Source organism: Geotrypetes seraphini, chromosome 5 (assembly GCF_902459505.1).
Source record: "Geotrypetes seraphini chromosome 5, aGeoSer1.1, whole genome shotgun sequence".
Lineage (NCBI taxonomy): Eukaryota > Metazoa > Chordata > Amphibia > Gymnophiona > Dermophiidae > Geotrypetes > Geotrypetes seraphini.
Genome location: NC_047088.1, coordinates 101,815,609 through 101,959,787, shown reverse-complemented (window position 1 = coordinate 101,959,787; position 144,179 = coordinate 101,815,609). Strand labels below are relative to the sequence as shown.

Here is a 144,179-nt window from a genome sequence, read left to right as displayed (position 1 = left end):
GCTGTACCGGGCCATGGTGTGCCCTCACCTTGAGTAATGTGTCCAGCACTGGTCACCGTACATGAAGAAGGAAACGGTACTACTTGAAAGGGTCCAGAGAAGAGCGACTAAGATGGTTAAGGGGCTGGAGGAGTTGCAATACAGCGAAAGATTAGAGAAACTGGGCCTCTTCTCCCTCAAACAGAGGAGATTGAGAGGGATATGATCGCAACATTTAAGGTACTGAAGGGAATAGACTTAGTAGGTAAGGACAGGTTGTTCACCCTATCCAAGGTAGGGAGAACGAGAGGGCACTCTCTAAAGTTGAAAGGGAATAGATTCCATGCAAACATAAGGACGTTCTTCTTCACTCAGAGAGTGGTAGAAAATTGGAACGCTCTTCCGGAGTCTGTCATAGGGGAAAATACCCTCCAGGGATTCAAGACAAAGTTAGACAAGTTCCTGCTGAACCAGAACGTACACAGGTAGGGCTTGTCTCAGTTAGGGTGCTGGTCTTTGAGCTGGTCCGCGTGAGCAGACTGCTGGGCATGAATGACCACTGGTCTGACCCAGCAGCAGCAATTCTTATGTTCTTACTGGTCTGATCCAGCAGCGGCAATTTTTATGTTCTTATGTCATTATTATTGGTGATTTAAAAAACTGTATTCCCCAGATCTCCTAAATCTGATGGAAAGGTATTCTGACAGATGGTTGAGCCAGGGTCTGGTTCTTCCCAGCTGAAAATATCCTTTACATACAGATGGTTTTGACAAGCCTTAAACATGGTAGTGTGCCATTGGTCAAGAAGCATGTCTTATACACATTTACACTTGGTCTACTCAGACTGTTAAGGTAGACATCATCTACTATCACCCATCCCAAGTTGAGTCAGTAGGCATATTGAGCATCAGGTGGTCTTGTGCATGACTTACACAAATTCTGATCAATGTTTGTACATTTTTTCCCCAATAAGAGTAGAATCTTGGCCTTCGGATCCAAGGGCTGAAGATACTCTTCTATAGGTTGCAAGTGAGGGTGGTATTGTGCAACGTCTAATGTGGGAATTTCTTCCCTGCTGTCAGGTATCTAATTACATTTGATTAGACTCAGTAGATGTGTTTTGTTGCTGCCATCCATTGATTCTATTACATAATCACTTGTCTTTCTTCATTGTCATTCCTTTACAAGTCTTGAGGTGGTAGGGATAGTGGTTTCTCTGGCTGTCAAATATGTCAAAGAATTCTTCCTTGCCAGGAACTGGTTATTCTACTTGTCTATGATGACATACATCTTTACTGTCCATTCTGGTTGTTCTTTTGGGTACACTTTAGCTACACATATGTTGTATGTACTAAACCTGTAGACATCTTCCAAGTTTTTCACAGTATTGATTCCATTAAGTTTTATCACTGCTCTGATCTTATCTTGGGAATAACCTAAGTCTAAACCCCAGAATGGACTCTCAATTCTTAAGCAAATCTTATTTAACTCAAAACAAAGAGAGAAATCATTTATACTGTAGTTCAGTTGCTTGGATAGAATTGTAGCTCCATTCCAGGATACTGAGGGAGCTCAGAGAAGTTCCAATGAGTCCTCTTAATGATTTGTTCAATAAATCCTTGAAGATGGGAGTGGTTCCATGGGATTGGAGAACAGATGTGGTCATTTCTTCACAAAAGTGGTCTAAGCAGGAAACTATAGGCTGGTATGCCTCACTTCAGATATTGGAAAAATAATGGAAGCGGCGGTGAAGGATAGTGAATTTCCTAGAATCTAATGGGTTACAAGGCTTTACTAAAAGTAAATTGTGCCAAACAAATCTGATTGAATTCTTTGGGTGACCAGAGAATTGGATCAAGGACGTGTGTTAGATGTAATTTACTTAGATTTAAGCAAAGACTTTGACAATTCCTCATAGGAGGCTCTTGAATAAACTTGAAAGGCTGAAGTTAGAACCCAAGGTGGTGAACTAGATTAGAAACTGTTTGTTTCCAGAGAAGGGAGAGTAGTAAAACTAGAAAGCATAAATTGAGGTTGCAGGGTGATAGATTTAGGAGTATGATTAGGAATTTATTTTTCATGAAAAGGGTGGTTTGTTGCCTGGAATGAGAGGAAAATGGTGACAAAATTCAAAAAAGCGTGAGATGAACATAGAGATATAAATTGAAGAACTACTACTACTAATAATAATAATTTTATTCTTATATACCGCCAAAGCTGTAGTAGTTCGAGGCGGTTGAGGATTTCGAGGCTAAGATGGTGGACTCGAATGAATCTCTTGCTATGATGGCTAGTCCTCCCCCTCTTCCCCTGGTTCTGGGGTGAGATATAATTTTAAACCCAGGTGGTAGACACTCACGAATTATAATATTGTTGTCGGAGATCAACCATGTTTCAGTTAAGAAAACAAAGTCAGGGTTGGTCTCCTCTAGCCAGTCTTTAACCAGCTGTGCTTAGTTCCTGACAGATCGGATGTTTAAGTAGAAACCTTGAACCTTTTGGTAGGGAGCGTCAGCAGGTATTGAGTGGGAAACTTTTCTCAATCGGTGTTTTTTTTCTGTAAGGTTTCTTTGGTTTGCGTGAGGGGGGAACAACCGGGATTTGAAATGGGCCTCATTCAGAACAGTCAAGAATGAAGCGTTGGGCTGGCCTACGGGGTTCTGGGTAGGTAGGACGAGGCCTTATGAGGATTGGAATCGGGGTGGAGAGTAGTGCCTCAGTTAACCAGCTTTTGTAACAAGACCAATAAAACATAAGAAATAATGTTAGGTAGTTGTGTATAGAAGCCATCATGCATTAAGAGATACTACAGGGTTTAAGATAGCTTTGTCTGGAATAGATAGTAGATTAACCTGCAAAGTACTTATCAGTTTGTCCGATGGGTTTTGTCCGATGGATTTGGAGTAGTCCCTAGGTAGTGAGGAGTTGGGTGGAGTAGGCACCAACGTCCAATGATGGGACACTCAGAGCGGTGCTTGGTAGCTGGGAGGAGGTGTAGTAGTGCAGTGAAGCTTCTGTCGCTCCGCTTGCCACTTTGCAAAGATGTGCGCTAAGGCACGCGCCTTTGCTGTGCGCCGTTCTCTCAGTAAGATATAAATGCTCCCGGCAGGTTGGGAGGGGGCGGAGCAGGCTCGCATGCCTGGTGGGGGGAGGGCAGGAATGAGGCTCTCTGCAGGAGCCGGCCGATGGCTGCAGATAGCCGCTGAGTCCGGCGAAGGAGGGGTTCCCCCAACAGGAAACCTCGACTCAATTTCAAATGTTCCCGGCAGGTTGGGAGGGGGCGGAGCAGGCATGCACGCCCGGCGGGGGAAGAGCAGGAACGAGGCTCCCTGCAAGAGCCAGCCGATGGCTGCAGACTAAGGCTGGTACTGGTCAGAATTGCATGGTCTGGCCCCTGTATATGGTAGTTTGATTTAGGATAGGCTGGGGAGGGCTTCGACAGGTAATCCATTAATTTAGAACATAAGAACTATGCTGAGCAAACTTTTTATGGTTTGGATAGGCTGGAGTGAACATCAGTGACAACTCCAGTAGTTGGAACCTAAACATACTACAAAGTCTAGGGCCCAGAAATATCAGAGAGAAAATTTAATCATGAATTTATAATGTAACTTTTGGGCAGACTGGATGAAACATTCAGGTCTTATCTGCTATAATTTACTATGTTACTTTTACATTTTTAAATTAGATATAATCTTCTTTGATTTCTACTCACTTTTTGCATTTCTTTTATAACTAACTTCTTTGATTTCTAAATTCCAAAGTAGCTTTGAATTTTACAACACCTGAACATATGGTTCAATTTTTCTGTTCTAAGATTTGATGGTTTGCAGAAGAAATTAATAAGAATATTGTAAAAGAATGTCCAAATGGCAAGCACTACACCAGAGACTAAAGAGGTTCAAAATAAGGTGGAACCTACCCCCCTCAAAACACCATAACAGCATCATACATAAAGTATCACAAAGATGTAATACATCATATCATAGGCCCACAAAACTCTACCACATAACCTTGCATATAATCTCTAAAGTGTAGACAGCCTGCCACATACACAGTACAGGTCTCCCTCCATATTGAGTTCAGCATTCGCAAGTTTTCCATCAATCGTCTGCAATCACTAGGGATAGATGGCCAAGTCTTACAGTGGTTAACATCCTTTCTATCAAACCGAATTTCGAGAGTTAAATTTAATGAGTCCTATTCTGAAAACTTCTCTTTATCTTCTGGAGTTCCACAAGGATCAATATTATCCCCTCTGCTATTTAACATTTTCTTATCCCCACTTATCACCATGTCACAGTCACTAGGATTTACAACCTTTTCATACGCGGATGACATTCAACTACTGCACCCTCTCAATCCAGAAAACATAGAAGAAATAAAAACTATCACTGACAAATTAGAAAAAATGAAAACCTGGTTAAACAATAACAAATTGGCTTTAAATACCCAAAAAACAAAAACCATGCTTTTCACTTGGAAAGGAGACATATTTCAAAAAACACCATTCATACTTGATAACATTCCATTAGAATCAGTGTCTAAGTTGAAAATCGATGTTGATCTATCCTTTCATGACCATATCAGCGCAATAGTTAAATCCTGTTTTTACAGATTACGGCTCTTACGTTCAATTTCTACTTTTTTGGAAGCTAAATCACTCAATATTTTAATTCACTCTCTTATTATTTCCAAACTGGACTATTGTAATGCTCTCCTAATTAACATAACTCAAAAAGAAAATAGACGTCTCCAAATCATCCAAAATACAGCAGTTAAATTAATATTCAATGCAAAGAAATTTGATCATGTTACCCCCTTACTAATTAAATCACACTGGCTCCCAATAACCCACCGAATTACCTTTAAAATATTATTTTTGGTTTACAAAACATTAAGCTTCAATGAACCCCAATTTATTGCAAAAATGATTGTCCCACACAAATCTGCTCGTTCTTTAAGATCCTCTTCATTAAATTTGCTTTCAGTCCCTTCGCTAAGGATCATAGGCACAAGACGCAACGATATATTCTCTGTAAAAGCACCCACACTGTGGAACTCACTTCCAAATTTTATCAAAAACGAAACAGACCTTGTTGCGTTTAAGAAAATTTAAAAAACATATTTATTCCAGGACGCATTTGACTTGTAAAACATAGTCATTTTAGGTTTCTGTACTCTTCTTTTTTTCATCTTAACCCTTTACTACCCAATGTGTTTTTACCCTTTATGTCAAACTCTAACAGATAACAAAATTGTAACTTCTCCCCTTTCTTCCCACCCCTTCTTGTTCGTCAATCTTTGTCGGTCTCTTAAGTGATTTTTAGTCAACTAAATGTATGTCTGTCTTTTAATTGATTTTTGTAAACTAAATGTATTACCACACTCTGATGGTTTTTAATTGTACATCGCTTAGGTATTGTGATAAGCGATTCATCAAATAAAGGTAAACTTGAAACTTGAATAATTAAATGTGAATATTTTGCAGCAATGAAGTACAGTACTGTAAGATAAATTTTGTAAAATGGGGAAGTTGCTTCACCTCTTGTGCTGGGACGTCGGAGGAGACTCTGTTTCGCTGCCCGTATATCCCGCAGCAGGCTCGGTGGTGGAATCGGGCAGGCACTGCAAGAGACGGACCCCTGATGTCATTGGATCCGTCTCTGCTGATTGATTCCCTTCAAATTGGATACCGCTGCCGCGGTTGCGGCCGCAGGGCATGGCCAAAGGGGCAGGTCCCGCCCCTTATGAGCCCCTTGGAGCAACGAGGAGCCGGGGAGCAGGAATTCAGGTCATATAACATTAATCTGTCATATCATGGGGAAAAGGAAATTAAGCCTAAGAGCTCAACACCTGCTGTATCTGGTCCCATGGACAGGCATTTGACTTCTTCTACAGACAATCCACCACAACCTTTACTTGATATGAACTCTCCCATATTGGGTGCATCAATGAGCCCCCTTGAGAGGACCCCCCTTTCACCCAGTATCAAGTGATAGCGGGAAAATTATCCCCGCTATTTCTACTGAATATGTGGTACCCTCTACTCAGATAAGTAAATTAGCCTTTACTGAAATACCTAAACCACTTGAATTTTCAGGTGTAGTAGAGGATCAACCACTAGCAGTGGAAAAACAAGGTATTACCCTTAAAGATTTGTGGTTAGGTATTTCTAGAGTTGAAGGGTTTCTCAGAGAATCAGTGAAACAAACATTGGACTATTCACAGTCTGTGTCTCAAAAGTTTGAGAATGTGGATTCCAATTTAAGTTTTTTGGATAAAAGATTAAATGTGGTTGAAACTCAAAGTAATACATTGCAAGCTGTCTCAGTATCTGCTGTTAAGGATTCTACGGTGTTAAATTCTAAATTGGAAATGATGGAAAATATGCACAGAGCGAGGAATCTTCACTTGGTTAATTTCCCAGTGACTCATTTATTATCTCCTGAATTTTGTTAAGGAAATTTTTTAAAGAAATACTGGGATTTCCCAATGTGGAAAATTTCCCAATACATAATTATTATTATATTCCGCAAAGGAAAATACAATCCGACCAGGAAGTGGACCACCTGGTCACAAATGAAATAAATTTGACAGAGTTTTTGGAAGATAGTCAGGATGTGATCCAGAGTAGGTCCACTATGGTAATAACATGCTTGAGTGAGATAGATAAAATGCTGATAATGAAACTTTATTTTAAAAATAGGTTGACAAAATTTTGTGGAGATTTGGTCAGAATTTTTCCTGATGTTTCAAGAGCTACACAATTAAGAAGGAAAGAATTTTTGAAATTAAGAACAAGAGTTTTAGCACTTGAGGCATCATTCTATCTAAAATTTCCATGTAAATGTCTTGTTAAATTACAGCCTTTAGAATATTCTTTCTATGTTACTCCTTTAAATCCTTAACTGATGTTGCTACTTCTGTTTTAGCCATAGACCTCAGAAACACCCCTCCTCTGTCCCATAAAGGTTATGATCTCATAACGGGGAGATTCATGTGTAACCTCCTCATCGGTCAAGACTTAAAATTTTAATGGCTGATGCTCAATAATTTTATATTTATTTTGAACACTTTTTATACTTTAAAACGACTAATGAAGTTTATGTACTTATCTTCAAAAGTGTTGCTGTACTTAGGCTGGTGGACCCGACATGTTTCGCTGCCGCTTCATCAGGGATCCACTCTTGCCGATAACCACAATCCCGCATAGACTCTTAGGATACATGATGTCTATGCGGGATGGTGGTTAACAGCAAGAGTGGATTCCTGACGAAGCGGCAGCAAAACATGTCGGGTCCACCAGCCTAAGTATAGCAACACTTTTGAAGATAAGTACATAAACTTCATTAGTCGTTTTAAAGTATAAAAAGTGTTCAAAATAAATATAAAATTATTGAGCATCAGCCATTAAAAATTTAAGCCTTGACCGATGAGGAGGTTACACATGAATCTCCCCGTTATGAGATCATCAAGTTTCAAGTTTTATTAGGTATAAACCGCCTATCAAGGTTATCTAAGCGGTTTTACAATCAGGTACTCAAGCATTTTCCCTATCTGTCCCGGTGGGCTCACAATCTATCTAACGTACCTGGGGCTATGGAGGATTATAACCTTTATGGGACGGAGGAGGGGTGTTTCTGAGGTCTATGGCTAAAACAGAAGTAGCAACATCAGTTAAGGATTTAAAGGAGTAACATAGAAAGAATATTCTAAAGGTTGGAAGCTTGGAATTTGATATTGGATTTATGCTATATGGTGACAATTCCAGGAATAAGACTTTAAACAGTGCCTTATAAGGTTGTTAAATTACAGGACATTGAATATGTATTTTGGGATTCCATTCAATTGCAACAATTTCTAATAGCTCGAGAACAGAAATGAGTTTTTCTTTTTCTAAATGGTTCACTACTGAGAAAATTGGAGGATGTAAGAGTCCCAAATAGTAGGGAATGGTCAAAGATTCATATGAATCAAGAACCAATTCTTAGTTTTCTTCTTATTTTTGTTAGTTGAAAAATGTAGCATGTCTTCCCATTGTTGTGGGCTTGAAAAGGAATTTTGTGTTGTATGTATAAGTATCAAAAATATTTTGTGTAAGAACCCTTTTTTTTTTTTGTATCATCTGATATTGAAATTATTAAATCTGTATATAAATAAAAAAAATTTGTAAAATGAATTCAATACCTTTTAGAATCCCACTCTGTCTCCAAAGCAGCCTCACTCGTGTGGTTTCTTCTCGCCCAGGACAGACCTGACCTCTGCTCCCCGAGTGACATCATCCTGGGGTGCCGAGAGAAAAGGCCAGCACCAGAGAAGAAACAGTTTGCTGCAGCTACACCAGAGGGAAAAAGCTTTGTCTTAATCACATTGTGTCCTTGCTCACTGATCACCATCCGATTCTAAACCCTGAAAAAGTGATGGCTTAGATAAATAATCTATATCTCAATAGGCTTTAAATGGCTTTAAATCTTTGACTCTATTACTCCAGTTGAATCATTTCAATTCCTTGGAGTGATTCTTGATTCTATTCTGTCCTTTTCTAAGCAAATATCCTGTTTTGAAATTAGGATTTTATTCTCTTTGTATATTAAGATCTATTAGGAACTATTTGGATTCCTATTCAGTGCATACACTCTATCTAAAGTGAATGAAAATCTATCACCAGCCTGACTATTCCGGAAGACACTGTCCTCTCCACTATAGCTGAGATATTAGGGAAATTTAAAAAGTTTTATGAAGTCTTGGACACGACTGAATTGCATAATGATAACGATCCACACGCATTCCTTGAAGAGATCACTGCCTTTTTTGCCTGATTCGGAACACAATGGATTGATGTGTCTCCTATGTCGAACATAGAAATAATTGACACTATCAACAGCATGGCAACAAATAAAGTACCAGGACTAGATGGCATTACTGTCAGATTTTACCAAGCCTTCAAGTGAACACTGGCTCTTTATCTACAATTTTTCACCCATATGGCATCACAAGAGAAAGCAGATGGGACATTCATGGAAGCGACAATAATTGTGATACCTAAACAGGGCAAATTTCCTAAACATGATGGCAATTATAGACCACTCTCGCTGATTAACGTGGACGCTAAGATCTACGCTAAATTACTGGTCGCTAGATTGCAGGAAGTACTACCTTCATTGATCTCTGAGGATCAAACTGGATTCATGTATGGACGACATTCCTCCATCTAATATTATTTCCGCGTGTCAGTCACAGTCTTATAAACTTACTTTAGCATTGGATGCTGAACAGGCTTTTGATAGAGTGGAATGGCCCTTTCTGTTTGCAACGCTCACAAAATTTGGCTTCCTCATGCAATTTATTCAAATGATAAAAGTTTTATATTATGCCCCTACTAAAATTTGAATTAATGGACATCTTTATGATCCTTTTAGACCGATGAGATGAACTCGACAGGGATGTCTACTTTCGCCACTATTGTTCAACTTGGCACTGGAGCCGTTGCTAACTGCTATTAGTGCTAACGACTCCATTAAGGGATTTGGCCAAGAAGCCCTGGAGGTTAAATTATCTAAGTATGCCGATGACATCATACTTTATGTAACTCCAGAATCAATTCCATCTGTTTTGAATGTGATAGACAACTATGCATCGGTTTCTGGTTAAACACAACTAAGTCTGAGTTAATACCACTGAAAAGGGGCATGAAATGGAGTCTTACGGCTTTATTTGGAATCCGATTAAGATTAAATACCTTGGCGTATATGTGGGTCCCATGCTGGAGGATATGAAGTATAACGCCGATTATATTCTAAGCATCATTAAAGATTCTACTCAGAAATGGTCCCCCCTTAAGTTGACTTGGTGAGGGCTAGTTGGACACCATCAAGATGATATTACCTAAAATAAATATTTTGCTCAAACGATGCACATATCATGACATTGAAAATAGCCTTAGTACATTCTTATGGCAGAATAAACAACCCTGTATCACATAAATTAAAACAAGCTAAATCTATTATGTGTGTGGAGGTGTAAATTTCCCTGACTTTTTGCATCATCAAGCTTTCAACATGAGATATGGATCGCTGTGGCTAGATGCTGATTCCAGTAATTCACCTACCTGGTTGCAATTGGAAAAAAGTCTTTACTGGAATACTTGCCTCGCCTTCACACTTTCCACCCCTCTACACTCAAAAGATAAAAACAACCAATTTTCTATTCCACTCATGTGGTACTCAAGGCTTATAACTTGATGGAAATTAAATGGCACGAATCATATCAAGATACAGGACAGATCAATTAATTGGATATTGTGGCAGAATTGTAGTATCTGGACTCTTCAAGATTTAATAAAGAATTCTCAATGGTTGTCCTTTGCTGAATTACAAACATGTTACAACTTGTCTCACCATCAACAGTGTCGCTGGATGCAATTGAGGAACTGCCTGAATGCTCTATTTCCGGACGTAGGGCAATTTAAGAATACCCCAAAACTATGTTCTCAGATATTACTCAATAATAATAAAAAAGGGGTTGCCTCAAGATGGTATGTCATTATGAGAAAGTCTTCAACTTCCTCATTAACAAGCATAATGAACGCTTGGCATGGAGATTTGGGTTTTTCGCTAGAAGAAATCTGGCAGGAAGTTTGGAACATATGTTTAGATCTTCTCACTCTGCTGGTGTACTTCAATCTATGTTCTTCCTTCTGCATAGAACACACTGGACTCCAATTAAGGTAACAAAGTTTTCAAACGGACTCTCTCCCATGTGCTGGTCTTGTAACTCACAGGAAGGAACATTAACACATATGACCTATGAATGCACACATCTATCAGTCTATTGGAGTAAAGTTTGGGAAACTATTTCTTCAATCTTGAACATACAAGAGCCCATAAGTCTGCACATTATTATATTGGGTCATCATGGCCTTCTGCACACTTTGCCTGACCATAATGCGAGGCTGCTTAACATCTTACTATTTCCGACCCTCAAAAATATATTACATTGTTGGAAAGATCTATCTAAGGTGAATTACGTCACCTGGTGGAACACATTATGCCTTACAGCAAAGTATGAAAGCATCATAGCGGAAAAACACATCTGAGTTCCTATATCAGTTATTGTGCTAAGAAACAGATATCTACAACAGAACGTATATCTCACATCATGGCTCATCTCTCGCATTCCTATAGGAGTATAGTTTCGGTGTCTGTGCTTTGGATATTGTATAAGGTTATGGCTGCAGGTTGAACTCTCCTCTCAGATAGGCATAGGTCAGCTTGTTGTATTATTTATATAGGTAATATTTTGATTCCTTGCCTTTGTCCAGCTTGTCTGTATCTTGCCTTGTTAACATTTTTTGTACTTTTTGTATGTTAAAATCAATAAAAATCTTTGAACTGAAAAAAAAAATTAGACTATTGTAATGTTATCTATGCAGGCAATACTTGTCATAATTAAAACTACAATCGCTTCAGAATATGGCAGTCCATATTTCTCTGCTTTTCCGATAACTTTATTGACTCTCAATATGATTTAGAATGCATTTCAAAGTACTTGTTCTTACTTTTCAAACACTGAGCTTAGGAACTCCAGCTTATTTATCCTCTTTGGTCATTCCATATCCTTCTTCCTGTATTCATCACTCTTAATGATCATGGCTCATACTTCCTAGCCCAGTCCAAGAGAAATGGAAAACTACCAGGAATTCTGCGTTTTATTTTTTATCACCTAGCTCAGGAGTAGGCAATTCCGGTCCTCGAGAGCCACAGGCAGGTCAGGTTTTCAGGATATCCACAATAAATATGCATATTTGCATTTCAAGGAGGCAGTGCATGCAAATTATCTCATATACTCATTGTGGATATCCTGAAATCTGACCTGCCTGTGGCTCTTGAGGACCGGACTTGCCTACCCCGACCTAGGTTATCTAACAATCTCCCTCTATCTTAGTAAGAACATTTGTTTATTATTGTATTCAATCCCTGGATATTAGGCTGTGAAATAGTAATTAATTTTATTATTTCATACTATTTCCTATTTTTGTGACATCGTACCATGTGTATCAATTTTATTTTGTTCTTATGAATGAGAGTGCTTCATACTTCATCTGTCCTTTTAACAAATGGCATTCTTTTTCCAATTTATATTAAATGACCTTATTGCTTTGCACACCACAAAGTTGTTTTGCAATCAGAAGAGTTATACAGCAATCAAATTTGTAGATAAATCATAAACTACCCAGATAAAGTTAGGACAGCAATAAAGCTGCCCTTACTTTTTCTGGGTACTGGTCTGAATATCATTGGTACTAAAATAAATGCCAGCAGCTGCCCAATCCCTAAATATTCAGCGCTATCTGCGGACAGCTTAACACTCAATGTGTAAAGTACCTGCGGCAGTGAGAGTTTTAAAGAATGCCAACTACTTCCCAGAACAGATTTAATAACTGAACGTTTCTTTCTTCTCCATTCCCAGTAAACTCCACACTTAACAGCTCAGTTTCATGCACCCACCTGTCCATTCAAGGGTCCTGTCATGCCATGGGGGATCCCTCCTCCAGGATTAAAAATAAGGGTTACGCTCAGAAACCAAACCCTTCAGAGTGAAAAATGATTGAAATGCAAATATGATTTTGCAATAGATAAAAAGGCAGGAAGAGCGCCACTCTACTCCTACCATCAAGGTACTAGGGGGAAATGAGATAGTGAAAAGGGACTGGAGATCAGAGTAAGGCAGGGGGATAGAGAAAGGAGTGGGAGATACAGCGAGGAGGTGGCGCAAATACAGTTGCTTGTCTGAGGTACTAAAGCATCAGTGGCATTCTGAACTCCCTTCATTTTGGTTTTTGTCACAGCCACTGTGAAGACTACCCATGCACACTGTTCTCTGTTTCCTAGAGAAGGAAGAACTGCAAGCATTTTCAAAACTTATAGTTGATGCTTCTTCCTGTTGATCTCACAGCAGTGGAATCCAGCAGTCAAAGTGCTGACCCACAATTTTTGAAAATACTTGTCATAACTGTTCAGTGTCCCATAGGCCAAATGGAAACTTTTAGAAGGTTATAGTGCAGTCTGCAAATGATACTCTACAGGCTCTGAACTAACAAAAGGTGGTGGTTTCAATAAGTCACTTTTTCTGCATCCTGGTACACCAAAGAAACCACCAAGAAAAATACTGCAAGAGCCCAAACAGTTGCAGGTTTACAATCCAAGCTGCTGGTTTAATATCCAGTCATGAAATAAATATGCCTTTTTCACTGAATCTACAGCTTACATTTTTAACTATTCTTTTTATAACCCATTTCTCAGAACCCTCATTCTCCCCTTTTACACTGCACCCTCCTTTCTCTGTTTCCTAGATCTCTCAACACGTTCTTTTAACACTTACACATTTCTCAGCAGCTAGGACGATCGAGTCATGATAGTCTCTGGCATTTAATTTCCCAGCACCTCATCTCACTAATGACCTCAGTGGATACCACCAAACACCACAAAACAGCAACACATAATTGACAGCAAATAGCAGATATCATTGCTGTAAGGAGAGAGAAGGGGGGAGCAGAGCCAAAAGCTGGTAAAATGCACATTTACCGTAACAGCAGTGCTATCAAAATGTTTTAAAGTACTTTTGCTTATCATTTAATTGTCTACTGGTGATCTTTCAATCATTTTTGCTATTCCTGCTGCACAAGATTAGATTCAAAGTGTTATTTTTCTGCAGTTTTAAGGAATTTCAAGATTGAGATTTCTTTTTGTTGTCAAATTTGTTAAGGTTTTATATAGCTACATTTCTGCCTCAGTTCTAATCTCCAAAACTCCTGCTGATTCTGCAGTCCAACCCCTTGGACAAATGGAATAATATATCAGTCATGTGAAAAAATTAGGACACCCCATGAAATTTTCAGTTCTTTCTTAAGAAATGTTCACATATCAATGTCAAATCATTTTATTATTTATCTCTGGAAAAGAAAGTGATGTAATTGCAGGTAAACAACAAAACTTTTCCTTGATTTACTCATGAAACAAAAGATATCCACAAAAATGTATATTCTAACTGAGATATAAATTAGGACACCCTATACCTTAATAGCTAGTGTTACCCCCTTTGGCTGAAATAACTGCAGTGAGATGCTTCTTGTAGACATCAACCAGTCTCTGACATCAGTCTGAGGAAAGTTTGGCCCATTCCTCAATGCAGAACTCTTTCAGCTGTGAAATGTTTGAGGGGTTTCTTGCATGTATAGCCCGTTTCAAATCACTCCACAGCATCTCAATGGGATTGAGATTAAGATTAGGGCTTTGACTCAGCCACTCCAGGACTTTCTCAGTTTTCAGCCAATCCTTGGTGGATTTACTGGCATGTGTTGGGTCATTGTCATGTTGCAGGGTCCAGTTCTGCTTCAGCTTCAAATTTTCTTACAGATGGTCTCACATGTTCCTCAAGCACCCTCTGATACACTGTAGAATTCATGGTGGATTCTATGATGGTGAGCTGGTCAGACTGCGGCAGCAAAACATCCCTAAACCATGACACTTCCACCTCCGTGTTTCACAGTTGGTATGAGGTTCTTTTCCTGGAATGCTGTATTTGGTGTACATCAAACATGTCCTTTTTTCTGGTGTCATCTTTCCATAGAACACTATTCCAGAAGTCCTGGCGTTTGTCTACATTCTGTCTGGCAAACTTCAGTCTGGCCTTGATGTTTCTTAGAGAGCAAAGGTTTCCTCCTTGCACACATCCAGTGCAAGTTAAATTTGTGTCGTCTCTTTCTGAATGTAGAGGCATGCACTTTCACATCAACAGTAGCAAGAGCCTGCTGTAGGTCCCGTGACATTTTAGGGTTTTGGAGACTTCTTTTGGTAAGAGCGGATGGAGTGGCTGGTTTTGATGAGTTCCTGGAGATAAGGTCCATGGTCTGTTGAGAGGGACATGGGGGAGGCCACTGCTTGCCCTAGATCGGTGGCATGGAATGCTGCTGCTCCTTGGGATAGGTGTGGTGTCCTAATTTATTCCTTAGTTAAAACACACATTTTTGGGGATATCTTTTGTTTCATGAGAAATCCAAGGGAAATGTTTGTTGTTTACTTGCAGTTACATCACTTTCTTTTCCAGAGATAAATAAAGAAAAGATTTGACATCGATATGTGAACATTTCTTAAGAAAGAACTGAATATTTCATGAGGTGTCTACTTTTTTCACATGATTGTATCTGTGAAACAAATAGGGAAAGAATGTAAAGGCATAGCTTCAGGAATGCTTTCCAATATAGATGTACGTATATATATGGCACAGATCTGAGTGGGAGAGGTTAAGTTTGGGGTATGTGTGGAGAGTATAGATGTATATGGGGAATATAGGTGTATGGTGACAGGCTGGGATAGGTGGGATTGTGTTATCAGAAGGGTGTGTGGTAAGGTTGTGTATTATCTAGGGTGCAGATGTATGTAATCTATTTTTTGAATGGTAAATGTATTTGGTAGGAGTTGCGAGTGTATGAAGGATATTTTGTGTGCTGTTTCGCAATATGGCTGTATGTGTACAGTAGGTGTCTGGGTAGATTGAATGTAATCTGTGTGTTATGTGAGAATGTGGGAGTATAGAGGAATGTTTTGGGCAGATGTATACCTCAGGCTGTGTACCTGAACTGCCAATGTGTGAGGGTGTGGGTGGGGGAGAGAAGGGAACTAAAGTAAGAAACTGTGTAAGATATTTTTCTTATTTCTGTAGGAGCACATGTATGGGCTTGCGTGTGTACAAGGTCAGATATATGATGTGTGTGAGGATATGTGCAAGAGCGCAGGTATATATAGGGCGGGGCTGCTCAATTCCAGTCCTCGAGATCTACATGCAGGCCAGGTTTTCAGGATACCAACATGAACATGCATGAGAGAGATTTGCATACCAAGAAAGCAGTGCAGGTAAATCTCTCATGCATGCTCATTGTGGATATCCTGAAAACCTGGCTTGCCTGTAGATCTTGAGGACCGGAATTGAGCAGCCCTGATATAGGGTGTAGGTGGGCAAGTGTGTGGGGTGTTTGAAGGGTGGAGTGTGGTGGGGTGGAGAGAGGGGAACAGCTGTGCTACATGTGACTATTTGTTGCATATGTGCTTTTTAATGCCATCCTTTGCCAGCTACATCAATTATATTTTCCTGTCTTTATACACCTATTCTGCTGGATGTGCTTCTGGAATGGACCCCTTCTCAACATTCTAGTGTCCCCAACAGATTCTCACAAACACTTTGTAACACAATTTTTGTTCCTGATAAGTAAGTGTAATTTCCTAATTGTTCATGCCTAAAAAGTATAGAAAATGTCTGTTGCTTTCATAAAACTTTGCTTTTGTGACCAGGATGGTCAAATTTTGCAATTTACCTATTTAAAATGTGAAAATGCTGAATTTTCATCTTTTCATTCTTATAAAGTCATAAAAAGCAACATATGAATCACAATTAACAAGTATTTATATTGAAGTTATAAAAAGATGACTACAGATTTAAAAGTGAGTAGTTTTTTGAGATTTGAAATTATATTGTCACTTTCATAAATCAGCCCTAAATGTAGTCTCCCATCATGTTCTTATTATATTGTCCTTATTAGTGGTGTTTGAAGTCCAATATATCATTGCTCTTCTGGGTATGCTCCCATAATCTCCTTGAATGTCTCAAGATGAGAGACATCTTACTGTAATTCGTCACAAGAATTTTAACCAACTCCAAGTAGTTTTCGACCTTGTGATTGCCCAGGAAACCACAAACCACTTTCTCCTTCCTAGTTAGCTTCTTGGGAAATTCCTTGCACTCCAGGATCTTCTTTATCTGTGGTCTGACAAAGATACCAGTTTGACCTTTGCCTCAGACAGATTAGAGAAAGACACTGGGACTTGTATACCACCTTTTGTAGTTATACAACCACACTCAAAGCATTTTACATACAGGTACAGCAAGCATTTTCCGTATTTGTCCCAGTGGGCTCACAATCTATCTAAAGTACCTGGGGGGGGGGGGGGGTAGTGGAGGATTAAATGACTTGCCCAAGGTCACAGGGCCGGTTTGGGGTCTGAACCCACAACATCAGGGTGCTGAGGCTATAGCTCTAACCACTACGCCACACGTGTCTAGAAGTTACTTGAAGACTGCCAACTCCTTCTCTAGAGCAGACAAGTGGTTTCATTAGGCCCAATTTGATGTGCAGTGGTAGCATCAGCAACTTCGGGGGGGGGGGGGGCAGTGGTTCCCATTTGATGTTGTTTCTCCCACAGGGAACTTGGCCCTCTGTGGTCAGTCCCACCTTTGGTGTCTGTGTACCTATTGTCCCAAAGGCAGAGATAGCAGAGAAACTTAGTAAAACCACATTGGAGGCCCCATTAGGAATGCCACAATTTTGAAGTCTCTAATGACCTCCCAGCTGTACTCATCATACTTCAAGGTGCCTAATAAGGTCTTCAAGCTGTCGTATCCTCAGAGGTGTACTGAGTGAGCCAGTGGAAGAGATGGGTACTTGTTCCCATTATGGAGAAGTATGGCTTTGATGCTCCTGGATGAGCTGTCAATGAAGAGACGCCGCTCTTTTGGTTACAGACGATTCCAATTGCCTCAAACAGACTGGTTACATTGTGGCATGGTAGAAGCAGAGCCCATTTTGATGGGTGAAGAAGTTAGAAAAAGCTTGGCGACACTTCCTCTGATCTGTCACTTGCACAGTTTCATCTAATAAGTTCCACTGCTTGAGCCTAGATGACAAAAGGGCCCCTAAGTTTACTCAGCTTGGGATCAATCTATAATGTTAAGCAAAAAGGTAAAATTTCAAAATATCAATGCCTGGCCACAAAAGCAAAACTGGGAAATGATAGCCATTTTCTATATTTTGTGGTATAGCCAATTAAGAAAGAACATTTATTATCCAAGAAAAAAAAAAGTTTTATTACATAGTGCAATGGACATATTTTTTAGGCTGGTACTCTGAAACTAGTGATCCAAAGCTTCTGATTTTCAAATTTGTCTGAGATAATTATTTTCCTTCCGCATAGGTGTTTGTGAATTCCAGTCCCTCCCCCTTTTTTGCTGAAGAACATCTGTGTGTCAACAAATGAGCAGACAAACATCAATTCTCATTATGTAATTCTTTCCAGCATACCATTTGTTCAAAAGCATAAAAATAAGATGATAAATTAGTCAGTATCACAAAGAGGTACATTTTTTCTTACATACCAAATTTTTAAATACTTTTTAAGTTCCTTGTTGTTTAAGGCAGCAAAGGTAATACCATAATTAAGCTTTGTACAAAATCAAACAAATAAAAAAAAAAAAATATTCAAGTCATAAATAAGTCTGCATGAAAATTAAAAAGATATCAAATGGGATAGATTAGAGTAAGCAATACAGTGTCACTATTGTTCCAAGAGTAATATCCAATGCAGTAACACAAACTGAGGACAATTCAGTTGTGAAATAAAAGTACCAGAGAAATATAAAAATGAGAAGAGTACCGTATTTTCACGCATATAACGCACGCGTTATACGTGTTTTTACCTACCGCGCATACCCCTCGCGCATATGCGTGAGCGCGGTATACAAAAATTTTTAAACATAGTTCCCACCCCGCCCGACGCCCGATTCACCCCCCCAGCAGGACCGCTCGCACCCCCACCCCGAACGACCGCTCGCACGCGCTCCCACCCGCATCCACGATCGGAGCAAGAGGGAGCCCAAGCCCTCTTGCCCGGCCGACTCCCCGACGTCCGATACATCCCCCCCCCGGCAGGACCACTCGCACCCCCACCCCGAAGGACCGCCGACTTCCCGACAATATCGGGCCAGAAGGGAGCCCAAACCCTCCTGGCCACGGCGACCCCCTAACCCCACCCCGCACTACATTACGGGCAGGAGAGATCCCAGGCCCTCCTGCCCTCGACGCAAACACCCCTCCCCCCAACGACCGCCCCCCCAAGAACCTCCGACCGCCCCCCCAGCCGACCCGCGACCCCCCTGGCGACCCCCACGACCCCCCACCCCCCTTCCCCGTACCTTTGGTAGTTGGCCGGACAGACGGGAGCCAAACCCGCCTGTCCGGCAGGCAGCCAACGAAGGAATGAGGCCGGATTGGCCCATCCGTCCTAAAGCTCCGCCTACTGGTGGGGCCTAAGGCTCGTGGGCCAATCAGAATAGGCCCTGGAGCCTTAGGTTCCACCTGGGGGCGCGGCCTGAGGCACATGGGCCCCAACCCGACCATGTGCCTCAGGCCGCGCCCCCAGGTGGGACCTAAGGCTCCAGGGCCTATTCTGATTGGCCCACGCGCCTTAGGCCCCACCAGTAGGCGAAGCTTTAGGACGGATGGGCCAATACGGCCTCATTCCTTCGTTGGCTGCCTGCCGGACAGGCGGGTTTGGCTCCCGTCTGTCCGGCCAACTACCAAAGGTACGGGGAAGGGGGGTGGGGGGTCGTGGGGGTCGGCCAGGGGGGTCGCGGGTCGGCTGGGGGGGTGGTCGGAGGTTCTTGGGGGGGGCGGTCGTTGGGGGGGGAGGGGGGTTTGCGTCGAGGGCAGGAGGGCCTGGGATCCCTCCTGCCCGTAATGTAGTGCGGGGTGGGGTTAGGGGGTCGCCGTGGCCAGGAGGGTTTGGGCTCCCTTCTGGCCCAACTACACAAAGGTACGGGGAAGGCGGGTGGGGGTGTCGTGGGGGTCGGCCAGGGGGGTCGCGGGTCGGCTGGGGGACGGGCGGAGGTTCTTGGGGGGGGCGGTCGTTGGGGGGAGGGGGTTTGCGTCGAGGGCAGGAGGGCCTGGGATCCCTTCTGCCCGTAATGTAGTGCGGGGTGGGGTTAGGGGGTCGCCGTGGCCAGGAGGGTTTGGGCTCCCTCCTGGCCCGATATTGTTGGGGAGTCGGCGGTCCTTCGGGGTGGGGGTGCGAGTGGTCCTGCCGGGGGGGGGATGTATCGGACATCGGGGGGGGCATCAGGCTTTCAGGATGGGGACAGACCTTCAAGGGGGGACAGGACTTCAAGGGGGGACAGCGCACGGAAAGTCAGGGCAGTGCACGGAAGTCAGGGGGGGTGAACGGAGAGTCGGGACAGCGCACGGAAAGTCAGGGCAGGCGAAAGGAGCGTCGGGCATCATGCGCGGTATACCCGTGAGCGCGGTATACAAAAGTTTTTGTACATATCAACGTGATTTCTGCGCGCTATACCCGTGTGCGCGTTTTACACGGGTGCGCGTTATTTGCGTGAAAATACGGTAGTCATGCCCTAAAAAAACCCAAAAAACACACACATATACAGGTATATATATCAAACAAGGGAACTACATTAATCAAAAGGCACTGAAGCAGATAACCACTGTTTTACTTGAGGACATGAGCTGTTAAATTACTGAATATGCAGCAAAAAAATGGGAAAAGATACTCCATGAAGAAATTGCAGAGAATAAAGAAGTGAGGATGGAACTGTACACATCAACCAAGTAGATGAATATTTATTAAAAGTCAATAAAACAGTCTTTAAATCAAATATTGATTGCAGACCCGACATGGCCTGCATTTCGGCTTTGAATGCCTGCTCAGGGGTACAAAGACATCTAAAAAAACATCAATCCATAAAAAAACAACTAAAAAAACAACACATATTGATAATTTCAAATACTGAGAAGTGTATGGTATAACATGATGAGGTTTTGTAGTCAAAGATGACATTAGTGAAATGCATGGACATATACAGAAAAAAAAAATAATATCTGTATAGAAAAACAGTAGTAATTATTGTAAAACATAAGATAAAATAAAAAAAACTGAGAGATAACCCAAGCAAATAATGGAAGATTAGGTTTATACCTTTGATGATCTTCTGTTAGTCCCTGGAGGATTCCATACACTAGGTGTTCAATCCCAACCTGCAGTCTGGGAGTTGCAGAAATCCACAACTTTTTTGAGCACCTTCTCCACTCCCTTTGCCTGAGAGCTAGTAAACATATCCAGTTAAGTCCCAAAGCCAAGCAACATACCTGAACAAATCCATGACAAGGGGATACAGGGAGGATTCCCCAGCAACATAAGTAATTCTTTAACTGGTTTGCTCCGCAAAATATTAAATGATAAACGGGCACAAAGGCAACTCAGAAAAATATTGAGGAATAAAGTAGAACTAACCTGCTATGTACAATGAGCACCCAAAAAAAGACTTTCGGTAATGTGCATGCTCGCAGAAACTCTCCACAGTATCTGGTCACTGGCAGGAAAATCTTCAAAAAATGAAGCAAGACCCTCTGGACATCCAATTCACCTAAGATCCGATCTTTGCGCTCCGAACCTGTTGGATGAAAAGTGGGCAACAACCTTCTGATTGACACAAAAGGCCGAGACCACTGTCGGCAAGAAGGAAGATACAGTATAGAGGAAAACACCCATGTCCGTAAAGCAGAGAAAGGGTTCCCTGCACGAAAGAGCCTGAAGCTCCAAAAAGCACAGTTACTTACCGTAACAGTTGTTATCCAGGGACAGCAGGCAGCTATTCTCAACATATGGGCGACATCATCCACGGAGCCCAGATGCGGACAGCTTTGCAAGCAGACTTGCTTGTAGAAATGTAGAAGTTTCGAGTTAGCCGCACCGCGCATGCGCGAGTGCCTTCCCGCCCAGCACAGGGCAAGTCTTCTCAGTTCAGATAGCTAGCAGAGAAGCCAACCAGGGGAGGTGGGTGGGTTGTGAGAATAGCTGCCTGCTGTCCCTGGATAACAACTGTTATGGTAAGTAGCTGTGCTTTATCCCAGGACAAGCAGGCAGCCTATTCTCAACAAATGGGTGACCTCCAAGCTAACCAGAATGGGATGGTGGGAGCGTTGGCAACTTAGGAGAATAAATTTTGTAATACTCTCTGGCCGAAATGGCCATCCCGTCTGGAGAAAACATTCAGACATTAGTGAGATGTGAAAGTATGAACCGAGGACCATGTAACAGCTTTGCAAATTTCCTCAATAGATGTAGATCTGAGGAAAGCTACTGAAGCTGCCATGGCTCTGACTTTGTGGGCTGTGACTCGACTCTGTAGTTGTAGTCCAGCCTGGGCATAGCAGAAAGAGATACAAGCAGCAATCCAGTTGGAGATGGTACGCTTAGAGATTGGATGTCCCAACTTGATTGGATCGAAGGAGACAAAAGGTTGAGGAGTAGTTCTGTGTGGTTTGGTACGTTCCAAGTAGAAGGCCAAAGCACGCTTACAGTCCAGAGTATGAAGAGCTGATTCTCCAGGATGAGAATGAGGTCTTGGAAAAAAACACTAGAAGTACAATAGATTGGTTGAGATGAAATTCTGAAACCACTTTAGGTAAAAATTTAGGATGAGTATGGAGGACCACCTTGTCATGATGGAAAACTGTGAAAGGTGGATCAGCAACTAATGCTTGCAGCTCACTGACTCTTCGAGCAGATGTGAGGGCAATGAGAAAAATCACTTTCCAAGTAAGATACTTAAGATGAGCCATAGACATTGGTTCAAATGGAGGCTTCATCAATTGAGGAAGAATAACATTGAGATCCCAAACCACTGGAGGCAGTTGGAGAGAAGGTTTGACACTGAAAAGTACTTTCATAAATCTGGAAACCACCGGATGAGCAGAGAGCGGTTTCCTTTCAATAGGCTGATGGAAGGCAGCAATTGCACTGAGATGGACTCGGATCGATGTAGACTTGAGGCCAGAGGTGGATAAGTGCAAAAGATAATCTAGAACAGAAGATAAGGAGGAATCTTGAGGCTCCTTATCATGAGAGATGCACCACATAGGAAATCTAGACCATTTTTGGGGATAGCATTGTCTAGTGGCAGGCTTTCTAGAAGCCTCTAAATGTCTCTTACAGGTTGAGAAAACTGAAGAGGAGTTATGTTGAGAGGTACCAAGCTGTCAGGTGTAGAGGTTGGGATGAAGTAGAGATCCTTGACTCTGTGTAAGCAGAGACGGAAAAACTGGTAGAAAGTATGGCTCCCTGCTGCTGAGTTGAAGTAGAAGGGAGTACCAAGGTTGTCTATGTCACAGAGGAGCCATCAGAATCATGGTGGCATGATCATTCTTCAACTTGACAAGAGTCTTGAGAAAGAGAGGGAATGCATACAGAAAAAGATTTGTCCATTCCAGTAGAAAAGCATCTGTCTCGAGGCGATGAGGAGAATATATCCTGAAGCAGAATTGAGGCAGTTTGTGGTTGTGGGGAGATGCAAAGAGATCTATCTGAAGTGTTCCCCACTGCGAAAAAATGTGATCAAGAGGTGAGGAATTGAGTTTCCATTCGTGATGTTGCAGAAGCTGACTCAATTTGTCCGCCAAACAGTTTTTTTGCCTCTTGGATGTAGACAGCTTTGAGGAAGGTGTTGTGGAGGATTGCCCAGTTCCAAACCTTCAGAGCTTCTTGACAAAGGGAGGGAGATCCCGTCTCCTCCCTGTTTGTTGATATAGTACATGGTGACTTGGTTGTCCGTCCGAATGAGGACTATCTGGTCGTGAAGATGTTGAAAAGCTTTGAGAGCATTGAAGATTGCTCTGAGTTCCAACAGATTGATGTGACACTGACGATTCATACTGGTCCAGTGGCCTTGAGTACGGAGACCATCGAGATGAGCCCCCCATGCGTAGGTCGAGGAATCTGCTGTGAGGACCTTTTGATGAGGGGGCGTTTGAAACAGCAAGCCTCTGGAGAGATTGGAAGAGAGCATCTACCAGCGGAGAGATTGTCTCAACTAAGTAGTGTCGAGAGAGTGGGTCGCAAGCCTGCAGTCACTGAGATGCCAGGGTCCACGGAGGAATTCTGAGGTGAAATCTGGCAAAAGGAGTCACATGTACTGTGGAGGCCATGCGACCTAGGAATACCATCATGTGTCTGGCTGAGATTGAAGAGCGAGAAGACACTGCATAACAGACTTGAAGAAGAGCCTCCAGACGTCGTTGCGGAAGGAATGCTCTGAGTTGGATAGTGTCCAGAACAGCTCTGATGAACTGTAGATTCTGAGAGGACTGAAGTTGGGATTTGGGAAAGTTGATTTCGAATCCCAAACTTTGTAGGAACCACGTAATCCGTTGGGTCACTACAATAATCCCCTGAGATGTTGAAACCTTGATGAGCTAGTCATCTAGGTAGGGGAACACCTGAAGACCATGGTTCCTTAGAGCTGCTGCTACCACCACTAGGCACTTGGTGAATACTCTGGGAGATGAAGCCAAGCCAAAGGGTAGCACTCTGTATTGAAAATGCAGATTCCTCACCCGAAATCTGAGGTACTGATGGGAGGTCGGATGAATGGGGATGCGAGTGTAAGCCTCCTTGAGATCCAAAGAACATAACCAATTGTTCTGATCTAGAAGGGGGTAAAGGGATGCCAGGGACATGCAAAATTTATCTTTGAGTAAAAATTTATTGAGAGCCCTGAGATCCAAAATGGGTCTCAGATCGCCTGACTTCTTCGGAACTAGGAAGTAACAGGAGTAAAACCCCCTGCTCTGCTGTTCCAAGGGAACTTCCTTGATGGCATGGAGATGAAGCAGAGCTTGAGTTTCCTGAAGAAGAAGGGCGGTCTAGGATGGATTGGAAGGATACTCTCTTGGAGGAAGTTCTGGTGGAACCTGAGTGAAATGAAGAGAGTATCCTTCCATGATTATTGACAGCACCCAGAGGTCGGATGTAATGGTCTCTCATTGGTGGTAAAAATGATGGAGATGACCTCCTATGGGGAGAAGGAAGGACAGAGGCAGAACGATGGAGGTTATGCTCTGTTTTAGACAGTCAAAAAGGCTACGAAGCCTTGGGTGCAGCAGAAGGCTGAGGTTTCTGTTGCTTCTATTGCTGCGGTTTCTTGGGAGGTGCTCGAGTGTAAGGAGCCCCCCCATGGAGTATAATGCCTCTGGAAAACTGGAGTCGGGCGTTAAGGTTTTGCAGGAGCTGGCTTTGGCTTTGATCTGACATTGGAAGCAAAAGACTTTTCATGCTCAGGTAATTTCTTAGTGGCAGCCTCTATGGATTCATCAAAGAGGTCATTGCCCTGATAAGGAATGTTAGCCAGATGGTCCTGAAGATTAGGATCCGTGTAAATGGTGCGAAGCCAGGCCAAGCGGCGCATTGCTACAGAGAAAGCAGTGGCCTTAGCCGACAGATCAAAGGCATGAGAAGATGCAATCCAAGTTGTGACAGAGTAGCAGTGACTTCTTGGAACTCAAAGTGTCTATGGTGATCCAGGTACTTCAGAAATCCTGGGAGAAGATCAATGAGGAACTTGAGCATAGACCCTGGAAGGATGGGTTCTTTTCAAAGAGGATTCTACAAGGAGGGATTGGTGAGATAATGCAAATTCTCAAACCCTTTGCAATGCAGAGTTCTATACCTCGAGTCTAATTTTCCTGGAACAACAGGCATAGCATAAGGAGTCTCCAGACAATGTTTGAAAGTTTGAGACAAAAGCTTGTTAAGAGGAAGCTTAAGTGACTCTGCAGGAGGTTGAGGTAGATGCATGACCTCGAGATACTCCTAAGAGTATTTAGAACCAACATCTAACTGAATGTCCAGGTCATCAGCCATCTGACGAAGTAAGTAAGAGAAAGACAGCTGATCCGCCGAGGCCCTGCCTCGAGAGGGACTCGAGGACCTCGAGACCGAAGGTGAAGCTCTCTGGAGAAGTGACAATCCAAAAAATATGGAGACTTGGAGGAGGCAATGGAAGCAGCTGATTCCTCAGGGTCCGGAAGCGGTGCCTTGATGGATGTCTCGATGAAGGCCTCGATCGGCAATGAGAGTGGTATCTGGAAGTAGGTCTCGAGGATCAAGGAGACTTGCCCTATGCATGGAAACAGGTAATGCTGCTTGTGAATGGATAGGGCTAGAAGCTGTAGACTGAAACACAGTGGATTGGATTGGGGAATCTCGAAGCACTCCCAAAGACTCTGCTCCTTGTATGGAGTGTGAGAATTCCTGTTGAGACACTCGCAAAGAATCTACTCCTTGCATAGAGTGTGTGTAGGTGCCAGACCAGACACTAGCAAAGAATCTACTCCTTGCATAGAGTGTGTGTAGGTGCCAGACCAGACACTAGCAAAGAATCTACTCCTTGCATAGAGTGTGTGTAGGTGCCAGACCAGACACTCGCAAAGAATCTACTCCTTGCATAGTGTGTGTAGGTGCCAGACCAGACACTCGCAAAGAATCTACTCCTTGCATAGTGTGTGTAGATGCCAGACCAGACACTCGCAAAGACTCTGCTCCTTGCATAGAGTGTGAAGCTTCAGCGTGAGGCACAAGCAGGGACTCGACCTCACGGGAGACTGCTGATTGCCCAGGCTGGACTACAGGAGGCAGCGTCGAAGCAGAATTATATTTGTTCAGTAACTGAACAAGTTGCTGCAACATGGTCTGGAGAGAAGCCTGCAAAGGTGGATCCGCGCCTAAAACCGGACCACTTGCTGAGGCTAAAGGCTCCAAGGTGGCAGACTTAAGGACCTTCTGTTTAGGCATCTGATCTGAGGGAAGCTCAAGGGAAGATAAGCAGGGGTACTCGAGGGTAAAGACGATCCAAACGAGTACGGTCGGAACACATATGGAGGGAACACATACAGGAGCTTATAAACTGGCCAGGGCTGCATCATGGACCCCAGAACCTTAAGATATAGTCAGGCCAAGGGAGCCGGGCAGTCCAGAAGAGTTCTGAGCTGCTGTTGAAGTTTCTGTCTGTTAGCCTCGGGAAGAAACCCACAACTCTGCTTGGTATTGAAGAGAAGCCCGTTACTCCAAGGACTAGGAGGGCATCAAATCATTCTTCTTGAAGTTAACAATCAACACCAATGCCTGCAACTGAGGTACTAACATCTCCACCGCACTTTTGCACTTCAAACGAGGTGGAGCCTGGATCAACCAGCTGTCCCAGGAAGGGTGGACTTGGACCTCTTGCTGGCAGAAAGCCGCCACAACTACCATCACTTTGATGAAAGTGCTGGTGCCAATTGCGAGGCCAAAGGGCAGAGCTGCAAACTGGAAGTGCTGTTGCAGGACATGGAAATGCAGAAACCTGCGATGCTCCAGGTAGATTGTAACATGGAGGAAAACTTCTGTGATTCAAGGACACCAGAAACTCTCATGGAAAGACAGAAACTATCACCGTGAACTTCGTTGCCATTCAGAAAAAAGGAATTTGCAAGAAGCGGCTGGCTGACTTTAGATCCAGAATGGGTCTCCAATCCTCTGAGCCTTTCTGGTACAATGAAGTATAAGGAGTATCTGCCTAAGCCCCAATTTGCGTTCTGGAACAGGTTCCAGCATCCTGATGTCTAAGAGGCATTGCAGAGTATCGTGGACCCTAGACTCTGTTCCAGTTGACTTGCTGGAATCCAGAAACCAAGTCGGAGGAAGGCAAAGGAGGACTAACTAATGTTTGATGAAAATCGAGTCCACTCTTTACAAAACTGAGAAGTCAGCCTTCAATGAGGAAGCCACGCCCAACCCCTGGTGTCATCAGGGCTTTTTAGGTGCAGTCACTGCACAGGAACCTGAGGATGCCTGGAAATGGAACTGTGGGAATGTCTCTGGGAGGAAAAACCTAGGTATCCCTGATGACACCTGTGGGAGGAACAAAGACATCTAGCGAAACATGTTCACAGGGAGCAGTGCTTAGCAACACCTGTGCAGAGGTCATTCAGACCTATACCCCCAAGAAGCTGGCTCTTGAAAAGACATTCGCTTAAGATGATCTTTGAGGCAGAGTCCCCAGTCCAAAGACGGACCCAAAGAGACTGGCGTGCAAACACTGTACTAAGACTTGAATGAGATCATAAAGGGCGCCAACTATCACCAGCGGAGGACAGGCATGCACTTCCACAGAGGACGCATTGTACAGGCTGGAATGACAAGCTTGCGCCATAAAGGACCACTTGGCTACCTGAAGATGCCGCTACAAAAGAATGTTTCTTAACATAAAATCCATCCTGTGATCCTGAGAGTCCTTAAACCACGCTCCATCACTAGTAAGGGCTGTGCGCTGGATACCCAGTACCAGTATAATCTAACTCAGGCTGTTCAAACTTGCTGAAAATCAGGATCCAGGTGATAAATGTAGACATAGCTTTAGAAGGTTGGAAAGAGCTTTCCCGGGTATCATATTATTCTGAAACCAAACCAAGAAGCTATGGACTCAATGGACAAAAAAAAAAAAAGGGAACAGGAGAATGGTCCAGGACTGAAGCCTGAGAAATGAAAGGTGGAGAATCCAAACAGAGCTTTTTCAGAACATCATCCGGAAAGAGGCGGACAGAAGCATGCTTAAAAATCTGCAAAGAAGGGTCAGCACCCAAATCTGGATACTCAGAGCGGCCGAGGAAACCAGTCTCAGCAAAGGCATCAGCCGGATCCAAAATAAAGACAGTGGCAGGATACAGAAGAATCATAATATCCGCATGGCAACTACTGCATTCGAGGTCTGGCACAGCCAAATGAGAGCGCCCCGAACAGGAAGCTTCACCACAGGCACAACAAATCAAAAAAGCCCTAATGCACCACCTAGCTGCTTCAAACGAGTAGCATCTGAGGAATATGCCTTTCAGAGGAGCTGAATAAAATCCAGTGACAAGGCCCACTCCGCAACCATGGTAGGACTCCATTGAATTACATGCTCCATGCCAAAAGAGTCCCTAGACTCAGAACTCAGGTGTTTTGCGCCAGACTCTAAGAAGACCTCTGGGCGAGATTTTCCTCAGAAGGCATGGACTCAAGTCAGCTCCCCAGCCCAAGATTACTCAGAGGAAGTGAAGTCCGAAACTCCTGCTCCCTTATCCAGCATGCTATGGCACGCAGTACACAAATCGCTGATCCGGCATAATCAATGTCTGCATTCAACAGATTAGGGGCTGGGGAGTCCATCCCAAACAATTTTGTGTCAAATATAGGGGGTTTTGAGACAGGAAAAAAAGATAGATTTTAAAATCCAAGATAGCCACCATCATGAATTTGCGCCAAAAACAGCAAAAATAAACAAAAATAAAAAATTGCAATTTGGGGTCTGGGGAGGTGGGGGTCCTGAACCCTACCCTCAGAAACTGTGAAAAACGACTTTAAAATCATTGTATAAGCCACCCCTAACATTCCCATAGGAGATAATGGAGGTTTACTTACAGTGCCAGACTGTCAGAGGCTGTAAACAGCATTAGAGTGAAAGAAAAGGATTCTCTTCCTCAGAAACAGCTCCATTTGGGTCCAGACTTCAAATCTTTGGACTGCCAGCCAGCCAGACACAGACTATGACCTTTGCCCTCACGGATCCTCATCCATACGGTCAGGTGTGGGAAAGGCAGCCTGTGCCTTGAAACCCAAGTGGGTTTCGCTCCAGACGCATACAGCCTGCGCTTGAAACCAGTGAAAAGGTCACTGGCAAGCAGACTCCCAGGGGAAGGGACCCCAAGACTATAAATGGTGACACACAGCAGGCTGGCTCCACAGATCCACCAGAGCTTCTCTGTGAAGCATCAGCCTGGCACCGCGGAATTGTGTTCTTTCTTCCAACAGGGGACCACCAGGAAGGGGTCTCAACGCACTGAAGCAACTAAGAAACAAACTTTAAGTGAAAAAATAAGAAATAGAAGCAGAGCCACTGAAAAAGACTTCTGAAGACTGCTTGCAGAAACTGTAATTGGATAAGTTTATTAGCTCTCAGGCTAAGGGGGTAGAGCATGTACTCAGAAAAGTTGTGGATTTTTGCAACTCCTGTACTGTGGGTTGGGATTGAACAACCAGCGTATGGAATCTGGAAGGGACGTAACAGAAAAATAGATGGTGAAAGCATGTGGATGACAATATCCATCCTGATAGTGGAATGGTGAAAATAATTGTTCATTGTGATGCCACAAGTGGAACAAGTGTGAATGTGAAACATATGGTAGATATAATGATGGTATTTTAAGTTTGAGTCTGTGAACCAGTGAATAAGTTAAAGTGATGAAAAGATACAGATGGATGAAATATGTGACAATAAACTTCAGAATCAAACCTGCCCAGTAGATGGCAGTTGTGTACTGTCGGTGATTGCTGCATAACAGAAATAAATCAATGCACAATAATGCAAAAAAGCAAAGAAATCCTTTCAAATTATTAATGAAAAACATATACAAAAAGTATACCAATTGAAGTTAAAATTAAAACTGCCATGGAACACATTGAAGAACTTCAGACCACACCATTAATGTCATAACGCTTAAAATCTCAAATAGAACCGGGAGTATAAATGAAAGTACACAAATTAATAAGTGAGAATATCACAATGGTTATGACTTGCGTGTCGGGTCTGCAACCAATATTTGATTTAAAGACTGTTTTATTGACTTTTAATAATTATTCATCTTTTAATTAACATTCATCTACTTTATACAAGTTGTGTATCCCTGGTTGATGTGCACAGTTCCATCCCCATTTTTTCATTCTCTTTTAAATTACTGCCCACTCTCTTATGTGGTTGAAAATAAGATATCAACCCACATACTTTTACCCACATATTATAGAAGCATTTGATGCTTAATTTCAAGGGGGGGGGGGGGGCGACAAACCTAGAGCACAATTCAAACACTTCTTTTCAGAGACACAGTAACAAGATATTGTGATGCTTGATGCCCGTAGGTAAGAAGAGGGGAGGCGTGAGCCTGGAGCAAAGCAGAAAGCAATCTCCCTAATCCAGCCCCTTTTTTCTTGTTGCTCCTGTCCCTGACCTGCTCTCTTTCCCTGCTCCACACATCCACTTCCTTTTTGTTTACAGATTAGGCCCTAGGCATACAGATGGAAGAGTTAGGTCAGGAGAGGCAACTAAATGCATCATTTTGCCTTTAAAAATACCAGCACAAGAAACAGGCACTAATTCATGGAATGTGGATATCTTTTAAGGTAGGAGCAAGAAATGACAACAAAATTGACATAGTTTTCTTTCATTACCATTGTAAATCTGAAGGGTAAAAACTACCCGTGGGGTTTGTCAGACTATGGATAGTTTAATTATTTGCCCCCTGTTTTACTGTAAGATAACATAACAAGGATAACATAGGTAGAGGGCTACTATATTGCAGACATCTCCTCTAATGACAAGAAACACAAACACATACACATAAGATACAGTGACAAAAGTCACTATATGGCAGTGATCTTCTTGGGGTGAGAAGTGTGTATAAGACAGCTCTGTGAAGCCTAGTTAGTATGCACTTAATTTACCAGTAAAATCAATACTATATATGCGAGTGTGTGTACATATCTATCTATAGACAGAGAGAGAGAGATAGACAGAGATATATACATAGATACATGCACATGCAGACACATTTTAGGATGTGTTCTCTCCTAGGAGCCAAAGTTCAAGCGGTAGGATGATCTTGGTTATTAACATCACAATCTGAACATTTTCGGCTATTATCATGGCACAATCGTGAGTCAAAAAAAAAACAAAAAGATTTTTAAGCAATAAATCTGAGCAGATGTGAGCTGGGAATCCAACAGTAACCACAGTAAAAATGAAGCTTTGAATTCTCAGCAATCATGACTGGTTTAAACAGCAGCGAGCAGGCCAAGGTTTTCTTGGTAAAGTAAAATTCCGTGCAAAGTCTATATTCACTTCCAGAAACAATGTGAAGGGGCCAAGAACAAAGCTCCATCCAGCTCTGGAAAGAATTCCCTGTATACCACCTTTTCTGAATAATTCCCTGTATATAACCTTTTCTGAACAAAGAGTTTCAGGGCTTCAAGTCTTTTTTTTTACTAAAATGTCCCTTCAGCCCAATTAGTCCAGTTATTTATGTCCCCACACGATACAATTGACAAGAAACAATGGGCCACCAGCCCTGAAAAAGAAGAAAAAAAAAGGCAGTGACTATGTTATGTTCCTCTTGCAACATAACTGCCATAAAATGGCAGCAATAATGATGTAGAAGAATAAGTACTTCCAAGTGATACTTACACCTATCCTTTAATTACTGCTACAACAATGATGATGATAACTATCACCACTAGAATGGACACACAGATACCAATCTTCAACTTTCTCTAAGAGAAAAACAAAATCAACAAGTTAATATTATTAAACTTCATAGCTAAGTTTAAACCAGAAACAGAGCTGCGTCAATCCCCTGGACAAAACTAACTTCTCAAATGGGCCTAGACCTTAGTCTTGCCAAATCTATTCCTTAAATCAGGAATGTCAAAGTCCCTCCTTGAGGGCCGCAATCCAGTTGGGTTTTCAAGATTTCCCCAATGAATATGCATGAGATTTATTTGCATGTACTGCTTTCATTGTATACTATTAGATCTCATGCATATTCATTGGGGAAATCCTGAAAACCCGACTGGATTGCAGCCATCAAGGAACGACTTTGACACCCCTGCCTTAGATCCTCTCTCTCCCTAACTTTCAATACTCCTTCCCGGTCATGTAACTGCTTGCTGCAATAATTGTTTGGGTCTAAAAGCCTCCTACTTCTCTCTGCCTTGGCTCCTACTGATCTCTCTTGTAAAACCTCAATGAAACATCCAGATCCCTTCTACCCCCTACCTACCTTTCATCTTGCAAATGATCTTTAGGCCTTTCTCAGTTGTAATCTACCGTATTTTTTGTTCCATAAGACACACCGACGATTTAGAGGAGGAAGACAAGAAAAAAATACCTTCTGAACCAAATTCTCTCTGCCAGGCTCTGCACCCAACCCCACACTCTTTGCCAGGCTCTGCACCCTGTCCCCCTCCCTGCCAGGCTCTGTGCCCTGTCCCCCCTCTGGTGGTCTAGTGGTAGGTCAGGACAGGGCACGCCGGGATGGGACAGGGCAGGCAGGCCTAGCAGCCTAGTGACAGGCAGAAAGGCCTAGTGACAGACAGGCAGGCAGGCCGGCCCCACCCCCTGACTGGGCCCCCCCACCCCGAGGCAAGCAGGCAGGGTCCCCCCTTACCTCCAGCGCTGTAGGGCAGGAGCTTTCAGCCTCCTGCCCTTCCTCCGGATTTCTCTCCAGCGGCAGAGTCGGAGCAGTAAGAAGGCAGGAGCGAGTTTTTCGCTTTCTGCCTTGTCCCGTGCCGCTCCGTGAATGGCGGTCCAGCACTGTAGGGCAGGAGCTTTCAGCCTCCTGCCCTTCTCTCCTGCTTGCTTCCGAGCGGCACCAGCAGCGCAGCAAGCAGGCAGATGTGAGTTTTTTGCTTCCTGCCTTGTCCTGTGCCACTCTGTGAATGGCTGCCAGTTCTCGCCCTACAGTGCTGGACCGCAGGAGGAATTAAGCTGGGGGGGGGGGGGGGGTTAGTTAGCATTCGCTCCATAAGACGCACCCTTATTTACACCCACTTTTTTGGGGAAAAAAGTGCATCTTATAGAGCAAAAAATATGGTATATCTTGGAAATCTGTGCAGAAGCAGAAAAAAAAATATCCCAAGGTAAAAGGAAAATTTAATGGTGTCACTGCAGAAAGGGATGAATTGTTCTGTGGATTTTTGGATCCTTGTACCTCTGTGCCTCTCACTGACTGACAGTTCACGGTCTCTCGCTGAGAAGGGGAAGGGGCAAGGCTTTGGAAGGGACACTCACCTTTCTGGATTTCTTCTGGTTGCCAATAGCTAAATCCAATTCTTTCCGAGCCTTTTCCACATAGTTGGAGGAGTTAGAAATGTTCTTTTCAATGCGGTCAACAGTTTCTCCCTAAAAAAACATTAGAAACAGAAAAAAATAATCTGAAAAGGGGTTTGTATGGTACCTTCGAATAGTACTGAATATTGGAAGGTGGTCAATGAAATGTCAATTTTTAAAAAGGATTCAAAGGATAATCCAGGAAATTACAGACCAGTAAGCCTGACTTCACTTCTGGGCAATGTAGTGAAAACTATTATAAAGAATAAAATTTTGGAACATGTAGAAAACATGGTTTAATGGATTAGATAGAAAAACCCAAAGGAGAGAAAAAAACCCAAAACCCTTATATAGCAAAACCAAAAAAATACACAGAAGTAGGGGTATGTAGCCAAGAACTTTCCTGCACACGAGTATAATACACAGCACATTTTTATTAGTAAAGCATCGACAGATAAAAAGGCCTGACATAGGGCTATGTTTTGGTGGATAACTGCCTGCTTCAGGGGTCACCAATATTCTGTTCTTTGACAACTTTTAACATAATATATCCAACAGAGTTCACATCTGATAGTACTCGCTATATTCTAAAAAGAAAGGTTTGACTTTCTTGCCACAGCCTCTCTTTTTAGAGTACAGTGGTGCCTTGCATAAAGAACGCCTCGCACAGCGAACGCTGCACACAACGAACTTCGTTTCACACAACGAAGTCGCCCGAGCTTCCACGATCGCTGCCGATGTATTGCATCCTTCCGCGCAGGCACTGCAGGCAGTCGTTAGTCACTGCGCTTAACGCGTTTCACATAACGAACTTTTCGCATAACAAACTTGCTCCTGGAATGAATTAAGTTCGTTGTGTGAGGCACCACTGTACTTCGAGTACTAATCAAATGCAGACTTTGGTCTTTGACATCTTTTGACACATTACATCCAAAAGAGTAATGGTGACCTCCGAAGCAGGCAGTTATCTGCCGAAACATGGCCCTGTGTCACATCTTTTATTTGTTGGTGCTTTGCTAATAAAAGAGTGCTCTGTATTTTATACTCATATGCAGGAAAGTTCTTGGTACACCCCTATATCTGTATGTTTAATAGGTCAGAGTCAGCATGGGTTCAGACAAGGAAAATCTTGTCTCACCAACTTGTTTCTTTGAAGGTGTGAACAAACAGGAATAAAAACGAGCCAGTTGATGTAGTTTATCTAGATTTTCAGAAAACTTTGAAAAGATTCCTCTTGAGAGACTCCTGATACAATTAAAGATTCATGAGATAGGAGGCTATGTTCTTTTGTGGATTAGGAATTGGTTATTGGACAAAAAGAGAAGGTAGGGTTAAAATTATTAGCAACGCAAAAAAATATGACCATGTCACTCTGTTATTAAAAAAATGCACACTAGCTTCCCATTCCATATCGTATCACTTTCAAAATCGCACGGCTCATTTTTAAAGCATTCAAATCCAGACTACCAGCTTTTATCAATAAGCTATTGATTCCGCACACTCCAGCTAGAATTCTAAGATCTTCTCAAAATTTACTTTTTGTTCCCTCCCTCAAAACTTTTCATCTGCGACGTACCACTTCATTTGCCGTTACAGCACCTCAAATCTGGAACTTCTTGCCCTCTTATCTGCGGGAAGAATCAAATATTGATAAATTTAAAGGAGCATTAAAAAGCTTCCTCTACAGAAACACTTTTACTCCATAATTCAGGACTCTTTTACAATCTATGAAAAAGCAGCTCTCAACTAACTTTCCCCTACTCCTTTGTGTTATCCTTAACTGTTGTCTTTTCTAAAATATTGTATTTCATCCTCTACCCTTGATTAATCAAATTTTTAATAAAATCTTGAAACCTTGGAGTTTGAGCGGGTCTGGGGTGGAGTTTGGCCAGGGGTATTCGGTTCGTATGTGTTAGACTTAGGGGGTACTTGGCTGGAAAAGGTTGAAAAACAGACTTAAGATGTTTCGTTCATAATCATGTGCCAGCGTTGAGCCGAGGTGGGAACAGAAGGCTTATCCTCCAGATGAAGGAGCAACGCTGGATTTTTCTTTTGAATGCTGTGCAACTACAAGGATTAAATTAGGCCATTGACTGGTTTTAATTTCTACTAATGGAATCCATTCTTTTTTTCATGAATGAAATCTGTCCCTGAGAATAATTGGCTGGTGCTCCATTTTTCTAGCAACCTTATTGGAGCACGTTTTTTCCACATCCATGCTTACTGGGTATTATGGGGGCTGGTTTTCACCCTCCAATCAGCTGCAATTGAGTTAGTCATTTTGAATGCTGTGGCACCATTGCAGTAGTAACTCGGGTCTTGAGATGTGAGTGTTGATTGCGCCTGTATGTATACATTTTGCTTTGCTTTTTTTGCATTGAGCTATATATTTAGAGTTAATTTTTATATTTCCAGTTGATCCTATGCCCTGAAGCAGTGGTAATCTTAACTGCAAAACGATGGCATCATAATGCCTTTCCACTGCTCAGATAAGTGGTTTACTTATTACAAGTTTTGAAACGCTTATATAATTCATTTGACTATTGTTTAAAATATATTGAAAGAAGGTTTTTTGTGCCAATGATGATATTACTGGAGTTTATTGGTGCAAAATTGAACTACAGGATTATCCATCTGTGCTCGTGAGCATACTGCAGATGTTAAGCCTTGCATTTCAAATTCTCCTTCTCTGCGGTCTCTGCTGCCCCCTTCAGTTCATACCAAGGCTGGTAACAACCCTTCAGAAGAAGACAGGAGAAGGAGGGATACAGGGAATTCCCCAAAACAGGTGTCTGATCTGATCAGAACAAGTTAAAACAATCAATAAAGAAACAGTTATAGAGTTAGAAACATGATGGCAGATAAAGGCCAAATGACCCAACTAGTCTGCCCATCCACAGTAACCATTATCTCTTTCTGAGAGATTCCACGTGCCTATCCCAGGCCCTCTTGAATTCAGACACAGTCTCTGTTTCCACCACCTCTTCCGGGATTACTCCTGAGCTTATCACCTCTTAACTTCATCCTATGCCCTCTCATTCCAGATATTCCTTTCAAATGAAAGAGACTCGACTCATGCTCATTTAAATCATGTAGGTATTTAGATATCTCTATCATATCTCCCCTCTCCTGCCTTTCCTCCAAACTATACAGATTGAGATCTTTAAGTCTGTCCCCATACGCCTTATGAAGGAGATCACACACACCATTTCAGTAGACTTCCTCTGGACCAACTCCATCCTTTTTATATCTTTTTGAAGGTGCAGCCTCCAGAATTGTACACAATATTCTAAATGAGGTCTCATCAAAGTCTTATACAAGGGCATCAATACCTCCTTTTTCCTACTGGCCATACCTCTCCCTATGCACCTTAGCATCCTTCTAGCTTTTGCTGTCACCTTTTCAACCTGTTTGGCCACCTTAAGATCATCACATACAATCACACCTAAGTCCCGCTCTTCCATTGTGCACATAAGTTCTTCACCCCCTAAACTGTACCATTCCCTTTCGTTTTTGCAGCCCAAATGCATGACCTTGCATTTCTTAGCATTACATTTTAGCTGCCAAATTTCAGACCATTCTTCAAGCTTCGTCAGGTCTTTCTTCATGTTATTCACACCATCCAGCGTTTCTACTCTATTGAAGATTTTGGTATCATCCGCAAAGAGGCAAATCTTAACTGACAACCCTTCAGCAATACCATTTATAAAAATGTTAAAAAGAACAGAACCTTGAGCACACCACTGGTAACATCCCTTTCCTCAGAGCGATCTCCATTGATCACTACCCTCTGTCACCTTCCACTCAACCAGTTCCTGACCCAGCCTGTCACTTTGGGACCCATCCCAAGGGCACTCATTTTATTTATTAGACTTCTGTATGGAACACTGTCAAAGGCTTTGCTAAAATTTAAATACACATCTAGCGCACATCCTCTATCCAATTCTCTGCTCACCCAGTCAACAAGAACTACCTCTAATGAATCCATGTTGCCTCCAGTCCTGTAATCCACAGGATTCCAGAAACTTGACCATTCTCTGTTTTAAAAGCGTTTCCATTAATTTGCTTACCACAAAAGTCAGACTTACCGACCTATAATTCCCTACTTCTTCCTTATTTCCACTTTTGTGGAATGGGACCACATCCGCTCTTCTCCAGTCCTCCGGTACCACTCCCGACTCTAGAGACTCATTGAAAAGGTCAGTCAGTGGAGCTACCAGAACTTCCCTAAGTTCCTTCAGCACCCTCGGATGTACACCATCTGGTCCCATCGCTTTGTCTATCTTTATTTTAGCTAGCTCCTCTCGAACACAACCCTCTGAAAAATCAATCAGTGTCTATTACTCCTCCATCCCTATTCATGTTTGTTTTCTACGGTCCTGCTCCTGGCGCTTCAGCCTTGAACTCATTAACAAACCTCAGAGAGGAACAATGAATCCAAGAAAAAAAAAATAACAAAACAAAATAGCCAGAACATTTATGGAGCACAACCATTCCTTCATATAATCCTATATACAGTCTCTTCCTAATCCAATAGTCTGACAGCGAAATCTTAGCTCTGGAGCTGACCAATAATCTCTAGTCAGAAAGCAGGCACATCAGATAAATTACTGGGTTCAGCATCTGCCTTCCCTATTCTCTCCATCCCCCATTTACCTCCCCTTTAATTTATTTTTATCTCAATGTACTTTATTCCTCCTTACCCATGGACCCACTGTCCATGGAGAGATTTCTTCAAAACTCATAACAGGAAATAATCCGAGGGAGCCAGGTCAGCTGCAGAAACCCACATTCTCGGATGACAGGCTGTGATTGTCATGACATGTGCATCGGTGCATTGTTGTGAAGAAGAAGCAGCATGTCTGCTGTGAGTTTTCCTCGTCTTTTCTTCTTGACTGACTGCTGCAAAGCAATCATTGTGTTGGCGTAACTCTCCTCGGTTATGGTCGCCTTGTGTGGCATGAACTTCAGAAGCAAAAGACCTTCATCATCCAGAAGACAGTTGACATGACTTTGCCTGCATATTTTTCTGTCTTGAACTTTTTGGGGGTAGGGGATGACTTGTGCTTCCACCACATTGACACCATTTTGGACTCAGGATCTCTGTGATAGACCCAAGTCTCATCTCAGTCACCCAATGATACAAAAATTTCACCTGGTTTTCATGGAGCATCTCCAAATTCTCATGGCCTTCTGACATGGCATCAATATTCTCAGAACCCATCTTGTACTAACCTTGGACAGTATGCTCATGAGCACAGATGAATAACCATATGGTTCCATCAATTCCAGATAATGAAATGTGCTTTAATATTTTAATTTCTGAAAATCAATAAATATAATCTTTAAGCTGGATCTTCAGATGTGCCTCCCATAAGGCTCTTTCTTGCACCTATGGTTCAGCATACCATCCCTACTGCACTGAAACATGGGTTGGGTGGGAGGAGTTGTCCAAACACTGATAATTTTTCTTTAGTGGCATGTTACCTTAATTTGGTGCCAGTTCCTAGACCTGATCACTGTTTAATTTTATGGCAGTTTCTTTGATCTGTGATTGCCCAGAACACTTACATAACAGAAGGGGTAAAATAAACCTGAATTCCTTTTTAGCCAACTGGTTCTATAAATTTGTCAGGCATGCATGCATTCAGTATATTTTCCTGGTAGATCAGTGGTACTTGCAATTAAGGGTGGCATTAAACTTTGCTATCTATCCCCTTGTTTACAGAAGATTTTGCTCTTTTTAAGATATGAGCAGTACTGGAAGAATTTGAGAGCTGAGTCAGATTATTTACTGCATGTCAAGAAATATATAATGGTGGTTATTTCATCAAATGAAGCCTATTTTTCTGCCACAGAACTGTTGACTAATAATTAGACCAGAGAGTTCTTTAAGATACTCACAAGGGTGATGAGTCTTTCAATGCTTTAATCATCAAAAGATCTCACTACACTGGACACCAAGTCAATTTCAAAATCTTCTGAGGAAAAATAAGATTAAATCTGTGCAAGGTACTGTCTTCAATATGCCCTTTCCTGTACCTGGTGTTAGTCTGATTCTAGGTTGATGAACAAGAGGTTTTGAAAAAAAATCATATCTTTGAAAGCAAATTCATATTTTTTTGGATCCTTCTACTTCTAGACTTATAAATGAGGGAGGATAGAGATTTTATGAATATTTAGGAATAATAGGGAAGTCATTTCATGCCCTTTATCATTTTCATTGCCTCTCTTTATATCTTTTCGAATTCCACTATATTTTTGAGATGTGATGACCAGAACTGCACATACTATTCAAGGAGTTGCATCATGGAGCGATACAAACCTAAAAACCTAAAGTTATAAAATTCTCTGCTTTGTTTTTCATTCTTTTCATAATAATTCCTAACATTCTTTTTTCTTAGCTGCCACTGCACACTTTGGATCTGGTGAGATATACGAGGGGGCCACTGAAACGTTCTTAGCCCAACCAAGGATAGAATGATGTGAAGCCATGAAACTTACAAGTTATTCTTCACACTTTTCATTTCAATGATATGAAACAAAAAGTGTCAAGAAAAGTGTGGAATAAAATGTAAGTTTCATGGCTCCATATCATTCTCTTCTTGGTCATGCTGAGAACTTTTCAGCGGCCCCTTGTAAATAACAAATAAAATCAATCAACAATGACACCTAGATCCTTTTCCTGGGTAGTGACTAATGTTGAACCTTGCATCATGTAGTTATAGTTTGGTTTCCTCTTTCCTAGATGCTGCACTTTGTATTGCTATTTGGATGCCCAATCTCCCAGTCTCATAAGGTCCACTTGCGATTTAACAACTTTGACTAAACTGTGTCACCAACAAATTTAATTATCTCACTAGTTATTCCTACCTCTAGATCAGTGGTCTCAAACTCGCGGCCCGGAGGCCACATGCGGCCCGCCAGGTACTATTTTGAGGCCCTCGGTATGTTTATCATAATCACAAATGTAAAATAAAACAGTTTCTTGATCATACGTCTCTTTAGCTATAAATTACAATATTATTATTAAGACTTAGCCAAAAGGAAAGATTTATAAACTATAAAGAGTTTTACCTCATGGAAAATTGTCATTTCTTTAATAAGACATTAACCATTTTTTCAGAGGCCCTCCAAGTACCTACAAATCCAAAATGTGGCCCTGCAAAGGGTTTGAGTTTGAGACCACTGCTCTAGATCATATACATATGTTAAAAAGCAAATTCACGAGTTGCTCGACTTATATAAGTTACACCTGGAAGCCCTTGCTTCAAAATTGGAGCAAGTACAAGCAGCTCATTTTGAGTTTGGTAAAAAGGCTAGCAGATTGCTGGCACACAAATTGAAAAAACAAGTGAAGCGGAACTCAATTCTGTCAGTGTATGGATTGGATGACACTTTATGTGTTTCAACTGAGTCTATCTGTGACACTTTAACGCGATGTTATATTGATCTCTACACTCTGGACCATGCTCCCTTACTAGGCAATATTGAGCAATTTTTAGATGCAGTTGCCGTGCCCTCTTTACAAGTATCGGCAGAAAACCTTTCTCGTCCTATAGAATTAGAGGAAAATCAGGAGGCCATCAAAAATCTGCCCCTGGGTAAGTCTCCCGGCCCAGATGGGTTCTCGAACCATTACTATAAAAGATTTAGCCCTGTCTTGGCTCCCCTGCTCCTTTGGGTCTTTAACTCTTTGGATCAGACAGATGCCCTTCCACATTCTTGGCACCTAGCGGCGATAATCTTACCTTTGAAACCGGGAAATGATGCACCTCAATGCCTATCATACAGACTGATTTCTTTACTGAGAACAGATTGACTAATATTTTAGTGAATATTTATTTTGTAAACTGTTACAACGGTATTTGCCTGACCTGGTTCATGAGGACCAAGCAGGATTTATTCAGGGAAGACAAATGTTTGATAATATCAGACAGATAATTCATTCTATTCAAGTTTCAAGTTTAATAAAATTTTTGATTAATCGCTTAATCATATTTCTAAGCGATTAACATTTTTAAATTACAATATTTGGGGAACAATACAATACTTAGTAATATATCACGTCCAAGCGGACTAATAGACAAACTTAACAAACCATAAACACAAAGAAAAAGGAGAATGAAATACAAAATCATTAAAGGAAAATAAGACAATCAGGGAAAAAACAAAAGGCAGGGAAAACAAAAAACCTTAATATTGTACAGTGGAATTAAAAATGTAACCAGCGAACTAGTTAGCTAATTATCAAAAGCATCTTTAAAGAGAAAAGTTTTTAAATTACTCTTAAATTTCTCCAGATTGCGCTCTTCCCTTAAATAAATAGGTAGGGAATTCCAAATTTAAGGTGCAGTAACAGAAAAAATAAATTGCCGTCTTGTATTAATAACCCTAAGAGAAGGGATCGTCAATAGATTTTGTTCATTGGATCTCAATGTTCTATTTGGAGTATAAGGGATTAATAATTTATAGATGAATGCTGGAGTTTTATAAAATAGGGATTTAAAAGTAAGTATGCATAATTTATATGTTATCTGGTGAGATATAGGAAGCCAATGCGCTTTTCTAAGAAGAGGAGTTACATGGTCGAATTTCCTAGTTTTAGTTATAAGTTTAATGGAAGCATTTTGAATAATTTGTAAACGTTTAATTTCATTCAGAGAAATGCCCTTAAAAAGGGCATTAGAATAATCAATTTTAGAGATTCAGTATGCTTCAAAGAAATTTCAATGCTTTTGCTATCTCTTGATGCTGAAAAGGCGTTTGATAGAGTGTATGGCCTTTTCTGTTCTCTATATTGCAGAAGACGGGCATTGATGGATGATATATGCAGAACCTTTGGCCTTCTTGAGTGTCAATCAGTCGCATTCTTCTATCTTCCCCCCCCCCATAGAGGAATGAGGCAGGGCTGCCCCCCCTCTCGCCGTTGCTATTTGCATTGGTGATGGAGCCCCTGGCTCAATCTATCTGAGACCACAGGGAGATAAGGGGCGTCCCCTGGGGAATGTTCAAATTGAAGATCACCCTATTTGCAGATGATGTCTTGCTAACAATAAAGCAACCGAAGGACTCTCTCCCTATCCTTATGAATCTTCTCCATACATATGGTCACCTATTGGGGTTTAAGGTTAATCTAAGTTGGAGATATTGAATATAACATCGCCTCGGCTTCTTGTGGATGCCCTCAGACCTTGCTAACCTTTTCAGTGGGCAGCTAAAAGTATAAAATACTTGGGAGTTAGTATCACTAGGCAAGTGGAAGATTTGTATAAGGCAAATCTCCCATCTAATACTCAAGAATTGTTTTCCATGTTAGATCAATGGGAATGGCTCACAATTTCTTGGACTGGTAGAATTCAAGCCATAAAAATGGTGCTCCTGACGAAATTGCTGTTTTTGCTTATGGCCCTTCCACTTCCTTATCCTAAATTGTTCTTTCGTCAGCTTAAACGTAGGGTATATAGATATATTTGGAATAAACAGCTCCCACAGGTGCGAGCACCCAAAATGAGCAGGAGGGATGGTGGTTCCAGATTTTTTCTTGTATTATAAAAGCAGCACATTTGCAAATCTTATACGATTGGCTGACCCACTCGTCAAAACTTTGGGTGTGGATGGAACAGAGTTGGATCCCTTACACATTTTTATGGGCGGTACCCTGGCTACCGCTCTCTTCTATATGAGCTCTTGCCAATGAACTCCCCTGCCATTGCAGAGATTGTTACGTATATGAGGAGCAATTCGGACTCAATTTTTTTCCCGATAGACAAAATTTTTTGAGCACATCCTTAGGCTACTTACCAGAGTTCCAACCAGCTTATACTGATAATGTGTTCCTGGGGTGAGGTAAATGAGAGCTTTATACTGTAGGGCAGCTCAGGGAAGGTGAGTAGGTAGTTTCTTTCCAAACATTGCAGGATGAATATGGTCTTACTACAACCGATTCCTTTAGATATACACAGATACACACGTTTCTGACTCGTTATGCTACAGATGATTTGACCCTGGATGAAACAAACTTGGAAAAGGCACTATATAAGGGTACTAGCAGGGGAGTAGTCTCTAGACTATCTAGCCCTAGTAAATATTAATGACCCAATCTCTGCCCATAAACAATGTTGGGAAAGGGACCTTCAAACCTCCTTTACAGCCCAACAATGGGACCGAAGCCTTTCTATCTGCGTCACGTATCCATAGATAGCATTTTGAGAGAAAATGGTCATAAGATGTTGTTTAGATGGTATTACACAGCAGGCCGCCTCAGAGCCTCATATAATCTGGGTGATGGAGCTTGCTGGCAAAACTGCAAGGACCAGAGAGATATGTTCCAAATTTGGTGGACTTGCCCAAAACTCTGTGAGTTTTGGAAGTCAATATATAATTTAGTTCAGCAGATTACAGGAAAGCGGAATATTGTCTTTTGCATGTCAGCCCGCCCAAGATTTGACCTTGGGTCCATAGGTTGGCCTCCCATATTTTTGTAGCTGTTAGAATAGTATTGGATAGGGCATGGAAAACACCCTCTCCTCCCTCCTTGATAGCAATACTCCGTAAACTGGACTTTATTTTTCTGATGATTAAATTAATGGCCTTATAATCTGGACGGCTGGCATCCTTTTACAAAGTCTGGGATACATACATCTCTTGGAAGAGAGAACAATAGTATAGTTGTGCATACTTGCCCCTCAGGTTTTTTATTTTTTGAAAGCTTTTTGTTACTTGAAACTTAGAAGGATCCCTACAAGTGGGGGGAGGGTGATCTGGGAGAGGGATTATTTTTGTTTCTTTATTACACTGCCTTGTATACTTCAGCTATGTGTGGGTTTTCTATTTGGCTGTTTGTATTGTACTTTTTTCATCGAAAGGTATCTGACCCATGTTGCACTGGACTTTGTTCCTTTTTTGAAATTTAATAAAGAAATAAAAATAAAAAAAGTGCTGACAGCACTAAGATGAACTCTGACTGAAGAGGTTTTGAGGCCAGTCTGAAAAAAGAAAGTCCAGCATGGCAGACACCAGGGAGATTACAGGATCCAAGTAATGAAAAGTACACCATGAAATAAAAAGTGTTCATTTCACACAATAACACTGCTGAGTAGAAGGGAAAAAAATGTGGCATAGGATTTTTGAACTGAAAGTCCTCGTGTGGTTGAAGGAATCTCCTGAGCTTGTCCGGTAAAGCATTCTGCTTGCCCTGAACATAGATACTGTGACAGGCATTTGCCTGTCAAGAGTAGAAATCCCCCATCTGACACTGTCAGAGTTAAAACTATCCCAGTTCCTGTAGGTAAGGATAGCCCTTTGAATGGAGTCAAGGGGATAACAAACAGGCAGGGAAACAGCTCCTAAAACAGATTTCTACCAGAGCTGGGCAAGCCAGCACATTGCCCTATTATTCCCCTCCTAGGAAAGCTGAACAGTGTCTCTGTAAACCCCAGAGAATAAGTTCTGTTACAGAAGGGGTGTGGCCCAGGAAGCTGCTCCCCACGCTGTGCAGCCAATCAGGGTAAAAGCTCACAGAGCAGCAGAGAGAGGGAAGGCTGCAAACACACTGAGGACCAGGTGGAATGTTGGAGAGGCAGTTTAGAACACCACAGCCAGAACGCTCCCAAAAAACACAGGAAAGCACATTAGGAAGAAGTTTCTAGGCTTCCTTATGCCCCAGGAAAGCTGTCTCAAGAGGGAATTCAGCTGGGAGAGTGGAAGTTTGCAAAGCTAAGTGTACAGACAGTGGCCTAGTGGGGAAGGGAAGAGATTTTGAAACTCTGCAGAACGTTAGTGGAAAAAGGCAGAGGACTGCTGGAACTGCACGGAATAAGGCAGCCCAATTAGCCAAGTGAAAAACACCATCATAGAAGCACAGAATCTTTACATACCGAAGATATCCAAAGGAAGGCAAAAAAAGGTCAAAGGCGAACCAGCTTGATTATCCAAAGAGGTGAAGGATGCAGTGCGGGAAAAGAGGAAATCATTTAAAAGATGGAAACGAGAAAAAACGACGGAGGCCTGGAACTGTCACAAAAACGACCAGAAAAAGTGTCATATAGTGGTAAGAGACGCCAAAAAAGTCTATGAAGAAAAGATAGCGAAAGAAGCCAAAAACTTTAAGCCCTTTTTTAGATATATAAAAGGAAAGAAACCAGCAAGAGAGGCAGTGGGCCCTCTCGACAACCAAGGAAGGAAAGGGTCAATTAAAGAAGACAAACAGGTTGCCGATAGGTTAAATTCATTTTTTGCATCTGTCTTCACAAATGAGGACAATGCAACAATGCCAGAAACAGGGAGGATATTCACCGGAAGCATAGAGGAAAGCCTCACAACAGTAAATGTGGAGTTGGACATGATATACTTTCAGATTGACAAACTAAAGAATGATAAATCCCCTGGACCGGACGGAATTCACCCGAGAGTATTAAAGGAACTTAAGGTGGAAATTGGGGAACTATTACAATCCTTAGCTAACTTGTCAATTAGAACCGGGCAAATACCAGACGACTGGAGGATAGCAAATGTCATCCCAATTTTCAAGAAAGGATCAAGAGGTGAACCGGGAAACTACAGACCTGTGAATCTCACATCGGTCCCTGGGAAGATAATTGAAGCAATAATTAAAGATAACATTGTACAACATCTGGAAGATCACAACCTAATAAGAGCTAGTCAACACGGCTTCAGGAAAGGGAAGTCATGTTTGACAAATTTACTTCAATTCTTTGAGAAGGTGAACAAACACATGGATAGTGGACAACCAGTGGACATAATTTACTTGGACTTCCAGAAAGCATTTGACAAGGTCCCGCACGCAAGGCTTATGAGTAAATTACTAAGTCATGGAATAGGAGGAGAAGTGCACAGATGGATCGGCAAATGGTTAGAGAACAGAAGGCAGAGAGTAAGCATAAATGGGAAATTCTCGGACTGGGAGAAGGTGACTAGCAGCGTGCCCCAGGGCTCTGTTCTTGTTCAATATTTTTATAAATGACCTGGAAGAGGAGACAACATGCAATATAATCAAGTTTGCAGATGATACAAAACTATGTCTGGTGATGGGCTCTCAAAGGGACTGCGAGGATCTTCAGAAGGATCTGAACCAGCTGGAAAAGTGGGCGATAAAGTGGCAGATGAATTTTAACGCAGACAAATGCAAGGTAATGCATCTGGGAAAGAAAAACAAAGAACATGAATATAGGATATTGGGTGTGACATTAGCCAAATGCGAACAAGAAAGGGATTTGGGGGTACTGATAGACAGAACCCTAAAACCATCGGCTCAATGTGCGGCGGCGGCGAGGAAAGCAAACAGGATGTTGGGCATGATTAAGAAGGGGATCACGAGTAGATCGGAAGACGTCATAATGCCACTTTACAGAGCAATGGTCAGACCACACTTAGAATACTGTGTCCAACACTGGTCTCCATACATTAAGAAGGATATAACTCTGCTGGAGAATGTGCAGAGGTGAGCCACGAAACTTGTCAGAGGTATGGAGAATTTGAGCTACAAAGAACGCCTCAGAAAACTGGGATTGTTCACCCTCGAAAAGAGAAGACTGCGAGGAGATTTGTTAGAGACTTTTAAAATATTAAAAGGATTTGATAAAATTGACCAGGAAACAGCATTACTGACATTTTCAGATGTGACACGGACAAGAGGTCATAGCCTGAAACTGAGCGGCAGCAGGTTCAGGACAAATGTCGGGAAGTTCTGTTTCACACAACGAGTGGTGGGTGCTTGGAATGCTCTCCCAGAGGAGGTTGTGGCAGAGACTACTGTTCTGGGTTTCAAGCGCAAGTTGGATTCACACCTTCTTGCAAATCACATCGGGGGATACGGGAAATCTGGATCTCCAATAAGGAGCACCTAACTGGGCCTCCGCATGTGCGGATCGCCGGACTAGATGGACCTAGGTCTGATCCGGCGAAGGCGTTTCTTATGTTCTTATGATTACCATTCTGACTGAGACTGTATTACCACAGGATTATGGAAGTTATTGTTTTGCCCTTTTTACAAGTTCCTATGACTGATGTTGTTGGAAACTGTGATGAATATGATTTGTGGAGCTTCTCCCTAAAGATGGGGTCTTTTGAAATACATTAAGGAGTTTTTCTGTGACACTGTGAAGACTGGGAACTTTGTGTTTATTGGCTATAGGAGCCCATGTACCACTGGCACTCCTAGGGAGGCGCAAGATCAACAGCATGTGAAGGAAGCCATGGTATGTCCTCGGGTATCCACGACCCCGCCACAACAGCCTCGAGAAAAATGTTTCATGGGATTGTCCAGTTCCATATACGGAGAGCTTCATGACAAAGGGAAGACACCCCATGACTCCCTGTTTGTTGAAGTAGTACATAGCTACTTGATTGTCTGTTCTGACAAAAGGACTTGGCTGAGAAGATGATCCTGGAAAGTTTTGAGAGCACTGCAGATAAGCTCAGAGTTCCAGAAGATTGATGTGAAGGGAATGTTCCCAAAGGGACCAGGCCCCTTGAGCACTGTTAACCTCTAAGCTGTGCGCTTGTGTGCGCGCACACAACTTGCCGAACCCGCGCACACAAATTAAAATAGCGCACATAAAAAATAAATTTTTGTCTAAAATGATTTTCACTGCTAAAATTAAATGTTGCAGAAGACTAGCTGTTCCGATTTCCCATTTATCACATTTATTGAAGCACTATAATATAAATTTTAAGTCATTCACGTGATTCTGTTATCTTTGGCAGTTGAACTTGACACATCATGTGCCCCATAGGGCCATAGCCTATGGCCCATAGGATATGAAACACTTCCGATTCTTTGACTTCCTGAAGTTCCGCCATATTGTTTATTTCGTGGAATCGTAGTGTGCAGCGTGGTACTGCAGTTGTATAACTGTATTCGTTTATTAAATTGCAAACAGATATAACTCTTAAAATGTCTAAACCGCAAATGATGAAAAGTGTAAAACGCAAGAGAGCTGCAACAGCTTTTAGGTCTGAATGGCTTGAAGAAATTGTTGAAACGGAGACACCGGAATCTCGAAATACAATGCGTGTTCGACTGTATGAAATATTTACCTATGACGAAGACGATGGAGTTGTGTGTTGTTATTGTCAAGATGCCAAAGCAACTGGAAAATTCTCTACTGGAAAATATGGGATGATGTTTGGAAACTGGACTTTCTAAAACACCAACTATCAAGTAAATCTCATACCAATAGTATTAAGAAACTCAGAAGTAAAAATCCGAATTTAAGAGGGGGACTGGTTAACATGTCGCTTGAAAGCCCAACCAAAAAAGAAAACAGGCAAATTAGTAATGAACGGAAGCGTTCCAGTCCTGAGAAAAATTAAGGTTCTTGTCGACAGTGTTGTGCTGGCCATTAAGATGAATATCTCAATGCTCTCTGTTCAAGATATCAATGAGCACATGGCGAAGTATGTTAGTATATCTGATAGCTGGAGAAGCAAAAATTATGCGTTTGAATTTCTTGGAATTATCAATGGAATCGTGCAAGATGATCGTATGGCAGACATTAAATTTTCAACGTATCATACGTTAACTGTTGATGAAAGCACAGACATTTCTGTCAACAAGTACTTAATATTCTGCTTTAAGTATTGGTCAATCAATTCAAATGAGTATAAGACATTATTTGGTGGGATGCTACAGTTGGAAGCATGTGATACTACATCAATAGTAATAATATAAAACACTTTCACGAGAAAAAACAATAAATGATGTCAAATATTACGTGTAGACAGTGCTGCTTTAGTCTAAAGCAGCACTGTCTACACGTAATATTTGACATCATTTATTGTTTTTTCTCGTGAAAGTGTTTTATATTAATACTGATTTTTTCACGGTTCCGAGTATTTGTGCTATACTACATCAATAGTAACAGCAATTAGGGAATTCTATAGGAAACATGAACTTGACCTGAATAAAATGGTTATGTTCACCTCTGATGGTGCCTCTTATGTTGGGAAAAATAGATGGTGTTGCAGCACAGCTGAGAAGACATTCCACATTTAGTGCAGCAACATTGTGTTGCACATCGGGAAGATTTGGGACTTTCTGATTCATGGAAAGAAGTAAAATTGATGAAAGAAGTAGAAACTGTAATGAGAACTGTATACACGGTGTTCTGTCGGTCTTCTACTAAACGATGCATCTGAGTGTAAATCAATTGCTTTCAGACCTCTGAATGAAGTGCACTGGTTATCTAGACACTATGCACTTAAAGCAATTATTCGAAATTATGATCGCCTGTTAAAATATTTTGAAGAAGACAAAGATAATGATCCTATTGCAAAGTACTGCTATAAGAAGCTGAACAGTTAACAATTTCATATTACACTTGAAGTTTTGAATGATGTCTTATCAGAACTGACTTCCTTAACCATGGCATTTCAAAAACGTGGTTTGACACCATTGGAAGCTTATCATCTTGCACAGGGTAAATTGAACAAACTTCAAATGCAATACTTAGGCGACAAGGTTAAGTGAAGTGATAAAGTCAACAGTCTTCTTGACAACAGGATGAGGTCTGGAGAAAAAGTTTCAGTGGATACTAATTCCATATTAACCTTCATCAACATCCTAGGTTTGCATCTGGGTGAAAGATTTCCTGAAAATGAAGTTGAGGAATGGTCTGCTTTTGATTGTACAGCAATATCACAATGCGACTTTGACTTTGGAAATGGACATAAATCTCTTTGTTTAAAGTATAAACAATTTCTTCCGGAGGAAAGTGTTGTTATTCAGCAATACAATGACTTTAAATTCCATGTTGCAGAAAAAAAATCAAAAGCAATCTGATAAACAGCTTTCCAGATATGACGAAATTTGCATTTCAGAATGATCAATTTGCAGATTTAGCAAAATTGATGGACATTGGTGCCACATTCTTAGCATCTACCGTATTTTCACGCATATAACGCGCGCGTTATACACGATTTTTACAAACCGTGCATAATCTTGCGCGTTGTATAAATTTTTTTTACATCGTTCCCCCCCCTCCGACGTCCGATTCACCCCGCAGGACCGCTCGCACCCCCACAGTCTCCCGACCTCCCCCCCCCATCTCCTATCGTTATCCTGCTGCTTCCTCTTCCGGCGGTCCCGGCCCTTCTGTGAGCCCTGCGTCTGCGCTGCTTCCTCTTCCGGCGGTCCCGCCCTTTCTCTGACATCAGAGAAAGGGCGGGACCGCCGGAAGAGGAAGCAGCGCAGACGCAGGGCTCACAGAAGGGCCGGGACCGCCGGCAGAGGAAGCAGCAGGACAACGGTAGGAGCTTCTACATGATGGGGGGAGGTCGGGAGGCTGTGGGGGTGCGAGCGGTCCTTCGGGGTGGGGGTGCGAGTGCGTGCGAGCGGTCCTTCGGGGTGGGGGTGCGAGCGGTCCTGCGGGGGGGGGGTGAATCGGACATGGGGGGGCATCAGGCTTTCAGGGTGGGGACAGGACTTCAAGGGGGAGAGGAGAGTAGGGGTGGCCAGAGGAGAGTCGGGGCGGGCGAAAGGAGAGTCAGGCGGCGACGGGAGAGTCGGGGCGGCATGCGCGGTATACGGGTGTGCGCGGTATATAAAAATTTATTTACATAAATTACAGTTTCCCGCGCGCTATACCCGTGTGCGCGTATTACACGGTTGCGCGGTATATGAGTGAAAATACGGTAGTTCAGATTGTGAGCGTGGTTTTAGTCTATTGAACAATTTGAAGACTTTTGTATTTCTATTTTACTTGAATTGCTTATTTTACTTGAATTACTATTGTATTTCTATTTTACTTGAATTGTACATCGCTTAGAAATTCAATAAGCGATTTATAAAGCACTAATAAAACTTGAAACTTGACTAAACAAAGGAATCTTTTACATTTAGAGCATTTGGAAATGCTGATGCGTGTTAAAGAGTCACCTTCAAGATGGAGGCTCAACAGATCTTGACAGAATTTATTTGGACTGGATAAATATGAAAGATCGCAGGGAAAAACTTTGAAAACTAAATTGCTGTTATTTTCTAAATTTTAAGTATAAAGTACAATGATACCTTATTTATAGGTAGCGCTCAATGAAACATAATTTATGTTTATTGAAATGAGACTTTATGTTACATAAAGTGTAACTAAAATTATATTGTATTTTCATTAATTCAGACTAAACTCAAAGACCTGCCCATAAATGCCCATAACTGAACTCTGGGCCCTCTGGCAATCATTTTTATAGCGCACACAACTTTAGTTTTTCTTTAAAATGCGCACAGATGAAATTTTTTGCGCACACAGCCTATGAAAAATTAGAGGGAACATTGTGCTTGAGTCTGGAGACCATTGAGATGCGCTCCCCACGCATACAAGGAGGCATCCATTGTCAGCACTTAATGATGTAGAGGTACATGGAAAAGTAACCCCCTGGATAGATGTGCTGGCTGTAAGCACCATTGCAGGGAGCGACGGAGAGGTGAGGAGGCTTTGATTCGACGAGAAAGTGAATCAGTTGCTTGAGACCATTGGGATGCTAGAATCTGAGATGAAGTCAAGCAAAAGGCACCACATGCACTGTAGTTGTCATGTGACCTAGAAGCATCATTTGTTTTGCTGAAATCTTCTGAAGAGTGGACACCTGAGCGCATAGTTGAAGTAGTGTCGTTTGACTCTGTTCAGACAGGAATGTCTGCAGACAAGGTATGTCGAGTACTTCTATGAATTCTAGTACCTGAGTAGGATGAAGATGTGACTTTGGATAATTGATTTCGAATCCAAGAAGATCCAGAAGGATGACTGTAGCCTTTAGAGCCACTTGGACTCTTTGTGGTGAAGCATCCTTGATGAGCCAATCGTCTAGGTAAAAACTTGCTTGGAAACCGTAAGAATGGAGAACTGCTGATATCACCACAAGGCACTTGGTAAATACTCTGGGAGAGGAGGCCAGACCGAATAGTAGCACTTTGTACTGAAGATGAAAGTGACCCACACAAAATCAAAGAAACTTTCTGTGAGCAGGGTGTATGGGGATGTGCATGTAGGCCTCCGAGATCTAGAGAGCTTAGCCACTCATCCCTGTCTTTGCAGTGAATAATGTTGGTGGCTGGAATTGATATTTAAATGGTGGCTCCTGAGGAGTGAGATGAGTGAAATGGAGAAGCTTCGTCAAGCAAAGTCATTTCAGTTAAGTTGCCACTATATAAAATTGGTTAACATAAGGAGAAATTAGGTTCTTACCTGCTAATTTTCTTTCTGTTAGCTTGTAGACTGGTATAGTCCTTACGAATGCCTATATACCTCACTGCTACTAGCAGGTTGAGACTGAGAATAAACTTGTATATCAGAATAGCTTCCCCTCTTGCAATCCAATCCAGTCTGCTGAATAGCCAAGCAGAACCTAGGAAAGACTTCAACTGAAAAAAGTATAACACACTCTGAAAAGGAGTGTAAAAACAACAAACACTGGTAAACTACTTTTGGAACTTGTGTGGAACTGAATCCTGGTAGAGAAAACATTCCCACAGCTCACCAGCTAAGCCATAGCTGCTGTTCTTACTTCTCGGCCCTAGAAAAATTCTAGAACCTGCAGAAAAAACAAAATCTGCACGAGCAAAACAAAAACCCGCAATCACCGCAGAAAGACAGACAGGGTGGGGGACTATACATTACATTACATTAGTGATTTCTAGTCCGCCATTACCTTGCGGTTCAAGAAGATTACAAAAGGAGTTATCCTGCCATTTCCAGAAGAATTGAAGAGTAGAGCGGGGGTTGCTTCAGAGAATTGGGACGAGTCTTGTGGTGTTAGTTTTTCTTCAAGGATTTCTTGAATAGCATGGTTTTTATTTCTTTTCTGAACGATTGGTAGTCTAGTTTTGCTGCTTGTGTGGCTAGAAGGTCATCATATAGACCGGTATAGAACGGTGAGACTGACCTCGGTACCGGGAAAGATGGTAAGCGCTGATAAAGGACCGCATCATTGATCACCTTGACGGACATGGGCTGATGAGGACCAGTCAGCATGGTTTTAGCAAAGGTAGATCGTATTTGACGAACTTGCTGCACTTGTTTGAGGGAGTAAACAGGCAGATAGACAGGGGCGACCCGGTCGACATTGTATATCTGGACTTTCAGAAGGCGTTTGACAAAGTTCCACATGAATGACTACTTTGGAAAATTGCTAGTCATGGAATCGAGGCTGAAATACTCACGTGGATTAAAAACTGGCTGGAGCATAGTAAACAGAGAGTGGGAGTAAATGGACAATACTCGGACCAGTGGGATGCCGCAGGGCTCGGAGCTTGGACCTGTGCTCTTCAACATTTTTATAAACGATCTGGACATTGGTACGACGAATGAGATGATTAAATTTGCAGACGATACGAAGTTATTCAGAGTAGTGAAGACACAGGGGGATTGCGAAGATCTGCAAAGTGACATAATCAGGCTTGAAGAATGGGCATCAACATTGCAGATGAGGTTCAACGTGGATAAGTGTAAAGTGATGCATGTGGGTAACGAAAATCTCATGCATGAATACAGGATGTCCGGGGCGGTACTTGGAGAGACCTCCCAGGAAAAAGACTTATGAGCTATGATCAACAAGTCAATGAAGCCGTCCACGCAATGTGCGGTGGTGGCGAAAAGGGCAAACAGAATGCTAGGAATGATAAAGAAGGGGATCACAAACAGATCGGAGAAGGTTATCATAATAGGGCAGAGTACGGTACTGGGGTTTAAGAAAGGATTGGACAATTTCCTGCTGTAAAAGGGGATAGAGGGATATAGATAGAGGATTATTGCACAGGTCTGGACCTGTTGGGCCACTGCGTGAGCGGACTACTGGGCACGATGGACCTCAGGTCTGACCGAGCGGAGGCATTGCTTATGTTCTTATGTACCGGGCAATGGTGTGCCCTCACCTGGAGTACTGCATCCAGCACTGGTCACCGTACATGAAGAAGGACATGATACTACTCGAAAGGGTCCAGGGAAGAGCAACTAAGATGGTTAAAGGACTGGAGGAGTTGCCATACAGTGAAAGATTGGAGAAACTGGGCCTTTTCTCCCTCGAACAGAGGAGATTGAGAGGGGACATGGTCAAAACATTCAAGGTACTGAAGGGAATAGACTTAGTAGATAAGGACAGGTTGTTCACTCTCTCCAAAGGTAGGGAGAACGAGAAGGCACTCTCTAAAATTGAAAGGGGATAGATTCTATATGAACGTAAGGAAGTTCTTCTTCACCCAGAGAGTGGTAAAAAGCTGGAACGCTCTTCCGGAGTCTGTCATAGGGGAAAACACCCTCCAGGGATTCAAGACAAAGTTAGACAAGTTCCTGCAGATCTGGAACATGCTCAGGTAGGGGCTAGTCTCAGTTAGGGCACTGATCTTTGATCAGAGGGCTGCCACGTGAGTGGACTGCTGGGCATGATGGATCACTGGTTTGACCCAGCAGTGGCAATTCTTATGTTCTATAATGTAGGCATCAATTTTTTTTTTTTTTTAAACATGCATCCTGATTGGTCCGTTAGATGGCAGAAGGACACCTACCACTGCCAACAATTGGGAAACCATTTTGAAAATCAGGCCCAGAGTGTATATAGACTAATACAGGCATATATATACAGACTGGTTATACACCCCTGAGCAACTTTTCCTTCCCCTCTACAAAAGTACACCAAGCGGATATAATTGGAAATAGTGAATATATTGTTGGACTTGAATTATTATGGTAAACCTGGGACAGTAAGTCTTAGCCTATTAAAAGAAAATTAGATGTGCAAAAATAATCCATTTGGAGACACTGCCCCAGATAGCCTACAGCGCTCCATGGCAGGAACAAGAACCTGTGTAGCGGTCTTGGTCTCCATCATGCAGATGCACATGTGCACTGACCTGGGCTTCTACTTCCATGGCCAGAAACGTGAACATCTCATGCAGCTCCTGGATGCTCTTTTCCAGCTTCAAGATCTCTCCGTGCCTTGCCTCAATCTCATTCAATGCCTGCTTTGTCACATGTGTCTCCTTCAGGATCTATGGGAGGTAGGCAAGAAAAGTGCTGTCAGTATTCCTATTACAAGATTAATGTGAGGGCGAGGAATAAAGTATTCCTGTTTCATTATGTGTATTTTATTGTTATACAGTGGTACCTTGGATTACGAGCATAATCCGTTCCAGGAGCATGCTCGTAATCCAAAATGCTCGTTTATCAAAGCAAGTTTCCCCATAGTAAATAATGGAAACTCGCTTTGATACGAGAATCTCAGCGAGAGGGAGAATTAGAAGGGCTTGAGCATGCGCAGATGCATGCTCAAAGCCGGCAGAGACTGGGAAGAAGAAGATCTTCAAGTGGCACCGGCACTTGTGGGCTGCGTGCCGGTGCCAAAGGGGGGTGAGTTAAAGTTGGTCGGGCGGGGGGTTCCTGTTCTCGCGGGGGGGTGCCGATTCGAGCAGGAGGGAGCCCTTTGCGAGCGAGGGAGAGCGATGCCGGTTATTGGGGGGTGCTTGCAAATCGAGTCAACACTCGGTTTGCGAGACACGTTTTGCGAGAATGTTTTGCTCGTCTTGCAAAACACTCGCAAACCGGGTTACTCGCAAACCAAGATTTGACTGTATTTACATTTGATTTCATGCTTACCCTCACCCTACCTAAAAATCATATTGCCCACTAGTCACCCATCCTGTACAGTCCCCCTTCCAAAGCAACATATTACAATACATATTATTTGAATATCCCTCCTACATAAACTACCCAATATAAAACACAACACACTCCCTCACCCTAATTCAAATCTTTAAAAACCCACTAAATATCAGCCCTGCATTTCTGGCAACATGTCAGCATGCTAGAAGTAAAGTAGGGACCAGGCAGGTCTTAAGAATGGGGTGTAAAACAAGGCCTGAACAGAAGATATATGGAAAAAAGTGATATCTAAATATAAACAAAACTTTAAAAAGGGTGGTGGTAATAGAGCCATCTTACTTATTAAAATTTCTTATTATGTGTCATGTAAAATTTAAAGGTGGTGATTTGTTATTTCTTGAACTTAAGCAATTGTTGGAACTTTTGGTGCCTTGGGAGGAAGGTTGACAGCGATGGTAGTTCCCTTTGGTTAGCATTAATCTGGCTGCCACTGTAAAGGATTCATCTGCCTTGTAGTTAGGGTCTTTTTTTCCCTTTTCTATATATATACACACAAGTTTCCTGCTCGACTGCAGCAATATTCTGGATTAATTAAATTTATTTACTGTTATTAATGGGTTTTCCCTGTATTTTTATGTCTTTTTCTGATTTCTTTTTCAAGTACATGCTTGAATATTATATTGAAATTCTAAAATAATTAAAAAAAAAATCTTTGAAAAGGATGGGATATCTGAAAACAAAGTATTTATTTAAAAAAAAACACAAAACATATAAAGTCTAAAGAAGTCACAGATGATCCTCTGCAGTACTTTTACTCAAATGATTCAGGTTTCTTTACACAGGACTTCAGCCATGTCACGCAAAGCAACTCAAAACTTCATTGCTGCTTAGGCTTTACATCAAATCATCATTGGTTCCCCTAATTAAATTTGCATACATCCCTTTCTTTTTAAAAAAAAATGCACTCTTCTACATCATTTCAAGTGTTTTATATCTTTTAAAACTTTTACATTTATACTTCCTAAGAAGGGCTATTTTGAACTCCTTTAAGGAGGAGATACTGTAAATGTGTAGTGGTAATGTGATCCATTTCAAAGCTAAAAAATAAAAAGCCCTATGTCTGGTAGATTATAAATGTGTGTGTTTGGGACCAGGGAGGATTACCAGATAGTCATTAATGGGTGAAGAGCATTTGCTGGGCTATAGGAAATTGTTAAGGTAGCTACTTTGTTCAGTGACCCTATTATAAGCCTTAAAAATAAGAAATGCTCTGTTTTACTGGGAATAGTTTATATTCAGACACTCTAAGCTTCCAAAACAATTCTTATCAATTCTTTAATCCATGATTCTTTGAGCCTCAGTCCCACCACTCTACCGCCTCAAAATGCTCTCATTGCGGTGAGCTTTACATGGTCATTTCCTCACTGGTTCATTTCTACTTAGTTTTTACTTTTTACTTTTCCCCATTGATTTTAAAGTGCTTGTGCGTTTTGCTATTGCTACTCTTTATTTATTTCATTTCTTTTAAAGTGCTTAGTGCAAACGAAGTGCCCCCTGAAAAACCTTGTCACATCAGGATGAGCCATTAGCGAACTGGAATCACCGTGCGCTCCGAGAATAAGAAAGACCTGCCACCTGTACCTTGAGGGATGCCACTGCTAAGCTCTTTTCCAGCCTGGGTTGTAAAAAAGCCAAGACCACTGGAATTGGAGCACCCAACGGCTCCACCTGGTCTGTGGCACACCATTGGTGGAAAGCCTACCAAGCCTTGGCATAAGCCGCCGGAGTAGAGGGCTTCGTAGACTTCAGAAAAGTGGCAACCACATCAGAATATCCTCGGTGCCTCAAGGCCAAGAACTCAAGAGCCAAGCTGTAAGACCAATGAGCTGGGGGTTTTCCATAGGAACAGGAAGCTTGAGCTTCTTGTCCTGCTGAAGACTGACCAGATCCGCATACCATGGATGGTGAGGCCAGTCCAGTGCCACTAGTGTCACGAGGCCCAGATGATAAGCCAAGGTGGGAATACATAACGAGTTCCCGAGCCAACCAAGGTTGGACCAACGCATCCAGTCCTAAGATTCCCAACTCTGTTCTTCGACTGAAAAAGTGCTTGACTTTGGAATTCTTGGCTGAAGCCATCAAGCCCATCATTGGTCTGCCCTAGCGAGTCACAATGAGATGAAACGCTCTGAGAGCGACCACTCTCCCAGGTTCAGGATCTGACAACTGAGAAAGTCTGCTAGTACATTTTCCACTCTGGCCACATGCACCACAGAAAGAGCCAGTAGATGCACCTCTGCAAACCGCAACAGCATCTGAGCTTCCTGATTTATGGGAGCGCTTCTGGTGCCTCCTTGTCGATTCACATACGCTATCTCTGTGGCATTGTCAGAAAGCACCCACACTGCCTTTCCTTCTAGGGTGCTTTGAAGAGCTCTGAGCACCAGTCATATGGCCTAGAGTTCGAGCCGATTTATTGACCAGCTCCACTGATGGTGAGTCCATAGCCCTGGATAGAATGATCACCACAATGAGCCCCCAGCCCGATAGTGTGGCATCAGTCATGAGAATAATCCACTCTGTGATCCTGAGAGGCACGCCCTTTTCAAGAGTAGCCCCCTGACGTCACCAGAGTAGACTGTTCCATGCTGGTTCCATCCATGGGAGGGACATCTGAAGGGGATGATGCTTCAGAGTCCATCAAGACAGGAGGTACTGTTGTAGCAGTCAAATGTGCGCTCTGGCCCAGGGTACTACTTTCAAGGAGGCCGCCATGGACCCCAACACCTGAAGGATACTGCCAAACAGTGGGGCTCGGGATTGTCAAAAGATCCATGATTTGTTTCTGGAGCTTCTAGATGGCTCTGGATGACAATCACTTCCTTGGAGCATGTTGAACCAAACTCCCAGATAGTCCAAGGTCTGGGATGAGGACAGCTGACTTCTTGAAATTGATAATCCAGTCCAGATGCTGCAGGAGAGACATCATGGTCTCCACTACTTGCTCGCACTCCAGCTTGGGCAGCGCTCGAATCAACCAATCATTCAAATATGGGATGAAATAGGACCCAAAATATCTCAGGAAAGGACATATATAATCACTATCAAATCAAACTTATGCCCTATAAGTTGACTCTCTGACCACTTAGCAACCAGGACACTGCAAGGCCCACCCACCACACAAAAACTTACACTGTATCATACATCATTCACTCAAAGAAAGAAAAAAAGTAGAGAAAAAGCCTCAGTTAAGCTTCATAGGGCAAAAAACTCCCTTTATAGAGCAAGAGCAGGTGAAATCACAATCACACCTGTGGTAGATAATCAGTGGTGAAAAAAGCACTGTAGCAGTCCTCAGGGGAACCACCCATATGTATTATGCACACCAAAATCAATATCCAAATTCAATTGTGTAGGAGAAAAAACAACACATCCATAAAGTCTCAAACAATTTCAACACAAAAAGTGAGCACAGAAAACAGAACATGAAAACTTAGCTGCAGACAGTGTCCAGGCTATCTTCCAAGCACCCAAAATCAGTGCTAGCACGCCCAAACAACACAGCCAGTTGTGCCCGATGGGGAAATCTCCATTCGCTATGCTGCGTCAGGGGTAAAGCCTTCCTGCATCACCAGCAAAAAGGCGAGGCCATCCATGCACTGAAAACACATCACATCCACACACAAAGAAACAAAAAAGCTTCTGGTGTAGAGAATCTCCTTGGCGGTCAGCTGTGAAACAAACCCAGATTCCTCCCACAAAGTCAGCAAACCAATCACAGACCATCTTCAACCAAAGAACCATTCAATCCGGGCATTCAGCACAGCCGGGTGAACAGATCGCATTGTATAGATCCACCTCTCTGTCTCAGCTGACGCCTCCAATCATCGCATCTAGCTGAGTACGGGAGATGTTCAATAACACAGCGCAGGGACTCAAATTCATGTTTGGCCTCCAGGCAGTGTACCACTAGGGGCTCCTCCAGACGTCTAGTGTTCAAGTAGGCTCATAAAATTGCTCAGAATATATGCAAAAAAATGTAGGTGTGGAGAAGTCATAGCACCCACTTTTAAGTGATATATGTATAGCTCTTTTTGGGGAATGGGAATAGATAAGAGCCATTTTTGTGCAAATATGCCTATTCCTGGCATATATTTGCAAACAATTCGAAGCAGGAGTAAATGTCCTGGTTGCTGAGTGGTCAGAGAATCAACTTAAAAATGCCTGATCTTTCAGGCTCATAAAATTACTGGACTCGAATTACTTCAAAATAGGATTGGGTGATATCAATCAGTGGGGATACTCTCCTGTCTAGCTATATTCAGCAATTATGTTGAGAAAAGGGTTTAGTGTATTAGCATGAGAGCTCATTTCTAAATCAGTTCTGAACCTTTAAAACAGTTTCTAGAGCAACTGAAGGATGGTTGGAACCATAAAGATTTTCAGAGGAATTTAAAGTTTGTTGTTTTAAGTTGTTAAAGAAGTGGCCAGATTGTGTTATGGATTGTGGAAATTGGCTGAAGGGAGCTGGTTTCTGTTGGGATTGGTTGGACACAGGCAGGGAGGGATTTTGTGGATTATGATGGTGACTGGTTATTATGGCTTATATAAAGATTGAATTAACAGGGGGTAAGGGATGAGGGATAAGGGACATCAGATCTTGTTGTTTATTCTCTCAAGAAACATAAGAGTTGCCATACTGGGACAGACTGAAGGTCTACCGGGCACTGGCACAATTGCACCTAATGCCATCAGGTTCCACAACTTGTCAAGCGCTACCCCAACGCTTTTGCAAGGCCTTGCAAGGGGACTTCAAAAGGGAATCTACGATGGGAGTAGAGAATTCTAACTTATACCCATATTTGAAAACATCTAAGATGCACTGATCCAATGTGATTTTGGCCCAGTTTTAAATAATCAGCTGATCATCCTCAGTGAAAAGTGGACTTGCCCTCATCATTGTGAAGTATGGGGAACTGGTTGAGGAAAGGAAGCGTGCAGGAGGCAGAAACAAAGAAATATTGGATGCATGGTCAGAAGGAAGTGCAACCAAAGACTCATAAAATCACTAGCCAACAAAGGTAGGAAAAAATATTTTATTTTCAATTTTGTAGGTTGCTGAGGAGCCGCAGTAGCACGGAAAGTATGCCAAGACTTTAAAGTTAAGGGAGCATAGGCAAAAGAAATAAGGAACTTCAGTCTCCCTCCCTGCCATGTCTGGTCTCCCTTCTCCTGCAGCATTAGCTTCGTTGAGGCTGGTTGAGCTTTTCTGTAATCTTCTTTCTTGAAATAGGGGAGGTAAGAATAGGGAAGTGGGGTGGGGGAAGGGAAATGGAGGGGGAGGGAATGCTGCTGTGGCTGCTGCACAGGGAAGTGGTGGGAGAGAAATGCTGCTGCATAGGAGGCAGGGAGAAAGACAGATAGATAGAAAGAAAAGAAGACACAGGGGCACGGAGAGACACAGAAAGACAGACAGACAAAGGGGGCCAGGGAGAGACAGACAGCGGGAGGGAGAGAGAGACAGAAATAAAGACACACAGACATATATTCTAGCACCTGTTAATGTGCTAAAATACTAGTATATATATATATATAAAACTTATAGCATTTTAGAAGAGTTAGTGTGAATGTGAACACCCATGTGCAAACTACATGCTATTGATGACATGTGCATAGTTACAGCTGACTCAGTGTCATTTACATATGTGCACAACAACCAGAATATAGGCATATAAATGTTTATTTATGCCCATATCTGGTGACTAATCTATTGGCATCCAATTTACAGAATTACCCCCTATATGTTTTATTGTGCTCACCTTCAGCAAATACGATCATGTTTCCCCACTCCTGTCCAAACTTCACTAGCTTCCAGTAATTTCCAGGGTTCACTTTAAATGCGCCTGCCTAGCTTTTAAGATCCTACACGGCATCCTCCCTCTCCTAATTCCACTATCTTGGAACTCCTTGAGTCCTGATTCCACCAGATCCACCCAAAAACTTAAACTATCCTTCCCCATGTTAAAAGGTATCCTCTATGCGGGAAAATTAGGGAAATCTCTCTTCTTCAAAATCACTGAGCTTTGGAATAACCTTACTGCCCTACTACGGAATCTGGGCTCCTTCCAACTATTCTGAAAGTACCTGAAAACTAGGCTATTCACAAAAATGTAATGCTCTTTTCCCCCCTATACTCAACCTCCAACCCCATTATGGTGTTCCTTCCTTACATTAAGCTCTTGTAAACCGCGCTGAGCTCCATAATTATAGAGAGGATGCGGTATATAAACTTAAGATTTAATTTAGTTTAGTTATTTTTCCAAAGTGACTTATGTGCCTTTTCAGAGACCATTCAAAAGATTATATAGCCAGCCAATAAAAGGCCATGTGCACCTGTTCTATGTGTTTGAGGAGAGGATTTTGGAGAACGTTTTGATATTATAATCAGCCACCCAAAACATATGTATATGCCCCCGAGGTCACCCGCAGACTCTGCACTGTGGACTGGCTACTTTTTCTTTTTCAAGCTCTTTTTTTCTTTCCTATTATTTCTCATTCCAGGCACTAAGCTTACCTCTCCCAGCTTCTTGCATTATCCCTCTAGACATTATCTCCCTTTACCCACATCTCCTCCCTCCAGGCACTCTCTTTCTCCATATCCTCTACCCAACAGACATCGCAGTTCCCTTTTTTCCTCCATCCCTGGATGTGTTGAACATAGGCAAAGATTTAAAGCAGCTTTTTTTTTCCTCCATCCTGCTTACTATAGGGCAGCTCTAGTCAAACTAAAGATGAGTCTTCATGGCACCACCCCCTTTTTTCAATTTTGGGCTGCCTTGTGTGTGCAGGCAAGTAGGGTAAAAGCAGCTGAACCAGGTGTGAAGGTAACATTGTGACCATTGAAGAAGCTAGTTGGAGGTAGTAATGCCCGATTCAGGGAAATATTTTTGATTCAATCTATTAAATTGATTTTTTGATTCAATTCACTTTTCCTGCCTAATCGGGCATTTTTTTTAAAAAACAGCCTGGCAGGTTTATTTTTGTAGCTTCTTTACCCACCCCACCTCCATTTGCCCTCTCCAATCCCATGCCGGTGCTGTGGTGTAAACAAAACAGACTTTCTCTCTCTGTTAAGTCCTAGCTCACGCTCACTAATACCAGCTCTGGCAGGATACACATTTCAAATCTGACATTGTAATCACAAAAAAGAAAATTATTTTTTCTACCTTTTGTTGTTTGGTCATCTTATTATTCAAATCATGTTGGGTCCCAGGCTCTGGTTTCTGTTTTTCCTCTGTTAACTCGCTCACCAGGGTCTCCTGCCCATTTGATGTTTTCTTCATTCCTTGTGCTCATCATTCATATTTCATTTCTGTAACTTCCCTTCCACTGCCATATCCAACATTTCTGTTTCTTTACCACTGTCTACCTTCTCTTTCTCTCTCACTCTCCTTGCCCTGTGTCCTGGGCAAAAACCTCTCTATTCTCCTCCATGCAGCACTTTTCCTTTCCTCCCCTCCATTATCATGTGCAACATTTCTTTCTCTCTCCTCATGCACTATTTCTCCCTGCCCTCCACACAAAATTAACAAATTCTGCAAGTTTATTTGTCAAAATTTAAACAATATATTTGCTAATTATCATCTATATTGCATTTAAAACAGTTAAAATGAAATGGTTTTCTACCTTTGTTGTCTGGATGTTTTATTTTTCCATCATGTTGATTCCAGTTTCTTTTTTCTGCTTTCCTGTTGTCTGCTAATTCTCCTTCAAGTGGTTGCTATCCATTTGTCTTTTCTACTATCTCCTGTCTATTCCCTCACTACACCTGCCTCAGACATATTGATCATTCCTTTTTAGCTCTTTTCTGCCTCTTTTTTACCCTTCTCCTCTTTTTCACTTTTCAGCTACCTATTAAATTTCCATCTTCTCTCCCATTTCGCATCTCATTCCTTCCTCAGCCCTCAATTCCCTGTCATATTCAATGTACCTCCATTAACATATTTCTACCCTCTGTTATATCTATCCATTTCCTTGACACCCTCTCCTCCCCCTGGGTTCTACCTTTCTCAGCATCTTCCTTCCTCCACCCTTATAGCATGACATCTCCTTCTCTCTTCCCTTCTGCACTATTCTCCATGGTCCAGCATTTCTCCCACTCTCTTCCCTCACTCCTATTTCCAGGCATCTCTCCATTCTGCTCCTGGATCTGACACCTTCCTCATTCTCCCCTTCCACCTCCTGTGTGCGTCTCTCTCTCTCTCCCTTTTATCTAACACCTCTCTCTCTCCCTTCTTTGTACACTATGTCAAAACTCTCACTTCCTTCCCTCCATTATGTGCAATTTCATCATCTCCCCTCACTATGCATGTCTTTCTCTCTTCCCCCGTACCACCATCTTTCCTTCCTCTCCCCCTCTCCTCCCCTTGTGCCACCATCTTTCCTTCCTCTCCCCCTCCCCTCCCCCTGTGCCACCATCTTTCCTTCCTCTCCCCTCCCCTCATGCCACTATCTTTCCTTCCTCTCCCACTCCCCTCCCCCCCTGTGCCACCAGTTTTCCTTCCTCTCAGCCTCCCCTCCCCCTTTGCCACCAGCTTTCCTTCCTCTCCTGTACGTCAAGGTTTCACATGCTGCCTGCCGCTAACCCAAAAGTCCCCCCTCTGCCATGGAGCGACTTCCGGGTCAGCGGCAGGCAGTGTGAGGGAACTGCTGCCAATACCGTGAGACAGCCGGCGTAGTGAGATTCTGCACGGGGAATAGGAATTCCATCTCTCCCTCCCATCTGCCAATGTAGCACTTGACGATCAACACCCTCCCTCCCCCTGTGAGACCTCAACGTTTGGACCTTCTAAATCAACACCAGCATTGAACAGGCTGCTCGAAGTTTGCCTGCTAGGGCTTCCTTCTACCGCATCAATGATGTAATCAGCGACGTGGCAATATCCCAGCAGGAAGGCCAGGAGCAGGTTGTTCATCGCTGCTGCCGTTGCTTTAGGAGACCCGGAGGAGACTCAGAACTCACTGAATTGGTGAGTCCGATTTTTTTAAGGAAACTAATTGATTTGAATTGATTCACCGAAGTGAATCAGTGAATCGATTTGAATTGATGAATCGGGCAGCACTAATTAGAGGTAATGCCTATGCACAAGTAGACATCAGCTGCTATGGCATACAGATCTGGCCTTTTCCAGTGTTAATTTGTGAATGAGAGAGTTCCAAAAGCAAGACTGATAGGTTGAATTATTCGACAGGCATAAGGCATTCAACTAATCAGAAACTGCTTTGGCACTAATGCATATGATGGTACTTCACCATTGAAGGATTTGAAGGGACTTGCTTCATCTAAGGGGCAGTTGCCATGCCTATCTCCTTTAACCATGGTCCTTCTACCAGGGAACGCCTATGACACTTCTAATATCAGCTCACTCAGTCTAAAGCCTGGCACTAAACTATAGTCCAAAGCTGTATGTGTATACAAAATTAGAATTTATTTTCAGCATTTTATTTTGAAGAAGAAACGAGACCTGCATACTTGACCAAGTTATAGGAAAAGGGAATAAAATAACCAGAGAAAAATTGAAATCACTCACATTTGAAGTGAATACTGCTCCCTGCCCACTCTCTAGCATCTGCTCCAACTCTTCATCAGTCATAGAGGAGCCCGCTACAACATGGGGGAACAAAAGATCATTCAATTCATAGGTTACACTGAACATGTAACTCTAAATCCATTCACCTGAAAACCAGGGCACGGGATGAAAAGGAAGGGATGGAAACCAGAGGGAGAGAAAGAAATTGGAGAAGAGTGAAGAAAAATGTGAAGAGGATGAAATGGGTAAAAGCCCAACTTACTAATTCGCAGCTGTCGCTGTATTCGGTCCACATTCTGGTCACGATAATGCAACTGTGCAGTATTACACTTATCCATCACCTCCATAAATTGCTGACAGAGTATCCCATGCTGAGAGAGACAAAAAAAAAATATTGCTGGAGAGAGATATCCAATAGTATGAGATCCTGCCTTTCTGTGCATAACACGTAAGACATACAGTACCGAGATTATGATCCATGCGGGGAGAGAGATATAGAAAGAGAAGACCAAGATTTCATAATATGAGACATACAAATTGCTAAGACCCCGTGCTGAGAGAGAATGCAAGCTTTCCAGTGAAAAGGAGGGAGGACAATGGAAGGAATTTTTCTACTCAACATAAACTGTGAAATTATAACATTCATGAAAAATAGTAAAAATGTAGCATTAGAGACACCCTATGGACAGAGAAATTTCTAATAAAGAAATATAATGAAACTAAATGGATCTCCTTTATTCTATATAATTAGTTTTGAAACAATCTGGCAGGCATTTTCTGTTTTTCAGAAACATCCCCTTACAACCATGCTGAAGGATCAACTATGAGGAACACAGACCAGAAAATCCTAAACTAGTAATGAGGGGAATTTTCTCTAGCTGAGCCTGCTTTACAAGGACTATAAAAGAAGCATCAAAACTCATTTCATCCTTTTATTTATTTTAAAAATTTCTTTCCCGTCTATTACCTAAGCGGATTACAGTAGAAAACTACACATTCAAAATATACTGTGCTGAGACAATGGTGACCAGAAAAACCGTAATGAACATCAGGTCCAGAAGAAATAACATCCTATGGAGGTGCAAAGGGAGCCTCATCAAGGCTCTGTAAAACAATGGTAAGGGTCCACAAAGAGAAAGGAAGACGCAAGGAAGGACATGAATGAAGCAGTCCACTCATACACCTGGTCAGATCTGAAAGAGCAGTAAGCGAACTAGCTCCTCTGCGCATTCAAAAACACACAAAGCCCGCAACCTGAACTTTCAGGGAGGCCACTGCCAGACTTCTGACTAAACCCTCCTGAAGGAAAACCAGAACTACCTAACTGGGAGCCTGCTCGGCTCCACCTAATTCCTAGCACTCTCCTGTGAGAAAAGCCTATCAGGCTTTGGCAGAAAAAGCCAAAATAGAGGGTCCTTCAAGTGCAAAAGAGTTGAGATAACTGCCTTCAAATAACTGCTCAAGGCTGAGCGCTAAAGCCATGCCGTAAGACCAATCTACAGCTGTCCGGCGGATGACCAGACCAACTAGAGGCACCAGAGGAAACATCATACAGGAACCTGTGAGCCCACCGCTTGTGCAGTCGCTGCACATGCCTGGCCTGTTGCTGCGTGGGGGAAACAGGGAGAAATCCCAGGCTCCGAGATCGACTTGCATTGCCTTTGCGATCTACTGGTAGATCGCAATCGATGTTTTGGGCACCCCTGTATTAGACTAATTTATCTATGTATGATGGAGCTATCTCCAAATCGATTTATACAGGGTAAATTACATACAAAAGCAATCATGCAAGCAAGGGGATGCTGAAGGAACAAGAACTACCTGACGAGTTGAACAGCAGACAACCCAACCCATACCTGTTCAGGGGTATCATTTTGCACAAGACTTGCTGAAAACAATGGACAAAGAATTTGCACACTGAATCTTGTCAAAAAAGTAATCCACCAACCGATATGCTATGGACTCTTCAGAAATACATATATGGAAAGCAATCCAAAATCCACAGAGATTCCTCCAAAATATCAGAGTTCATCATTATAGGTTTAAACAACTTTCAGCTCGATTTTAGCCTGTCCTTAGCACTAAAGGGAAGATTAGGTTCTTACCTCGATAATTTTTTGAACTGGTGTGTTATCGAACCATTGGTCCATCAAGCCAGTAGCCCGTTCTCACGGTGGCCAATCCAGGTCACTAGTACCTGGCCAAAACCCAAGGAATAGCAATATTCCATGCTACCAACCCTGGGCAAGCACACTCAAAGTGGTTTACATACAGGTAGTTCAAGCATTATCCCTAGCTGTCCTGGTGGGCTCACAATCTATCTAATGTACCTGGGCAGTGTAGGATTAAGTGACTTACCCAGGGTCACAAGGAGCAGTACAGGGTTTGAACCCACAAACTCAGGGTGCTGAGGCTGTAGCTCTAACCACCATGCTACACGCTCCTTTTAAGAGGAGCAGTAAGGAAGTGGCTTATGGGGTACTCCCTGACTAAACCATTTTTGCTCTGATCTGCAACAAGTTAAAGTCTTGAACCAATGGGACTTATCAAAGAAGTACCCCGAGTCTAGGGCAGGGCAAATGAGCTTGCTGTGGGTACAAAGGACCCAAAAGTGTAATCCTTTTTGTGCTGCCACCTCCACTCTTTAGAAGTTCATTAAAGTATGAATGATGGACTATGCAGTCACTCTACAAATTTCCTTGGGTGACATTGCCTGGGACTCTGCCCATAAAGCCGCCACACCCCTCTTAAAGCGTGCTCTCAAAGCGATTGGTGGTAGTTTACCACACCCAATATAAGCTGAAACAATCCATGAATCCATCTTGAACTAGAAGCCTTACAGGTTGTCATTCCCTGACAGCTAGGGCTCATTAGCACAAAAATGATCTGAGAGTCAACAATCATTTGTCACCTTTAGGTAACAGAAAAGAACTCTCCTAACATCCAGCAATACCAAAACTGTCTTCTCCCTTTTTTTATATTATGTGAACCCATGGGAAGGAACTTGGATAGTCGGACTGCCTGATTTATGTGAAAGTCTAAGACAACTTTGGCAGAATGAAGGACCGTGCAGAGGGAGACCCCTGCCTCCATAATCCTTAGGCAGTATCTCCGCACGACAGAGCTTGTAGCTCCAAAACCCTTCCTACTACAGCAACAGCTATTAGAAAAAAAAGTCTTAATGGTAAGATCTATCAGAGAGGCCTCTCGTCAAAAGCTCATACAGCACAGTTACTTACCGTAACAGGTGTTATCCAGGGACAGCAGGCATATATTCTCACATGTGGGTGACGTCATCCACGGAGCCCCAGCGCGGACAGCTTTTCAAGCAAACTTGAATGAAGTTTCAAGTTTGCTATGCTGCACCACGCATGTGCATGCCTTCTTGCCCACTAGAGGGCGCATCCCCACCTCGTGGTCCTCAGTTCCATAGCCAGCAAAGAAGCCATCCCCGGGGAGGAGGGCGGGTTGTGAGAATATATGCCTGCTGTCCCTGGATAACACCTGTTACGGTAAGTAACTGTGCTTTATCCCAGGACAAGCAGGCATGATATTCTCACATGTGGGTGACCTCCAAGCCAACTAAAAAAGGGCAGGTAGGAGGATGGCAATTTAGGAAAACAGGTTACGTAAAACCGACTGGCCAAACCGGCCGTCGCTTCTGGACAACGAATCCAGACAGTAGTGGGAGGTGAAAGTATGAACCGAAGACCAAGTGGCAGCCTTGCAGATATCCTCCACCGGAGTAGACCGGAGGAACGCCACAGAAGCTGCCATCGCTCGGACCTTATGTCCCGTGACCCAACCATGAAGCTCGAGACCAGCCTGAGCGTAGCAAAAAGAAATACAAGCAGCAACCAGTTGGACAAGGTGCGCTTGGAAACAGGACGTCCCAACCGATTAGGATCAAAGGACAAAAATAAGCTTCTGGACAACGAATCCAGACAGTAGTGGGAGGTGAAAGTATGAACCGAAGACCAAGTGGCAGCCTTGCAGATATCCTCCACCGGAGTAGACCGGAGGAACGCCACAGAAGCTGCCATCGCTCGGACCTTATGTCCCGTGACCCAACCATGAAGCTCGAGACCAGCCTGAGCGTAGCAAAAAGAAATACAAGCAGCAACCAGTTGGACAAGGTGCGCTTGGAAACAGGACGTCCCAACCGATTAGGATCAAAGGACAAAAATAATTGAGGAACCTTCCGATGAGACTTAGTGCGTTGAAGATAAAAAGCCAACGCTCTCTTACAGTCAAGCGTGAGAAGCGCCGCTTCCCCAGGATGAGAGTGGGGCTTCAGAAAAAACACCGGAAGAACAATGGACTGATTGAGGTGGAAATCAGACACAACCTTAGGTAAAAATTTAGGATGGGTGCGAAGAACCACCTTGTCATGATGGAACACAGTAAAGGGCGGGTCCGCAACCAAAGCCTGCAGCTCGCTAATCCGACGAGCGGACGTGAGCGCAAGCAAGAAGATCACCTTCCAAGTGAGAAACTTAAGAAGAGATTTGTCAATAGGCTCGAAGGGAGGCTTCATCAGTTGAGCCAAAACCACATTAAGATCCCAAACTACAGGAGGAGGTTTCAGAGGAGGATTAACATTCACTAGACCCCTCATGAAACGAATCACCAGAGGATGAAGAGAGAGAGAGCGACCCTCGAGATGCCGATGGAAAGCAGCAATAGCACTAAGATGCACCCTAATGGAAGTCGTCTTCAGCCCAGACTTGGACAAATGCAATAAATATTCCAGAACCGAAGACACCGGAACCGAACTCGGATCCAGATGGTTCGAGGAACACCAGTAAGAAAATCTGGTCCACTTCTGGGAATAACAAAGCTGAGTCGAGACCTTACGCGAGGCCTCCAGAACCTCCCTCACAGACTGAGAAACCTGTGAAGTCAAGGGGAAAGGAACCAAGCCGTCAGATGTAAAGACTGAAGATTGGGATGTAACAGCGACCCCCGACTCTGAGACAGCAGAGAGGGAAAAACAGGCAGAAGCAGAGGCTCCCTGACACTGAGTTGAAGGAGCAGGGAGAACCAGTGCTGACAAGGCCAACGAGGCGCAATGAGAATCATAGTGGCTCCGGACGACTTGAGATGAACCAACGTCCTCAAGATCAGAGGGAAAGGAGGAAACGCATAAAGGAACTCCCTCCCCAGTCGAGAAGAAAGGCATCAGCCTCGAGACGGTCCGAGGAGTACATCCGAGAACAATAAAGGGGCAGTTTGTGAGTCTCCGGGGAGGCAAACAGATCCACCTGAGGAGTCCCCCAGTGGTCGAAGACCTTGTGCAGAACTCGGGAGTTTAGCGACCACTCGTGCGGCTGGAGAAGACGACTGAGTTTGTCGGCCAGACAATTCTTCTCTCCCTGAATGTAAACCGCACGCAGGAAGATGTTCTGGGAGACCGCCCATTCCCAAAGGCGCAGGGCTTCCCGGCATAGGGACCAAGAGCCTGTTCCCCCTTGTTTGTTCACATAATACATGGCCACCTGGTTGTCCGTCTGCACGAGGACTACCTGATCGTGTAGCAGGTGGCAGAACGCTCGAGCAGCCAGAAAAATGGCACGAAGCTCCAACACATTGATGTGACAAAGACGGTCCTCCGCTGACCATAGACCTTGAGTCCGCAGACCGTCGAGATGAGCCCCCCACGCGTACTCTGAAGAGTCCGTGGTCAGGACCTTGCGATGCGGAGGGACGAGAAAGAGCAAACCCCCGGAAAGATTGGAAGAGTTGGTCCACCAACGGAGCGATCGTCTCAAGGAAGGAGTCACTGTTATAGGGGAGGAGACTGGGTCCCGATCCTGATGCCACTGGGAGGCCAAGGTCCACTGAGGAAGCCTCAGGTGCAAACGGGCGAACGGAGTGACATGGACCGTCAACGCCATGTGGCCTAGCAGAACCATCAGGCGCTGTGCCGAAACTGAGGGCAGGAGCGAAACCTGGCGACTCAATCGAAGCAGGGCCTCCAACCGTGGCGGGGGGAGGAACGAACGGAGGCGAACCGTGTCCAGCACGGCCCCGATAAACTGAAGGGATTGAGCCGGGCACAACTGAGACTTGGGGAAGTTCACTTCGAATCCCAGACGTTGAAGGAAGGTGATAGTCTGTCGGGTCGCTGAAATAACCCCTTCCTTGGAGGACGCCTTGATCAGCCAATCGTCCAGGTAGGGAAAGACCTGAAACCCCCGAGATCTCAGGGCTGCCGCGACCACCACCATACACTTCGTGAAGACTCGAGGGGACGAAGCCAGCCCAAAGGGGAGGACCCGATACTGGAGATTCAACCCCCCCACCTGAAACCTGAGGAACTTGCGGAAGGCGGGATGCACCGGAACATGAGTATATGCCTCCTTCAGGTCCAGGGAGCACATCCAGTCCCCCGACTCTAACAGAGGGTACAGGACTGGAAGGGACAACATACGGAACTTCTCCTGGACAAGGAACTTGTTGAGCCTCCGGAGGTCCAGAATGGGGCGCAAGTCCCCTGTCTTCTTCGGGACCAAAAAGTAACGGGAGTAAAACCCCCGTCCCCTTTGGTTCGGGGGCACCGGCTCCACCGCCCGAAGGCTCAACAAGGACCTGGCTTCCGACAGGAGAAGAGGAAGCTGGTCTCGACAGCCCAGAGAAGCCCCCGGCGGATGTTCTGGCGGCGTGGCTAGGAAGTTCAGCGAGTAACCCTCGGAGATGATCCGGAGCACCCAAGCGTCCGACGTGATCTCGGCCCAGACTGGAAAAAAGGCCTGCAATCGGCCCCTGATGGGAAGGGGGTCCTTCGACAGAGCGGAGGGGGCCCACCCCCATCCGCGCATCACGTCAAAAAGACGGAGCCGGTTTAGACGCCCCTTGCGCCTGAGGCTTTGGTTGGGACGCTCTGCCCTGCTGAGGGGGACGCCGGGGCGGAGGCCTCGAGAAAGCCGGCGTTGATTTCTGCGGGTACCGCCGCGGAGGAGGTCTAAACGGCTTCTGCGGCGGGGCCCGGGGTTTAGGACGGACCAATGAGGCGATAGAGCGCTCATGTTCAGACAAGCGTTTGGTTGCCGCCTCCAAGGACTCATCAAACAACTCTGAGCCAACACATGGAAGATTGGCCAGATGTTCTTGCAAGTTCGGGTCCATATCCAGGGTACGGAGCCATGCGAGGCGGCGCATCGCCACCGCAAAGGCGGATAAACGAGAGGCCAACTCAAACGCGTCATAAACTGCATGAAAAAGGTAGAGACGCAGCTGAGACAAATTGGCCATAAAGGCACCAAAGCCCCCCTTATGGGAATCTGGCATGACCCCATAATACCGGGGCAACGCCTTCACCATCTGCCTTAAATAGGACGAGAAGGTGAATGCGTAATTAAGGACCCTGGCAGCCATCATTGAATTGGAATAGAGGCGACGACCAAACTTGTCCAGGGTCCGTCCCTCCCGCCCGGGTGAAACCGCAGCAGAGACCCTAGAAGGCTGGGACTTCTTCAACGCCGACTCCACCAGTAACGACTGGTGGGACAGCTGTGCTTTATCGAAGCCCTTGCAAGGGACTGTGCGGTACTTACACTCCATCTTCGATGGAACCGCTGTGACTGTAAGAGGGGAGTCCAAGTTCCTCAGGAAGGTCTGGTGGAGAACCTTATTGAGAGGGAGCCGAGGAGTCTCTCTGGGGGGAGAGGGCAAATCCTGCTCCTCCAAAAATTCCTTCGTGTATTGAGAACCTGACCCCAGATCAAGGTCCAAAGCCCTCCCCATATCAAGCACAAATCTAGAAAAGGAGGAGGGCTTCGAAGGCGGAGAGGGAGATCGAGAAGCCCGCGTCACCAAGAAGGAAGGAGAAGCCTCACGGGAGTAACGAGGTTCCTTACCCGTGCCAGACCCCGAACCCCAAGAAGCCGCACCGAGCGACCTCGACGGAGTCGGGGACCACCCATGCCCCGAGGAACCCCTGCGGGAAGTCCCCGGGGTATGGGGCACCGAGGCACGCCCCTTCCGTCTCGGCGAAGAGTCCCTCGAACACTCAACCTCGGAGGAACGGAAAAGCCTCGGATTATCGAGGCGGAACTCGGAGACCCGCAGGGTCTCCGCTCCGGTCGGCGAGGAGCGACCGCGTCGTCGAGGAGAGGCCCATTGACGTTTGGGCTTCCTCGACCGACGCTTCGCCCGAGGCCGACCCGAGGGCGAGGAGCCCCGGGAGGACCTCGACGAGGACGAAGAGGAAGAGATCCTTCGAACCCTCCGCACCTTGTCCCGAGGCCGCACGCTCCGCTCAGGCTGGTCAACCGAGGTCGAGGGCAAGGTCGGGGCCGAGGCCGAAGCCCCCCCGGGGGCTGAAGTCGAGGGCACCGAGACCGAGGCTGCCGAAGCCGGGACAGACGGGACATAAGTTGGCTGGAGGTGCGCGAGGGCACCGGACAGCTCCGAGGCAATGAGCGCACGGAGTAAGTCCTGAAAGACGGGAACCCCCATCATAGCCGGCAGATCCTGGGCCGGCGGGTGCTCCCTCGAGGGCGACCTCAGTCTCGAGTATTCCCGCGGGGCACCCGACTTCGACGCTCGGGGCGGGGCCGAGGACGACCCACCCGTCCCCGTCGAGGAGCCCGAGGATGGCTTCTTCGAGGCTGGAACAGAAGAAGGAAGTGAGGACTTACCCTTCGTCGACTTCGGGGTCGAGGACACAGGCTTCGACGAAGCGGGCTCTCGGGGCGAGGTCGAGGGAGTCGAGGCCGAGGTCAAGGCTGGGGCCGAAGCCGAAGCCGACGTCGAGGCCTTCCCCACCGCGGGGTCCACAGCAAAGAGCTCCGCCATACGAGCGCGACGGCAGCAGAGAGCCCTCTGCTGAAAAGTAGAACACCGAGTGCAGGAGTCGGTCGGGTGCTCAGGACCCAGACAAAGTAAGCACCACCGGTGGGGATCGGTGATCGAAAGGAGCCGATCGCACCGGGTGCACTTTTTAAAGCCCGTCAAGGGACGGGACATGGACACAAAAAACGGCCGGGAACGAACGAGGTCCCGCGGCCGCGGCTACCGGGACCCCCCGGAAAATCTTTTTTTTTTTTTTTTTTTCGACGAAAACTGATACACAAACAAATAAAAAAACAAATTAAGCACAGCGACCGAGAAAGAAACACTCAGCCGCGGTGTCAGAAGGCAAAATCGAAGAGAGCACAATTTCCACAGGGCTTCTGGCTCCGCGGAAAAAACTGAACTGAGGACCACGAGGTGGGGATGCGCCCTCTAGTGGGCAAGAAGGCATGCACATGCGTGGTGCAGCATAGCAAACTTGAAACTTAATTCAAGTTTGCTTGAAAAGCTGTCCGCGCTGGGGCTCCGTGAATGACGTCACCCACATGTGAGAATATCATGCCTGCTTGTCCTGGGATAAAGAGCCTTACTGAGGGTCTACAAAAACAGGTTAAGATTTCACATTGGCTATGGCAGAGGAGGATGCAACTGCAATGCTCCTTTCAAAAACCTGGAGATATCTGAATCTTTTCTACTCGAGTTCTAAAATACAAGAGTCCTGCCACTTGTACTTAGGGTTTGGCCGCTGGCTCCCTCGTTGGCACCGTGCTGGAGAAATGGTAGGACCACAGACATTGGAGCCTTCACTAACTCCACATTTTCCTTAGCACACCAGCGCTGAAACAGCTTCCAAGCCTTAATATAGGCTGCAACGGTCGCCGGTTTGTTAGATCCAAGGAGGAAAGCTATAACTTCCTCTGAGTAGCCCTTTTGTGCTATGGCTGCGTGCTCCATAGACATGCTGTAAGCCCAAAGCTTTCCAGATCCTCCAGAGCAACTGGACCCAGTGAGAATATTGTCGGATGCAGTGGGAGGTTGAGATACTTGTCCCTCCGTAAACGAACCAGATCCACGTACCACAGCCAAACTGGGGCAACCAGGATTACAAATACCAGATGGTTCATTATTCTTCTAATCATCCAGCCCGCCATGGGGGGGAGGGGGGAAGGAGGAGAGGAGAGAGAAATGTACAACAGCCCTTTGCCACTGCTGTACTAGAGCATCCAAGCCAGCACTTCTGGGCTCAAATCTTCAGCTGAAGAAACAAGAGACTTTTTTTGTTGACTGCTGATGCCATCAAATCAAATATCGGACGTCCCTATCAAAGCACAATGCTATCAAAGGCCCTCTGAGCTAGGAACTACTCCCAATGGTCTACGGTCTGCTGCCTGAGAAAGCCAGCCTGCACATTGTCCACTCTGGATATAAGCACTGCCAATAAAGTTTGCAGGCAGGCTACTGCCCAGCAAAATAATAACCAGGCCTTCAGTTTCAACGGTGCGCTCTTGGTGCCTCCCTGTTGCTACTATTTGGGTTTTTGCCAGGTACTTGAGACCTGGATTGGCACCATGAAGACAGGATATTGGACTAGATGAACCGAGTAAGGCTATTCTTATGTTCTTATGCTCTGATCAGCCAGTCATCCAAGTACGGATGCATCTGAATGACACAGGAACAAATTTGTCCCCGGCCCCTCGAAATCTATCTCCATCTCCATCCCAAACCCTTCATGCACCGTCCTTATCTGCACAAGCCTTGAACACTTAAAATGGGACAGGACAGGATGGAGATAAATCCCACTGGAACAAATTTGTCCCTATGTCATTCTCTACCTGGATCCTCCAAGATTGAGGATTCAGGCTGGGGTATTAAGGACAATTAATCTGATCCCCATTCCTCCCAGTCTTTCACCAACTAGACCTGTGTGTCCAGCGGATGACTCTTAGGCTGAAGAAACACATTCTGAGAAGGTGAACACCCCTGTGTAATTACAGATGTGACCCCAGATGGTGCCTGCAGCCTCCGATAATTTATATAGGCTGCAAACATTAAACTCACAAAATCTGGAGTAAACCCCTGGATAGGGAGTCCTGAGGACTCCTGCAGGAACTCACCTTGTCTCATTGTGGTCCCAGAGGCGTCTATGCATCTACACTTTGTCAAATCCACCAAGTCGCTACCTGAGGGCTCTAGGGGGGTCTAGGGAGGACTTTTGACCCCCAAACTGAGCCATCTGCAAGTGGTATGCTCCACAGAACATAGAACAAGGAGGCTCCGCAGCTGGCCAGCCAAAGCTAATCTGGCATGAATCCATATTAAAACAGCCTGAGGAGTCCATCTGGAATGATTTTAAGCAAAATCAAGGTGGTTTTGAGGCAGATGGTGGCTTTTAAAATCAAATTGGAAAATCCAAGATGGTCACTGCAGCAGTATTTTAGTGACAAAAAACAGCCTGGGAGAGCTAAATAAAGGCACAGAAAATTCAACAAAGGGGGTTTTGGAAGTTGGGGACCCAAATATCAACCCCAGAAACCTCTAAAACTTCAATTTGTAGATCACCCTGATATCTTCCATAGACTACTATAGTCTGCACTCACTGTTATACTGGTGTTGCACCTGCTTCAGCTCAAATTGCAGCTGGACAATGGAGAAGGCAGCTACCACAACAAGCATGATATTCCACTGCAAATATTTGTTTCTTCGGGCTATCAGTCAGATCCAGAGATTCGAGACCCCCACAGCTCCTCACATATGCAGCCAGCACCTGCTAAAACCCTCATGACTTGTCATGGGACTAAAGCTGCACAGCCTGTGCTCAAGCTCCAGTAAAAACCAGAAGTGAGTCATGCTCCCAGGGGAATGGCTCCCAAGCCACCAATCTTTTAGGGTAGGTTGGCTAGGCAAGTTCCATGTAAAAAGGCTGCCCTCCTGGCTACAGACTTCTGACCACAGAGTCTGTGTCTTCTCCCAGGCAGAGCTGCCCCATTCAAAAGGGGAACCTCTGGAGCACTGCAAGCCCAGTTTGATGAAGACCCAAAATAAAAAGTCAGAATCAGAGCAGATCAGAAAGACACCTTCCAACTAGATTGTAGAAGGAAAATCTGGGGAAATGGGGCACAGCTCATAGATGCAGAAGATAGAGCCGAGAGAAAAAAGTAAATGATGATGTCTTTTACAAACTCATGAGTAAAGAATATCCTACTGGTTCAAGACTCATGCCTTTTGCACTATAATTCATTTGTTACTACTACCACTTAACCAGTCAGATTAAGCTCAAGTGCTGATGCTCCAGCAAAACTAATACAGCCTTTCAAGTGATGTCACTAATCCCTTTTACTGGCCTCAGCCTAACTCACTATCTCCCAGTAGGCTCCCAAACACAAATGTAAAATTGCTGCCAAACTCAGAATCCAGAGAACAAGAAGTAAAGACAAATTTCTGGTATAGCAGGTTGCAAAGGCATTCCCAGTAGGAGAGAAGGACAAAAGAGGGGAATTAATTTTGTTGTTGGCAGATAAAGAAGATGCTGCTAGACAGGGGGAAGGGAGGCATTCAAATGGAATGCCAAAACTGCTATTACAGAGACTCTCTTGGGAGAAGGAGCAATCTAGATATAGGTTGTGCAGTCTGCTGGGAGGATAGTGAGAGGGATATAAAAGGAAACACTGGGGGAGAGGTAAGGAAGAAAAGATGAGGGGAAATCAGAGGGGAGATCCTAAAAATAGGTAAAGAACTGCAATAAGACACTGGGAAAGAAGAGAGAGTAATGGAGAGAGGAGAGATGCAAAGGGAAGAGTTGAAAATGTTAATATTTTATCTAGCACATCACCTGAAAGGTTTGGGAATCCCTGCTCTAACACCCCAACCTTCTACAGCTAGATCTTACTTCTCCTTGATGTACTTTATTTAATGTTTATACTGTGCTGGCTTCTGTCCACCAAAAATAAACTAATGTTTACCCAGAAAAAATTATGAGTCATGTTTTTCCCCTACTGTTCTCAATTTGTATTCCTGTCATAAATGCTGATAGATTTCCAGGAAAACAAATCTGAAATACAAAGATCCCCATTTAGTAAGGATGTCTTCCTCTGCCAAGGAACAGCCTCATATTCTGTGACTACACCACTGATGAACATAAGAATTACCGCTGCTGGGTCAGACCAGTGGTCCATCGTGCCCAGCAGTCCGCTCAAGCGGCGGCCCTCTGGTCAAAGACCAGCGCCCTAACTGTAACTAGCCCTACCTGCGTACGTTCTGGTTTAGCAGGAACTTGTCTAACTTTGTCTTGAATCCCTAGAGAGTGCTTTTCCCTATGACAGATTCCGAAAGAGCGTTCCAGTTTTCTACCACTCTCTGGGTGAAGAAGAACTTCCTTACATTCGTACAGAATCTATCCCCTTTCAATTTTAGAGAGTGCCCTCTCGTTCTCCCTACCTTGGAGAGGGTGAACAATCTGTCCTTATCTACTAAGTCTATTCCCTTCAGTAACTTGAATGTTTCAATCATGGCCCCTCTCAATCTCCTCTGTTCGATGGAGGAAAGGCCCAGTTTCTCTAATCTTTCACTGTACGGCAACTCTTCCAGCCCCTTAACCATTTTAGTCGCACTTCTCTGGACCCTTTCGAGTGGTACCGTGTCCTTCATGTATGTTGACCAGTGCTGGTCACAGTACTCCAGGTGAGGGCGCACCATGGCCCGTTACAGCGGCATGATAACCTTCTCCAATCTGTTTGTGATCCCTTTCTTTATCATTCCTAGCATTCTTTTTGCCCTTTTCGCCACTGCCATGCATTGCATGGATGGCTTCATCGACCTGTCGATCAGAACTCCCAAGTTTCTTTCCTGGGAGGTCTCTCCAAGTACTGCTCTGGACATCCTGTATTTGTGCATGAGATTTTTGTTACCTACATGGGTCCAAGCTGAAAGCATGAAGATCACTATAATATTTTAACCCAGAGATGCTGAATGCTGCCTGGTAGCAAGACTGGTTATCAACAAGCTATAGTTCCCCCTGCTATCCACCAGGCTTGCATTGGAAGACTGATGGATTTCCTGTCACATACACAAATACATTGAAATAAAGAGAATCCATAATGTATCTGATAATATGATTCAATTCACTTGCACAACACACAAGGTAACTTATGTCAGCTAAATATACTAAATCAAAAACCTATTCAGACAAAATACCTTAGATACTAGGGAGAGTAGGCATAGACTTAAATTGATCAATATGATAATATAATTCTATATGAGAATAATTGCTTAAAAATTTAGGCAAGTTCACAATTTTATTTTATCAAAATTTGCTATATGTCCATTTGTTCTGGATATTGAGTGAAAAAAACAATACAGACAAAATATAAAAGAAACAAGTGGGGAAGCATGCATGGAGTTAGAAGATCATACTGATCTTATGATAAAAAAAATGCTTTGTGATCCTCTGGAAATTGCGTACTATTAAAAAATATTTTGATTTTGTTTCTTTTAGATTATTAGTCCAATCTCTAATTCTATCTGCTCTTGATTATTGCAACATTATCTACTTAGCATCCTATAAGAAAACCTAAATCGCATTTGAATAATACAGAATACAGCAGTGCGCTTGATCTTTGGATTAAAAAAATATGATCTTGTAAGCCCCTTTTATCGACAACTGCATTGGTTGCCATTCAAAGCGCAAATTTTCTTTAAATTTAGCTACACTTGCTTTAAAGCTCTTTTTGGTCTGGCTCCAGAATACCTATCCTCCCAATTTAAAGTATATAAGTCGAATAAAAATACTCGCAATGTCTGTATGTTTATGTTCCCATCTACAAAAGCTTGTCGCTATAGAAGATTCTTAGATAAGACTTTCGCTTTCCAGTTAGGAAAAATGAATTCCTGGTTAAGTCCTCTGATTTCTAAAACACAATCATATCAGGCCTTAAGAAAATTACTGAAAACCTATTTGTTTGATAAATTTGTATTATGATTATTCTCTTGTCTTGTTTATATGTATGCTTCACTGATTGTACAGTCCTTCTTGATTGTTAACCGCCTGGAACTCATGGTTGGGCGGTATACAAGAATAAAGCTTACTATTATTATTACATTCATAAAATTCGGGCCCCTAAATCTGCCCCCAGGCCCGCCTATCCCTGCCCCATTACGCCAGATTTTGAAAAACTGTCCAGACCCCCGGAGGGAAATCCGGACATCTAGTAACCCTAAGTATGCAGAGCATGGCTCATGGAATTGCTTCCAATCCCTCTGCATGCAAATGCATGTATTCGGGGGAGGGGTGCATGCTTGAAGAGATGACCGGGGAAGACAGCTTGAAAGATGCAACTGCTTAAAGCAGAGCTTCCCAACTGTGGTTCACGAACCTAGATGGGACTGTGAAACCTGCTTTAAGGGTGGTAACCTGGGTAGGCCTTCTGTAAGACGTCATTGGCCCATACAGCCCAGGAGTTAAGATTTAGCTCACACCTTTCAGTAGTAGTTCAAGGTTACCGTAGTTACATTCAGACACAAGAGGCATTTCCCTGTCCCTAAAAAGCTTACAATCTAAGTACCATATATATTAGAATATAAACCAAGAAGTTTGCACCCTTTTTTATGGGGGAAGATTTAAACCAGGAGGTTTATAGTCAAGTGTACAGTAACTTTACCCTCCCTTCCGACAACAGGCATTTCTTCCTCCACACATACTCATCCCTGCAGTTACTGGACTTGCTTATTCCATACACCCCTCCTTCTCTAGTCCAGGTGTGCAGGAAAAAAGGTAGTCTGAGCATTTCTGTCACTCGTTGCAGAGCAATTTGCAGTCGATGGCTGTTGAGTTCCAGCTTCAATTCCCTGAGCACATCTGTAATGATGAGAGGCATGGAAGCCAACTTGAAAAGCTGCCACACAAATGGATCTTCTCCCTGGTCCCTGGCTCTATCGCCTCCTGACTTCCGGTCCCTCAAAGGTAACTAGTTCTCCAAGCAAGAAACTTCACTCTTGGATAGTAAAGGCATGGAGTCCGATCTCAAATCCTCCCAGGCCTGGTCCGCCTGGTCCCTTAGGTTGGGCGTTGGATTCCTTAGCAGCAGAGAGGTCTCCTAGAGGAATCTCTCATCGGTCTAATGCTGGCACGACCGCAGGCAGCGTAGAACTTCCCAATCCTGTTAAATAAGCTTTCCGCAGGAGATTAACAAAATCCAGAACAGGAGGCCCCACAGACCCCTGCAGGACCTCAGACTGGCTTCTCTTGGGCCCAGCCTCTTCCTTGCACTTATGTTTCACGAATTCACTGTTCAAGGTCTCTGGGAGGGATTTCTTTCTTGCCATTCAGACCCCCTGTGATTCACCAACCCTTGAGAACTCAAAGGAGGCTAAGCCCAAGGCTCCCACCCCTCCCTCACATGCACCGCGGCACATGGTACACAAACACTCCTTGGCCAATTATGCCAGACAAAAACTGGCATAATTTGGAGGCAGAACAGCCTGAGAAGTCTATTTTAGTTGATTTATAGCCAAATCAAGGGGTTTTGATGCAGATGGAGGCTTTACAAAAAAAGATAATTTAATATCCAAGATGGCCGCTGCCAACGAATTCACATAAAAGACGGCCTGTGGGGGCTCCCCCGAAGTTCAAAATATTCAGAGAAAGGTGTGTTAGAGGTGTGGCACCATATCTCTGGCCCCAGAAACCCTAAAAGTTTTAAATTTTCAGACCCCCCCTCCCAACTTTCTGCACAGACTATAATGGACTATACTCACTGGGATGGGTCTCCACTAGTGCTGCCCGATTCAGAGAAAAATATTTCGATTCGATTCACCCTGTTGAATCGATTTTTCAATTTGATTTGATTCGATTCACTGTTAATGACACCGCTTTTTAAGTTTAAACATTTTATTTAACCAAGGCAATATCATATCAAAAATTCCCAGCTTCCATCCCCAGCCCCCCAGACTCACCAGCCCCCCTCCGATTCCCAGCTTCCATCCCCAGCCCCCCAGACTCACCAGCCCCCCTTCCGATTCCCAGCTTCCATCCCCAGCCCCCAAGACTCACCAGCTCCCCTGCTGATTCTGAGCTTCCATTCCCAGCCCCCCTGCCGATTCTGGGCTTCCATCCCCAGCCCCCCTGCCGATTTCAGCTTCCATCCCCAGCCCCCCTGCCGATTCTGAGCTTCCATCCCCAGCTCCCCTGCCTATTTCAGCTTCCATCCCAAGGCCCCAAGACTCACAAGCCCCCATTCCGATTCTCAGTTTCCATCCCCAGCCCCCCTGCCAATTTCAGCTTCCATCTCCATCCCCCCTGCCGATTCTGAGCTTTCATCCCCCAGCCCCCCTACTGATTTCAGCTTCCATCCCCAGTCCCCAAAACTCACCAGCCCCCCTGCCGATTCTCAGCCCCCCCTGCCGATTCTGAACACCCCTTGCCGATTCTCAGCCCCCCCCTGCCGATTCAGTTACTTACTCGACTGGATGTGGAATCACGGGAAAGAGAGGAGAAATGCAGAGACAGCCAAAAAATACCCTTTGCTTCCGACTGGTCCGCTGCACGAGGTCTGCTCGCTCCCCCTCAACGCTCCCACGTCCTTTCGTTTCTTCTGATGTAACTTCCAGTTTTGCAAAACCAGAAGTTACATTAGATGGGAATGAGTCCGGCGGCCAGCAGTGAAAAAAGAATGAACTTTAATCGGAATGAATCGCTAAGTCTGGTTTTTTTTTTTTTTTACAAAAACGAATCGATTCGAATCGTGAATGGGGCAGCACTAGTCTCCACCCATAAAAACAACATTTAAGCCTCCAAGTGTAGTGGAGCACTCTTGGTGCCTCCTTGCCAAATGACATAGGCTACCACTGTTGCATTTTCTGAGAAAACTTGTACCATTTTGCCCAGCAGAGAACTTCTGAGTGCCTGCAGCACCAGGCAGATAGCTCTCAGCTCTAACCAGCTGATCAACCATTTTCTCTGTGAAGGGTTCCAACATCCCTGCACCAGACGCTCCTCACAATGCACTCCCCAGCCATATAGGCCGGCATCTGTTGTCAGTCACCCATGTGGAGATACAAAGTGCACTCACCGGGATAGACACTGACTCCAGCCACCAGTTTAGACTGCAACGTGCTTCCATTGTCCAAGGTAGGAGGCATCTACAATAGAGAATGACACGGTGACGGTTTACCCGCGGCCACCGCATTTAAGCCGCGGGTCACCGCCGAAAACGGGGAAGAAAACTAGCAGTCGCTGCGGTGACGGGGACAAGGCCATTCACCGACCGCGGAAACGGTGAACAGGTTTGTCCCCGCGGGCCAATGTACCCCCTTCTAGGAACCGCTATTTCACCGTGCTCCTCATTTGTCATTTCAACCCTTCCTGCCAATCGCAGCAGAAGAGTACCCAACCCCTCCTGCCGGTCCTCCCAATGGCCTCCCCTAAGATCGCCGGCAGGAGGGTACCCAACCCCTCCTGCTGGACCCCCCCCCAACGAACCCTCCCACCCCGGAACCCCCTTAGTCTTACTTTTCAAGTTGGACCGGACAGCTCCTCGCTCGTCTGGCCAGCAGGCCTGCCTCCGTCCAAATGAGGCGGGCCCGCCCCTCCCCTCCCCTCCCCTCCCCTGCCTCCCAATGGCCTCCCCTAAGATCGCCGGCAGGAGGGTACCCAACCCCTCCTGCTGGACCCCCCCCCAACGAACCCTCCCACCCCGGAACCCCCTTAGTCTTACTTTTCAAGTTGGACCGGACAGCTCCTCGCTCGTCTGGCCAGCAGGCCTGCCTCCGTCCAAATGAGGCGGGCCCGCCCCTCCCCTCCCCTCCCCTGCCTAACCCACAGGATCCTAGGGCCTGATTGGCCCAAGCACCTAAGGCCCCTCCTATAGGGGGAGTGGCTTTAGGTGCCTAGACCAATCAGGCCCTAGGATCCTGTGGGTTGGGCAGGGTAGGGGCGGGCCCGCCTCATTTGGACGGAGGCAGGCCTGCTGGCCAGACGAGCGAGGAGCTGTCCGGTCCAACTTGAAAAGTAAGACTAAGGGGGTTCCGGGGTGGGAGGGTTCGTTGGGGGGGGGTCCAGCAGGAGGGGTTGGGTACCCTCCTGCCGGCGATCTTAGGGGAGGCCATTGGGAGGACCGGCAGGAGGGGTTGGGTACCCTTCTGCTGCGATTGTCGGGAGGGCCGTTGGGGGGGTCTACAGGAGGGGTTGGGTGCCCTCCTGCCGTGATCGCTGGGGGGAGGGGAGACTTGCAGCCGTAGCCGCGGTCACTATGCTAATCACGGCAGCATTTAAAGTACATGTCGTGTTTGTTTTTGCATTGCTAGCCCCAGGGGTGGTGGAAGATTAGTGATTGAAAAACTGTATGAAAAATAACTATTTTAAATTTAGTGATCAAAATGTGTCAGTTTTGAGAATTTTTATTAATTAATTTTTTCTCTGCGTGTTTTGTTTTTGTATAGTTATTAACTAATATTTAACTAAGTTTTAAAGTTTTAAAGTTTTAAAGAATGTTTCCTTTATACGTAAATAAAGAAAAGTGAATGGGATTGCAGTGGCGGTGACGGGGCGGTGAATGGGGTGGCAGTGGCGGTGACGGGGCGGTGAAGAGGATGGTGAGACGGGGACGGGGCGGTGACGGGGATGGTGAGACGGGGACGGGGCGGTGACGGGGATGGTGAGACGGGGACGGGGCGGTGACGGGGACCAATTTTTTCACCGTGTCATTCTCTAATCTACAACACATCCATTTGTGGGGGACCAACAGGATAAGAGCGCATCCTGGAGAGGGTGTAAATATGCTCTCGCCCAGGGAACCATGACTATGGTTGCTACCATCGATCCCAGTACCTGCAGTTAATGCCAAGCTGTCAGTGCTGGCCTGTCCTGAAACTCCCTGATCTGACACATGAGCTTCCCGCTGCGGGCTTTCAGGAGAAAAACTCTAGTTTTCCTTCATGTTAAACCAAATGCTCAAATACTCCGGGAACTGTTGGTTCCAGGTGGCTTTTTCAGAAATTTATAACCCAGCACAGGCTCTGCAAAAGCTGATCACATGCTTCACTGCTGTCCTTCCTTTGATTTCGGACGGAACTCCTATCAGCCAATCATCCAGGTAAGGATGCATCTGTATCCCCTCTTTGCTTGGCACTGTGGCCAGTCTAAATGGAAGGGCCAAAAACTGAAGTACTGCTCCAGAATGTGGAACCTCAAGAACTTCCTGTAATCTGGAAAAATGGGGATATGCAGATAGGCCTCTGTCAAATCCTGACAGTTAAGAAATTCACCCGGCAATGACTGACCTTACCTTTTCCATGCAGAAGCATGGTATCTTGAGGGCCACATTGACTGACTAGATCCAGAAATCAGCCTCTAGTCCTCTCTTTTAGGCACGATAAAGTAAATGAAGTACCTACCTAAGCCCGATTCTTTGTCCGAGACAGTTTCTTTGGCTGCTAGAACTAGTAGCCTCTTTACTATCACTCGGACTCTGACCACTTTCTCTGGGTTTTCCGCTTGAGAATCCACCCAGAGGTCCAGAAGGGGATGAAAGAACTCGAGCTTGTACCCCCTCCTGAATAATCTCCAGTGCCCAGCGGTCTGATGTGATCATCACCCATGCCTCCCAATAAAGATATGGCTTCTGATCTGGCGTCATAACTGTTTCTTGTGGGGCAGGATCCTGAGGATTGTCTCAGGCCTTGAAATGATCTCTGGACCGAAGGTCTGCCCAAGTACTGGCAAAAGCGCCTACAACCATCTATCGAGTAAAGCTTCATCATGTCCTTAGACACCCAAAGGGGCTCCTCTAGGACTTCCCAATAGTCAGTCAGCATCTTAGTAATGTCCAGATGGGATGGAAAACATGTGGTCTGAGCCTTAATACTGCTCAGAAGCAAGCAATGGGCAATAGAGGTCTGTTGAAGCTCTATCTTTAATTCTTGGAGAGACTCGGTAATAATCTCCAAAAGCGCTGTGGGCTTAAACTACCTGTATACAGTAGGGTCCTCTCTGAGATCCAGGGCTGACACCTAGTCAGAACCTGGTCCTCCCAGGTGCAATGCAGAATCTCCTAGTACTGAGGACCCAGAATGGGAAAGTAAAGGCATAACTACAGAATCCACTTCATCCCAGACCTCTCTTAACTGAATTACATTACATTACAGATTTCTATTCCACCATTACCTTTCGGTTCAAAGCGGATTACAAAAAGAGTTATGGAAGAAGGGTTACAACGTTAGATCAGAGAAGGTTTCCAAGAGAGGGAAAAGTAGGATCTGGGGTTAGGGAGGGGATGGTAAGAGGGGGGTTAAGCTTTATCATGGTATTAAGCTTTATTAAGGGATTTCTTGAAGAGTATAGTTTTTATTTCCTTTCTGAACATCTTGTAGTCTGGGGTTGTTGTCAATAGGTTGGAGACTTGGTTGTCTATCTTCGCTGCCTGAGTGGCCAGTAGTCCGTTGTATAGTTTTTTCCGTTTTACTTCTTTGATTGGGGGGTAAGTGAATGGGGTGTGTGTTTTTCTAAGCCTGTAGAGGTGGTTTGGATGAGGCGGTCGTTTAGGTAGGTTGGGCTGTCTCCATTTAGTTTTAAATAGAATTTAAATTGTATTCTTTCCTGGATTGGAAGCCAATGAGAATTGATGAATGCCTCAGTAATGTGATCATGTTTTTTCAATGAATAGACGAGTCTCAGAGCTGTATTCTGAATTGTCTGTAGTTGTTTAATCATTATTGCAGGGCAGGGGAGGTAGAGGATGTTGCAATAGTCTAGGATACTTAGGATTAGAGATTGTACTAGGGCTGAAATTGTGTTTTTTCGAAGAATTTTCGGACTTGTCTAAGGTTTCTCATAATTGCGAAAGATTTCTGTATTGTTTTGTTAATTTGTGGTTGCATGGTGCAGCCTCTGTAAATAGTCATACCTAGAAGTTTTAGGGTGGTTTACAAAGGGTAGTTTATAGAGTTGAATCCCTGTATCCTGTGCAAGGCTCTGCTATGGGGGGAACTGTGCTCTTCAGGGAAGAGACTCCTTGCACTACATGTGCTGCGACCACCAAGGAGTCACTGTGACCATCATTCTGGAGCAAAAGCTGGACCAGGATGCACAGAGTGCCCTTGCAGGTGCTCCTGTGTTCCAATCTGGGGTTTAATTGCAGATGCATGGCTGCACTTCGCTGGGGATGCACTTTCACCAGCTCTTGCCAGGATTTTTGACCTAGAATGTAAGCCATCTGGTTACCCCATACCCCCAGAGGGACTAGAGGTGATTAAGCCAATGGCTCCTGCCATTCCCCCCCCCCCTCACTTGCCGTGTGGCATGTGGGACATGGACAGTCCTCGGCCTGTCAGTCAGAGCAAATCTGGCATAAATCCAGAGTATCCTGGCCCGAGTCGTCAGAGCAAGAAAAATGTAAATGAGGATCTCTACACCATATCTTGCAATTGGAGGTATACAACCCACAGGTTCAAGAATGATGTGCTTATTGCACTAGGAACAAGATTTATGTACATAAAGCACAAGTTAGACAGCCTATTATAAAAATTACCCTCCTGTGACTATGAATTAGAAATATGGAATAAATAGACAAAAATCAAACTAAAAACACCAGACTCTGTAGGCTGTACAGGTCCACCGAAACATTGCCTTCTATATTATACAAAATACAAATATGCATACATTCCCAAATTAAGAAACAACCTCCCCGAAAAAAAACCCAAAACAAAACCAGTAAACATGAGAAAAACCTCTATATAATCCTCTGGGAACACCCCTCCCCCCAGTTATAGCAGTAACAAAAATGTTTCATTTGTGGCCTTGTAGCAGGATATGTGTCCAGAGATGGCACTAATATCACCAAAACCCTAATATTTTCTTAGCAAAACCTTTTATGGTAAAAAGTTAAACAGAGAAATAAAATTAATTGAATCAGAGAGCACAAAATGTCCACAGTATGTGTGAGGCAAAGATACAGAAAGCATAAAAGATACAATGCAGAGACTGCATGCAGAGAGATCAAGAGCATAAATGAGATTCTCTCTCTCACTACACCACATTAAGATCGAGACAGTATATTGTTCATAAAAGGAAATAGCTCCAAGTGAAGGAAAATACCTGTGTTTTCCTCATCCTTAGGTTCACAGACAACCTGCCATCTTCTTCCTCTTTTGGTTTAATACCTATCCAAAAATAGTCAAATGAATAACACACATAGTTTCATAGTTTATTAAAAATTTGATTAAACGCTTAACATAACTTTCAAAGCATTGTACAATTAAAAAGTTAAAATATAAAATGGGGGAACAAACAATACACCCTGAAGCTTCTTCTCATAAGAACAGAACCACAATCCTCAAAGCCACTTAGATCATTAGGTGAAAGGCTCCAGGTTACCCGGCCCATTCTCCCCACTCCCCCCCCCCTTTGAGCCATGCCATCATAGGAGGTGAAAAGACTCTGGGTTCTCCAGCCCATCTCTCCCGAGTCATGCCATCTTACGAGGTAACAAGGCTCTGGGTTCTCCAGCTCATCTCTCCTGAGTCATGCCATCCTACGAGGTAACGAGGCTCTGGGTTCTCCAGCCCATCTCCCCGAGTCATACCATCCTAGGAGGTGAAGAGGCTCTGGGTTCCCTGGCCCATTCCACTGAGCCCAGCTATGCTACCCCAGGAGGTGAAAAGGCTCTGGGTTCCCCAGCACATCCCCTAAACCATCCAATCCTAGAGATGAAAAGGTTCTTGGTCCCCTATACCATTCAGTTATAAAAGTGAAAGGCTCTGGGTTCCCATGTCCAATTTTTTAAACTTACTTTTCAACTTGACCTGCAAGCCCCTGGCCAAATTCTTAATTTCCTCTCTGAGTTTCTGTAACTCATCTCTCATTCCTGAGGAAATAAAATGAGTAACAAGGATAAACATAATAACCCCCAACATTTTTTTAAGCTTCTAGAGAGAAGCCTTGAATTCTTAAAATAAGATGTTTGTGTCGGTTCATCAGTGGCTACAATAATTCATGCCCCTGTGCAGGCAGCTGCTATCAGTTACTATGCGTTCCACTTCGGCTTCTACCTACTACTCCACACCTCGCCAAAATCTCCCCACTCTGCTCTCAGACAAATGGGAACAAAGCAGCTGTGCAAGTTGTTTGCGCCTTGAAGCTGTTGTTGAGCCCACCAGCATGTCACTGCTATTCATCCTTCCTATCCTCCTATGCTCCTGCCCATCCAGTGCTGATTCTCAAACCCATGTCTTTTACCACTTATAATAAACTTTCGCCCTCCATGCTATCAGTCTCTTCTCCATGCTGTCACTCATTCACACTATCAGCTTTCCCCTTCACTTATCCTGGCCACTATTCATTAATGCCCAACCCATGCCATTTACCTTTCTCCTTCTATGCTTTTCTTTTTCACTCCAGCATTATGTCTCCTCTGACTAACCTCCTCCGTTATGCTGCCTAAAAGAGGTAGTAACAGAATGTAAAAGAAAATAAAGACCACCACCTGCTTCTCCAACCTCCCTTTGCCTCCAGTATGCTAATTTTCCACCCTTTTCTACACTGCATATCCTCAACATTCTTTCCTACAGAGTGCTTCCATCCAAGGCCAGCTTAAGGGGTAAAACAATGAGGTGGGAAGCTTAAGGGGAATCAAAAGCCTGCTTTACTGGCTCACCCTTTTATGGCAGCATGAGTGCAGCCAGTTTCAAATGTAAGAGCCTCTTCTTGTTTCTTTCTGCTGCTTTGTTCATAATTTTATGCTGAAGCAGGCAGGTAAGAGCTGGTGGAGTGTTGGGTGGGTTGCTCAACAGCAGTGGCAGGAGGGTGTGGGTATTCCTCTTGATGATCTTTGATTTGGGGGTTTTGTTTTTTGTTTTTTTTTAAAGAACATAAGACTAGCCTTACTTAATGGTCCATCAAGCCCAGTTGCCCATTCTCATGGTGGCCAATCCAGGTCACTAGTACCTGGCCAAAACCCAAGGAGTAGCAATACTCCATGCTACCGATCCAGGGCAAGCAGTGGTTTCCCCCCATGTCTTTCTCAATAACAGACTATGGCTTTTTCCTCCAGGAACTTGTCCAAGCCTTTCTTAAAACCAGCTATGCTATCCACTCTTACCACAACCTCTGGCAATGTGTTCCAGAACTTAACTATTCTCCTATTGGTTTTAAAAGTATTTCCCTGTAACTTCACAGAGTGTCCCCTAGTCTTTGTAATTTTTGACGGAGTGAAAAATCAATCCACTTGTACCCGTTCTACTCCACTCAGGATTTTGTAGAATTCAATCATATCTCCCAAACCGCCACATCCACTCTGCAGAATCTTGTAAAGGTATAGAGACTAGACCTGCTCTACAGACCTTTGGGCTGCACTGCCCTGGTTTCCACCTAGGAAGTCGCCACAATTCTAGTCGAATGAGCTTTGATAGAAATAGGCAGCTGCTTCCCACAGGCATTGTACAATAACAAGACTGTCATACGAATCCATCTGGCAATAGATGCCTTGGAAGCTGGTCTGCCTTACCTTGAATGAAAAGTTAGAATAAAGACAGCCCAAATAGTGGAGTAAAACTCTTCATATGCCCAATATCTGAAATATTTTATCCTGCTTGACAAACCCATTTACTGAAACATGGTTAGACTGACCTCTTGGTTGACATGAAATGCCGCCACAACTTTCAGTAGGAAGGTACCATAGGTAGTACAACTCCTGCCTCTATGATCCCGAGGTATTGTTCTCTACACAATTGTGCCTGCAGTTCCAAGACCCTTCTTGCTGAGAATTTCCACCAAAAACACCGTCTTCACCGTGAGGTCCAACAGACACGCCTCTTGAATGGGCTAGTATGGAGGCTTATAAAGACCCTTCAGAACAATATTAAGATTCTACATCACAAAAAGATTGGTGTAACAGAGGCTGCAATCTGAGTGCCCCTTCAAAAATCTGGTCACATCTGGATGGAGATGCCAATGAAACCTTTCCCCCTCTGGCTCAATAGCATGAGAAGCCTGCTACCTGTACATTCAGAGATGCCACTGCCAGGCCTTTCTCTAGTCTGGCCTGTACAAATGCAAGAATCACAGGAACATCCTCCTTAGTACACCAGAGCTGAAAAACCTCCCAGGCCTTAGCATAGGATGCGACGGTCGAAGGCTTTTTAGCTCGGAGAAGAGTAGGAAAGACTACTTCAGAATATCCTCGGTGTTTTAAGGCAGAATGCTCGACAAACATGCCATAAGACCAAAGCGATCTGGGTTCTCCATGTGAACTGGAACCTGACCAAGTAGCCCCATATGAACCGGTAAGCTTGATGCATCTGTCCGGTTGGAGCCATACCAGATCCACATACAGTGGCCAATGAAGCCAATCTGTGGTTACTAGGATCACAAGTCCCAGGTGGTTTAAGAGTCTGCAAATAACCCAGCCCACCATCAGACATGGCCGGAACACACAAAGCAGCCTGTCTTCAGATCAGGGCTAAAGCAACACGTCCAATCCTATACTCCTTGATTCATCTCTTTGGCTGTAGAAGCAAATTGCCTTCATGTTTTTTGGCTAAAGCGGGGCCAGGCGGACCGCTCTCAGTTGTAGCCTGGTTTAAATTAACCACTTCCGTTGCACCAACCACTGCAATGTGCCCACTAGCCAAATAAGGCTGGCATCCGTTGTCAGCATGACCCAGGAATCGATCTGAAATGGAATCCCTATTACTAGGGACTGTGGGTGGAGCAACCAGCTCATGCTAATTTTCCGGCTTCCAGAATATCTTTGTCTGGAACCTTGATAGGATCTCCGAGATGAGCCTCCTGAGGCATACTGGTGAAAACGTCGGGACCCCGAAAGGAGCTGTGGGCCTGGCTTCTAGCCGCTCAAGGTCTTCTGTCTGGTAAGAACTTGGAACGACGATCTTGCACACTACCCATAAGATCATCCAGGTCTTTGCCAAGATCTGATCCTTGAAGGGGAGCTTGCCAAGCATATTCTTGGAGGTTGAATAGCCCGCCCATTATCTGATCCACAGCACGCATCGGGCTGAGATGGAGTAAGTGGAGACTCTTACCATGACTATCTACGCTGAAAATGCTGTAATTTAAACCACCCTATGTCCACGAAGTCTGTATTTGTAAGTCTGCATGTTATGTCTATACTGTAGTTGCTGTAATCTAAACCCCTTTGTCCATGCTGTAAAGTCTGTATGTCTCACTAAAATTTGTCCTACCCATACTATGAATGTACTCCTGTAATCCGTCTGGGTTCCTTTAGGAGGACGGGCTACATAAATGACTAAACAAACAAACAAACAAATAAAGTGGTTCAGCCACATAGTCCACCACTGCCAGCATGAGATAGGGTATTGGCTCAGCTACTGTCATTTCTATGGTTCGCAGCCATGAATGGCAGGCACATGCTACAAAAGAAGCAGCTAATGCTGCCCTAACTATACTACTACTATTATTGTTTCTATAGTGCTACCAGATATACGCAGTACTGTAGAGTCATAAAGAAGACAGTCCCTGCTCGAAAAAACTTACAATCTAAATAGAAGGATGTCTTGGATATAGTTAAGGGGAACAGCTAATCTGCTGGCTTGGTTAGTGGGCAGTAGGGAGTAGGGTTATGGATTGAAGGCTGTATCAAAAAGATGGGCTTTCAGTCTGCTTTTAAACAAGGGAAGGGAAGGGGCTTGGCAGACAAACTCAGGTAATTTATTCCAGGCATAGGGGCAGCTAGATGAAAGGAGCAAAGTCTGGAATTGGCAATGGAGGAAAAGGGTACAGCTAAGAGCAGCTTATCTGAGGATGGAGTTCTTTGGGAGGTGAATAAGGAGAGAGAAGAGGAGATATATTGAGTGGCAGCAATGTCAACCAAACAGGCAGAGACTTTTTCCAGGACTTTAGGTGAAATTTTGGGTGTAGAGAGGTAGATCTGGGAGTCATCAGCATAAAGATGATACTGGAAGCCATGGGAGAAGATCAGGTCACCAAGGGAAGAAGTGTAGAGAAAGAGAAAAGAAGAGGTCCTAAGACAGAACCCTAGGGTACGCAAACCACTACTAGCGAGGTGTCTGCAGAAGAAGACCCACCAACACATACACTAAAGGTGCAATGGAAGAGGTAAGAGGCAAACCAGGAGAGGACAGATTAAGCTGTGATTAACAGTATCAAAGGCAGCAGACAGGTTAAGAAGGATGAGGATCAAGTAAAGGCCCTTAGATCTGGCCATGAAAAAGTCACTGCAGACTTTGGTGAGGGAAGACTCTGTAGATTGTTGGGGGCAAAAGGTTGATTGTAGAGGATCAAGAATCTGTCGAGTTGAAAGGAAGTCCAGGCAGCGACAGAGAACAGTATGCTCGAGTAGCAATGGAAGAAGGAAGACAGGGTAATAGTTGGACAGACAGCTGGGGTCCAGCAAGGTTTTCTTTTTTTAGAAGCAGCTTAACTACCGCATGTTTGGTTTGAAAGCAGCGGGGACAGTTGCAGTGGAAATGGACAGGTTGAGAATATAGCAGATAGGAGGGATAACAGTATGCAAGATGGGGGTCAAGTAGAGGGGTGGGAATATGGTCTGAGGGGGTATGTAGTAGGCTTGGCTGAAGGCAGAAGTTGTACGGTTTCTTCCTCTATGATTTCAGAGAAGGAAGAAAAAAAAGTCAGTGGTAGTTGATGGGACAAGGATAGAGGAACTTCCTGAGTTGTTTGGGTGAAGGATGAAGGGGTGGTGTGAGTTTGAAGGTCAGGAGAGTGGATGGTGGGTAGGGGAGAAGGATATGACTTTGTAGTTAATTCAAGGGCAATCTTGTAGACCTTGACTATTTATTTATTTATATTCCACATATCCTACAAGTCTATGTGGATAACAAATTTCTATTGACTTGCAAACCACCACCTATTCCTCCAAAGCTCATAGAAACATAGAAATAGACGGCAGATAAGGGCCACGGCCCATCCAGTCTGCCCACCTAATGACCCTCCCCTACCATTACCCTGTGAATAGATCCCACGTGTCGATCCCATTTGGACTTAAAATCAGGCACGCTGCTGGCCTCAATCACCTGAAGTGGAAGACTATTCCATCGATCAACCACCCTTTCAGTGAAAAAGAATTTCCTGGTGTCACCGCGCAGTTTCCCGCCCCTGATTTTCCACGGATGCCTCCTTGTTGCCGTGGGACCCTTGTAAAAGAAGATATCTTCCTCCGCCTCAATGCGGCCCGTGAGATACTTGAACGTCTCGATCATGTCTCCCCTCTCTCTGCGCTCCTCGAGCGAGTATAGCTGTAGTTTATTTAGCCGTTCTTCGTACGGGAGATCCTTAAGTCCCGAGACCATCCGAGTGGCCATTCTCTGGACTGACTCCAGTCTCAGCACATCCTTGCGATAATGCGGCCTCCAGAATTGCACACATTATTCCAGGTGGGGCCTTACCATAGATCTATACAGTGGCATAATGACCTCAGGCTTACGGCTGACGAAACCCCTGCGTATGCAACCTATGATTTGTCTTGCCTTGGATGAAGCTTGCTCTACTTGATTGGCAGCCTTCATGTCATGTCAATCACCCCTAAGTCTCGTTCTGCTACCGTTTTTGTTAGGATCTCGCCATTAAGGGTTTAAGTCTTGCATGGATTTTGGCTGCCCAGGTGCATAACTTTGCATTTTTTGTCATTGAAGCTGAATTGCCAGGTCCTAGACCAGCGCTCCAGTAGGAGTAGGTCGTGCATCATGTTGTCGAGCATTGAATTTTTGTCCATTGTGCTTTTGCCCACTACATTGCTTAGTTTGGCGTCATCGGCGAATAATGTTATTTTACCACGGAGCCCTTCTGCCAAGTCTCTTATAAAGATGTTGAATAGGATCGGGCCCAAGACCAAGCCCTGGGGCACTCTACTGATCACCTCCGCCATTTCGGAGGGGGTGCCGTTCACCACTACCCTTTGAAGCCTACCTCCAAGCCAGTTCCCAACTCCTTCAACTCTTTCGCCTCACATGGATCTCTACTCAGCTATACTATTTTCCTAGCTGCAGGTAATCCATCTCAAAGCCCAGAATACATTCAAACCACTTCAGATATATGTTCACTTACTCCTTCATAGATCTATCTTCAAAACCCTAAAATGTATTACTTCTGGTATGCAATTTTACTACTTTTTAAATTACATTACAAAGGGGTCCTTTTACTAAGGCGCGCTAGCCATTTTATTAGTCTATGGATACGTTAGTATTTAGCACGCACTAATATTTAGTACGCATTAGCGTATGCTAAAACAGCCCTAAAGCTTTTTAAATTCTGCCATAGCCCTTATGAGTTTCAGGTGGATTACATTAAAGCAGATGACCGGAAACAAACCCGGTTAAACAGGCAATATTGAAAAAAAAAATCATAAAAATAATCAGTTCAAAAATTTATTGAATAAAACTGTTTTTAAAAGCTTTCTAAAAACTAAATAATTTGTTTCTGATCCAACAGTGAGGGGAAATTTATAAGTCATTTTATGGCAGTCAGTTAAGCTGCTCATCTTTTTGATCACACCTGGTAATAGCAATAACTTAGAACAGCATTAATATGCATCCACACCACCACAAATTCAGTGGATCTATGCTGTGATGTCACATCCTGCATGAATCAATTGCACCCCTCTTCCTGAAGGCATTTAGTAGTACTGGTGGTGTGTTTAATGCCCTGTATTTTGGTAAGTTGTTTGAATTCCTAATAAACACATTCAGCCTGGCTGTCTCAGAAGATAAATTCACCTTCCTCCGGTAGAGGCTTGGCCAGTATGGTGGACTGCTTCTTCTCCAGCTCTCTCACCTTCCCATCCAGGGTCTCTAGTGAATGACGAATCTCTCTCACCTAAAGGAGGTTTAACCAGAAAATTAGTACAGTACTAACATAATCCTAGAACAAGAACTCCCAATAAAAATCTGAAACAAGCCTGAGATTTGGCACAGAGAGGGTGGTGAAGGGACACATGTAACAAACTTCCTCTGCAGAAGGACAGGAGTCAAAAATTGTGTTGGGATTTGACAGGCACAGGATATACATAGAAGATCAGGGGTAGCGGAAGACCAAGAAAGGTCCAGAGTGTGACAATATAATCCCCTTTCTGACAATATAATCCTCTTTCCTACCTTCTGAAAGAACTCTTCATCGTTACATGGACCATCCTTGTTTGGTGCACTGACCAAAGCAGTTCTTTCCTCATCCTCAGAGCCGTCACTATCCTGAAAAGTGAGAAAAGTGCTTCATATTACCATCAATTATTCTAACAAGAGAATCCTGCTTACTCAGTAAAACCTGGAACTGGTATGACCTGAGGCAAGGACAGCAAGAATGGAACTGCCTTCTAAATTCAAATGACCAATAAGGATAATAAAAAATTATCGCAAGGATAAGTAGACCAAATTGGAGGGGTGCACTACATGTTAAAGAGGAAATTTAATCAAACAAAATGTGTGGAATCCATATGGATAGAAAATCCATATGCAATGGGAAGGAATATACAGGTAGGGTTATACTACCATCCTCCGGGTCAGAATGAGCAGATGAACAAATGTTTTCAGAGATTAGGAAAGCTTACAAATTGGGCAACAATATAATAATGGGCAATTTCAATTACCTACTAGTCACAAGGCAGAATAGAAATATCAACTATAACACACACACAAACGACTCTCTTCTGACAGGGGCAACTATCCAGCTCATATATAGAAAAGTGGAGACCTCAGTTATAATGCAACAAATTTAACCATAGCCAAGCATGCTTATAATCATCATAGGTCTTAGAAAAAACTCTACCACAATATCTTTTCAGAGCTGGAATAGTATACCCATAGCAGAATTCAAAGTAGGCTGGAAATATCACTTTCAATATCCATACCTCTGGAACAAACAAATGTAATGTACTTATTCACAATTCTTGCTTGCAGTCAGCTCAAATCAGATCAATCTAGCGAAAAAAATTCTTCATGTTCCACAATTTTATTTTTTATAATTATTTCCAATATTTTGCCTGGCACTGAGGCTTACCTGTCTGTTCATGCCCCAGATCTCCCCTGGAACAGTTTTTTAAATAATCAGCGTAACATTGGCCACCTTCTAATCTTCAGGTGCAACAGACTATTGTAGCGCTAGGTTACAGATCACTAACAGATCAGCAATTTATTTTACTACTAGTGTTTAAGCCCGTTACATTAACAGGTGCTAGAAAGATGTCTGTCTGTATTTCTTTCTTTTTCTCTCTCCCTTCCCCGCCCCATCTTTTTCTCCCTCTCCCTGCCTCATCTTTTTGTCTTTTTCTCTCGCTTCCTGCCCTGTCTTTTTCTCTCTCTCCCTGTCCCATCTATCTTTTTTTCCCTCTTTCCTTTTCTCTCTCTCTCTCTGCCCCGTCTTATCTTTTTTTCTTTCTGTCTCTCTCCCGCTTTCTTTCTTTCTATCTGTTTCTCTCCCTGCCCAGACCCTCCCTCCCTTGCCCTTTCCTCAATCCAGCTGTGGCCAGCTGCATGCACATACCTGCCCAGCTACACACTTGGCAAACGCATCCCGTCTCCCCTCCGGACCCCGTTCGCTCACCCTTGGTGCTAGATCGCTGCCTGATGCTGCTCCGCAGGAAGCTTGCAAACTGCTGGACTATGGCGAGCCAAACCGAGCCCCAGTGTGCACTTCTGCACTCATCCGCGCATTCACTTCTCCTGGATGGGGGTAGGGAGGGCTCCTTTAGCCCTCACTCACCAAGGTGGTGGTAAACCCACCCCATCCGTGTACTCTCTCTTTCCTACCTTCCCTCCAAACGCCTGCTTCTCTCACCAACCCAAAGTCTCTCTTCCCATCTCTTCTTCTAGCCCCCTTTTTTTTTTTAAAACTCTTTCTTGGCCCTTTGCTTAGATCCTCGGACAGTTGGGAGTGATCGTCCCCTCACTCCTTTTTCGGGTGTCCAATCTTGCTCCAGGGGAATTTACTTTGGGGGGGAGTCACAGCCGCGGGCATAAGGAGTTTTTGCTGTTGCTTGGGGAGGAGGGAGAAGCCCCACCCTCCCCTGCCGCAACCGGAAGTGCCCCTTTCCCCCTACTGTTAGCGATTGTTTTTATTTTTTCTTTTGGTGTCACCCGGGGTTTTTTTGGCAGACTGAAAGAGGGCAGGAGGGGGACAACGTTGCCAAGGGAGAGCGAAGGCTCCTTCTGTCCTACTGCGCATGCAGAGGCACGGAGTTTTAAGTGCGCATGCGCTTCTAGGGTTTTATGATTATAGATGGGGGAAGCCGCCACCGCTGTTCAAATTCCTGCACGCGCCAACAGCCGGCGCATGCCGACAGCCGTCGTAAGCAGCCGCATAAATAGAATACGGCCACAGAGGGACACAACATGATGGCAGGTAGCACATTCTCCTAAGTGCGCAAATTAAATGCTGCTATAGTAGATTTCTTTAGCTACATCACTCCAATTATCAGCTCAAATTTGATCACGTTATGATCACTGTTTCTCAATGGACCCAACACAGTTACCTCCCATACTACGTCCTGCATTCCATTAAAGACCAAATCTAAAATATCTCCCCCTCTTGTCGGTTCCTGGACCAGTTGCTCCAAGAAGTCATTTATGACATCTAGGAATTTTACCTCCTAATCACTCCCTGATGCAACATTTATCCCGTCAGTGTTAGGGTAGTTGAAATCGCCCATGATTATACTGTTGCCCAGTTTGCCAGCTTTCCTAATCTCTTAAAACATTTCTTCATCTGTCTGCTCATTCTGTCCTGGGGATGGTAGTATAAATATTCCTTCCCTTCACACACATAATTTCTATCCATATGGATTTCACTCTGCACGGCACAGATAGCAGTATGTTTATTTTGTTTGATTCAATCACCTCTTTTAACATATAGCGCAACCCCCCCCCCCCCCCCATTTTGATCTATTCTATCATTGCAATATAGTTTGTACCCAGGTACTCAGTATCCTATTGACTGTCCTCCTTCCACCAGATCCTTCTAGCATTTGTAAACAGAAACTTCAAATTGTATTTTTTCCTTTATCTACAGGCTGCTGAGAAGATGACAGGGATAACTTCACATGTTCACTCTGCTTCCCTCTTAAGCACTCTTGGCTTTCTTTCACCATTTTTGAAACTTTTCTATTGGGACTCCCTAACTGTTCTGTGGGTTAAAACCATGGGCTTGAGTCGGGGCAGGAGAATTGGAGCAGAGCTCAGGGCAGACAGTAGGGCTGGAAGATCGGGGCAGGAGAGTCGGGATAGGAGAACAGGGCTGGAAGATTGGGGCAGAGAGCAGGGCGGCAATGGAGTAGGAGAGTCAGCATGGACGTGTGCGACTGGTCTCCAGCAGTCGCTTCTGTTGATCGGCCAGCCCAGTCGGTGTTCCAGATTTGTTTAGTGAATCGCGTACCTGCCTACTTTGCATGCCGTTTCCCCTCATTTGCATGCACAGATCGGAATCGAATCGGCACAGAGGTTAGTGAATCGGGTCGCAGATGGGTCGCAAACCGATCGATACATGATCGGTTTGCTTAGTTAACCTAGCCCATTGAGACTTGCTACCACAGCTTTGTAAAAGGGACCCTTAATCCAATAAAAAAAAAGTTTATCACCTTGTATTTTTTTAACTAATCTTTATTTCCATTCAAAATGGACTAATGGGCAACCACACTACCCAAATTAAAACATTTATCTTTTTATGGGTACTTTAATCATCAAAATTCAACCTATAGAACTTTTATCATCAAAATTCAATTCTATAGAACACCCCCACCTACCTCTTCATTCTTATAGAAACAGCTTTCTTATAGAAAATTCTTATAGAAAATGCACAAGGAGTTTTACAGGTAACAGCAAAAGCTCTGACAATTATGCTTACTTTGAAAACTGATGTAAAATTAAAAACAAAAATAAATAAAGTTTCTACCATGTTACACCTAGCTTAGGGATAAGTTAAGTAATATGAGGTAAGGTGTTAACGCTTATCATGTTTTAACAGCAAAAGTTAAAATGTAGAAGTGCAAAGATTGTACAGGTACGCGAACTTTTGGGGGGGTATCACCAGCACATCCCTTGTAGTTACTGTACAAATATAATTTTCTGCATGTTAAGTTTAATTTCAATTACTGCAGATACACTTACCACCTCCTCTTGAGGTACATGTACCTATACTTACTTACCTTATAATTCATGCTGTCACTTGCACAGCTAGTTTCATCCACTAACTGTAATGTGCATCCCATGCCCCCCTCTCCAGCAACAACTTGTCCAGTTTCCACCCATACCTTGGAAATTTAGTATGGGATTTTTTTTGTTCCCTGTTTTTAGCACACCATGGCCATTACCATGATCTCATGCTAATGATGCATGCAAAATCCTACACTAACTGCTTAGGGCTAGATTCACAAACCTGCCCGATCAGGACCGACCCGTTCCCGATCCAGGCAGGTCTGATGGATTCTGCAAAGTTGAATATGCAGAAGGGGGCACTGGTGTGAGATCACAACGCATGCGCAGACCATCTTTAGATAGTCTGAGCATGCATCTAGGCCTGTCCGAGCCGTGACTTAAAAATATATTTTTTTTAACTTTTAATCCAGTGAGCACATGATTTTAACCCTCTTAAACCCGCGGGTTAAAACAAAGGGCTCGCTGTGCGGGGAAGGGCAGGAGAGATTCAAGGCGGCTGGCAGGAGAGATCTGGGCAGAGTAGGGCGGCAATGCGGCAGAGTAGGCAGGAGAGATCCGGGGAAGAGCATCAGGGCAGCAGAGAGCAGGGCTTCTATGGAGCTGGAGTCGGAAAGACATTTTCAACTGGTCCCCAGCAGTCACTTCTTGGGTTGATCAGCCAGCCCAATCGGTTTAAAAAATTTGTTTGATGAATCGCGTCCCTGTCCACTTTGCATGCATTTCTCCTCCTTTGCATGCACGGGTTCAAAGCGGATCGCAGGAGGGAAATCTGGTTGCAAAGGGGTCGTAAACCAATCGGTTTGCTTTCTGATTCTAGCCCTTAGTGCTCTTTAGGAAACAGGGTTCTTGGTGTTAAGGCAGTGGTCTCAAACTCAAACCATTTGCAGGGCCACATTTTGGATTTGAAGGTACTTGGAGGGCCTCAAAAAAAATAGTTAATGTCTTATTAAAGAAATGACAATTTTGTATGAGGTAAAACTTTTTATAATTTATAAATCTTTCCTTTGGCTAAGTCTTAATAATAATATTGTCATTTATAGGTAAAGAGACATATGATCAAGAAACTGTTTTATTTTACTTTTGTGATTATGACAAACATACCGAGGGCCTCAAAATAGTACCTGGCGGGCCACATGTGGCCCCCAGGCCGCAAGTTTGAGACCACTGTGTTAAGGAGTTAGACAAGCCAAAGTTTAAGATATGTTCTTAATTAAATTAGCTCTGGAAAATGATTATTTCACATTCACCCCTTTTACATTCCTAGAATGTGTTTTAATGGTACTACTTTTCTTTTTTGCTGGTGTTTTTCTGAATTTCTGTAAGCACTTATTTTCTGATCCATAAATTTTAACCTGCATTGTGGTAGAAGCTATTGGAATGTTTGTACTGAGCAATGAGCATTATTTTCAATGCAAATGCAATTCTTGTTGCACATGCAACATGCTCATAGTTTTACAAGGGTTTCCATGCTTTGGAAATTTGAACAAATAAAGAGACAATATGAATACTTATTTTTAAATTGCGGTTTTGTTATTTTTTTATTATTATTATATTATAATTTAAGCTTTGTGACTTTGGCAACATTCATATTGATTGTCAAGCCAAAAACTATGTGAGCATGAGCAGTTAGAGGCATACACAGACAAGACAGTAATCTGAGAACGCAAGAAATACAACCAGAAACATAGCAAAGAGCGGAAATTAGACAGATAAATCAGTTTGCTTACACCTCTCAGCTCCTTGGTCCTGTCTCTCATGTTGCAGAGCTCTGAACAACTTTTACGTTTTTATTACTAGAAGATTCGGAAACAAAAGTCTCGCTCGAGGCTCGCACCCCTTGATCCCCCCCCTAACCACACCAGGCTCGGGGGGTAACACCTAAATCTTTCCAGAAATCCGCCCAGCAGTTAAATCCTTTAGTATGAGCAGGAAGCAGCTCTGTTCATTGCATGCAAATTTGCGCAAGGCCTGCTGGGATTTAGGAGGTGCCGTGTCGTGTGGGACCTAAGCATGGTAGGCTGTACCGTTCCCTGCCAGTCAACCACGGTCTTACTTCTTTTATTTGAAGGTGTCTGAAAGACACGGTATAAAAGATTGTTTTAAATTAATGGAAGGATTTGGTCTGTGTCTGTTTGTTCTTTCGTTCCTTCAGCGCCACATCTTTGCCCAGAGGCAGCTGCTTATTTTACACAGCAAGACTGGAAGGTGGGGTGTCGCCTCTTGTCGCAGCTCCTCGTCTAAAAGCCAGAATGGTTCAATCTGTCCCCTATGACCTGGAGTAATATGGCTCCAAATAAAAAGAGGACAGATGGAGACATCCGGGTTTTTTACTTCCATTGCTTTCATTAGGTAAAAAAATAAGAACCCCAAATGTCTCTATCAATCTTCTTTATTTCCATTGCTTCCAATTGAAAGTAAAACCCGGATGTCTCTATCCATCCTCCTTTTTCTGGAGCCATATGGTAATCTTAACCTGGAGTCATCTTTTAACCCCAGAGCGAAAACTGTATTCATAGTTCTACTACAGTGTAAACTGTTCTTCAAGGCTGCAAGGGCTTTGGATCCCTGGCTTCTGCATTTTGCAAACTCTCTGATGACACTGATATCCAACATTTAAAGAAGCGGGAATGAAGATGGAATATACAGCTATGCTGGCAGCCGAGGAATGCACTATTTACACTTTGAAGTAATGAAGTGGGTTTCCAATAAAAGTTCCATTTCCTATCCCCGTTCTGTTCTTTCCAATTTAACAGATTTGGGGCTAGATATTTAGGTATTACATTACTGATTTCTATTCCGCTTCAACCTTGCAGGTATCAGGAACTTAGGTAGATGCCTATAGTGCCAAATTCTGAAGGGCCAAAAAAACAGGCTGCCCACCTGCCCCAATTTCTGGGTGATCTTTCATGCCTCCACCCTCTTCTCCAGATTTTGGTTCCCATAAGCAAGACTAGACAGCAGATCCCAGAGAGCAGGGGGTGTGGGTGTCAGAACCCAAATATGGAGAGGCAGGTGGTGGCCAATGGGTCTGGTTGGATTTTTATCACAGTATTTTTTATCATTGTACTTTTTTAATTGAATTTTCATGGTTTTATATGTCAGTGTTTAATAAATTATCTCCAGAATATCTGTATCCACTGTTGTTTTTGTTTTCATAGATCCAGAATGGCAACTTTTTAGCAATGCATTCACCTAGCCCTAAAGTAGATTCTCTGACTTGAGTATTTAACACCCTGGGACTTGTCAATGCTTAAATCTAGGTCTACTGACCATTAGTCCTTTACCTGTTGGCACCATAATCTTAAATCCATCTCTGAACAGATTGCTGGAAAGAAATTAGACATACGTAAGGGCAGAATGAGGCAAATTAGGTTTCTTTCTGGGGCCACACAATTAGGGGGTAGGGCTGCTGAGGGACCTTAATCACACTTGCATCTCAAGTTTCCAAGTTTATTAATTTTTTAATATCCCGACCATCAAGTGAATATCTGGCCGGTTAAATAAGAATATCTGGCATCTTGAAATAAGAATGTCTTTAAGCCTGACTTGAATTTAATTAGATTTAAAGGCCTGTTTGCATCTTGCCCCCCTCTGAAACAAGAAGTTAAGAGAGAGCAGGATACAGCATAAGAACATAAGAATTGCCGCTGCTGGGTCAGACCAGTGGTCCATCGTGCCCAGTAGTCCGCTCCCACGGCAGCCCCTAGGTCAAGGACCTGAGCCTTAACTGAGTCTAGGCTTACCTGCGTACGTTCTGGTCTAGCAGGAACTTGTCTAACTTTGTCTTGAATCCCTGGAGGGTGTTTTCCCCTACGACAGCCTCTGGAAGAGCGTTCCAGTTTTCCACCACTCTTGGTGAAAAAGAACTTCCTTATGTTTGTATGGAATCTATCCCCTTTTAACTTTAGAGAGTGCCCTCTTGTTCTCCCTACCTTGGAGAGGGTGAACAACCTGTCTTTATCTACTATTCCCTTCATTATCTTGAACGTTTCAATCATGTCCCCTCTCAGTCTCCTCTTTTCAAGGGAGAAGAGGCTCAGTTTCTCTAATTTCTCGCTGTACGACAACTCCTCCAGCCCCTTAACCATTTTAGTCACTCTTCCCTGGACACTATCGAGTAGTACCATGTCCTTCAAGGACGATGACCAGTGCTGGACGCAGTATTCCAAGTGAGGTTGCACCATGACCTGGTATAGCGGCATGATAATCTTCTCCGATCTGTTCGCGATCTCCTTCTTAATCATTCCAAGCATTTTGTTTGCCCTTTTCGCCACCACCGAGCAAGCATCTATGGAAGCTCAAGGTCTCACATTAACTGTGCTGTATTTTGTTTATATGATGACTTCCTTGCTAATCAAATTGTGCAACTTTGGTGAGGTTAGCAGAGGGAAGGAGAGATGCTGAATACTTCATGTGGAAGGGAGATAAATGTAGACACCAGGGGTTGTGAAAGAGAGAGGACAGAGGGCGGAAGAGCATACGTAATTTAAAAAAATGAGCTAATTCATATTGACTTACAATAATTGTTATTAAGTATTATTTTTTTGCAATTATTTATTTATTGTAATACAATGAAAAAAGAAAATCAACCTCCAATACTTTTTCATATGAGAACAAGAACACATTGTACCCCTCCCCCGGCAGTGTTTTACAAGATCAATGCATAGAATTTCTTATACTTTTTCTTCCAAAAGTGCCCAAATGCTCCCATCCTATTAAGTAGTGTTAATTGGCACCAATTTGCAGTTACACACAGAAATAACTTTAGTTGGTATTCTATAAAATGTAACCAGAGTAAGGAATGTATTTAAAATCTGTACCTTAGGACTCCTGACAAATGCTGACATAGTTGACAAGATAATTTATTTGTCAGATGTTGGGAACCAATTTTAAGCTAAAGTACACTCAGAAATACTTAGTTTTGTTTAGTGAATGACTGGTTTGTGTAAGTTTTGAATGAAGCTGTGAAAGTGTGTGAAGCAGCTGAAAAGCACCAGAAGAAGAAGCAGCAGCTCTCCTGATAGCTAATTTTAGGGAAAAGTAAATACGCATAAACAGGACTCCAGTTAGAGGGAAATAAATTTAGGTACAATATATCCTGAGTACGGCAGTTTGACATTAAGAGACATATACAAATAAGAAGGCAGACTCTCTCCATTTACTTAATTTTAAAATAGCTTAATAGGGAAGAAAATAAAATTACAGATGAAGATTACAAGACAGATGAAGAAATTAAATCCAAGACTGCTTGAAGAAAAGATACTTATATGATAAGTAAAGAGAGAAGAAAAGGACATTTAAAAAAATATATATCATTTTTATTAAAGTTTTCAAATATTCAAATACAAGCCACATCAAACCAACAACCACTAACAAGAGGAATATCAGAAACAATCAGGTTTAACATAACAAAGAGACTAAGACATGCATACACGTGGTGCACATATTTACCCAGGAAATTTGGACTCTGGTTTCTCAGAGATCTGAACTAGTGAGACTATTTCACAAAGAATACTTATCTTATGGTTGAAATTAAAGCAAAGTTTTAAATTTTGTTGATAATTCTTACCTGAAAACTAGATGGATATCCATTGTTATGTAAAATTAAGCAGGCAGATAGATTCAGTAATTTATAAACTGGATCCAGTTCTAGATTAGAGGGAGTAAGTACATGTAACCATTAAACTGAATGTTGAGAGTTTTTAATGTGTAGTAGTAGTAGTGAACACATTTGTCATATATGAAACTGTTTTTAACTGGTTGAAAATATTTTTATCTATTAGTTTTTTTAACTAAGTACAATAAATACAACTTTTTTGCACTTTGAAAGTGTTATTTCCATAGTTATACACTTATGAGATTCCTGCAATATCTAATCTAATTCTATTTTATTATCAAATGAAATGGTGTGGTGGCTGTTATTCCACTCTTCAAGGTAATATGTAGAAATAAAACAAAAACATAAAGATAAAAATAATACCTTTTTTATTGGACTAACTCACCCTACCCCTACAACACCCCCCCCCCCCCCATTTACAAAGCCACATTAGGCTTTTTTTTATCACTGGCCGCAGTGGTATTAGCTCCAACGCTCATAAAATTCCTATGAACATCGGAGCTAATACCGCTAGGCCAGCGATAAAAAAGCCTAACACAGCTTCATAAAGGGGGGGGGGGGTTAATGTAGTTTATGATTAGCGTTCGAAGGTAACCCTTCCTCAGATCAGATGCTTTTTTATTTTTTAATGGCGTTTTCAACTTAACACCCCTTGTACAAAACTGTGCTAGAGATTTGTAGTACGTTCCAATGCACTGAATGCTCTGTGCTGCTCTGACGGTCATAGAGTTCTTATGAGCGTTGGAGCAGTGCAGAGCATTCAGCATGCCGGCCAACAATAAAATCCTCTTGCGCAGTTTTGTAAAAGGGGGGTGTTAGGTGCCAGAAGGGTGCCTACCGATGCCTAACTTAAGATGCTGTTTATAGAATATGGACTTAAAGGCTCACGTGTTAATCATGGGGAGAGTGTGGCGGAGTGGTTAAAACTACAGCCTCAGAACCCTGGGGTTGTGGGTTCAAAACCACGCTGCTCCTTGTGACCCTGGCCAAGTCACTTAATCCCCCCATTGCTCCAGGTACATTAGGTAGATTGTGAGCCCACTGGGATAGACAGGGAAAAATACTTGAGTACCTGAATAAACTCATGTAAACCATTCTGAGTTCTCCTGGGAGAACAGTATAGAAAATTGAATAAATAAAATAAATAATAAATAAATTGAATAAATAATGCTAATCAATTAGTGCTGTTCCACTTCCCCAATGATGTAATTTAGGTTTTTCTTTTACTTAGAGGCAATAACTTCACAATCTTCCCCCCAAAAATCTCTAAAAAATATACCAGTTGTTTAGCCAACTATAATAGTTAGCCTTTAATCTTTCTTTCTTCTTCTAAGCCTCAGCCCCACCACTCCACCGCATCATTAAGCTTTCATAGCGGTGAACTTTAAATGGTAATATCGTAGTAAATAGTGCTGGCATGCCCATTCTCCATCCCAACATGTCTCTTTTCAGACTTATTGCAGGACCTCCCAGGTAAGCCCTTCCAGTAAGCACACACTAATACTTACTGCAGCTTGGTAAAAGGACCCCTTTGTGATTAGCATGCTGCAAATGGCATGTACTAATCACCACTTATGCAGTTAGCATGGAAGTACTTACCACCAGCTCTTAAATGGGAGGTGGTAAGTGCTTCCGTGCCAATTCCAAGCACAGTACCGCACAATTTCTGTAAATTAAAAGCAGCACCTGTTACAGCAAAGGCTGGGAATGTCCCCAATAGTTGCAGCATTAAGGGGGTCATTTTACTAAGCTGCAGTAAGCACTAACATGGGCTTACCACATGTTGAAATCCACCACCACTCAGGGATCGCACAGTAATTTTCACATCCATGTGCACTTCCCATGTGCTAAAAAATATTTTTTATTGTTTAGTGCTGGCAGCATGTTTGGGGTGGAAATTAGGTGTGTCCAGCGCTAATTGGTTATTGCAGGTACATTACCATGCACTAACTGATTATCATGTTGTTAGTGTGTGAGCACTTAGGGGGAAATTCTCGAAGAAACACTGAAGGTTAGTCGGAGTTAGGACGCCCTACCACCGGCTAACCAACCAATCCAGAAACATGTTTTCTAAAAAAAATGAAGATGCTGAATGGTGCCTTCATTTACAGCACTGGTGTCACACTTACAGAAGTGCTTAATGGCATGTAATGTATGGATGCCTAAGGCTGGCGAGGGCATGGTTTATGCTGGAAGTGGCTTTATGCGCCCCTAGACACTTCCATAAGCATAATGTAGGCTTCTAAAATGTTGGCCTACATTTAAGACACCAGTGTAAAAAAAGCAAAATTCTATAATTGGCGCTGATTCATGATTGACATGTTGTCGGTGGCCACTTCTTAAGCGACTGCCGATATCAGCATCAATTATAGCTTTCCCCCCCTTAATGCCTACAAAATAGGTATAGTTAACGGCTCATGCACTAATAGCCACATGTTAATGGAAAGATTAGGAATGTCCATTATTGCACAAATGGAAAATATGACCAATTTACAGCCGTGCTAAAAGTGGCCTCAGCATGTGGGAAACCCACACACTAATCATAACACAGGCCACTCTTTAGTACAGCTTTGTAAAAGAGCTCATAAATATATAGATACTGCACGGTACAATCCTGCATTAATCCAGAGTAGATGTAAATTTTACTGCAGTACAGTAAAAAGACCCCTGAATCTATTGCTAGTGCTATTACTACTGTTACTTATTTTTATTCAGACATGTTAAAAAACAATCTATGCAGGTCCTTCCTTATGGAATTTCTTACCTAGAGAACTTAAGGATTATCTAGGATTCATCAAGAAGCATTTTAAAAATTGGTTGTTTATTGCCTGTCTTGGTAGTTTATGAGAGAAGACAGCTCTGGGAGATTTGGGTGTTAATTTTAAAATTTTGATGTAAGTTATTTGATTTTTAATTAATTAATTTTTATTTTTAAAATTTTATTTATGCATATAACATAACAAAAGAAGAACCAGAAAAACAGAGAACAGCCATTATACAAAGCCAATACACAATAACACTGGCAACCAAAAAAGTGATACAAATCCCCCCCTATACAGTGCAATCTCTCCATTCTCTAAAATCAAGTCAATGAAAACCCCTAATTAAAAAGAACTAAAAGCCAACGAGAGTAGAAAAGAGAGAAAAAGAAAAAAAAAAACCTCCCCACAACCCCCCTCCCCCTACCTCCCAACCTGCCAATCCACACTCCAGGGTAATTCCAATGAATAAAGAAAGCAAAAATCAAAAAGCCAGAAAAAAAGAGGGGTAAGAAAGCCAGTCAAAATAAGCACAAATTAACATGAGAAGCAGACAGTTCAAGAAGCATTACGCTAAGACTCATATGCATCCCAAATCTTATGGTAAGTAACAAAACAGCCTTGTGAAATGCTGTCAATTTCGACATTAAACAAATATAATCTAATTTAATAAATACAGTGTCCAATGATGGAGTGGAAGATTGTTTCCAACAGAGTGCCATCATCACCTTCACTGCCACAAAAAAAGAGGCTGCAAATCGATGAGCCGGCTTCAGCATCCCAGCAGGTCGATGATGGAGGAGACAAAAAGCTGCAGACATGGAGTGATTAGAATCTAACATAGTATTAACATAGTTCATGACCTCAGTTCAAAAGGACTGTGCTTTTCGATAATCCCACCAAATGTGACCAAAAGTCCCCCAGGCCCCACATAGCCTCCAACATAAATTAGAGCTAGTAGGAAACATTTTGTACAAGCGAGCTGGAGTAAGATACCATTGACAGAACATTTTAAAACCATTGTCCACCAGTGAGGCAGAAAGTGAAACCTTGAACAAGTAGGAAAAAAATCCTATCTTGTTGGTTTGGAGGGAAATCAGGTAGATAAGATATAGCCAGAGTGAAGAAAATAACGGCTATCTGGGAATAGCTTTGTCCAATAGCAAATCCAAGTAGCTAACGGATATCGCATGAGAAAGTTAACGCAGACAACATTTGACGTAATCTATCCAGAGGTAACCAGGGTAATGCCCAGAAAGGAATGGTCTTTAATTGATGTTGTTCCAAAGATAACCATAATTTAGAGGTTCCTTGTATCCATTCAGCCACAATCTGTAGCTGAGCTGCCTGATGATAAAGGGCAAAATGTAGAAAACTCATTCCTCCCCCTAGCCCTGGCTCGTCACACCTGAGGGGGGTTTTCTTTTCCAAACATATGAAAACAATTTTCTATTTAAAACAACAACAAAAAAAACAACTTTTGGGTATAGTGATGGGAACCACCATCTTGATAGCATTAATCCAACCTAACCAGGAAATACTCATCCCCTCCCAACAATCCAAGTCATGAAAAAGTTCCTTAAGTTTGTCTGGGAAGTTATATTTATAAAGATCAAATGCTGAGCTTGTCAAATTAATTCCTATATCTGATATATTTAGAAGCCTATGTGAAAGAAAACTCAGATTTCAACTGATGCAGCTCCCTACCAGATAACATAACATTGAAAAGCTCTGATTTATTCATATTAATTTTAAATCCAAACATTAAACCATAGCTAGCTAACAGATCAAGCAGAGTAGTCAAAGAGCATCTTGGATTGCTTAATGTCAATAAAATATCATCCGCAAGAGTAGCATCCGATAATCGTAACTCACCCCCCTCCGATATTCCAGAAACATCAGTGGAAATACAAACAAGATGGGCTAATGGCTTTAAGGAAAGCACAAAAAGTAACAACGACAGGGTACAGCCCTGGCGAGTTCCCCCCAAAAGCTCAAAAGGTTCGGTATACCGGCTATTGACTTTCAAAGATGCCAAAGTATGTCTATAAAACACCTGCACCCAATACAGAAAAGGCCCTGAAATTCTAATCTTCCATAACATAGCTAGCATAAAGGGCCAATGAACCATGTCGAAGGTCTTCTCTGCATCGAGAGAAAGCATCACCGCAGGAATCTGGCTCGTATGGGCAGCATCAATTAGGTACAAAGCCCTCCAGATATTGTCCAGAGTCTTGCATCCTACAATAAACCCCATCTGATCAGGGTGCACAATTTGGGGCATAATCCTCTGCAATCTAACAGCTAAAATCTTAGTATAAATTTTATAATCAGAGCCTAACAATAAAATAGGGCAATATGATCCGCAATATGTGGGACTCTGCTTAGCTTAGGAAAGAGGAAAACCGCCACAAGTCGCCAGGACCACGGCAGCTCTGTTTGTTCCTCTATACTGTTATATACTCTGACCAAAAGGGAGATCAACCATTTCTCAAAACATTTGAAATAATGGTTAGTATAGCCATCCAAGCCTGGTGCTTTAGAAAGAGGGAGGCCCACAATGGCCTCCTGCACCTCTTGATGTGTTGTAGGATGCGAATGCGCCTCATTAACAGACTCTGAAATTTAGGTAAATCTATGTCCGAAAGAAATGGTATAATATCCCCCTCATTAGGAGGTGATTCCAGGGTGTAAATTTGTTGGTAAAAAGAAGAAAACTTACTTTGTATCTCTTTCTCCTCAGTTATAAGAGAGCCAGCCTTATTCATGAGCACAGTGACACAAGATTGTGCTTGGTGTTTCCTCAATTTATAAGCCAGCAATTGGCTAGTTCTGTTATCATATTCAAAATGCTCTTGTTTCACCCTATTACACTTCTTCCTCCGTATTTGCATTTCAGCATTTGCGGTTTTGATTATTCACGGTTTTTAACTTGCTGGCTTCTCCCCTCCCCCCCCCCCCCCCATTGCGTCAGCTTGCATACAGAAATCGCTGATTCCAAGCATTTACAGATAAAATTGCTGGTTCCCAGCACTTTCTTCACTGTGTTTTGCCTCTCCTTCAGGAACAGGCCAGGTCTCCCACCATGTTATTCGCGGTTTCACCATATTCACGATGGTTTTTAATAGAAAACCGCGAATAACATATGAAAAAGTTATTTACGGTTTTCCTGTATTCGCATGTCTGTTAATCCCCTATCACAGTGAATACAGAGGGAGAAGTGTAAGTTGTTCTGCAATATCCGCTAATTCCAATTCATTTAATTGCAAAGTTTTATGCAACTGCGCTTGCAAGGCAGGAGTACCCTCTGGGACCTTACAAACTTGATCTAAAGAAGCCACTTGTGCCCTCAAACATCTTTCAGCCTTTCGTTTAGTGAGCATAACCTGTGCTTGCAAAGCAATAAAGTGCCCCCTCATAACCACCTTCAAGTTTTCCTAAAGAGTAAAAGCTGATATATCAGGGGTATCATTAATCTCTAAAAAATCCTAAGCTGGGCTTTCAGTTGCTGAACATGAACTGGCTCCCAAAGGAGGGCATCTGGCAACTGCCAATATCTATGCCCAGAATCCCAACTACCCATCGTTAATGTAAGGGTAATAGCCGCATGGTCAGATCAAGTATTAGGATGGATATCTGCCTGTTGAATTTGCCCAAAAAGCTGAGAACTACTGAACCAAATGTCAATTCTGGAATAGGAGATAAAAAAGTGTAATCCTTAACAGTCGGGTGAAACTGCTGCCAGGCATCCAAAAGCCCCCACTGATCAAGGAAATGATGTAACCTCCGTCTATCCTGTTGGGCATAGTGAATCAAGGAGGCAGAATTATCCACACTAGGGTAAAGGGTAAGATTAAAATCCTCCCCCCCTCAGTCAGCAATATGCCCTCCGCATGTGTTGCTAACAGATGGGATATATGGTCTAAAAAGACACCCTGTCCAGAATTGGGCATATAAAGATTTAAAAGAGTATAAGAAGCAAATTGTACTTTAATCAATATATAAACGTCCCTCCTTATCATTAATCTGAGAAATCAACTGCCAGGGCAAACACCTCAACAGCAAAACTCCCACCCCTTTGGATTTCTTCTGTTTGTGTTTAGAAGCCAAATATCTCTGTGGAAAATGCCTATAAAGTGTTTCCTGTATAAATAACACATCTGCTTTTAATCGAAGGGCCTCATGAAACAAAAACTGCCTTTCATAGAAACATTCAAACCCCGCACATTAATGGACATAAACTGGATCTCCCCCATCAGTCCAAATAAAAAATAATAGCAAATAGATACTACATCAGTAGCAAAGCATCACCAGCACAAGATAACAGTACATACTTTAAAATCAAAATAGTGCCATGAACTGGTAACCCAAAACAGTCATAGTTTAGTCCTGGAGGGCTGGTGTGTTAAGCGCCCAATCCCTCGGGACACTCGCTGCCATTTAGAGCCCTTTGAAGACAAAGACGCAGAAAATCTGCGCTACACTTGTGTGGTATTAGAAGGTGGTAAAGATATCAATTCTGGAAACAGCTGTTGTGCCTCCTCCAACATGCACAATCTGTGCATCTTCCCCTCCTAGGGGAATGAAAGTGTGAAAGGGTACTGCCATTTATACTTTATATCCTTATCCACCAACAATTGAATGCAGGGACGTAACTCACTCCACCGTTTAAGAGTTGTAGCAGCCAGATCTTGATCAAATTGTATAGGCTATGAGTCCCATTGAAATGACTCCAGTCTACGGGCCGTAGACATCACAAATTCTTTAAGTTTAAAGTCGGAAAAGCAAACCACAATATCTCATGGTACATTCTCTTGAGGCCACCCCAAAGCTCTATGCACTCTTTCCAAGAGGATAGCCTCCAGTGCCAAAGGTTTTGTAGAATCCGCTAAAAGTGCGCTAACGAGCCTCTGAACAGTGGTTTCACAATTATTATATTCTGGCATCTCTAGTAAGCCTCAAAGCCATAAATTACTGCTCCGTGACCAGTTTTCCAGGTCTTCAACCTTAGCCATAAGATAGGAGTTAGTAGATTTGTAAGTATTTAGCGAAAGTTCCAGGGAGGTGAGTGTCTCATGGTGTTCATCAATTCTATTTTCTGAATCCAACACTCTCCCTCCCAGCTCAGATATTTCACTGCGTAAATCTGTCGACAAAGTTTTTCCCTTTTTTAAAAAAAATATTTTTTATTATTTTAACACAAAACACAACTTTCAGAAACATAGCCCAAATAAAAAACAAGTGATAAGAAAGTCTATCGCGTTGTTCTTCGCGCAGACCATAAAGACTTAAAAACAGACCTCTACTACCCTCGCCCTCTCCCAAAGTTTTTCCCTTTAATCAGACACTATTGTTTAACTGAAAGACAAATGAACAATAATAATAATAATAATAATAGTTTATTCTTATATACCGCCATACCCATGCGAGTTCAAGGCGGTTTACATCGAGTTAGATTAGGGTCTGCATAGACAGGCAGATTTACAATTATTTGTCAGAATTACAATTACAATAGAGCAGTTTCTATTCTAACTTCCTAAATGAAAGACCTTTGCATAAAATATACTCTGTAGGCTATTTTTTCTAGCAGTACTTTAATGTTTAAACACTAAACACTTTCCTTAACTGCATAACTGCAACCTAAAATACAGTACTAACCTAGACTAAACCTAGTAACATAGTAGATGACGGCAGATAAAGATTCAAATGGTCCATCTAGTTTGCCCAACCTGATTCAATTAAATTTTTTTTTTTCTTCTTAGCTTTTTCTGGGCGAGAATCCAAAGCTCTGCCCGGTACTGTGCTTAGGTTCCAACTACATGTGGCCAGAGCCATAGACTGCTTCAACATGTGCCAGATTTGCTCGGCACCAGGCTCCACAAATGATCCGGCATCCACGATCCATCTATCTTCACTGCAGGTGCCAGCTGCCGAAACTGCAAAAATTGAAAATGGGAAAGAGCATCAGCGAGACGGTTCTGCACTCCAGGGACATGACGCGCCCGAATGTACAAGTTGAGATGCAAACAGCGCAAAACAAGCTTCCTCATTAAAGCATTGACTTATAAACATCGTGTTGCCTGCCGATTGACCACCAGAAGACAATGTCACACCAGAAGACAATGTGCCTATTTCGCAACCGATCCGGCCTCAACTCACTTGTCACCAGTAATGGAAATAGCTCCAGCAGGGTCACATTATGAGTAACTCCCACCCGCTTCCAACTCTCCGGCTGCTCCTTGGCACACCAGTCCCCTTGGCAATAAAGTCCAAAACCCGCACCCCCAGCAGCACTGGATTACAGCATCCCATTAAAATGCGCAAGGAAAATGGCTCACATGTGCAAATCCCAGCCGTAATATGTACAAAATGCCTGCGATCATGCACACCTGAAGTTGCTGCTGCTAGCCATCGCGAAAAGACTAACGAAGAGAAAATCATCCAGGTAGTGAACCACTGAATCGTGTCCCACTCGCTGAGCAGTAACCCAGTGCAGAAAGGAACTAAATAACTCAAAGAAGGCACAAGATATTGAACATCCCATTGGTAAACAGTGGTTGTAATAAAAAGCACCCTCAAATCGAAATCCCAGCAATGGATACGAGGACGGATGAACCGGCAACAGCCAGATGGCTGACTCGGTCTACCTATGTCAACAACGTACCGCAGCCCGCCTGCAAGATGAGCCGCGATGCGCAATCAAACGAGGCATAACAAACGGAACAGAGATCATGCGGGATACCTTCATTCATCAAACACCCCATGAGCCTAGACAAGTTGTGGATCAACCAATATTTACCCGGCTCCTTCTTCGGAATAATTGCCAGTGGGGAGAGCATCATCACCAGGAATGGGCGCTCCTGAAACGGCCCCGCCACGCGCTCCTTTTGAATTTCCTCCTGCAATTTTCACCTGATCTCCACCAGCAGCTGGGAAACCAAGATAGCGTTAGAAGCCTGAGCATTGCCTACTGGAAGTGCATACAGAATCACAAAACCCTCCCCAAAACCCCCCGCCAATATCGACGCTGCCCTAGCATCCCCATACTGATCCAGCCAAGGCCGGATAGCCACCACCCTGATCGGGGTGGGAAGCCCGGCCACCCTGCCATCACTTAACCTGGGTAGGGGACACCACCACTCCCTTCTTGGGGCACTTAAGAGTCGAGTGGCCTTGACTACATAGGAAACAGGTGGTGAAAGAGCACGTTGATTTATTGAATTGCCAACATAGCCCGGGACCGCCCCTAGCCAACGGACCCCCTGTGGGATGAAAGAAACACACACAACAGGGGGACTGCAGGGCAGGCATCCCCAAACCAGCCATCCCCGACCGACCTGGCTTCACCAGGTGGGTAAGCCACAGGTTGATGTCCTGGGTACCCCATGACATGTGCCGGTTCTCCTCTATTTTGCCTCATCGTAATTGAGCCATGCCCAACCACCAGAACGTTGATACGCGTCAAGGATGGAGTCCGCATACGCCAGCAGCAGGCCATAATTCTGCGGGCATTCCCACCCCCACACACTGGCCAACTTCAGAAACGCTCGCATCCAGTTCACAACATTGCGAGAAACCGCACCCATTTTCACCTTCCCCCCTCCCCCTCTTTCTTGGTCTTCTTCCCTCTACGCACCCGGCCCTCCAGAAGCTTGAAAATAATGACGCAAGCTCGCTTCTTAATTTTACGATGGAACGACCGAGGTACTTTCTCCCATAGCTCCAACAGAGCTACCGGTGCTGGAGCACCCTTGTCATCACCCCCCTGTGCAGGCCCTGCCCTGACTCCCACCGAAGTGACCCCGAAGAGGAAGATGACATAGAAGAGGAGGAAGAGGTTAGAGAGGTCGAAGAGAAAGAAGAATAATCCCATCCCCGGCGGCCCCGTCTACCCTTCCCCTTTCTCCTACCTTTTTTTCCCATAGCCCTAGCCCCTAGGGCCATGAACCCATATTCTGGTCACCTCTGGGTCCGTTACCGCCACAGACAGCTCCAGGAGTGGCGCCATCCGCAGCAACCACCGTAACCGGACACTGGTGATCCTTCCACGCTGACTCTCCGACACTGCTCCATGTTACTCTCTCCATGCTGCTTCCAGATGAACCAGCAGCTGGCGGCGCATCAGCACTATCCCGACTAACGGTGAGCTCCTGTGGGGAAAAATCCAGACAGGGGCCAGCAACCTGCACAACATGAGAGTAAATTAGCCCTACGGGACAAGCTCCTGCACCCAGGCCCCTCGCACTCACAACACCCCCCCCCCCCCGGTCCCTTCTCCCAGTGAAACTGAGGCCCCAGGGCGGTGGCTGAATTGCTCCAAAAAATGGAGGCGGGGCCACCGACCATGGGCCCGGCCTCCAAGTATCACCCCATGGGCCAGCTGTCTACGGTGACCACCAGCTAGATGGACCCGATGGCTGGCTACGACCCTCCCCTGACGTCAAGGGACAGTCCACCACACCAGCTCCACCCCCAACAGGCTCCTCTCCCCACTGGGGACACCTCCCCCACTCCCAGGCTGTCAGCCCCAATCTCCGCACTCAACTCACCAGCTCCTCCCCTGGGAATTTCCTGACCTTCCTCCAACTCCAGCCCAGCAATCTCCCTCCTTGCTCCAGCTCCAGCTCCAACTCCCAGACCACCACAACCTCTCCCCTGGATTCCCAGCAACCTGCCTCTGCCCCTGCGGGCCAACCCCCTTGGTCCCTCCCGATGCAGCAATCACTTCCAACGCGATCACAGTTTGGGCAGCCGAACGTAACTACCTTGGAGGCAGCTGTCTCCCCCAGGCGAGGCCCTATTTACCACAGCTGTCTCGTCCTCATCTAAGGAGTTGCCTGCCAATAGGGACAGCTCCACCGACTCCACCCTGCTGCTGGTCGACGCGGACACCATGTCCACACCCACTCAACGCATCTTCACCACAAGGATCCGTCCTCATGCGTTCAGCACCATGATCGTCAAGGCAGAAGTTCAAGAAGCCGCCCCGACCGACTGCAAGCTGCCATGAACACAACACCAGCCACGCCGAAAGCTGCCTCGGAGGACCAGGTAACCGTTAGGGTCCTCTGAGAATCCCCCTAAATACCTCCTCCCACAATTCCCTACGGCCGCAGCCTCCCACCTATCAGAGGTCTTTTCCCTCGGTGGGAAAGACCTCCTCCCTACGCGGTCCCTACCACCCTCCCTAAACTAACCTCAACCCCCCTCTCACCCTGACGGGTGACCTCAAGGGCCTCCCAGCTCTGCGTTAGATGTCGCCCGTCAAGACGGGGCTCTCGGGCTTTCTAATCTCTCCTATTAAACTTCTTCAAAGTATAAGTCATTCTGAGTGGTTGCCTCAGCTCCTGCAGAGGCAACTTTACTGTAGAAGATCAAACTATATAAAGTCAATATTCTGGAGCCAATAACCTATTTCTTTTTGTGTGGCAATGCCAGAACACAAGAAAAATAGACCCTGCAAGTTAGCTATTCACAGCCAGGTAAGTGCTGCAGTATCCAGGAATTATACTGATGGTGCTTTATGAATAATAATCATGCCTTTTTTGTGTGCTCCCTGCAGCCTCTAAAGAACTACACCTCCCAGCCTGCCCTGCAGAGGCAGTGCAGCAGCAGTCATGCTTAGTGCTCCTCCCCTCTCCCCCCAACTCCCACCCCCACCTCCACCCCCACCCCCTCTCCCTCTCTCTTTCCTGCATCCTCTCTCTGCCGCATCAGCATCAACCGACCTGCATCCTTTGAGCATCCTCTTGCGGAGGACTGCAACAGGGATAATCCCCTACTCCCAAATACACACAAACACTGCAAAGCCCCCTCCCCTTGAGAAGGGATCAAGCAAGTTCTCTTCCTCCTCCCGTATACCAAACCCGGAGGAGTAAGACCCCCCAAGGGATAGGGGGCAAGATACAGCATTAGGACCTCTATCACCTCCAGGCGGAATAATCCTCAGTCTTCTAGACAGCTGTCACCATGAAAGATCGAACTCAAGAGCTGAGAAGTGTAAGCTGCATTTTTTTTTCATTCATTCATTTTTTGTCATTCATTCATTGTGTTGCTGCTGTTTGCATAATTTTGCAACATGGGAAATTTTGCTTCCTGAGGGAGGAAAAATCAGAAAGAGGAAGGGTCGCCTAATTCAAACCTGTGTTTCCACTGCAGTTTGCATCATATTTATTACCAAATTAACTTAAAACCTCTCTCACAAAACTGACGGAGGAGGGGCTTGAAAGCGAGCTACATTTATATTTTGTTGAGGGGATATTAAATCTGATTTATTATTTTTAAACGGAGAAAGATATGCATGTGGGGGGGGGGGGGGGGGTTACTGATCTGACTTTTAATGGATGATGGTAGGTGTGTGTGTGTGTGTGTGTGTTCTTAATCAAGGGGCTGATTGGCCCTCGGTATACATGGATGGGAGGTGAGGAGGAGGAAGATCGGATGGAGGGAGGGAAGGATCTAATCTTTCTTCCTTCTTTTCTGTATCCCTTCTGCTTTCTCGATCTCCCCCGAAGACACCTTTTCACGCACGCTATACTCTTTAGTTCTTCGTGATTTCTTAATTATTCTTGCCTCTTTCAATTAAAAACAAAAAAAGGGGGGAAGGCTGCCTTGAAGGGGAGAAAATCTATAGATAAGAGAAAAGCGAAAACAGGGAAAGAGGCGCAGGAGCGGATTCCTAAAGGCTCGATCTTTGTCAAATTATTTTGTGAAAACAAAGAATTCCTAAACTAGAGTAAAACTGATACAAATGCCTTGATGAGAAATTGGTATTTGGATTTGGAGAGAGGACAAAAAAAAAATCCTTTAATAGCTACACATGCACAGGCGCATACATATATTCAGATAGATATATAGATGCGTGTAGGTATCAATGTGTGTGCTAATAACAATTCAGTTCAATTAGCAGCACTCACTGGAGGTGGGAGAGGGAGAGATTGGTTAGGAGGTGAATCGTGAAGAAATCTGCGGATATTCAGGGCTGTCTCTGTCATTCCCCCTCCTCCTCTTTCCTCCCCTCCCCTTTCGTCCCATTGTGTGTGTGTGTGTGTGTGTTGCACCTTTGGTGCAGAGGCTCAGTAGCTGCATTCTCGTACCCTGTGTGAAGGAATATTTGTGTTCTAAACTCTAGGAGCAGCATTTCATCATTTACTGTTCAGGATCAGAATTATAAACGTGCAACCATTATTATATGCAAGTAAAACACATCATAGAAATGTGTTTTCTCTCTCTATATATATATACATCTATACACATATACATTATTCATTCATTCTGTCTTAGATGCATGAGCGCTCCTGGAAGGGAAAGAAAGATGCAAAGAGAAAATGGCATACAATCATTTTTGTAAGCAGTGGAGGAAAGGACTGGGAACTGCTGGAGTCGCTCTCTGCGCTCTTGTCTTTTTTTTTTTTAACTGAATGCAGATGCAGATATGACACCAGCAGGGGCTGGGGAGCGGGATCAGTCCGCTGTTGATCTGTCTGTGAAAATAAAGGGGGAGCTATTTAGAAGGAGGGTAATATGACTGGTATTTGGGATTTTGAAGGGGAGGGACAAAATGTTACTGACGTGTTTGTTCAATTCCGGCCCTTTTTTTTTAATTAACAAGAGCAGACAACTTGAAGAAGAATCAATCTTTTGAAGCAGGAAAACCATAGATACCTAATAAGTATTCAAGCTAGATATTGATTTTACGAAAACAACTCTGGTAACGGGTGCCCCAGGGTTGTTTCTTGTTATTAATTTTTTTAATATAATCATGATTGTCCCAGTAATTTAAATTTATTTTTTATTTATTTAATTTTCTATACTGTTCTCCCAAGGGAGCTCAGAACGGTTTCCATTAATTTATTCAGGTACTCAAGCATTTTTTCCTGTGGCAGGCTCACAATCTACCTGGGGCAATGGGGGGATTAAGTGACTTGTCCAGTATCACAAGGAGCAGCGTGGGTTTGAACTCACAACCCCAGGGTGCTGAGGCTGTAGCTTTAACCACTGCGCCACACACTCCCCAATGGACCGTAATATTTTGGGGAGGCAGGGACAAAGGTAAGGAACCCCTGAATGGTTTTCCGCAGTTGGGAAAAGGTCTGGGGGGAAAAGAGGCCATAGATGAGATGAGGCATTAGTGTGTAATAAACTCTTTTGTGGGCTACCTGCATCTCAAAAGCAGCTCACTGCATTGCAGGAAGGAAGGAGCAGGAATATGTTTAATTCTGATGTATCTTAAGTTCTTTAATGCAGTCATGATTTCCAAATGGTGCAATATATTAGTATGATGGAGCAAGTCTGCAGAAAATCTCCTAAAATGTTTTTTATTGGACCAACACTAAATACTCAAATTGGAAAAGGTGTGTTTTTGCACCACATAGGGACCACATCTACAAGGGGGTGCTGAAAAGAAAACATGTCAATTTGTCTCTGTTATTTTGGGTTGGAAGTTAGAAGCTGTCTCCACAACAGGATGAAATGCCCTAATCTACCCTCAGGTTTCTTCAACAAGATGCTGAGGCCTGACAGGGCCAGATATAAAAGTTAAAAAGGAAAGAAAAAAAGGCATAAATAGTCAAGAGAATTTCAAATAAAGGGGTCCTTTTACTAAGCTGAGTTAGGCGTGCCTAATGCAGCAAAAAATATCACAGAACATGCTATAGCATCACATGTTCGGTTTTAAATGTGTGCATGCGAACCCTGTGCTAAATAATTTTCAGGTTTTTTTTTTTTGAAGGGGCATGCCAGGAAATGGAGAGTTAGTGCATCTACATTATCGCACATTGAGGCACAAATTCTATAAATGGCACCACTAGTTAGGCACCTGAATGGCACCATTTTTAATTGGTTTAATTGTCTTTAAACGACACAATAATTGATCATGTTGTTTAAAAGCAATTAAAATCTCATAAAAAAAGATGGCATCAACGGTGCCAGAATCGTGACTACAAAGGTGCCTACCAGTGCCTAAAGATAAAATAGGCGTGGTTAACGCCAGAAATACCCTTAGGCATCAATGGCGCCAAAAATGTAGGCCTTGAAAACCCTGGTCTACATTTCTGGTGCCTCTCTGTGACATAGCTGCAGTTCTATAAACGGCACCGTTGCATGATTGATATGTGATCAGCGCCACTTTCATGGGAAGCTGCTGATTGTGGCATCATTTATAGAACCCAGGCTTAACTGGTTAGCACACAGAAGCCCTTACTGCCTACAAAATAGGTGTCAGCATGTGTTCCTATGGTAATGTTTAAAAATGGGTACATGCTAATAATAACAGTCTAAAAGGAACTAAATCTCCACAGAGTAACCAGAACAATAAGAAAAGTGGAGTTACAACAATGCTCCAACCGGAGAAGTGAAAGAAACTTAAGAGGGGGTGCTTAAAAGTTCTCAGCACAACCAAAAAGAGAATGACATGGATATGGCTCAACCAATTATTTGAAATAATGTCAAAACATAGAATTTTGTTTCTGCAAATTGACACTTAACAAAATAAAAGAACACTCTTTAAGTTACAGTGGCAAAATAAGGCTCAGAATTTAGGAAGTTGGTTGGTTGGGCTGAGAACTTTTCAGCACCTCCTCCTATTTTTTGGAAGGAGTCTTTATGCAAATTGTTTTTGACTCAGGAGTCTTTATTTATGCAAATTGATTTGATCTGACATGGTCTGTGTTTTGGCTCCTCCAAGCCTGCATCAGGGATCAAACAGTCAAGAACTGCAATAAAATAAATATATATAATTAAAAACAGCAAATATACAGTATAATGACAATGATAATATGAAGACATCACATATCATATAATATTCAAATTTAAAATATAGAAGTAATACAAATAATAAAAGTATATAAAAATACATTCCATAGTAATTATATAGACAAATAAATTAAATTTAAAATATAAAATATGCTAACAATGTCATAAACCATGATGGAGCAATGAAATAAAAGATTAAGGGTTTCTTTTACGAAGCCGCATTAGTGGTTTAACGCGCGTAATAGCTTGCGCTAATTTGCCGGCCGTGCTAGCCACTACCGCCTCCTCTTGAGCAGGCGGAGTTTTTCGGCTAGTGCGTGGGTTAGCGGCTTCGTAAAAGGAGCCCTAAATCGAGAAGGAATAAGTAAATTAAAAATAATAGTAATAAAATAAAAGTTAACAGAGTGTGCAATAGTGCAATGAAAGTTTATAGTTAAAAAATCTAGAAATGTAATAAACTCTTGTAAATTTAAAAGTTAGAAATCGAGGGGAGGTGTAATAAGTGAATAGAAAATTCCTATCATATGGAGTCTGTGATGCATAACAATAAATGTGGTAAAAAAACAAATTCTGTGGAAAGGTATTCCATCCTGACTATGAAAAAAAAGGGAAAACAGGAAAAAGACTGAATATAAGGGGTGCTCTTGAGATTCAAATTGCAGCCCTGTTTTTTTAAGAAGTATATTTAAACATAAAATTGGAAATGTTAGTGCTCCTTTTACTAAACAGTGGTAGAGGTTTCTGCCGCAGGCCGACGAGTTAAATTCTCCAGTCGGAGCATTTAACTTGCTGGCCTGTGGTAGAAACCTGTACTGCCATTTAGTAAAACCCAATGCTAAGGAGGAAATTAACTGCTTTATAGAATTGGTGCTATTGGAGAAAAATATGAATAAGCAAACAAATATATTATGGTACTTGATAGTTCTGACACAAGTACCATAATTTTTATCTGATAGGGCCAGTTCTATAAAGCACCAGAGTTTATTTGCTCATCATTATTTCTCACTGATGGTTACATTTCCAATTTTATGTTTAAATATACTTCTTAAAAATCAAAACTACTTCATTCAGGGTTGCAGCTTGAATTTCTTGAATATCCCTTATACTGTATTCACTCTTTTTCCTGTTTTCCTTTTTTTTTCATAGTCAGGAGTACCTTTCCACAGAATTTTTTTTGTTGCCACATTTATTCGTATATATCACAGACCCCATATGATAGGAATTTTCTATTCACTTATTACATAACCCCTCATTTTCTAACTTTTAAATTTACAAGAGTTTGTTACATTTCTAGATTTTTAACTATAAACTTTCATTACACTATTGCACACCCCTTTAAATTTTATTTTATTACTATTATTTTTAATTTATTTATTCTGTCTTCTCAATTTAATCCTTTATTCCATTGTTCCACCATAGTTTGTGACATTGTGACATTTTGGCCTCCTTTTAGAAAGCCACGGTACAGGTTTCTACCACGGGCTGGCGAGATAAATTCTCCAACGCTCATAGAAATTTTATAGCATCCAAACATTTACCTCACCGCTCAGTAGAAACCTCTACTGCAGTTTTGTAAAAGCCAGAATTTATTTTTTCTTTAAATTTGAATGTTATATGAAATATGTTGTCTTCATGTTATTTTTATTATATATTTGCTGTTATTAATTATATTTATTTTATTGTAGTTCTTTTCTTTATTATTATTTATCAAGTTTCAAACTATTTATCAAGAATACAAATTTTATTGTAGTTCTTGACTTTTTGACCCCTGATGCAATTTGCATAAATAAAGACATTTGAGTCAAATCAATTTGTATAAATAAAAACTCCTTCCAAGGAATAGTTAAGACTGTTTCCTTCCCCAGTTGGAGCAATGTTGTTCACATGCTAACAATTACATGATTTGAGTATGTGTTTCTGCCTATTTTATTATTGGCGTTCTTTTCTTGATTTTATTCGAACAAGTTTTCATTGTAAACTGCCTTGAATTGCGTTGCAGTGAAGGCGGTATATCAAGTTTAATAAACGATAAACAATTAGAGGGGCATAATCGAAAGGAATGTCTAAGTCCGTTTTCATCCAAGTCGTAAGTCGTCCAAAGTAAAAAATAGCTTAGGACACATTTTCGAAAAATACGTCCAAATTTTTTTTCGTTTTGAAAATCGTCTAACTATAAGTCCTGCTGATCTGATCGTCCAAGCCGCTAAATCATTCATATTTATACCACATTTTCGTTCAACTTTTTGTCCAAGTCAAAAACGCCTAGAACAAGCCCTGTTGGATGTGGGAGGGGTCTGCAAAATGATGACTGAACACTCAGACATGGCACCTAAATAGTGGGGTACATTACAGGGTACTGCTGTGAACTTCACAAAAAGGGTGCCATGTCTTCATCTCACTACAGCTCCCTTATAGGGCATGGTGAGCCCCCCAAACCACCTCCAGAATCCCCTAGACCCACTTATCTACCACCCCAATAGCCCTTATGGCTGCAGGAGTCACTTATATGCTAGTAAAAAAGGGTTTTGGCTATGTATAGGGGAGTGCACATGTTCCAATATCAATAAAGTGATTACAGGGGCTTATGGGCATGAGTTCACCTCTCTATGGGTCCCTAACCCACCCCTAAGATGGTTTAAGATGCCTCTGTGCAGCATGACTAGGCTTTCCTATGCCACGCTGCCAGGTTCTGGAGGCAAAATTTTCAAGTTGTGATTAATATTTTTATGAGGTGGGGTCGGTGATCACTGGGGTAGTGTGTGGGGGTCTGTATTGTGTGTTTGCAGTGCTTATTTGGTCACTTTAGGTGGGTTTTTGTGACTTAGACCATGTTTTAAATGGTCTAAGTCACAACGTCCAAGTTCCGTCGATCCTGTGCTGTATAACTTTCGGTTATACATGCAGTACGACTAAGTCTAAGCCTACCCACGTCCCGCCCAACTCCTGCCCTCGACACTCCTGAAATGCTCCATTTAGCTATGGTCGTTCAGCAGCACTATGAAGGCCTAGGTCGTTTAGAAATACGTTCAAAACCCGGTTTGATTATTGGCACTTGGAAGTCTTTCGTTTATGATCGTCTAAGTGCTGACTAGGCCGGTTTTTGGACGTTTTTCTCTTTTGATTATGAGCCCCTTAGCACATGGCCATTAATACAAAAAATTAGAAAATTGGGTTTTTACAGTTGTTGTAAGAATGGTTTTAGCATGCAAGAAAGACCTGTTTAAGGACGTGATAAGGCCTATTTTTACTGTAGCTTAATAAAAGGACCCCATAGTTTCTTATAATTGAAAACCAGCAAGGCTAGGGCTTCTTTTGTTGTTTGTTCAGTTAGAAGGTAAAAATCTGATTATGAATTTTCCTCCTTTTTTCTCTGAGCAATTTCTTCTTACTCGTTTGAACTTCCATTCTCCTCAGGACCAGGCCTACCATCCTGGTATGGTGAGCCTTTATTTTAAACCATCTAGGGAATTTTTTTCCCTCATATTTGATATCTTCCTCTTCAACCTTCCTTATCCAGTCATTACAATTAAGGTTCTTGAACAGGATCCATGCATCAGAAATCCTTCAGTAACCTTGAGTCCAATATTCAGGAGCAGGGGTGCCCAAAAGGTCAATCACGATTGACCAGTAGATTGCAAAGGCAACGCAAGTCGATTGTGGAGCCCATCCCGGGCTTCGTGATAGATGCGTTGCCTTCGGATTCTACCTGCTTCTCCATGGACAACATTTGCTTTCCCAACGCGGTAAACAGAAGCGCCGGGCCGACCAGCTTCTCCCCGTCCCTCCCCCCCCGACATTAATTCTGACATCAGAGAGGAAGTTTTGGCCCAGCCAATCGCTGCCTGGCTGGCCTGGAACTTCCTCTCCGATGTCAGAATTGATGTCAGGTGGAAGGCTGGTCGGCCCGGCACTTCTGTTTACTGCATCAGAAAGCAGGGAGAGCTCACAACTCGGCGGCGGGTGGCTTGGGGGCCTGTACCCCGATGGCAGTGGCTTGGGGGAGGGCATGGAGAAAGAAAGGGGGCAGGCAGGGAGACAGAAAGAAGGGAAACAGAAAGAAAGAAAGGGGGGACAGGGAGACAGAAAGAAAGAAAGGAAACAGAAAGAAAAACAAAGAAAGGGGAGACAGAAAGAAAGAAAGGGGGCATGGAGAGAGAAAGACAGACAGAAAGAAAGGGGCAAGGAGACAGAAAAAAAGACAGACAGAAAGAAAGAAGGGGCAGGGAGAAAGAAAGAAAGGGAATGGGGCAGGGAGAGAGGAAGAAAAAGCTGGAGGAGGGAATGAGGTCTGGAGGAGAGGAAGCATATAGGAGGCTAAAAGAAGGGAAGAAATATTGGATGTACAGTCAGAAGAAGAAAGTGCAACCAGAGCCTCATGAAATCACTAGACAACAAAGGTAGGAAAAATGATTTTATTTTCAATTTAGTGATCAAAATGTGTCCATTTTGAGAATTTATATCTGCTGTCTATATTTTCCACTATGGCCCCCTTTTTCTAAACCGCAATAGTGGTTTTTAGTGCAGGGAGCCTATGAGTGTCGAGAGCAGCGCAAGGCATTCAGCACAGCTCCCTGCACTAAAAAACACTATCATGGTTTAGTAAAAAGGGAGGGGGTATATTTGTCTATTTTTGTATAGTTGTTACTGAGGTGACATTGCATAAAGTCATCTGCCTTGAAAAACCCCCGGAATATAAATGATAATGAACATTTTCTCTGCATACAGTGTGCTTTGTGTTTTTTTAAATTTTATTGTTGGTAGACCATTTTGACTTGGTCATTTTAAAAGTACCTCGCAAGCCCAAAAAAGTATGGGCACCCCTGTTCAGGAGGATATAACCAAGCAGAATAGGCTCTTTCCAACTTAAATTACACAGTGCCTCAGGAAGGGCTAGTCAGTGACAATTAATTGGGTAGTGCCACTGAATATTCCCTCTGACTACCACAGCACTGTCCTGGCAGAGCCTGGGTGGTCTGAGGCAGAACTAAGGTAGAGCTGGGAGTTATTACAAACAGTGGCAATATTCAGTGCTGGTGCCCACATAGCTAACCTGGCATGTACGACTTTTTAAATAGCACTACTAAGGCCCTCTTCTATCAAACTGCGATAGCAGTTTTTAGCAAGGGGAGCTGCGCTGAATGGCCCGTGCTGCTTCTGATGCTCATAGGAACTTAATGAGCATCGGGAGCAGCGCAGGCCATTCAGCGTGGCTCCCTACACTAAAAAACTGCTATCACAGTTTGATAGAAGAGGGTATACGTTTCCTGGTTAGCTATGCAGATATAATACTGAATATTGGCTATAACCCCCTATGTCCTAGGTATCACTGCTGACCTGAATATTCAATGCTGGTGGCCAGTAAGAGAAATAGGAAGACAGCAAAAATATCTGGAAAAGATAAGAGAGGCTAGTCGAGTAGTCAGGAAATCAAAGATACAAATGGAAAAAAAATAGTTGATACGGTAAAACAGGGAGACAAAACATTTTTTAGATATATCAGTGATAGGAAGAAATGCAAAAGTGGCACTCAAATGAAGAGAAGAAATATGTAGAAGCTGATAAAGAAAAGGCTGAATTGTTTACCAAATATTTCTGTTCTGTGTTCACGGCTGAAGCGCTGTAAGCAGGACCGCAGAAGACAAACACAAATAGAGATGGAGGAGTGGTTGACCCTGATCACTTTTCAGAGGATTGTGTTCGTGAGGAGCTAGCTAAATTAAAGGTAGACAAAGCAATGGGGCCGGATGGTGTACATCTGAGGTTGCTGAAGGAACTTAGGGAAGTTCTGGTGGCTCCACTGCCTGACCTTTTCAATAGTGCTGCCCGATTCGCGATTCAAATCAATTCTCCGATTCAGTGTGGGTGAATCGATTCGAATCGGTTTGTTATTGAAGAAAATCGGACTTACCGATTCATTTGCTCCCTTTCTTGAGACCCGTTCAGGCTTTCTCTCTGCCACCGGTCCATGCTTCTGATGTAACTTCCGGTTTTGCAAAACCAGATTTAGAAAAGGAAAACAAGGAAAAAAACCATTCTGAACCAAATTGTATACTAATATATACCCGACACCTTTAAATTCCGACTCAGCACCCCCTAATCAATCATCATTTTTAAATACCCCCAGCACCATTAAATTCAATTCCAGTCCTCCAGCACCGTTAAATTCTGTCCCAGCCCCACCCCACCCCCGGCGGTACCTTTAAATGTTGGAGGTCGGTGAACGGCTGCCTGCTGCTTGTCGAGGCCTGCAGCGCACAAGCGTGCTAATGCCTGGGCCCAGATACTTCCCTAATTGGGCTGGAACTGGTGCTTCGCAGGGCTGATGCCTGCTGATTACCGGCACATCGGGACCAGTGGCACACAAGTGTGCTGCTGCATGAGCGGGCGCCACTTCTGAATGACTGCTCAGTTCTACTGTGGGTCAATTCTGTTTTTTCACTTCTGGCTCACCACATAATTGTTTCCCATGTATTCACCTTTATAGGACCCCTGAAGAAGACTTTTTGTCAAAACGCGGACTGTGTTGGGTCCTGTATCCCTAGCAGACTAGGTCCTTTAAGGCTTTTATGTGGATGAAATTATTTTATGTGGATGATTTCAGTGTACCTTTGGAACTTTGACACTTTCAAATAAAGTCCATTTAGGAACATCATCACTCCACAGAGTTTTTTTGGTTTTCTCTGGATTTTCTTCTTTGTGGATATTTTGGGCTCAATTCCTTTTGTTTTTTGGTAATCAGCAGGCAGCAGCCCTGCGAAGCACCAGCGACCGGCCCAATTAGGGAGGTGTCCGGGCCCAGGCATTAGGGTGCTTGTGCGCTGAGGGCCCCAACAAGCAGCAGGCAGCCGTCCACCGACCTCCAACATTTAAAGATATTGCCGGGTTTTGGGTTTTGGGTTTTTTGTTTTTTTTTTGTATATTTGCTTCATAAGACACACCCTTATTTCTGCCCACTTTTTTTGGGGAAAAAGTGCATCTTATGGAGCGAAAAATACGGTAAAAAGGATGGAGTCAATCCAGAGGAAGGCTACTAAAATGGTGCATGTCTTCATCATAAGGCAAATGGAGACAGACTTAAAGATCTCAAAATGTGTACTTTGGAGGAAAGGCAAAAAGGGGGAGATATGATAGACGTTTAAATACTTACATGGTGTAAATGCGCATGAGTCGAATTTCTTTCATTTGAAAGGAAGCTCTGGAATGAGAGGGCATAGCACGAAGTTAAGAGGTGATAGGCTGAGGAGTAATCTAAGGAAATATTTTTTTACTGAAAGGGTGGTAGATGCATGGAACAGTCTCCTGGAAGAGGTGGTGGAGACAGAGACTGTGTCTGAATTCAAGAAAACCTGGGATAGGCATGTGAGAGAGAGGAAGAGATAATGGTTACTGCGGATCGGGAGACTGAATGGGCCATTTGGCCTTTATCTGCCGCCATGTTTCTATGTTTCTAAGCATTGAAAACAATTAGAAGAATACTTTCTACAAAATCTATTGCCACTGGGGAGGCTCAAATTCAAAATTCAATACACAAATCAATGAATTTATGTGCAATTGTGTGAAGGTCCTCAGTACTCACTACTCTCAAATCAGGAAAACTTGTAATAGGAGTTGTGAGCAATAGTCGCCCAACAGGAGTTGTGAGCAATAGTCGTGAAACATCCTCGGACCTATATACACAATTGTAAAGTGACCAAACAAACACGTGTCAAAAATAAAGTAATTTATAATGTGTGTTTTTTTAATATATATTATTTATTCCATGAGACACAACCAGTGTGCAATAATGCATAGTAGCAAATAACATGATTCAAAGTTCAGTACGGGAGAATTACTCCCTGTATAGACTCACCTGACATCCACTGTGCTGAGTAAAGACTTGACAAAATCTTCAAATATTACTTCAAAATTTACAAAAGTTAGTACTTATCTCATGGTCGAAAAATGAAATGCTCATCATTCGTGCGATGTTGAATGCTCTACTGAGCTCTATTTTAGAGTATGCACTGGATGGTGGCAGGAAGAATGCTGGGGAGAGTATAATGATGCTGAATCTCAAAACAGAAATGCCACTTCATTGAAGCGTTCATTATACTCTCCCCAGCTTTCTTCCTGCCACCATCCAGTGCCTGCTCCTGAAGAAAGGGACCATATATTTAAAAAAAAAAACACATTATAAATTATTTTATTTTTGACATGTAAAGGGGCATAATTGAAAGAAATGTCTAAGTCCGTTTTCGTCCAAGTCACAAGTCATCCAAAGTAAAAAATAGCTTAGGACACATTCTCGAAAAATACGTCCAAATTTTTTTTCGTTTTGAAAATTGGCACTATACGTCCTACTGATCTGATCATCCAAGCCGCTAAATCGTCCATCTTTATACCACATTTTCATCCAACTTTTCGTCCAAGTCAAAAACGCCTAGAACAAGCCCTGTTGGACATGGGAGGGGTCTGCAAAGTGATGGACTGAACACCCAGACATGGCACCTAAATAGTGGGTACCGTACAGTGCACTGCTGTGAACCTCACAAAAAGGGTACCATGTCTTCATCTCACTACAGCTCCCTTATAGGGCATGGTGAGCCCCCCAAACCACCTCCAGAATCCCCTAGACCTACTTATCTACCACCCCAATAGCCCTTATGGCTGCAGGAGTCATTTATATGCTAGTGAAAAAGGGTTTTGACTGTGTATAGGGAAGTGCACATGTTTCAATATCAATGCAGTGATTACAGGGGCTTATGGGCATGGATTCACCTCTCTATGGATCCCTAACCCATCCCCAAGACGGTTTAAGATGCCTCTGTGCAGCACGACTAGGCTTTCCTATGCCAGGCTGCCAGGTGATGATGTTCTGGAGGCACAATTTTCAAGTTGTGATTAATATTTTTATGGGGGGGAGGGGGGTCGGTGATCACTGGGGTAATGTGTGGGGGTCTGTATTATGTGTTTGCAGTGCTTATTTGGTCACTATAGGTGGGTTTTTATGACGTAGACCATGTTTTAAGTGGTCTAAGTCACAATGTCCAAGTTTCGTCAATCCTGTGCTGTATAACTTTTGGATATACATGCAGTACGACTAAGTCTAAGCTGGCCCACATCCCTCCCAACTCCTGCTCTCGACATTCCTCCTGAAACGCCCCATTTAACGATGGTCGTTCAGCGGCACTATGAAGGCATAGGTCGTTTAGAAATACGATCAAAACCTGTTTTGACGTATTTTGACAGTGTTCACCCAAGTGCCAACTTAGGCCAGTTTTTGGACATTTTTCTCTTTTGATTATGAGCCCCATATTTTTTTGGTCACTTTACACTTGTGTATATAGGTCCGAGGATATTTCATGCTTGATTACCCCATTGGGTGACTATTGCTCACAATTCCTATTACAGGTTTTCCTGATTTGAGAGTACTGAATACTGAGGACCTTCATACAAATACACATAAATTCATTGATTTGTGTTTTGAATTTTGAATTTGAGCCTCCCCAGTGGCAATAGATTTTGTAGAAAGTACTGTATTCTTCTAATTGTTAGCAATTTTTGATATTCTTTCTTTTGGGTTCTACATTGCCTCTAAGCATTGAAAAGCAGGTCTAACTTAGCTGGTGGCAGTGAGCATTTCAAAAATGGACTACCATGGGTAATGGGTCATCAGGGCAAGAGTGATCCCCAGTCACTCTTGCCCCCACCAGTTCTGCAGCCAAAATGGCTTCCAACTCTGCAGTGGGAAGTCCCAGTGACCATTATGAGATTGGAAACAGCATGGGCAGAAGTGACTGGAAATTACTCCTGCTTATGCTGCTTCCAATCCCAAGACAGCCGCCCACTGGGACCTCTTACGACAGTCTCACAAGGCTGCCACAGGATGTCCTAGCATCCATTGTGGCTGTGGAACTCTCGAGGGCACGAGTGACTAACACAGTAATATAGTAAATGATAGCAGATAAAGATCTGAACGGTCCATCCAGTCTGCCCAATATTCACACTCATTATCTGGGCAACAGATCATAGAAGTCCACCTAGTACTCTCTTTAGGTTCCCACTGCTGTAGTTGCCATTGAAGACCACTCTAGCCTATCCTAACCATCCTGTCCCTGGTGCTTCTATCAAAGCCCTCCCCAGCTCATCCTAAACCAAATCACCATATCTGGAGCACAGACCATGCAGGATTGTCCAGTATTTCGCCTGTTTGTTTTATACCATTCATTTTCTAATTTCATCCCACACTTTTTTGAATTTTGTCACTGTTTTCATCTCCACCACCTCCCTTGGGAGGGCATTCCAGGCATCTACTACCCTCTCCATGAACAAAAATTTCCTAACATTACTCCTAAGTCTGCCACCCTGCAACCTCAATTCATGTCCTCTAGTTTTACCATTTTCATTTCTCTGGAAAAAAATTTGTTTCTATATTAATACCCCTCTCTTGCCCTGAAGTTCTACTAGACCACCAGGAAGTTTAAAGGTAAGCCCAGGAAAGGCCTTTGGGTTGTGGGTGGTGGAAGTGTGGGGGGCATGGGGCAGAGAGTGATCACAGGGGGAGGTGTAGGGTGGAGATTGATCATGCGGGGGGGGGGGGGGGGAGGATCAGTTTAGCTGAAAATGCACCAAATTTCAAGTCGGTTTTGATGCCAAAACTGAAATTTGGTTGGGCTCTATTGCAGTTAGGTACAGTGGCACTAAGGGGGGAATTCATCAAGCAGTGTTTGGGTTTAATATACCTTAACATGTGTTACCAACTAAGTGGGAAATTCTATGAGGTCCACCTAAAGTTAGCACCTACATTGGCCTAGTCCAAAGTGCCCACCTGAAAGTGAGCATAGTTAGGGTCGGATCATGGGCTTCTTTTTGCGTTAGGTGCCTCTTTGTGAATTAGGTGATGTTAGGCACCTAACAGGTGCATCTATTTAGGAGAAGAAAACCCTGGCATAATAAGGGTGCCCTTACAGTTAGGACGTCTAGTAATGCCTAAGCATGAATATATAAAGTGTGCCTAAAATTTAGATGCTAACTACTGCAGCACTAAGCGCAATTTTACAAAAGTTAGGCACACTTTATAGAATCAGGCCTTAAAAGGGCTTTAGAATTTAGTGCACACTAATTCCCTTAACACTGCTTGATGACTTCCCCCTTAGATGCTACCTTATAGAATAGTGCCTAGTGAATACAGGCACCCAGCTGTCAATTTCATGGCACCTTCGATGTTCATAAGTGGCATCTTCCTCTAGGCACCACTTTATAGAATTGGCTCACAGTGTTTTTAAGGTGGTTTTACAACTGTATCTACTATTTTTTTTTTTCTTCTTTAAATATTTTATTAAAATTTTAAAGAAAAACATCACAAACAAACAAAAAAATACCAACTCAACATTAGAAAAAGAAAAAAAATAAGTCATAGGGTGTTGTAACATATAATCCAAACTAAATCTAATAACATTTAGAGCCTCTTCTACTAAACCGCACTAGCGGTTTTAGTGTGGGGAGCCGAGCTGAATGACCCGCGCTGCTCCCGATGCTCATAAGAACTCTATGAGCATTGAGAGCAGCGCGGGCCATTTAGCGTGGCTCCCCACACTAAAACCGCTAGCGTGGTTTAGTAGAAGAGGGGGTTAATTTTTGAACTCAAACAATCCCATACTTTCCTAAATTTCCTCAGATTACCACATTTATCCCCTCTTTTACAAATGCATAGCAGGGGTTTTAGCACCGGCAGCGGTGGTAACTGCTCCGACGCTCACTATGAGCATCGGAGCAGTTACCGCCGCTGCCGGTGTTGAAACCCGCATTATGTATTCATAAAAGAGGGGGTTAATTGCATAAATATTTTCATATTTACTGTATAGACATAACATATTCTACCACATATTATATTCCAATTAAAAAAATCCTTCCAATTAATTAAAATAGTTTTTATTGTTATCATTATTAAGTTCCTCAATAATTGTGTTTTATAAGAACTTATTGTAGACTTTAACCCGAAACCCCTCAATATGATTAATATAATTTCTGCCATTTCGCAAGATTCTCTAGAACCAAGTGACAGAACTCTATAATGTATGTCTAGGGCTTTGGTAATACTCTAGAACTACATAAAAGAAATGTACAATATTTTTGTTTGGTTTTTTTTTGCAAAAACTCTTTATTGAAAATTTTCAAAAAGTTACAACAAACAAAATATCCACACAACCAAAACACTATAAAGTGTATAACAGAAATTATACAGCAAATATCATGATACAAAAAAACAAGTACAAAAATTCAAACAAAAATAAAATAAATCCCCCTTCTACCCCCACCCCCACCCACGGGTGGTCCTCCCCGTTGCACTACAATCTAGCAAAAAGAAACAGGGACATCTGAAAAAGAGAAAAGGAATTCATTATATAACCGGTGGAGGGCAAACCTTCTTCTACAATACGTTTCTAAATCTCCCCCAGTGTTCTCTAGTCCTGAGTTATAAAGAAGAATCATTTTTCTGTACTGTTTAAACGTAAGAATTGTAATATCACAATTTCAAAATTTCACAATTTCACAATATCACAATTTCAGATCATAAATCCATGTCATCATTAACCAATCCTATTGCCTCTTTCATCCTGCAGCAACCGAAGCCATATTATCTTCCATTAAAAATGTCATGTCCCCTAGCCTGTTTTAAAATTGACTACCTTAATATCTACATCAGTCTGATTTCCATGGAAACTGCCACCGACTAAAAAAAGCAGCTGAAAAATATTTAAAATATTTATAGCAGTTTTACCACCATCTATGCAACAATAAAATGGATAAATACAGAGTGCATATAAGCTTATGTAGAGGAACCAGAAGGCCGAAGCCACTGGGAAAAGCAAGGCAGATTAAATATACATTTCTTGTAGATGCTGAGATTAGGCCAGCAAATAAAAAGCCAAAGCTCTTCTTTTTCATTCTTTAGTGTATTAATCTTTATTCTAGAACCAGGTAATGATATCTTTCCAGTAATATACTCAACATTGAAATATTTAAATTAGAGGATTGGAAAACAAGACTTTTGTAAATACCTGGAATATAAGAAAATGCTCAATGAATATAGAGCACAGAGCAGAATTTGGCAGGGAAGCATATTATTTACAGTATTATATCAGGCAACTGTGGAAGTAGAAAACTATACGTATTTTTCTTCATAAAATTGAATCCACTGGACAGGGTGGGGGCGGGGAGGGGTTGCTTTTTCAAAGTATTGAGTGAAGGTCCTTCTCAGGTTATGTTGACATCCCCTGTCCTTCTACTATCAAAGACTGGCTTCAACATATCTCAGAATTCTGAGTTATGGTCTAAAGCTCTCACTTTTGATGAGTTTCCAGTTCCTGCAAGTTCCATGCTTTTTCTAAAAAAAACCAAAACAAAACATAATAAATAGAAATAAAACATAAAAGGAAGATAAGATGATACCTTTTTTATTGGACCATCTCAATACATTTTCCCCCAAATTTTGTATAGGTTGCCCAAAATTAGGCATCCGATTTTGGGTGTGGATTACAGATACGCACGTAAAGTAATCGGCTAAATTGGTGATATCAATCAATAAATGGCCTCACCAAGTGCTAACTAACTGGCACTAATTACTGGTTATGTATATCTGCTCTGTGCCCCATTCTATAACCTGTGGGCTTAATTTATCTCATATGCAACTCTAAAGGGGGCATGGCCAAGGGAGGGGAATGGACTGTTCCCAGGAATTTCCATGCCTGACAGTAGTTAGGTGTGAGCATTTACAGCAGCCTTTAGCAAATGTAAATGCCCATGCCTAAAATTAGATGCAAAAGTGACAAGTTCTGCACAAAATTGCCTTTACAGAAATCATACTTAGCATGTATCATCCCAGAACCTTCTTTGGATGCCATTTACTGAATTTTAGTACTTTATGATTAGCTTTCAAAGCATGGTATAGCACCAATTGTACAGCATAAGCTACCATCGGGCAGCAAATAACCTTTCTCTCTTTTCAATCTCGGTGATATATGAAGAAGCAGAGGATACAGCAAGGAGAAAGAGGCATCGTGACAGGGTATAGGAGGAGAAGCCAGCCTCCTGGGATGGCATAAGTGGGGCATCAGAGGAGTACACAAAGAGAGAGACATCAGTGAAGGGCACAGAGTACAGGACATCTTGAGCAATAGGACAGTCTGTGATTGTCCACACACTGCTTTCTGTTTGGCTGCAAGTAGTCATGTGAAAAAAGTGAGTTTCTTATAGCGCACTTACAAGTATCAAGTTCTAGCTCTTTTTAACCAATAGTATTATAGTATGTAAATTGTTTCATGATTCTGGTGGTAGCATTGAAGGCTCAAAAGTCATAAAAGAAATAGGGTTCCATGTACCCTGCTGATTCCTTCTTTGTCTCTCTCTCTCTTATACTGAATCTCACTTTCTCTACTGAGAATGGCTCTTTTCATTTCATTTCATATCCTTTATTTTATTCTTTATCATCTTTCTCTCTGTCGATCTCTCTGAAGATTCAGTGCGGTATTTCTCTAAGGCAGCAGAGGAAAGGTTACAGTGTGTTCAATGCCCAAAAAACACAGATCAACCTAACTCCCTGACCATATCTCCCTCCATCCTTGTGTTCCTTACTTCTTCCCTCTGCTCTCAGAGTCTGTGTACCCATTATCAGTGCTTTCCTTTATCTCCAGAGCATACAGCACTACAAAAGAATTAAATCCCTCAGCTATCTCTCAGGAAGGAGTGAGATGAGGGTGGTGCAGGTGATGTGCGCTGATGCTTGTCAAGGGCACCTCATATTCCTACAGGGACCAAAAAGAGAGTAGAACAGTCACCATGGATTAATCACAGGGACAGATGACTAACGTTCCAGGAAACACATAGTTTCTGAGGCCACAGAGTAACTGCAGTTTTCGACATTTTCAGCCCCTGCATTGATCATTTTCCTAGTCATTGCCAGCTTTTTTGCTGTGGAGCTGCTGCTGCCTGGCATTGCTTATTCTGTGATGGGACAACATTTTAAAGGACAATAGCACTGCTGCTGCTCCTTGTACTACAGTATATATCTGTTTTGTGCTGGGACTCTGCGAAGAGATATCTGCATTGCTGCTGCTGGTATTGTCCCGATACAATGTAAATGAAAGCGCGCTCATAATATATTTGAGACTTGGGGGAAAAGCTGAGGATAGAGCAGAGAGAGGAGGTAGATAGGGTCTGTGTGTCCGCCTCATCGACCTTGTGTAACGTCACTGTGAAGAAGCAGCATCACTACTCAGCCAGCGGAGAGGCTATTTATAATTGTTTCCGTCTCTCAGTAACCCTTTCTTCACAAGGGCAGGCTGTTTCTCTGAACATTTCGACCATTCCCAGACATGCAGTATTTCAGCTCTCCCTGTATTTTAATGTATTAGCTCTCTCAAAGTGTAGTTACCTCCATAATATTCTGAATTTTCTTTGTCAGATGTATGTAAAAGCTTCCCAAGTCTGACCTGGTTTGATTTCACTACAATATTTTATTTTGTTTGTTAAGCACTTTGTTAAAATCAGAAAAGAAAGTATATCCTAAAAAACCACCTGACATGAAATCCTAAAATGCAGATTTGGGAAGTCTATAGATAGATAGATTCAGTTTCCATGACTGATGCCCTCTACCAGTTGGTCTCATCTCTTGGACTCCATCCCTCTTCTTTTCTCTCCTTCTGCCATAAGCCTTGCAGTACTTTCTGATTCCTCTCGATTCTGTATTTCACACTTGTCTTTGTATTCTTATGTTTCTTTTCTATCATTAATTGGAGTTTTATTTTATTTTAGTTACTTTATTGTATGTGTTTATTTTATAGTGGGTACACCAGTCCCTTCTGCCAATCAGTGTGAGTGGTATAGTACATTTAAAATAAACTTTAAGGGGCTCATAATAAAAAAAAAGTCTAAAAAGTGGCTGGGTTGGGCCCCTGTGCCTATGGCCCCGCCCACAGGAGGGGCCTAAGGCTACTAGGCTGATTCCGGTTGGCCCAGGCGCCTCAGGACCCACCTGTGGGCGGGGTTTGAGGCGCCTGGGCCAGTCAGGACCTAAGGCCCACCATTCGATGGATGGCGGGCCTGCCGGACGGATGGGCTTGGGACCCGTCCATCTGGCGAATGTATTTACAGGTACGGGGAGGGGGGTTGGGGTGGGGGGGTCAAGGGGTCAGAAGGGAGTCACGGGGTTGGCAGGTGGGGGGCTAATCAGGGGTTCAAGGGGCAATCGTGGGAGGGGGGGTGCGCCGAGGGCAGGAGGGCCTGGGATCCCTCCTGCCCGGATTTTAGTTGGGGTGGGGTGTAGGGGGTCTCCTGGGCAAGAGGGCTTGGGCTTCCTCCTGCCCAGATCATAGTCGGTGGGGTAGGGGTCGCCAAACCAGGAGGGCTTGGGCTCCCTCCTGGCCTGATCATAATCGCCAGGGTTGGGGTATCGGCAGTCACCGGGCCAGGAGGGTTTGGGCTCTCTCCTGACCGGATCACTGGGGGGGAGGTCGCTGGGGCAGGCGGGCTTGGGCTCCTTCCTGCCCTGATCGTTGTCGGGGGTTGGGGGTGGATTCTGTAACCGGTGTTGTTTTTGACAGACACCGATTACATAATCCAGCTTTTAGGCGAAGGACTGGCTCCTCCTTCGCCTAAAAGCTCTTGTGTTAGGTGTTTGGGACTTAGGCTTTTTTTGATTGATTATACTGTATGTTGTTAGTGAAGATGTAGTGGTGGTCTGGGCATTTAAACAGCTGAATGTAGAGGCAGGCCATTATTTTTTTTAAAAACCCCCAAAACCTCCTTTTAGATGTATTTTTTTATAATGGACATTTTCCCTGCTTCTACTTTCAACATTTAGGGCCTTAGGCCAAAAGGAGACCTAGACCTTTTTTAAATTATGCCCCTCCACATACCTATCTATTCTCTGCTCCTCTCTCAGTTTCTAATTGTTTGGTATTAGGAAAATGCTTGTTTGTTGCCTCCTTATTCACACACTTTGTGGCCCTGATTCTAAGGTATAAATAGCACCTAGCGGTGCCTAACAGATTTCTGTGTGAAACAGAATTTTTTAATTGGCTTAAATGATATGATAATTGAAAACACAATTGAAAGCCAATTAGAAAACAATTTAAAAATGATTAAAGTTCTGTGTGGAAAATGGTGTGGTGCCTACCCGAAAAGCGGATATCGAGTAGGAGTGAAGTTTGGGTATGGAATGACTTGGGCGTCGTTAGGCATCTGTGTTAGGCACCAGTAAATTAGGCCTTGGAAAACCTGACCTAATATACCAGCACCTAACATGATGTCTATAGGTGCCAGTAGGCATGATTCTTTTTTTTTTTTTTTTTTTTTAATTCTTTATTCATTTTTACAACTTACAAGTGTAATCCGGATATAACATTTAAACTTACAAACATCACTAGAATTTCTGTTACAATCATTTTAAATTAATGAAATTTATCCCCCTCCCACCTTTACAATATCATATGTAATCACGTATATCATATAATATATTATTTTCTACTAATCCAAACAATTAATATAAAATCAGAAACCCCCCCACCCCCACCCTCTCATTTGCAATTGTATAATTAAGGGAAAAATGTTATTTACTCGTTATAATGATCTGTTAATGGTCCCCAAACATCCTTGAATTTGTTAAAATGTCATTTCTCTATGGCTAATATTTTTTCCTTCTTATATATATGACACAAAGAATTCCACCAGAAATTAAAGTTTAATCTACTCCAATTCTTCCAATTAAATGTAATTTGTTGAATGGCGACTCCAGTCATAATTAGCAAGAGCTTATTTTTTGAGGATATTTGATTCATTGCCCTCATTGACATGCCAAATAAAATAGTATCATATGACAGGGCCACTGGATTCTCCAATAAACTATTTGGCACCATATTGATTTCCAGAAATCCAAAATAAATGGACAATAGAATAATAGATGATCTAGAGTCCCAGCTTTGAGATTGCAGTGCCAACATCTATCAGATTTAGAGCTATCTGATTTATATAAACGAACAGGGGTCCAAAATGCTCTATGTAACAGAAAAACCAAGTTTGTCTCATAGATGCAGACACTGTACATCTCATTCTCCAAGACCAAATTCATGGCCACTGAGATTCTTTAAATGGTGCCTACCTTTCATTGACATGCGGCAGGTGCCGTATTCAACAGTGCCTACTGATTTAAGCACTGTTTATAGAATCAGGCCCTTTATGTTTAGACTTGGTGACTAGAATGGGCTGCTGACTGGCCTTCATCTGGCTTTTTTTTTATAATCACCTCTATATTCTACCAAATTTACCCACCTAATTTTTTTATTTTAAGGATTCTTTCTACACTGCTGCTCCATTGATTTCCAGTTAGGGAGTGGTACCAATTTTAATTGTAACGCTCTTAAATATACATCAATGGATTTACCCTATCCTAGTTGACACCTCTTATATCACATTATTCCCTTCCCCGTTGCCACTAAATAGGTATTTTTGGGGTCTTCTCTTTACAAACGTTGGTTCCCTGTTGGTGGTGTATGGTCAAGACCTTCAGAGAATACGCAGCCCAGCCATGCTTTTTTGTTTGTTTGTTTATATTTATGCTTGATGCAGTTTGATTGGTTGAGTAGATTGCTTGCCATAAAGCACAGACTGCCTTGTCCTGATGGCTCCTGTGTATAGTGGTAAGGATGTTCTCTTTTACCCCCATCCTCTCTAAATATAAGCAACACCCTACCTTCCTTGGAAAGCAAAGGGAGCCAGGCTACAAGCAAGGAAATCGGATGGAATGACATATGGCTGTGGCTTCCTTGAGACAAGGATTGGCTATAAAAGTCCCCTGGCACAGCAGCTTCTCAGCCACTGTTTTTTATTCTCATTTTCCCCCTTTTAGCCACGCAAAAAGAAGATGGGAAATTAATAATCCTAAAAGTGATCAGTCCAGGGGAGCAATGAAAATTCCCCAGGAGTCAGTGCTTCAAATCTCTTTCCTCTCCCAGATATTGATCTTTAGACCCCTTTTCCTCTGGATACTGATTTCCCTTTAGGAGGGATAAAAGAAACTTAACCTGCCTTTAAAGGAAAAAAGATAAATAAATTTGTAGCTTTTGTGTGGCTGCAGGAAAGTAAACCAACAACAACAAAATCCCTAATACCATACAATGTCTTATACCCCACAATTTCTACTGGGATTCTATGCGGCTTATAATAAGATGTCAGAAGTTACATTCCAATCTATGGTTAAGAATTGAAGAAGGTTATAAGATTGTTTTGCATGTCAGTGAAGAGATACGTTTTTAGTGCTTCCCTAAACTGGTAGTATGAGGGGATCTGACACACGTGTTGTGGCAGGCTGTTCCAGACCTTGGCTTCTTGGAATTCAAAGGTGGACTCAAATAGTTTCTTCTGGCAAATTTGTAGAGAAGATGGAAAGGTCAGTTTATGTCGCTGTGTTCTTGAATTGTTGAAGAAGTATGTTACCTTAATATAAAATATTAGTCCCTGAGAGATTTCTCCATATATACTGTAGCTTTGTAAACCATACAAGCAGTCTTAAACAGTGTCCTTTTTTCCATTGGCAACCAGTGGCGTTCTCACAACAGTGGGCTGGCTTGTTCAAAGTGGCTTAATCGAAAGATTGGCCTGGCTGCAGTATTCTGGAGCAGTTGTGATTGTTTGAATTCCTTCTCTATGATACCAGAATATAGAGAGTTGCAATAGTTTGTGATAAAGTGTTTAGCTTTCTCGCCGTGCTCCTTTCTGTCAGTGTCCATGAAAAATGCAAAGTTCTGGCTTTTGTAGGGAAATTGAAAAGAAAAAGAAGCTGCATCTAGGACGGTGAAGGGGGCAGTACTCCTACCCCCTGTTTTCTAGCTGAATCTGCTTCCATAGTACTTTGGTTTTCCTTTCCAGCATCTGCTATTCGAACCGTTTTTGATAACAGAAGTTTTTGTGGTGTTGAAGTATATACATGATAAACATATGTATATTCACATTTGTTAACAGGAATTAAGTTTAAAGACTGAATCCTTTCTAGGCAATTATTTGCCTGCATGAACGTGATAAACTTCTCAGAGAAGCAGTCTAGGTCTCAAGGTTAAACATGAACTTACTTTATGCATGTCATTGAGCTGCCCATGTGCATATTTCTTTTTTATGTACTTATCAGTAGATATGATTTAAGGGTTCCTTATCGAAATGCTCTCCTGTAAAAAGATAGATCTATAAAAAGAAACAAAGAGTTTAATTGGGGGTGGGGAGGGGAGCGGAATGGATGCACAGCCAAGATCGAGATGCTTCTAGGTGCTTATTCTTCCATTTAATTTTGGATGCTGATCCCTGTCTAAAATAGTTGAAAATAGGAGAGGCAGGTAGCTTCCATCTTTTCACCCTTTAGCACATTGCCATTCTTTTCATGAGCTTCATGGAAGTTTGGTAAATCATTTTTTTCTTTTTTTTCAATCAGACACATTATCAATTAAGAATTCTATCACTGATTTGAGGAGCACTTGAAGTTGAAAAGTAGCAGTAATATCCAGATAGGCAAAAGATTGACACAATTGAAAACACTCTGACTTATTGACAATCAAACAAGACAAAGACGGTCATGTCTTTGTATAAATTCTCACAGACGCTTATAAAATGGTAGTCCCCAACCTGTGCTTTCAGGGATAATGGGGAAGGGGGTTGCAGGATTCCCGCATCCCCTTCTCTTTGGCCCCCCTGTCCCAGGTGGTGACGCTCAGTACCCCATGACAACACAAAGTTATTATTCCCCTTCCCAAAGGACTGGAAAATGGAAGCTAGAAGTTACTCGGGAGGGAGGGGATGGTGAGCTCACTCTGCAAAATGACTCACTGGGTCCCAACCAGAAAGGAGGAAAAATACAGTTTGTGTAAGAGCCACCAAACTTTTACTTATGTTTTTCTTTGGAGGATGTGTTGGGTGTGTTTGCCTCATGTTTGCACTGCAGTGTAGGTGCTTGCCTGTTAGCTCACACTTTTCCCCATCTTGCCTGGGCTGCCGGGCCCCGAGACACTCAGAGCATGGAAGTTCTGTCACCTACTATGTCTGCATCTTGCCCTGGGGACTTGACTGTGGGGCTCATTTCCAAAGCACTTAGACACACAAAGAACCATAAAAATCTATGGTATTTTGTGTGATTAAGGCTCAAATTATATAACCAGCACCTAAAGTTAGGCACCTATTTCAGAAGCACCCAACTAGATAGGCAACAAGCTCAATTAAGCTTTTAAATCAGCACTAATTGAAACATAGGCGCCTATCAAGAAAAGCACAATTCTGTAACAAGGCACCTCTAAAAATTTAGGCAGCCTTCAAAAAAATAGGCGCTATGCATGTTAGGTGTGGG

The 144,179-nt window shown here is 43.3% G+C and overlaps 1 protein-coding gene across 1 annotated transcript; it reads right to left on the bottom strand.

Annotated features, from left to right (window-relative positions):
- Nucleotides 1-28,138: 28,138 nt before the first annotated feature.
- STX4 (syntaxin 4) lies at nt 28,139-102,706 on the bottom strand. Its single transcript, XM_033944245.1, has 11 exons — nt 102,418-102,706; nt 96,644-96,736; nt 96,266-96,365; nt 89,326-89,400; nt 88,632-88,696; nt 66,015-66,123; nt 65,753-65,826; nt 55,415-55,552; nt 33,514-33,624; nt 31,909-31,994; nt 28,139-31,792 (listed from the first exon to the last, which is right to left on the bottom strand). Exons 1-10 carry the CDS (start codon nt 102,445-102,447, stop codon nt 31,911-31,913), a joined length of 879 nt encoding a protein of 292 aa, XP_033800136.1. The 5' UTR covers nt 102,448-102,706; the 3' UTR covers nt 28,139-31,792; nt 31,909-31,910.
- Between the last annotated feature and the right edge of the window lie 41,473 nt (nt 102,707-144,179).

Coding starts and splice junctions, on each gene's coding strand:
- STX4 (XM_033944245.1), bottom strand. CDS start 102,447: ATGAGAGACAGGACCAAGGAGCTGAGAGGT. Junction 96,737..102,417: donor GGACCAAGGAGCTGAGAGGT/GTAAGCAAACTG, acceptor CTCACTTTTCAG/GATAGTGACGGCTCTGAGGA. Junction 33,625..55,414: donor CCATGGAAGTAGAAGCCCAG/GTCAGTGCACAT, acceptor ATGTTTTTTTAG/GGAGAAACTGTTGACCGCAT.